The sequence below is a fragment of the Vombatus ursinus genome, unplaced genomic scaffold (genome assembly GCF_900497805.2).
Source record: "Vombatus ursinus unplaced genomic scaffold, bare-nosed wombat genome assembly UNPS02014793.1, whole genome shotgun sequence".
NCBI lineage: Eukaryota > Metazoa > Chordata > Mammalia > Diprotodontia > Vombatidae > Vombatus > Vombatus ursinus.
Window position 1 is genome coordinate 4,592,521 of NW_020954571.1, and position 144,179 is coordinate 4,736,699.

General features: G+C 40.2%; 2 protein-coding genes, 1 long non-coding RNA gene and 1 other non-coding gene across 10 annotated transcripts in view; 3 read left to right on the forward strand and 1 right to left on the reverse strand.

The window, feature by feature from the left end:
* The first annotated feature begins 13,945 nt into the window (after positions 1-13,945).
* On the forward strand, positions 13,946-14,073 carry LOC114048731. The gene has a single exon (XR_003569796.1). It is a non-coding gene; the product is annotated as a U6atac minor spliceosomal RNA (small nuclear RNA).
* A 10,458-nt stretch (positions 14,074-24,531) lies between these two features.
* WDR5 (WD repeat domain 5) lies at positions 24,532-50,351 on the reverse strand. Of its 2 annotated transcripts, none has more exons than XM_027869778.1 (14): positions 50,267-50,351; positions 46,954-47,135; positions 46,375-46,483; positions 44,122-44,195; positions 43,611-43,700; positions 43,006-43,095; positions 42,717-42,800; positions 39,161-39,216; positions 36,697-36,743; positions 31,466-31,541; positions 30,592-30,625; positions 29,090-29,164; positions 28,454-28,541; positions 24,532-27,035 (listed from the first exon to the last, which is right to left on the reverse strand). In XM_027869778.1, exons 2-14 carry the CDS (start codon positions 47,032-47,034, stop codon positions 26,935-26,937), a joined length of 1,005 nt encoding a protein of 334 aa, XP_027725579.1. In that variant the 5' UTR covers positions 47,035-47,135; positions 50,267-50,351; the 3' UTR covers positions 24,532-26,934. The 2 variants fall into 2 exon arrangements, with proteins under 2 accessions (XP_027725579.1, XP_027725578.1); XM_027869777.1 differs by having other exon boundaries at positions 50,262-50,349.
* Positions 50,352-55,481: 5,130 nt separating this feature from the next.
* Positions 55,482-71,676, forward strand: LOC114048389. Its single transcript, XR_003569748.1, has 3 exons — positions 55,482-55,517; positions 56,428-56,513; positions 71,452-71,676. It is a non-coding gene; the product is annotated as an uncharacterized LOC114048389 (long non-coding RNA).
* Positions 71,677-93,506: 21,830 nt separating this feature from the next.
* Positions 93,507-144,179, forward strand: part of BRD3 (bromodomain containing 3) — a 53,312-nt gene continuing 2,639 nt past the window's right edge. The window contains exons 1-13 of one of the 6 annotated variants that reach the window (XM_027869520.1): positions 93,507-93,592; positions 98,187-98,309; positions 114,230-114,544; positions 115,751-115,888; positions 116,464-116,611; positions 118,220-118,434; positions 122,202-122,573; positions 129,193-129,321; positions 131,990-132,181; positions 135,302-135,543; positions 140,119-140,411; positions 141,966-142,094; positions 143,147-144,179. The exon at positions 143,147-144,179 is cut by the window's right edge and continues 2,639 nt beyond it. In XM_027869520.1, coding sequence (XP_027725321.1) covers positions 114,344-114,544; positions 115,751-115,888; positions 116,464-116,611; positions 118,220-118,434; positions 122,202-122,573; positions 129,193-129,321; positions 131,990-132,181; positions 135,302-135,543; positions 140,119-140,411; positions 141,966-142,094; positions 143,147-143,262 — 2,175 coding nt within the window. In that variant the 5' untranslated portion in view covers positions 93,507-93,592; positions 98,187-98,309; positions 114,230-114,343 and the 3' untranslated portion in view covers positions 143,263-144,179. Of the gene's footprint in view, positions 93,593-93,646; positions 93,672-94,204; positions 94,260-98,141; positions 98,310-114,229; positions 114,545-115,750; positions 115,889-116,463; positions 116,612-118,219; positions 118,435-122,201; positions 122,574-129,192; positions 129,322-131,989; positions 132,182-135,301; positions 135,544-140,118; positions 140,412-141,965; positions 142,095-143,146 lie in introns of those variants that run through there. The other 5 variants (XM_027869521.1, XM_027869523.1, XM_027869522.1 and 2 more) reach the window with 5 other exon arrangements.

Here is a 144,179-nt window from a genome sequence, read left to right on the forward strand (position 1 = left end):
GTTCCTAAACAAGTAGGATTGATACCAGAAAAAAAATTTGCCTTGGGGAGTTTTGTCAAAAGTCATTCTTTTCAAGCACAGAAAATTATCAAGAGCAAGATACATTAAAAGCCACAAGGATGTTGTTGTTTTTTGCCTCCATTTCAGCATTTTTCACTAAGGTTTAGAGTGGAAAGCTAATATGAATCTGAATGAATGTTACATGTCACTACAAGTGCAAATAAAGTGTCTTTACCTTGTGAACAAAGCCTCAGCTCTAAAACAACAAGATTTCTAGTTACATCTGCTTTATGTGACCACTGAATATGTTGCAATATGTTTTGATATGCTGCATACATTGAAAGACTAGTAATTTCCAACTTCATGCACACATGAAGAAGTTGTTTCTTGCTAACAAGTAAGGAAGACAGATAGCACAATGGATAGAGCTTTGAGCCTGGAGTCAGGAATACCTCAATTCAAATGCAGCCTCAGACACTTAATAGCTGTATGACCCTGGGCAAGTCACTTAACTTCTGTTTGCCCTAATCCACTGAAGAAAATGGCAAACCACTCCAGTATCTTTACCAAGAAAACCCCTTGGACAGTATGGTCCACAGAGTCACAAAGAGTTAGACGTGAAACAACCAACATTTTGGACCTCACCTGAACTCTCCCTGAAATGATGAATCATTACTTATACAAAAGGGGCAGTTAGGTGGCACAGTGGATACAGGGCTGGATCTGGAGTCAGGAAGACTCATTTTCCTGAGTTTAAATCTGGTCTCTGGCACTTATTAGATGTGTAACCCTGGGCACCTATGACCACTTAACCCTGTTTGCCTCAGTTTCCTCATCTATAAAATGAGCTGGAGGAGAGGTCACAAAGAGTCAGACACAACTGAACAATAACACAGCAATGAAATGTATACTAGGCATTTTGAAAACATTGTCTTATTTGATCCTCATAGCCTTATGGGGTAGATGCTATTATTATCTCCAATTACAGTTGGGTAAACTGAGGCAGACAGTAGTTTTTAAGTAATTTGCCCAAGATTATCTAGCTGGTAAATATCTGAGGCAAGATTTGGACTTAGGTTTTCCTGACTTCAGATTCAGCTCTTAATCCATTGCATGACCTACCTGACCTGCTTGAATGAATGTTCTGAAATAGGATCTCCTGGGCCATTGATGAGACCAAGAGATCCATTAAGGGGAGCTTCCAGGCAATCAGCAAGATCTGGAGACCCCTCCAAGCTTTCGTAAGTTCCACTGACAACTGGCATCGCAGCCTTGTCTGGTAAGAAGACTACCCAGAAGCCCAGAGGAGCATCTCCTGCTAAGCGCAGACATAAACTAAGCCCAGAGACAAACCAGTCCAGCTGAGCGTAGGAGAAAGTTACCCATCCTCTATGCCACACCCAGAAGCGAACATGGTGGGAACTCCACGAATGGAGAAAAGGACTCCTCAGGCTGGGACAAAAGCTAAGTTTTGAAAGGAACTAGGGAATCTATAAGGGGCACAGGTTAGGAAATAGTGCATTCCAAGAATAGGGGACAGCATGGGGGACAATCAGTACAAAAGTCCAAAGATGAGAGAACAGTTTGTATGAAGGGCTTCATGAAGGCCAGATGTTTAGAACACAGAGTGTGTGAGAGGGAGTGTGCATGATAAGGCTGGAAAAGTAGGTTAACTTCCTCAGGAAAAAGAGTTGGATACAAATTACTGTGATACTCCCCTGGTGCATCCCCTTACCCATGAGCCCCCAGAAAATCCACCACAGATTCAAGACACTCCATGGATCAGCACCTACTCAAAACCATAGCTCACAAGCTTCCCGCAGACATGTTTACTTTTCCTAGTCAGCCAAAGGGCACACTAGTTCAAATCAAAAGACATTTAATTGAATAGCAAATAAAGTGACAATTTTCAAATCCCCCTAGGTGTGCAAGGAATAAACTCTTTCACAGGTTCCTATGCCACCAGTGAGGAAAGGCACACAGGAAAAGAACGTTTGTAAACAGAGAACATACTCAGAGGGGTGCACAAACATACACAGACAGATATGTAACCCAGACAATTCACATCTCTGACACTCCAGCATGATATAACATAAAAAACTCAGGTCCTGGAGTCAGAGAATCTTCAATCAAATGCCACCTCTGATGCTTACCCAAGGGTGTGACCTTTGGAAAGTCACTTAACTCCTTCACTTTTCTCATTTATAAAATGAAGGCTTGGGCTGGATATTCTCGGAGATAATAACATCTACCTCACTAGGCTATTGTGAGCTAAGTGCCCCTGGAATGCAGTAGGCATTTATTAAAAAAGTATGTTCCCTCCCCTCTCCTCTGACAGCTTCTAGCTCAAGACTAAAGACCTTAGGTCATCAGGCTGACCTCTAATAGGATCTTGCTTAGCATGACATCTCTGCTGAGTATTTCCTAGTCTTAGGGTTGCTAAACTTTCTGTCCTTTGTTTTCCTGGTGAGGCAATTGCGGCTAAGTAACTTGCCCAAGGTCATACAGTTAGCAACTATCAAGTGTCTGATGCCAGATTTGAACTCAGGTCCTCCTGACTCCAAGGCCAGCTCTCCATCCACTGCGCCACCTAGCTGCTCCGAACTTTCTGCTCTTTAGGGTCATCTGGTAGGCTCTTGGCTACCATCTATTAACGTACAGTCACTAGAAAGACTCTCCCTGACAAGGGCCAACTAACAGCTATACAGTCTATAACCTGGGCTATGAGTCACCACCCCTAGTGAAGAGAAGCCAGCAAAAGCCAGCCAGAGTTTCCCAAGATTAAATTTACTCTTCTGAGTCCCTGTGATTAGGAATGATTTGGAGTCTGAGATATCAGACAACTATCTGATGTACGAATAGAAATTCCTTGTAACAGTTTTACATATAATACACAGTCCTTTTTATTCTTCTTTGTGTAATGAAGTGTTGATGTTTACATTAATAATAAAAGAAAAAGGTAGAAAAAAAAGTTCCTTGTAACTCCCTTTTACATCTTGCAGGATTCTTGTCTCACAAAATTCAATTTGGAGACTCTCCTAAAAAACACACGTGCAACGTAGAGTCTGGGGCTAAGACGCAGACTTTGTTCCCAAGTGCTTATTTGATTGCCATGCAAATGAAATTGAGCAAGATCCAAAGCTGAGCCTTGAAGACACGGTCCTTGGCCTCCACCCTTCCTGCTGTCATTACGTATATTAGCAAACAAAAGTCCTTGACTCTCATGCTGCGTGCTGGCCCCTGCAAGATCTTGTCTTCTTACACATGATATAACCTTGAAGGATCAGTCCAGGCAAAATACTATTAGAACTTTGATAAGAGAGAGATTGATATCATGGGGCAAAGGTAGGAAGTAAGGAATGTCAGGGAAGATTTCTTAAAGGAGCTGATACTGGAGTTGGGCCTTAAAGGAAGAGAAAGGCTTTAACAAACGAAAATGAGATGGATGGACACCAGGAGAGGGTGTCCATTTGTGATATGGAGATATCGTAAGCCAAGGCATGGAGGCAAGAGATAATAGAACACCAATAGAAAACCAAGAGTAGTCCAATTTGCTTGAAAATGGAATATAGGAAGGAGAGCAGCGTTAGATAAGTCTAGAGCCACAGCCAATATGTTTGATTGTCATTGGCAAAAAGATGATAGCAGAACTCATAGGGAGGATAGATTACAAAGGGAGAGAGAAGAAATGTATCTGTAGAGAACCATACAAGATCATATTCAATGAAAAGTTGGAGGATTACATAACTAAAGCTGGAAGGGATCACAGAGGCCATTTTGGACCTCACCTATCATTTTACAGAGGAGAAAACTGAGACCTAAGAAAGTTAAGTGACTTGCCCAAGGCGATAAGTCCTCTGATTCCAGAGCCATGCTCTTTATGTTGTATCATGCTGCCTGCAAAACAGGAGATAGTTATCATAGACTCATGATCACCACCCTTTTTAGCATAGATGAGGAAACTGAGGTCTAATCAATCAATCAACAAGCATTTTTCCCTTTTTGAATATTTTGTTTTTCCAACTACATGTAAAAACAATTTTAACACTGGTTTTTTAAAATTTTGAGTTCCAAATTCTCTCCTTCTCTGATACAGCAAGCATTTTGACATAGGTTATACATGTGTAGTCATGCAAAACATTTCCATATGAGTCATGTTGTGAAAAAAAAAAAACACTGACAAAAAAAAAAAAGAAAAACAAAGTTTTAAAAAGTTTACTTTGATCTGCATTCAGACTCCATCATTTCTCTGGAAGTGTATAGCATTTTTTCATCCTAAGTTCCTCAGAATTATCTTAAATTGATGTATTGCTGAGAATAGCTAAGTCATTCACAGTTGATGATTGTACAATATCTCTGTTACTGTGTACACTCTTCTGGTTCTGCTCACTTCACTTTGCATCAGTAAATCTTTCCAGTCAACAAGCATTTTTTTAAGCACCTGCTATATACCAGGCACTGAGCTAGAAGCTGGGCATACAAAGACAGAGTCCCTGCTCTCAAGCTACTTACATTCTATCTCATAAGACAACACGTTATATATGAGTATATGTAGATATGCACTTTAAGGAGACAGGGCAGTAGCAGTTGAGGAGAATAGAAAAGTCTTCATGTAAAAGGTAGTGATTGAGCTGGGTCTTGAAGGAATTAAGGGATTCTAGAAGGTCCAGAGGGCTCATAGAGTTAGTTGATCAGTTGGTTCACTAGCATTTGCTAAGCACCTACTATGTGTCAATTACTGTGCTGAGCTCTGAAGATACAAAGAAAGACAGAAAGTGGTCCCTGCTTGCAAGGAGCTCACAGTCTAATGGAGCAGACAATGTGCAAAAGAAAAAAAACAAGAATAAATGATGAGGTCTAGAGGTTTAGGGGTGCTAGGACCCCAAGATCACGACACACAGGCCCTGCCTGAAAGAATTCAACCCAAGCCTTCTTTCAACCAAAGACAAGCTTTATTAGAACATCTGTCATATTGGGCAGACTCTTAAGGAGTCTGAACATTAGTGAGCTATTGGCTAGATTGTAAGAATCTGACCAGTGGTTAGATTTTAAGAATCTAAGCATCTTAATGGAGACAAGATGGACCTTATATACAGAAAGACTGTGGGAGGGATCTAGGAGTGGCTAAGTAGTTTGGGGTGACTGGAGGAGGGGTCTAAGGAGATCTGTATGGGATTGGCCAGTAAACTGGGGTGAACAGAACTCCTGGGACCAGGACAATAGAGTCTAGCTAGGCTTAAGTGAAGGAAATGGCAGGGGGCCATAGAAAGGGCTAGGCTAGGTTAAGGGTAACAGAGAATTGGGAGATTGGGTTTAGTCACAATGGAAGGACAGTTGATGGGATTATAGCCTCAGGTGAATGCCAGATATTTGGCCATGTGGAAAAGTCCAGGGTTTTTCCTTTCTGGGTCCAGATCCCAACCCCATCATGAGTATCTACAAAATAAATCGGGGTTAGTCTCGGAGGGAAGGCATTGAGATTATAGAGGACTGGGAAAGTCTTCTTGTAGAAGTAGAATGTCTGCTAAGTAAGACCTGAAGGAAGCCAGAGAAGTAAGAGGAAGGATGAGCATTCAGGGAGGGGGAATAGGCAATGAAAATGCTCTGAGTCTGTGGATGAAGGATCTGTCGGCAAGAACAACCAGGTCTGTGTCACAGTATTGGAAAGCATGTGGAGGGGAGAAAGGTATAAGAAGATTGGAAAGAGAAAAAGGGTCCAGGTTATAAAGGACTTTTAAAGTCAGGCAAAGGATTTTATATTTGATCCTGAACGTAACTGGGAGTTAAAAATGCCTAACAGCAGTGTCTAGTGGCAGCCCGCTCCCCTTACAGAAGAAGAACTGAGTCCCAGAGAAGTTAAAGAACTTGCCTAGAGTCCTTGGCAAACAAGCACTTAGTAGCGGATCTAGGATCCAGGCAGAGAATCCTCTAATTGTAAAGGCACATAAAGGAATTTATGTAAGGTCACACAATAAGTCAACACCAGTCAAAAGGAAAGTCTAGTCCTCCCAAAGCCCAGACTAGTGCTCTTTCTAATTGATCATTGTATGCATTCAATTCAGAGCTGAAAAAGAATGTCTAATAGTATAAACAATTTCTTTAAATCATTAAGCCACCCGCAGGGATGTACAATGTCACAACTGGCTTTTAAAATAATCATCTAACCTTGCACAACTAGCAGCCAAACTATCAAGCCGCAAGTCGGAGGGGGAAAGGAAGGAAATTAGATCAAATGAATTCCTACATAGAATGTGATTATTAAGAGATGAAAGGTTTCCTCTCCTTAACTTAATGGGACTGTTTTGGACCAGAAAGGAGGCTGACAGCAGCATATTTGGCCAACAGTCATTCACACAAAATGTGGCAAGGATACATGAGCAGTGTGTATAATTAGAAACACCAAGCCCAAGAGAATTTTTTTAAGTCAGCTGCAAAATTGAGTTTACCATGCCCCAAAGCAAGAAGGCTGGGATGCTGCTGATGAATTGATTTCTGGATAATTAACAATTCATTCCACTACTAAATACTCAGCCTCTCCCTTAAACCATTCAGATACCCGGAGACAGAGAGGATCCCAGATTAGAACAGGCTTAGAGCTAAATCTCTTTTTGAGCTCATCTCCAATCACAAAATCACAGAAGACTGGAGAGTCCTGACAACATAGAAGGCCAGAACTCCTAATCTTCCATTTACTTCATTCCCCTAAATCCATTCTTCATCCTCCTTAAAGATTTCCTGTCTTCCCAGACAATCTATGACCTCGACTCCACCCTCACTTTTTTTCCTTCATTGTTTTGAACCCCAGGGTTGATAAATTCAATAGAACACTAGCCTTCTCTCAATCTTTATGGCCTTTTCTCAATCTTCATTTTTTTTACTTCTCTACAGCCTTTGACATTGCCGATCAATTTGTTGTTGTGTTGTTTCAATCATGTCCGACTTTTTGTGATTCCATTTGGGGTTTTCTTGGCAAAGGTACTGGAGTGGTTTGTCATTTCCTTCTCCAGCTCATTTTACAAATGAGGAAACTGAGGCAAACAAGGTTAAGTAACATGCCCAGAACCACACAGCTAGTAAGTGTCTGAGGCTGGATTTGAACTCGGGAATACGAATCTTCCTGCTTCCAGGCTAATCAATGGCTCCTCATAAATACTCTCTCCTTTCTAGGTATTTGTGACAGCTCTCTCCTGGTTCTCTCCCTGCCTGTCTGATGATTTCTTCTTAGTCTCCTTTGCTGGTTCTTCATCCAATTCACATTTACTAAATGTAGATATCCACCAAGGCTCTGCTCTGAGTCCTCTTCTCTTCTCCCTCTATATTTTCTCATTTGGTGATCTCATCAGTTCCATGGGCACATACATATCTAAATATCTAGCCCTAGTCTCTTTCCTGAACTCCAATCCTGCATTACCAACTGCCCCATGGATATCCCAAACTCAATATGTCCAAAATAGAATTCATTTTCTTTACTCCCAGATCCTCCCTTCTTCTCAACTTTCCAGCTACTGTCAAGGGTACCACAATCTTCCCAATCACTCAGGCTCACAGCCTGCATGTCATCCCAAACCCCAACAATAGGCTACTCCCCCAAACACACACAAACACACCATCTACTTTCTGTACACCTACTAAAATGCTCCTGGAAAAGACTTTAAAATTCTGATCAATGCAATGATTGGTCACAACTCCAGAGTCGCAATGATGAAGCATTCTGTCTACCTCCTATAGAGATGCAAATTGAGATATACATTTTAGGCCAAATTATGGGCTCATTTTGCTTGACTATTCTTATTTGTTACAAGGATTGTGTTTTTCTTTTTTTTCGATAAAGGAGTCAAGGACTTGAGGGAGGAGAGGGAAGCTGGTGATAGTGTTCCCAAGAAAAGAGAGAAAGGCTATAGAAACATTTTTAAAAATGCACAGAAGAGAACAGGAGGAAATGCAGACAAGCAATACCAGTTTCAAAGTACTATGTTTAATTTTTCATATACCTTTTCAAAAATCAAGTTGTACATAACAGATTCATAATTTGGCATATTGAAATATAAACAATTAAGATAATGACAACCTAATAAAAGTAAAGGCAAACAAAATGCTACTGGAGAAAACTAGACAACTCGACTTACTTATGATTACCAATTTCAACTGGAACCCCAGTACCCTCCATCCTTCTATTCTTTTTCCTTGACTGATTTTCTATCACACTCTCTATAGTGACTATTGGAAACCAGCTTTTCTCTTCTCAATTCCCAACATCCCCATTATACACTCATCTACACAAAACTCTCACCTCCCTCTCAGCAAAATAAAGGAATAAAAAAAGTCTTTATTAAGCAATTATTGTGTGCCAGATACTGTGCTAAACACTGGGTATATGCATATAAAAGTGAAGACAGTCTCTCTTCCTCCAAGAAGCTCACATTCTAAGAGGGGAAGGCAATACATAAAGGGGAATGGTGTCCAGGTAAAGCTATTGGGATTTGTAAAGTTGCAGGGATGGTACATGAAATCAAAGGGGAGAAGACCGACACATCTTTTGTAATAGAAATAGCAGTATTTATTGAATTATGGTTCCAGAACTTGAAGGGATGGAAGAAAGAGTTGGTGAGATGGACAGTACACAGAGTGAGACATAGCTGGAGCATAGTTGACTCCTGTTTTACTGAAAAAAAAAATCAAGGCCATACATTGTGAATTCCCCTCTTGTCCCTCACTCCATTCCTCAAACTCCCTCTCAATAATTTCCCATTCTCTTCTCCTTCCCTCCAGTCTGAGGAAGAGATGGCTTTTCTCCTTGCCAAGGTCAATCCCTCTACTTGTGCCTTTATGAGACAATGGGACAATGCCCCATTAATCATTCATTTTTTCTCATCCTCAGTCTAATTCTTTATCTACTGGATCCTTTCTTTCTGTTTACAAGCATGCCCAGAGCTCTTCCATTCACAGCTGAATTCTCAAAGGATGTGCCAGTCGAGCACATGTTTGCACAAGTTCTATTTAGCTAGAAGGAAGGTTACATGGGGCAATGGAAAAAATTGCTGTACTTGGGGTCATAAGACCTGAGTTTGAATCCAGGCTCTGGATTCTCTAGAACTGAGAAGAATCCAGAACCTGGATTCTCAGACTCTGCCACCTGTGTGACCATGGGCAAGTCATTTAACCTTTCTGGGTTTCAGTTTCTTCATTTGTAGAATGAAAAAGTTGAACTAGATGACCTCTTCTAGATCTATGATCTCAAGAAAGGTTTAGAATATGGTCCCAATAATAGACTATTTCTATTGTCTGAAAACCAAGTTAGTTAAGGAAGGAAAGGCTCATAATCAATGAGCTGGCCACTTGGTAATTTGATTCATTGGCCCTAGCAACTCACAAAACAAACAAACAATACAAAATGGTTTTAATTCTTTGTGGTTCCCATTCTTTTCTTTGGTGAGGTTGATAGGGTGGCAGAAAATGGGGCTGAGGGAGCTAAGAATCACATGGCTCTTAGACCATGTCTAAACCAAGTTAACTGGAGGTATTCCAATTTTGAGGTCCTTATCCAATGATTGAGTTGACATACTCAGATATATAGGAATTGAACTAATCTTAATATTGATATTCTTAGCAAAAATTAAACTAGAAGATATAAGGAGATTGCAGGTAAATGAAGAGAATGGCTCAAAGGTTCTTCTTGGAAGACAAATGAAAAAGTTAGCGAAAGTGATTCCATCTTGAGCCCAAAGGCAATCTATGATTTCATGGGACATCCAGCAGTACTCATGATGCTGCTGGAAAGGTAGCCAATTGTTAGTCAATCAGTATCTTGGACAAGTACTGGCAGAAGATAGATGAGTCAGGCCCCCAATTGAAGAGGAAAAAGAGAGTGGGCTATACCGTATTTGAAAAATGGTGCCACACATAAAACTCTACCAAGCTGCTCTCTGACACAAACCTCTATCTTTTTGACACTGATATTCTTTTAGTAATGCTACATGGCTATGAATCATGAAACAGCATAATCTAGAAGATTTGTGGTTGAATCAAAGGGCAATGGACAGAGAAATGCTGGACATAAAGCGAGCTAAAACATGTTACCAGTAATATGCAAGTAATACTTAAAGATGGTTCCCAGAAGATGTCTCATCAGAAATGGAAGTGGGCTTGTCATATAGCCAGAGGAAGGCATGAGAGATGGATTGTCTGTATGCCCAGACCAAGGAGACTTCAAGAGTGTGGGATAAATCCTCTTTGGAGTACATAGGCAGAAATCACAAAGAACGAAAAGGCATGAATAGGTTGCCATCTGCACTACTGGAAGGAGTACCCACATTAAGGAGATTATAGATCAATTCAATTCACAGCACTTTTTAAGTTCTCTGTGTATGTATGAGTATTGCCATAAGAGGAAGCATGGTATAGTGCATAGAAAATGATTTTCAAGTCAGAAAGACCTAGGTTCAAATATTGCCACTGACAAATGCTAGCAGTGAGATTTAACTTCTCAGTGTTCTAGGCAACAAGATGATAAATTGCAGAAAACTGAAAATCTGCATCTGTGAGGTGAGTTACCACACCAGGAATTCACCACATAGATGAAATCACATCTGTGCTAGGTATTTAGGATACAAAACCAAAATATTTTTCCCTGCCTTCAGAAAGCTTATCTTCAACCGAGTGATACATGTTTACAGATGAGTAAAATACAAGGTAATTTGGGTGCCTAAATATTGGGGGGAGTGGAGGGTGAAAGGAAAGGCTGCCTATAGTAAATGTCACTTGAACTGAGCCTTGGAGGAGACTGGGGATGATAAGAAGCAGAGAGGTAAGGAAGGAGTGCATCCTTGACCTGGGAGACATACTGTGCACAAAGATATGAGGGAGGAGGTGAAATGGCAAACATCAAACTTAGGGAATCGACCAGTTTGACTAGAATGTAGAGTGTATGAAGGAAAGTAATATAAGTGAAGAAAGGCAGGTGGGAGTCAGGTAGGGTGAAGGTCTTTCAATAATAAGCTGAGGAGTTAGTATTTTGGAAAGAAGGAGAAAGGGATGTCTTTGAGATGGGCAATACCATGGTCAGACCTGTGTTTGAGGGATATTAATGTGGCAGCAACATGGAGGATTGTTGAGGAGAGAGGCTGGATTCAGGGAAACCAATTAAGCTATGCCAATGGTGTAGCAAGTGAAGAGAGCCCAACCTAGCAAATTAACCATGGAAGTGGATAGAAAAAAAAAATGCAAGAGACATTTTCAGGATAGAATTGACAAGATTTAGCAACCAATTATATATGGGAGGTAAGGGAGAGAAAAATCAAAGATGAGTCTGAGGGCATGGACTGAAAGGATGAATACAGAGAAAAGACATGTTTAAGAGGGATATGATAAGTCTGTTCCATCTGGGGCATGATGAATTTAGGATGACAATAAGATATCCATGTGGAGATGGTTCAAAGAGAGTTAAAGACACAGTACTGGAGAGATTAGGACTAGATATATCAATTTTTGGGTCATCTACATAGAAATATAATTGAACCCATGGAAGATGATGAAATGACCAAAGAAGAGAGAATAGGGAGAAAACAATAGGGCCTAAGACTAAATCTCTGAGGACATCCTTGTTTAGGGGGCCAATCCATTGACATAAAAGTAACATACTTTTAATCTGACTTTTTAAATTTAAAAATTTATTGGTATCTTTTGTTTTTACATCATGGCAGCTAGTGGATAGAGTACTGAGCCTGAGTCAGGAAGACCTGAGTTCAAATCCAGCCTCAGACACTTATTAGTTGTGTGACTCTGGGCAAGTCACTTAACCCTGTTTGCCTCAGTTTCCTCATCTGTAAAGTGAGCTGGAGAAGGAAATGGCAAACCACTCCAGTATCTTTGCCAAGAAAACCCCAAATGGGATCATGAAGGGGTAGACGTGATTGAACAACAAATTTGTTTTTACATAGTCTTACCCTCTGCTCCCCACCAGCCATTCCTTATAACAAAAAATCTTTAAAAGGAGGGGAAAAATTCAGCAAAACTAACCAACACACCAAATATTTTATGAAGTTTTCCACCTCTCTCAGGAAGGAAGGGAAGTGCCTTCTCATACCTCTTCTTTGCGGCTAAGCTTGGTTATTATAATTTATCAGCGTTTGGTTTGGATTGTTTTATTGTGAGACTTTCCATTCACATTGTTGTGGTATTGTGTATATTGTTTTCCTGGCTCTGCTTAGTTAACGCTTCATCAGTTAATATGTTTTTCCATGTTACTCTGACTTTTTAAAAACACATATATTTTTAAAGCCAGAAAATTCCTCTCTGGAGACCATGGAAATATTTCTTTAATAATAAACTAAAACAAGTACAGCATATTATAGTGAAGGATCAAAGGCCCTAGGGGATGGTAACATACAATTAATTATAAAGGGGACCCAGGGTGATTCTGAGTCTTGCCCAGGACACCCGGCCTGAGGCACTCGATCAGCCTTCTCTACCCTTATCTCGACTTCCATTGCTACAGTTCTTGGATTTAACTGACAGTTACAATTTCATCTTACGATCTGTTAACTTTTGGGGTTGCTGTAGCCCCTGGAAAATAACTAGGTCAGGGGGTGAAGGGAGGAGGAGATTAAATAACAAGGCCTACTAATTAAGGCATTGAATCTAGGCTCAAGGAGACTAGCATTCAAAACTCTGCCTCAAACACAGACTATATCAGTGGACAGGTTACTTAACCTCTCTGTGCCTCAGTTTCTTCATCTGTAAAATGAGGGGGGTTGGACTTCATGACCTCTAGGGTCCTTTCCACTGTAAATCTACTTTCCAACCAATTCAACATTTGCTGTCCAGAAACAGGAGGATGTACTTTTTAAGGATTTCTTCCAATCCCAGTGTTCTAAGAAGCCAGGGAGACCTCACCAAAGCAGAGGATGAAGCTGTAAAATAGCAACAGCAATAAAAGTAGTAATAATAATTAAGTGACAAATCTTTAACAGCCAACCCTTAATGTGGAAAGATGTTCCAATACTTTCAAATGTCTATGAAAATGAAATGTCTACCAATTAAATCAAAAGGGTTTTTTCCCCTGTTCTTTATTTAAAAAAAATAAGCATCAATAAAATGCAGAAATACTTTTAGAGCAGCATGGGAAGACATGAGTTTAACTGTCACTTCTGATCCTTACTAGCTGCATGGCTATTTGCAAGTGACTTAATATCTCTGAGCCTCAGTTTCCTTATCTGTAAAACGAGAACAATAATGTTGTCACTCTCCCTACCACACAAGAATGGTTGCTCAAAGGAGATAACATATGTAAAAGCTCTTAGCGAGCCTTAAAGTCCTTTAAAAGTGTGCGTGATATTTATACTTTTTAGTAAGTGCTTTCAATGCTTTTGTCCAATCAAACTTGACTCGAATTCGTGATCTCGGGCGCCCCCGGGCGTCTGACCCTGGGGAACACAGGCTCTCATTCTGTGTTAGTTACTCGCACTAAGCACGGAACGCCGGTCAAAAGAAGTTAACTTTCTAGTTCGCGTTCGCAGATTCGTCCCAATACGTTTTCCATTTCAATACAAGACTATCGAATACTTAAGCAATAAAATATAGCATCTTTGTATCTTCATGCCATAGGGCCTTTCTTTAACTATTGTGGTCTTTTTTTGAACATTCTTTTTAAAAAATTTATATTCACTGTGATTCCTGTTGTTTCGGCATTTTCGTTGACTCGGGGTTTTTTTTTAGTTTGCCTGTGATTGGACAGTTTTATGAATAAATTATAGACTTAAATTAAAAGTTTTATTTCCTTATAATGCCGTCACGAAAGCCCATTTTAATTTTATTTATGTAATATTACCGTAAAATGCTTTAAAATTTTTCTATAGGTGTATTTTGAAAACGAACAAAATCTTTCACCATAACCAAAAAATAACCTTGTTTCTCAGCCTTATCTAGTGATGTCTGCGAGCCTTGTACCGTGTTGTATGAAAGGAGAGAAGGTTAGCACTCCCCTTGATAAGGATGGAAGAGGTCCTGGTGACCTTTACAACACATATACGGTTAAGGCATTGCCACCTACTCTGTGGCATCTAACCATGTTTTTTCGAAGGTGGAAATAATGCCACTTTCAATTTGTGTGAATTAATTCAGAGTTTAAGAGCTAGAAAGGGCGGCAAAAGACCATGTAGGTGCAACCCGTATCCCCTCCCTGTAGTGAGGAATGCATCAGCCAAGGCAGACCACCTTCTTTATTAGAGTCAATTTTAATCCTTAGGAAGTTTTTTTTGCCTGTAAAGCAAAAAACAAAAACAAAAAATTTTCCCTTTGACTTGCTCATCTAACCTGGTAGCTAGATGATTCTGTGCACAGAGTGCTGCACTTAGTGTCAAGGACAGCAAGTTCAAATCCTGCCTTAGACATTCACTGGCCGGGGTTCCCCTCCCCTACCCTCAGTTTTCTTACCTGTGAAATGGGGATAATAGAACCAGCTCCAGGGATTGTTGTAGGGGGAAATGAGATAGCAGAGATAAAGAAAGCTCTTTGCAAATCTTAAAGCGCTATGTAAATGCTAGTATGTTGTCACCTTGGAATCCAGATTCGAGGGACTTCCTGCTCAGACTGCCAGTTCAAGGCAATCTGACCTTCTAAGTGCTGACACAACAGAGGCAGATGGTGGGTGGGATGGAGAAACCTGTATCAGTAGTCTGCTGCCATGGATTTTATCTCTGGCACTGTCCCCAACCCCCGTGGGTGACCAAGGCAAAGCATTTGCTAAACATTAACTGAACATTTGGCAAATTCTTTATTTTGGAATTTGAAACCCTCCTTCTAATTAGTGATAGCTCTGGGCAGCTAGGTAGTGCAGTGGATAGAGCTCTGGCCTTGGAGTCAGGAGGACCTGAGTTCAAATGTGACCTCAGACACTTGACATTTACTAGCTGTGTGGCAGTCACTGGGCAAGTCGCTTAACCCTGATTGCCTCACAAAAAATAAATAATTAGTGGTAGCTCCTACTACTCTATGCACATAGAAAATCACAGAACCTGAGAAGTGAAAAGGACCTCAGGGCTCATCCTGAGCAGGAAGGCCCTTCTATAGCATTCCCAACAAAGTCATCCAGCCTTCCTTGGAGAATAACTCCTCCTCTTCACCACCTGAAACAGCCAGGCCTCCAGGGCCTACTCTGGTTAGGATGAAGTTTCTACTCACAGGCAGCAAAAAAAAAAAAATACAAAAAACCAACTAACTTTCTGCAGCAAACTAATTACCTCCTCTGGGGCCCAATAGACCCAAGTCTAACTATGTACCTCTGTTCATATGATATCCTTTGAAAATACTTGATGATAGCTAGAATATGCCTCCCACTTTTTTCTTCACCTAGTTAAACCATTCCCAGGTCCTCTGCTATCCTGCTGCCCTTTCTCCCAGTTGGTAGTGATGAGGATGGGATCTAGACCCCAAAAAGGAAACCCTGGACTTTCTCACATGCCCAAATCTCTGGCATTCTCCTGAGGATATAATTCCACTTCCCACCCTTAATTCTATCTAGGCTCCATTCTCCCTTGGCCACCCCTGGAGTTCTATTACCTCACAGACTACTTGGCCACTCCTGGAGTTCTATTACCTCACAGACTACTTGGCCACTCCTAGATCCCTCCCATAGTCTGCATATAAAGTTCATCTTATCTCCATTAAGATGCTCTGATTCCTAAAATCTAGCCACTGGTCAGATTCTTATAATCTAGCCAATAGCTTACTAAAGTTCAGACTCCTTAAGAGTCTGCCCAATATGATGGATGTTCTAATAAATCTTGTCTTTGGCTGAAAGAAGGTTTGGGTTGAATTCTTTCAGGCAGGACCCGCGTATTGTGATTTTGGGGTCCCAGGACTCCTGGGCCCCTAAACCGCATCAGTAGCATCTATCCCACTACTCTATACCCATTGGAAATTATTTTGTATATTCTCTGTATATAGTTTTTGTATTTACCTATGTGTATTTCTTTAAAAAAAAAAAAAACAGAAGAAGAGACAGACATTTTATGGTGTAAACATTTGAGTTTTTCTATATGACTGAAACTATTCACAGTGGACTTGGGGTACATATGGACAATCATGACATAGGGAGATGAGCCTATGTAAAGTGTTCCTCTTGCCACCGAAGTCCGTTGCTTGTCACTCCCAAGTTCCACTTATTCCTTTTTTTTTTTTTTGGCAGGGACTTCAGTCTTCATGGAAGCTGAAGTGTCTGACTGCTTCATTGAGATCTTCATGCTCTTTTCCATCCTTAATGATCTTCCTTGCTATTGGCATCTGGTTAAAGATGTTCCACAGCATAATCCCCACCACGATTTTATCCCTAAGATAAAAGATGACTCCTTTGCCAAAGTCTTCCCCCTCTAGGGGCCTTTGTGGGGTTGTGCCATTGCTGGCAGGGATGCCACTTCTGATTCTGTCACATTCTCTGAATGGATTCCAGTTCCTGATTGTTCGGTTGCAGATTTAAGAGTGTCTTTTGCAGTAGCTTTTGCAGTAGGTGCAAAATTTGGAAGGTGATTATCTCCAATAAAATGGAAGTTTCTTGAGAGGAAGGCATTTCATTTTTGTCTTTGTATTCCTAATGCCAAGCACAGAGCCAAAGGGATATTCCTAAAGTACAGCCCTGGCCATGTCATATCCCTGCTCAATAAACTTCAGTGGCTAATGGAGAAAGGATTATTCCTATTGAGAAAAATTATTATTTTTCTATTATTAATAACCAATTATTAGTAGGTTAGTTATTAGTAGGGTTTTTTCTCTTTTTACCCACTCATTCAGGGACAAGCCCTTGAAGGTCTGACAGTCTCTGAAGGACAGGACTGGTAAAGAGATTGGCCTAACCCCCCAGGAACATACTCCTCAATCTTGGGTGGGACTCCACCCAAGAGAGTTTATTTCTGATTGAGGTGTAAAGAGAATCTAATCTAGGTGAATTTGGGCCCTAAAAAGCATTAGGCTCACACCCTGGAATCCTCCCACCCCCAACCCCCATTTTTCAACTTAAGTGGTCTGGGTGGAGATGTAGTCTTTTGTCCAGATAGCAGGAGGCAGCAGAGTCTGGTCAAGCCACCTTACCTGCAAGAGGAGCTGAAGGCATTTAGAGCACCTCCTGATTCATCCCCTCATTGATTGTTCACCAATCCGAGCTGATCACCATCTGTCAGAGGTACCCACTTTTGCAAAGGTATTTAGGCCTTCAATGATCTCAATGGTTTGTCTTTGATTACCTAGAGAAACCATTGATCATCAACTTATTATTTACTAGCCTAATTAATAAATTGATTATTAATTACCCAGAAACTCTATCTCTCAGACTTTTCATTCATCTCACTATTATCTCTAGATACACTCTTCTGTTTGCTATTGAAAGTCTTTTATAAATGGATCCCAAACTTCCTTTCCAAGTTTGTTCACAAACTCTAGGCTTCAGCCAAGCTAGCCTTGCTGTTGCTCCCACAGAATATTGCGTCTTCCATCTCTGCCCTGACATAAGTTGTCCTTCATGCCTAGCATGTGATCTTTCTTCATCTCCACCTCTTAGAATCCACAGCTTCTTTCAAAACTTAGTTCAAAGACCACCCATTATACGAAACCTGCTTGCCTCAGCTGCATGTGCCTGCCTCCACCAAATTTCCCTGTATGCCTTGACCAGATAGCTTGTATATTATATATGTCATTTTCTTGAAAGTAGAAATGATTTTTTGCCTATGTATCCCCCAGCATCTACTATGTGGTCAGTGCTTAATAAATGCTCATGAATTGATTCCTACTTAATAAATACTCACTGAATGAACAAATAAACTGACCTTCAGTAGTAGTGCCATCCCAATCACACTTCTCTAGACACACCTAAATTAGTTCAGGTTCTCCTTAAAATACGGTATTCTGAACTGAACTCATTACTTCAGTCACGGTCTGAGTCTAGCAGAGAATGAGACTATGTATCACCTACCTTGGCCTGCGCACCCTGACCCTATTTTATTATTATTATCATCAATGTGTCTTGTTTTTATGTTACAAACACAGATTACCTCTACTCATGGGAGGTCTCTTGTGACAAAGTAAAACAATTAAATGAAACTAATGAGATAGTAATTTCATCTGAAAGTACATGAAACATTCCACATCTGTTAACACTTCCTCACCTCCTGACCCATTAAAAAAAATTAACAGTAATCTATTTACTATCTCTCCTATCCCACTCCCCACCCCCACCCCAAGGTATGTGGGGTAGGGGGAGGGATGGAGGGGGCAGGGTTAGGGGGAAGAAAAACAAATTTCTTGTAACAAATATGCATAGTCAAGTAAAACAAATACCATCAGTGGTTGCATGCAAAAATACATATGTCTCATTCTACACCCTGTATCCATCACCTCTGTCACAGACAGAGTTTCATCATCAGTCCTCTGGAATCATGGACGATCGTTGTATTGACCATAGCTCTTACAACTGTTTGATTTACAGTGTTGTTACTGAATACATTGCTCTCCAGGTTCTGCTTGTTTCATTCTTTGCCATTTTATAAGTCTTCAAAATTGTTCAACTTTATGATATTTTATCATAAACTGTTCTGGATCTGCTTACTTTCCACCAAATCAGTTCATAGAATTCTTTCTATGTCTTTTTGAAATCATCTGTTTCATTCCTAACAGCACAACAGTATCCATCACATTCACATATCCCAATTTATTAAAGTATTCGATTGATAGCCATTTCTTTAATTTACAGTTTTTGTCACCACAAAAGGAGCTGCTTATAAATATTTTTGTACATATAGGACCTTTTCTTATTTAATCTCTTTCGTGTATAGGCCTAGCAATGGTATAGCTGAGAAAAAGAGCACACATGGCTTATCAAATTTTTGTGTATAATTCCAAATTTCTTTCTAGAATGGTTGTACCCAGTTACAAATTCATCAACAATGCATCAATGTGCCTGTTTTCTCACAGCCCCTCTAATATTTATTATTTTTCTTTTCTATCATCTTTACCACTCTGATAGGTGTGAGGTAGAATTTTAGAATTACTTAAATTTGCATTTCTCTAATTAATAATAATTATAGCCAGCTTTATATAGTGCTCTAAGTGTTGCAAAACTCTTTACAAATATGTCATTTGACCTTCACAGCAGCCCTGGAGATAGGTATTATTACTATCCTAATTTTACAGATAAGGCAGAGATCAAGTGACTTGCCCAAGGTCAATGTCTGAGGCTGGATTTGAAGTTGTATCTTCATGGCCTGAACTTATGTTCAGTTAGCCCAGTGCTCTATCCACTGCACCACCTAGCAACTAGTAATCAGTAGTAATTTGGATTATTTTTTTCATACGGCTATAGATAACCTAGATTTCTTCCCTTGAGAACTTCTTAGACCATTTGTCAATTGGGAAATTGATTTTTTTTTCCTCCCTCATATCTATCTTGGAAATGAGACCTTCAACAGAAAAACTTGCTGCAAAGATTTTCCCCCCAGTTGTTTCTATTTTAATCGTAGCTTCATTGGATTATTTGTGGGGAAAAAAATTCTGAATTTTATGTAATTAAAATTATTTATTTTTCTTTTGTTATCCTCTCTAACCACTATTTGGTCATAAACTTTTCCCTGACCCGTAGGTCTGATCATTCCCTTCCCATCCTGTCTCCCCCATGCTTTTCTAATTTGTTTATGATGTGAGCTTTTATAGCGAAGACATGTACCCATCTGGAGCTTCTTTGTATATAAGGTGTGAAGTATTAGTCTAAATTCAATTTCTTCTGTCCAATATTTCCAGCAGTTTTTGTCAAATGCTTTTATTCTGGTAGTTGGGATCTTTATGTTTATCAAATACTAAGATACTAGATACATTTGCTTCTATAAGTTATGTACCTAATCTGTTCCACTGATCAAACTCTTATTTTTTAACTAGCACCAAATTCTTTTGATAATTACTGCTTTGTTACATAGTTTGATCTGGTAATGCTAAGCCCCTTTTATTCCTATTTCTATTCATTATTTTCTTGAGATTCCTGACCCCTTCTCTCCCCTTATAAATTTCATTACTATTTCTTCTTGTTCAATAAAGTAATCTTTTGGTAATTTGATTGGTATGACATTGAATAAACAATTAACTTAGGCAGTATTGTCATTTTTATTATATTGACTCATCCAATGATAAGCAATTAATATTTTTGTAAGTATTTAGGTCTGTATTTCTGTAAACAGTTGTTTGTAGTAGTATTTATATAGTGCGTGTATATATGTTGGAAGGGAAACTCATGTATTTCATACATTCTGTAAAATTTTAAATGAAATTTCTCTGTTCCTCCTTGACTTTATTGTTAATATAAAGACATGCTAATGATGTGTATGGATTTATTTTATGTATTGCTTGTTTAATGAAGTTAATCATTTCAATTAATTTTTCAGTTGACTCTTTAGGGTTAAGTACACCACAAAATCTGCAAAAAAAAAATTTTTTTTAATTTACCTACAATTATTTTCTAAATTTTTTTCTTGTCTGCATTCCTAGTACTGTCAAGTAAAAGTGGTAACAATGGACATCTTTGTTTCTCCTCTGAATTTATTGGAAAGCATTCTATTTTATCTCCATTACATAAAATGGTAGCTCTTGATTTTAGATATGGCCTGTTTATCATTTTAAGAGAAAGACCCATTTATTCCTGTTGTCGACTTTTTTTTTTTAACAGAAATGGATGTATTTTCTCAGTTTTTTCTGCCATCTTTTTCTTTGGAAGTTCAATTATGGCTTGCTCAATTTCTTCTTTAGATTGTGTAAATTTTCTATTTCTCTGATTAATTTGGATATTTTATATTTTTGTGAACATTTAAGTTGTTGGTTTTATTGGCATGTAACTTGGCAAAATAGATTCTAACAATATTCTTTATTTTTTCTTCACTTGTGAATTCTTTTTTGATACTGGTAACTTGGTTTTTCTTTTTCTGCTTTTTAAGCAAATTAACTAATGGTTTATCTTTTGTTGTCATTTCTCCAAGAAGCTCCTGATTTTATTAATTCAATGAGATTTGTTTTCAACTTTGTTTAATCAGGATTTCTATTTTGGTGTTTAATTGGGGTTTTAAACTTTTTTGATTTTCTGATATTTTTAGTTGTATTCCCAATTTATTACCTGTTCTTTTTTATTAATAAAAATGTTTAGAGATACACATTTTCCTATCAACAAAATTTCCCCAAGGAATTCTTTAGCTATGTGGGATGTTGTCTTTTTGTTTTTTAATCAATATCTTCAATGAAATTATCTATCAGTTCTATGATGTGCTCTTTTTGACCCATCACCTTGTTAGGATTGTTAGTCTCCAGTTGATTTTTGGGACTTCTTTCCAGTAAGCATTTATTTAATATAATTTCTATCACATTGTGATCAGTAAAAGATTTGTATGATACTTCTGTTTTTCTGGATTTGTGAGGATTTTGTGTTCAAAGACATGATCAGTTTTAGTAAGAATGTCATGAATATGTACATTCTTTTCTATTTTCATTCAATGATTGCTAGAAGTCTATCATATCTAATTTTTCTAAATGTCCCTTCAGCTCCATAACTTCCTTGTTTATTTTTTGGTTTATAGGGATAAATTGAGGTCTCTCCACTATTAGTTTATTTCTCTTCATAACTAATTTAGTTTTTCCTTTAAATATGTACAAGCTATGTCACTGAGTATTCATATGTTAAGTATTGATACCAAATCACTGTTACTTTTCAGCGAAATAGAGTTTCTCTCTTCTAACTAAGACAATTTTTGCCATCTCCTTATCTGAAATCATAATGGCTATCCCTGGTTTTTTACATTCAACTGAGGCAAAAATATTGTTTGCTCCTACTCAGCTGAATTCGTCTTAATGTTTCAAGTGTGTTTGTTGTAAACAACATACTGTTGTGGATTTTGCTTTTTAATAGATTCTACTAGTAGTCTCTTCCCTTCGATGAGTAAGTTAAACCCATTCAGTTAGGGTAATTATTTCTTTCCATCTTATTCTCTTAGACTTTTACTTCTCTATACCCCATTTACTTCAAGTTATTTGCTCTTTTTTCTTTCCCTTTTAAGCTTTTCTTCACTATCTCCTTTCCAAGTTTAGGGTTTGTTTTGCTTATGACTAATCTTTCCCTGGATGCAGGCTCTTTTATATTTCCCTTCCCTTCTTCCTGTTCCTATCTGTATCCTTAATGAACTGAATATACTTCTAAGGCAAACTGTGTTTTTCTGCCTTCTTTTGATGCCCACTCCCCTACTCCTTCCATGACTCTATTAATGAAGCTTAAGGTTACATTAGGCTCCTTGGTTATTTGCCACTACTCACTGACTTTGCAGACCCTATGTTGTAGTCAAACTGGACCATTCATCTTCTAACCTCTTTGTGAGCTACTGTTTCTGCACTCATTGCTATTACCCCCATTGCCTGCACAGAAACTTCCCTGAATCACCTTCACCTAACTGCCCAGGCTCCTCCAAGGCCTACCACTTAATAAAGCCACTGAATGTTCACATTCATTTAAATTCTAAACACACGTATTATTCCCCAGTGCCCAACCCAAGTATGGCCAATTCCTTAAGAACAGGGAATATCACTTTCTAGCTCTGTTACTTCCTCAGAATCTGTTGTCGTTTGGTCATTTCAGTCGAGTCTGACTCTTCGTGACCCCATTTGGGGTTTTCATGGCGAAGACACCGGAGTGGTTTGCCATTTCCTTCTCCAGTTCATTTTAGAGATGAGGACACTGAAGTAAACAGGGTTAAGTGACTTGCCCCAGGTCACAAAGTTAGTAAGTGGTGGGGGCCAGATTTGGAATTCAAATTCAATCACCTATATACCTGGCACAACGCAAGGAACTCAATCCACTAAGGAAAATGAGCCATAGATACAAACCAATGCAAAACAAAATATGAGATATGGGAAAAAATATCTGAATAAGTTCAGAAGAGGCAACTATTACTTATCAACCGGGGGAAGGGAGAAGAGTCCAGTAGAAGAAATCAAGCAAACGGTTCCTGGAGGTGGCATTTGACCTGGGCTTCAAAGACCTGAGGTTAGACAGATTCATCTCTCAGCAATGCAAGGATCCAAGACAACTCCAAAGGACTCAAGAAGGAAAATGCTGTCCACATCCAGACAAAGAGCTATGGAGTCGGAGGGCAGATTGAAGCATATTATTTGGTCTTTTTTTTTGTTTCTTCTTCCTTGTGGTTTCTCCCATTGGTTCTAATTCTTCTTTACAACACAACTAATGTGAAAATAGGTTCAATATGAATGTATATGTAGAGCCTATATCAGATTGCACGCCACCTTGGGGTGGGGGGAGGGGGGAGATAGGGAGAAAATTTGGAACTCAAAATCTTATGGAAGTGGAATGTTGAAAACTAAAACTACAAATTTTAAAAAAGAGTTAAGGTTAGGACAAAAGAAAGGTAATCTAAGAAAAAATTATAAATATTACTTGTAAATGCACTCTGATTTGAAGGTTAAGATATTCTATGAAACCAGTCAAGTTTTTCTAAACCCAAATGGATTTTCCTATTGAAGCACCTCTAGGATATGCACTTTGATTATACCCTGCAAAAAAGATAGGTTGTCCCATACCTCTTTCTCTTAAGAGTAAAACAATGAAGTAAGCTTTTTAAAAACTAAAATAAGGGGCAGCTAGGTAGCACAGCAAATACAGCATGGCTCAGGAGTCAGGAGAACTTGAGCTCAAATCAGGCCTCAGACACTTGACACTTACTAGCTGTGTGACCCTAGGCACATCACCCTGTTTGCCTCACCAAAAACAATAACAATAAAATAATGTAAAAATAAAATAAACTAGGTGAGATAATTTGCCTCCTGTCTTGAACCTAACAATAAACCTGTGAAATGGGGAGTGCAAGTTGCATTTGTGCTGTAGCAGAGGGGTAAATGGAGGTTCAGAGGTTGTGACTGACAGCTCCAATAATCAAATTTAGACCTTTTACTTAATTCCCACTTCCAACAAGCTGTAAAGCAAAGGTGTCTTGATGGTACAAGGCAAGGATTGTCTTTTGCCCTTCTTTGTACTCCCAATGCTCAGCACAGTGCCTGGCACACAGTAGGCGCTTAGTAAATGGTTACCGACTTCCACTCAAAAGTTCCTTCACCCCCTCCAAGTTTTGAATTGCAGGTTTCAGCCAGGACAGAAGTAGAAAACAGGAGAGATACATTGTTACAAATATGGAAACAGACCAGACCAAAGGGGAATTTCAAGTATGTTAAGAAACTGATCAATTTGTGACACATTGTAGACATGGAAATCTTTATTCTTTAAAAAAAAAAAAAAAAGGCATGTGCTTTTACATAAATCTACCAAGAAGAATTCAAATGTAGAAAAAATAAACTATATGCAGTGGTAGGAGCTATGCAAACAGCTCACCTCATTCCTGCAAGGATTGACTTAAGGCAGGAGAGCAAACTTGGAAAAAAAAAATTCAGATATGCGTAAGAGAACCAAAACTGACATGGTTTTGGTTCAAGTTAAAGTTGACTCACAAACATTTACTCTTTTTTTTTTTGCATTTCAATCATTTGTATTAGGCTTATATACAATTTTTTTTCTGACCCTTAGGCTGGAAAAGTCTTTATGAATGAATAAGCCAACCTAACACACATGTGTTGATATGAGTACACGTAAAATGTAGACACACGAGTCAAAAATGGGAAGAAAACTGTCAGAAGCGTTTTTCCAAGTGCCTTACATGATTGTTCTACTCAATAACTGCAGCCAACCATTGGAAGGTATTTTAGGAAACGGCTGTATTTTACAGTCAATCCCACTGCCCAGTTATTAGTGAGCACTACATGCAGAAAGCCAAGTCCACAGGAGAGGCTACAACTGCTTCATCCCATCGAGTCACAGTTTGTAGTCTTAGCACCAATTCCAAACGAGCCCATGGCTTCATTCTGGCAGTTTTAACAGAAACAGAACATTGACTTTTCCTATAGGAGACGAGAATCAGTCTCTTCAGCAGCATGCAATCACACTAACACTGTCTATAGAGGTGCATATCAATAAAATGGCTTGTGGCATTCCATGGAGTAATACATCTCATTCAGGTTTCAAACAGGGTGGAAAGCAAGACACTGACTAAAAAAACCTGATCTACTCATCTAGTTCTAAGAGGCTCTCACTCCCTACCCGTCCCACCCTACCCTTAGGATTCAAAAAAGATTTTGGTGAACACCAGAAGACTGTCATGGTTTGTTACAAGCACTACAAAACCCAATTCTTAAAATGTGTTCTCTCTACCTTAGTTCTCCCTAAGCAACCACTTCAGATTCTCTCCCCAGGGGAATCATTAACCAGGTCTGAAGTTCAACAGACTATGACTAAGAAAGACTTCCAATCTCACAAAGGTAAAGAAGTTAAAATCCAACTTGGGCAATAAAAACTCATTAAACAGCCACATTATTCAGAGTTCCAACTATACATTTCTATCTTAGAAATGAGAAGGCTAGATTTAATATTTTGCACCTTCCTGAAAGTTGTCATGCCACTGAATGAAATGGATGCTAGAGAAGCGCCCAAACAGGGAAACCTGGGTACTTCATATGGATAAGCATGTATCTCAAGCTATATTTAGTGGACCTACCAAGACCTTAATTTAAGCTTTTTTTTTTTTAAATTGGGAAAAACAAATAGATCTAAACAGATTTTTCTGTTTTAGGAAAGGCATTGGGAGGCTAACACTGATAGGCTGAGTGTGACAGGACAGGCAATGCATTCAATTGTAGCTGTACCTGTCACACTGAACTCCACATCTGACCAGTAATTTGACCTTCAGTGGGAGCCATTTCAGCAACTAACATGCTGTTGCTTCTCATATTTGAGGTGTGGCTTCTTTCCCTGTCTATTCCACTGAGATGTAGTATCCTGTTTATTATTTCACAAGTACAAAATATAGCTTGAAACATACCCTTCACAGACAAGTTTATGGCTACATGTTACAGCGATAAGGAAGACTGAATAAACCACTAGGGCAAATATGTCTTGTCAAGAGCTTTTTTTGCCACTTGTGAATGTAAGAAACTAAACAGACACAAACACTGCATATTAGAACACAGCTGCCACACATACACAAAATCCCACCTTTTTATTACAGCACATGGTACTGTCAGATGTGTAAACAAGAGTGTGACAAACGGGAAAATATTGAGGCTGAAGTATACAGTCATGCCATTAACAGTTCCATAGTATGAACTTTAAAGATACAAAATTGTCTTTACATTGAAAAACTTTACAATGTTCTGAGTTTTGTTTTTGTTTTCCCCAGAAAGACTTCAAAATGTGCTGTGAACTTTTACAAGCAGGAATTAATGTTTGGGGGGAAAAAAGTAGACAACTTGTGATATATCTATTAAACATACATATCAAGAGGTAAAACTATACAGAAGATTAAAAGATATTTCGCCACAAGGTCAGTGAAACTGGGGGATAGAAAGCCAAAAACTTACATGGTTGTATTTGGTCACAGAGTTAGAAGTGGGTAAGTGATATCTTTTAAAAAATTACAGAACATTTAGTTGAGGAAAAATTCATGATGAAATGAAATTTATCCTTCTGTAATAAAAAATTAAAAATTCAGGTTTTTGCTGACTCGATTTATAACACAATATAGATTGAAACTCTTCCTTTGACAGCATCAGGAGAGTTGGCAAGAAGCATCACCAAAGTCTTTTGGGACCTTCTAGTAATACAAGCAAATTTTTTCCCCTTAAAACAAAAAAATAAGAAAAAGATCCATTTGTCAAATAAGGCAGATGCTGCCTCTTCTCACCAGGCTACCCATTCCAGGGAAGAAAAAAGGGGATTTCCCTTTAGGCCAAGAAACTATTCTCAAATATCTTAGTTTCTTGCCTCATAGGACCTACTTCTTGATACAGTCTCTAACATGACATCGAAAGGGCTTAACAGTCACTCTTCCAGAGTTTAATTGTTTTGTCATTTTCTAATGCGGCTGATGCAATGATGTTTTCTGTAGGGTGACAAGCTGTTGAAATCACAACATCTGGAAAAAAAAAAAGACAACCCCATTGTGTGCAAGCTATTCATATATGGTCCTCAATTGGCAGATGTGACTCTAAGTTGTCCTTTAGAAACTGATGGGGGTCCTGCACCCTTTAGTCTACCCTCTCGTTCCATTCTCCCTCATAACCAAAGGATACACTTTTTAAAAGTTGGTGCTTAGATCTTGGCACTTTGGCCCTAATTAAACTATTTTATTTTTGAGAGAAGACTGGAGGGAGTAGAGAGAGGGGAAAAGAAAAGGAAGACATAAGCAGTCAGCAGAACCTAATACTATCCTCATTTTTTGAACATTATGTTCTAAGTACAGCTAAAAGGGGACAAAAATGACATATATTCATTTTGATCTTAGAAGTCAGCAATTTTTTCAGCCAAATCAAAAAGCTTAAAAAAATTTTTTTAGGAGGGGTTTAGCTTTTATTTGCCTGTGCTTAAAAGAAATCAAGACCTACTTCAAGCAAACCCTTTAGTTCCAGTCTCTCCATAAATACAAGGAATGAACAGATCGTGTGAGTTGTCAGGACATGAGAAAAGCAATCGATTATAAGACCTCTGTATATAAAGTGCAGGAAGCATGAGGACCTAAAGGAACAAAGTACCAAAAACTTAAATATAATGGTCAGATGAGTAGGTACTAAATGAATATCAAAGATAAAAGCAGCAAGCTTTGTAAGTCCTGAACCTGAATTCCAACTTGTTTTGTGGACTTAACTTGCCTGTCAATTAACTGAGTAAACAGGCACTTTTATTGCCAGCCCTGTGCTATGGGTAGTGGAATACAAAGATATGCTCCCTTGTAGAGCAAACAGTTTTAATAGGGACAAAAAATATACTAGAAAGAAGAACCAAGTATATAGCTGTGATAATAACAAAGTATAATAGGAATTAAGAGAAGAAATTAACATGGGCTTCAGTAGTCAGAGAATGTTATTTGTGGGAGTGGAACTAGACTTTATATAAAGATGAAAAATAAAGATGTTTTATGGCGAAGGGACTATTGTGACTAAGACAAATCACAATATGAACAAAGATTGTTCAGGAATTAATCAAGCAATCTGCCAAACTAGATCTATATATGAAGGGACTAATATGTTAAGAGACTCAAGAGATAGAGATACTGTGAAATGGAACATTAAGCTAATTTTAGTTCAGAACAGACTTTTATATACACACACACACAATCTGAGAACACTGAACATGGCCTGGCCAAAGCCAGAGAGAAGAGAATGCTTGTCTGAGGCCTTAAATGGTGCAGAAAGAGCAAAAAGGGAAACCATGGACAGGAAGCACCAGCTCTGTGTTTAACAAGGTGGGTGCACAGCTGTCACACCATTCGAAACCAACAAAATGCAGATTTGACAGTTTAGGAAATCATCAGTAAAAAAAGAGCTTTATGCTCACCTGTATGGCCTTGTAATTTCTGTACGATCTCTTTTGTCTGAAGGTTCCAAATGTAAACCAGGTTATCTTCTGACCCAGACACAATCCACTGTGATATAAGGTGGTAGGAGTTAGAAAGATTTAAGCGGAGAGAAGTTACATGTCTCCCTAAATTTAAGTTGTCAATTATTAAGCCCATCTTTGAAGACTCATTTCATATTATTTGCAATGTTATCAAGTCTGAAAACTGAATTCTTCTAGCAGGCTTATGGTGTATAACTAACTGATAGTTATTGCTAAATTCAAAATTCAAAAAATTCAGATTTTAGATATATTTGTCTTCTTTCAGATTATTAAGTTCTTACACAGCAGAAAAGTTTCCCTTTCATTTGTATATACTTACATATGTACATATCTCCTGCTAGAAATTTAAGCTTCTTGAAAGCAAGGATTTGTTTGTTTGTTTTTGTCTACCTGGGGCCAGGTACACAGAGTCCCTCAATGAGTAACTTCATCTATTGAGGAATAGGTATTTTGCATAAATAGAGTTATATGTCTTACACTGTCATCTAAACTTTCTACCACCACTTATTTATTTTTATCTCTCAACCACCTTTTAAAGACCCAAAACCATAAAAATAGCCACACGAAATATACCTTTCCACCAGTGACCGAAAAATTAGCGAAAATGCAGTATTTCTCATTCTTGTGACCAGTGTATGTCTTCAGGCACTGAAAGAAAAGAAAGTTATTCTCAGGTTTATCTTAAACTTAAGGGAAAAGCAGCAATTTACCCAGAACCTACATAAGTTGGTCATTTTATTCTTAATTTCATTTGGATCAGTCAATCCTGGACACAGCACAAAGGCAATGATCATTATCATCATCACAGTTCCATCTGTCTACAAGAACCGGGCCATCTGGTTTATCTCAGTGATTTCTTGATCTTCTAGTTTGTTAATTCCATGGGATCCAAGCTAAGTCAGGCAGTCCATCCATGTTAATGGACTCCTCTTCTTAAATGAACCACCTAGTGAAGTCAATAAACATTTATCAAGTACCTCCTACATGCCAGCTATTGTGCTAAGTGCTGGAGACACAAACACCTCATGAGTCTCTCTTCATGTAACGAACTGACACCAGCACATCTGCTACCCCTAACCTTTGGAAGGGCTTCTTAAAAATAACAGCAGCTGACATTTAAAGAACGCTTTAAGTTTCCACAAATCCCTCTGGATATGTTATCTCTTATTTCTGCACAGCATTCCACAAAAAGACTTCGTTCTCTATTAGGGGAGAGAAAGGGGGAGAGAGGGGAAAAGGAGGGGAAAGGAGACAGAGAGAGGAGAAGGAGGGAGGGAGAGAGAGAGAGAGAGAAACTATAGGCAGAAAAGCAGAGCTGGATAATTCTTCATCTTCATGGGCATTTAAATTTTGGTTAGCATTGTATTGATATGACTAGAACCAATTCAAGTCATTCTGCATTTTCTAGTGCATTCTTCATGCATACTTTTATCCTGCTTGAATTGGCTATTCAAGTAGCCTAGTCCTAGTAATGCTTCAACAGTCAAGCCTTTTCTAAGCATAGATACGCATTCACTTTTTTATTACTTACTCCCAAACCTGAGACTTTGTATTTAATTACCATGTAAATGTGTCTTTCACCTAAATTCCCAGAAATAAGAGATGACCTTTAGTTCTTAAAAGTTATGCCACATAATGCACAATAAGACTTTGAATATTGGAATAACGATAGATTATCTTATCTAAAGATCAGCCCTTATAAGACCAGAAAAGCTCATCACCAGGATAGCCACAAGATGCCAAATTTTTTAGCCAGTGCAATTATCAAAGACCATCTAAGTCAGAAGAGTTCCAATACACAATGGTGAAGAGTACTCACACAAATGAAACTATAGATCCTTGAAATATTTTATTGTGGAGATATGTTTGTTATCTCACACAACTTTTATATTTAAGTGTCAATCTGTGAAATTAAATTTTTAGGCAATGTGGTCAACTCCATGAGGTACCTCTCACTAAGATTTCTCCTTCTGCCCTTATGGCATTACTATCATATAACACCCAAAGTAGGAAACCTGATGGAATGATACTTTTAGTATGTCTTTATAATTTGTCCAATTTAAACAAGTGCTTACCTTCCCTTTGCTGTAGTCCCATAGCTTAAGAGTGCTAGAGATGAAGAGAAAGTAATGAATCAATTTTGATTTCAGGTCAGTTTCTCCAATTAAATTTGCTTCTTATGCTGGTCTATTCAAAAAGACTTTCTACTAAAATAACACATTTTACATTTGAGTTTTATATTTTGCTTTATAACTAGAACTCGTGGAGAATCTGTTTTGATCATGTAACACATTCTGTAAAAATTCAAACCTGCCCCCAAACTTAAAAACAAAACATTTAGGCCTAAGGGGCTTAGATAGCTAATTAGTTTTAAACATTCATAAAGATCCCAGAGCAGAGGAGCTTCCTGATATTATGAAGAAAGCAACTTTCCACAACCATGACTACTATTCAGTACATAGCCTCAGTCATCACAGAAATGTGGGCACAAAAATTCAAGTTGCCAGAGAACACACTTCATAGCAAACATATCACAGGCCCTAATCAAGTCTTCCTAGTAGCAGGACAAGATCACTACCTTAGAGACATTGGCCAACTTTGAACTCCCAGTCCATGTGACTCTGCTATACTGTCTACCTTATCCTACTCGTTCAAGGGTAATCAAGAAATTACAAATACTAAAAGCTACTTCAAAGATTAAAGTGACTACCAAAGTTTTTTTTACAGTTAGTCTTCCCAATCTGTAATATGAAGGAGCTGAACTAGTGCTAAGGTTTCTCCTCTCTGATATCCTAGATTTTAAGTGCTTATACTTGTTTTAAAGTAATTTGTTCTCATTTATACATTTCATTAATATAACTATTGAAGGAATCTTAATATTGGTACAAAGGAAGTCCTTTTTGTAAATGTATTTTCTTACAAACAAAAACAAATGCATAAAATACTTACTTGTCCAGAGTTGCAGCAAGAATGTATTTACCATTTGGAGAGAATTTCACAAAAGACACAGGAGGATTATCATCATCTGTATTAAAAATGAAAATCTTAAGACACATTTGAAATGTTTGATCCAATTTCTATTAAATCATGCCACCATCTAAATACAATAAGAAGTTCTGTATAAGATGCCACTACTAATATTGAACATTATGGTTTTGTGGTTCCTTTCAAAAAGAGTTTTAACTTACTTTGCCTAGGAATACAAAAAAAATGGGGAAAGGTTAGATTTCAGTTATTTCCTCAATCCATTAGATAAACCACTTACCATGAACAAAAAAAATAGTCCTGGAGTTTCCTACTTATATATTCTTTCAGAAACTAGTCTTCTATTTGTCTTAGAGCAAATTACTATTTATGGATTCTTCTGGAAACATTTTAACTTCAAAAGTGCCAAAGTTTAGGATGCTGATCAGAAGCCTATCTCAAATATTCAACTCCTCCTCTCTGCATCCAGCCTCTAAGATGATGGACCAAACTCAAACTGAACACCTTTTATAGCTTGGTAGGGAGGAATTGATGCTTGTGAGAAAACAGTCAATGACTTTTCACTCAAGTTCTGTAGATCATTTTTCTATTGGGCATTACATACAAATTACCCCATCTTTGTCTCAAGTATTCTGGGGTCTACTAACACTTTACCACTGAATGACTGAAGCAGTATAGGGATAGTGGATAGATGAGGAAGACTTCAGTACAAATCCCACCTCTGACACTTATTATTGTGACCCTGGCAAGTCACTTAAATCCTTAGCTCCAGTTCTCACAACTGTAAAATGGGACTGGGAGGTGTTAGGCTCAATATCCTCTTAAGGTTCACCTCTAAATCTAGAATTCTAGGAGTGATCCTGAGGGAAGGATACAAGCATTAATTATAGACTCAAAGAGCTGAAAAACAATGTCAATTAAGAAATGGTTGATCTTTAAATATTAGGCTTTTTTTTTGTTTTGGGTTTTTTTTTTGGTAGGAATGAAATAGTAGTAGTTAAGATTTGTGATTCTACTGTTGTGGCAAAGTCCCAAGGCATTCCCTCTATGGGAGATTAGCAACTTCAGTCCTATTTGCCTTTGAGAGTTTCACTGATTTGCCCACCACCACACAGCTAATGTGTCGTCAGAGGTAGGATTTGAAAAACGTTTCTGACTTCAAGGTGACCTTCTTGCTGATTCATCACCCTGATTTTCTGTATGATCCAAATGTCATAATCCTCTAATTCTCTGAACCGAAACATTCAAGGTTTTTCCTCATGAGAACAGGGGTGCAGACCCTACTATATTCAATATTCAACATAAGGTCCCTATTCAATTCTCATAGTTGATGACTAATTTTACCCTTTCACTTACAATCCATTTTGAAAGTGAGAAAGTTTGCCCAGAGTGCTCATGTACCATACATGCTCACCCTCAAAAAACAGTGAAATACATTTTATTATTCAATTTCCAGGTAGGTTTATTAACATGCCTATCAATCTTCAGAATTGAGGGATATGCTGTAAAAGCGCTGAAGAATTAAAATACAGCGCCCTATGATAGATGTTCATTTAATCCTATCTATTCTATTTCATTCTATTTAAAATGTAAACACAAGCATTTCCTTGGCAGCTGCCCTATAGTGCTTGGCACAACCGCCAATTATAGTAAAACTTATACAACTCAACCTAAGGACAAGAACAAAATATATCTAATTCTTAAGAAGTGTTCAAATCCAACAACAAAATACATAAGGATTAAAGGCTAGATTTGGTTTTAATGATTTTTTAAATTCATACTCAATTGTCAATAGGGACTATTTCACCTATGATAGGTAGTTCCATAAAAACAATAATATAAAAAGATGTTCTTTTACAGGCAGTTCTCAAGGGAAGAAATCCAAGCTATCTATAGCCATATGAAAAAATGTTCCAAATCACAAACAATTAGAAAAATGCAAATTAAAGCAATTCTAAGGTTCTACCTCACACCCAGATTTGCAAAGTTAACAAAACAAACAAACAAAAATATAACAGGAGCTAATACTTACATAGTACTCAAAGATTTGTAAAGCATTTTATTTAACTAATTTGAACCTCACAACAATCTTATGAGGGAAGTGCTGTCATCCCTATTTCACAGATGGCAGAGAGAGGTTAAGTGACTTGCCTAAGGTCACATAGCTATGTAAGTAGATGAAGCTGGATTTGAACTCAAATCTTCCTGACACCAAATCCAACATTCCATTTGCAACTAGGTGGCTCACTGGCCATTAGGTGCCTAAAATGACAAATATTGGAGGGACTGTAGTAAAACCAGCACATTGGTGGAGACACAAATCATCATGGCCATCACAGAAAGCAATTTGGACCTAAGCCCAAAAGGTTACTAAATGACCCAGCAATATTTCTATTAGACCTATATTGCAAAGAAATCAAAGAAAGAGAACAAGGTCTTATATGTAGAAAAATATTTATAGCAATTCTTTTTGTAATGGCAAAGTACTAGAAACTAAGGAAGTACTCTCAACTGATGAATGGATGAACAAATTATGGTAGATAAGTGTAATGGAATAGTATTGTGTTGTAAGAAATGAATAGGTTTCCGAGAAACTTGAGAAGACTTAAATGAACTGATGCAGAATGAAATTGAGACCCAGGAGAACAATTTAAAATCATAACATCAACACTGTAAAAACAATATAGAAAGACATGGAAACCGATTAACACAAGGATTCATCGTAATTCCAGAAGAATAATGAGGAATGCTATCTACCTCCTGGTAAAGAAGTGACAGCCTAATATGCGGGAAAAGATATATTCTTGGATATGACCAACACAGGAATTTGTTTCCTTAAATATAGTTATTTGTTGTAAGATTTTGTTTTTTTCAAGGGAAGGAAGATGGAGGAGATAGAAGGGAAGGAAAAAAAACGCTTGACAATTTTTTTTTGATAATTTATAAAAATAAAATTTAATATAAATCTTTAGTAGACAAAATTTTGACTATAAAAATATTAAAATAGATGTAAACACTAGGACTAAGCTGAGGAAGCCAGATTCACCAAAGAGTTTTGAGATGTTAAAAAGCATTTTAGGGGCAGCTAGGTGGCACAGTGGATAGAGCTCCAGCCATGGAGTCAGGAGGACCTGAGTTCAAATCCAGCCTCAGACACTTGACACTTACTAGCTGTGTGACCCTGGGCAAGTCGCTTAACCCTCGCTGCCTCACCCCCCCCCCAAAAAAAGCATTTTAACTGCAAGTTAATGATATTATCTGGGATCCACATAAGAGAGTATCTACCAAAACATCCTTTAACACACATCTGCATAATAACAATAGTTCACAAAACAAGAATGCTGCAAGCTTCTCTTCTTCCCCACTCCAAGCCCTTGTCCAAGTTCTCAAGGTCAAGATTTATGAGATTTCCATATGGCAAAAACCTGATATTTCAATGCAGGTTAATTAACTTTATAAAAATTAACAGTTAACAAAAATAACAAATGAATTAACTTAATAGGAGAATAAAGACTAACATGGAGAACTGCATCAGGAGCAGAGTAAGGTAGAACCTGGCTCCTGTTTTCTACCGAGGAAGGAGACACAGGACTTAGAATGACTACATTTACTCAATCATCAAGTTTATTCACAGAAAGACTGCATTCCAGACCTTTGAACCCTACTTCAGTAGGGCTTTTCAGAATCCTTTTGTTTTAGTAATCCCCTGAAGCCAAGCCTATATAAAATTATTGCAGTAGGCAGTTTCTTTTGGCTCCCCCCTTATCCCAACTCTTAACATCCCACCAAAGGTATTAGCTGACAAAGACTTTAACAGAGTTGGGATAGTGAGATGGAGAAAGATACAGAATGAGTGCTACAAAAGCCTCATGTGGAGTGGGATTTGAGGCAATAGGTAATATGGTGTATCACTGCATGTTTTTTTCCATACTACATGGAAGCATTAATGAACATTATTATAACATGTATGAGGGCAGAGAAGAGTTGGAAAATATAGATTAAGGGACTGACACAGAGTACTGAGTGGGTGTAGATCCAAGAGTAGACCAAAATACTTAATAAAGAATCCAAAATGGAAAAAGAATAAACAATGTTTTGTTAATATTGGCTAAGTGGGAAAAGAAAGAAGAGGAAACTTCAAAAGGCTATGATTTGCTAAATTTCAAATGTGTATCTTCATTTTTCAAGACAAATTTTTACAGGAATGTAAAGGTCTTTCTTAAGTAAAGAAAGGGAGAGAGAAATCAGGACCAGAACTTAGGAAGACATATAGATGATATCAGAAAATAAACAATGTTTGAATAGCCCCAGGAGCTACTAAAAATTAATGGTATGGGAAAAGGAAAAGAGAAGAACAAAGACAACAAGAACAGTGGTGTCATGGTATCACAAGTAAGCAGCATTAAGGAGTAACAAAGAGTAAGGGTGAGAAGACACCATGAAGTTTGGACAGGAGATTATAGCTAGTGATCTCAGAAAACATACTAATCTATTAGGTAAAATAAATGAAGAATAAAAAGATAAGTGGGATGCCAGTTGCATAGACAGAATTGTTAAAGTGTCACTTCAAGATCAGAGATGTACAGGGACTCAAGAGAAGATGGAAGAAGCTCAGGGAGAGATTCTATGCCCTGTCAGGTCTTAGACGGCAAGGGTCAAGTCATTCTCACTTTTGTATCCTTGAGCCTAGCATAGCATTTGCACATAAATGTCATTTGATGAACTCTAAGCTATGTTCATGATACAGAGTTCAGAAGGATGGCTGTTGGAGGGAAAAACTAATGAGATCTTTCTTAAGTAACACAGTAAGAAACTGAGGTAATTTGAAAAAAAAATTTTCTTTTGTTTAACCTAAAGATCCTAACCCCTCGGGAAAGGAATGGGAAAATGGAGGGAAGACACCAAAAAACCACCAATTTTAAATTTGACCTGATTTAGGGAAGAGATATATCAAAACCTGACCCAAGAAATGTCAGTGAAGGAAGAAGTTTGGAGGAAGAAGAGAAGTCAAAACCAAGCTCTCTTTTTGCATTTCAAGCTGTCATGCCAAAGAGAGTTATTACCATAAGATTTCTTTTAACTAACTTCATCCTTTAGAAGAGAAGTGTAATGGAATAGAGGCAGAGTAGAAAAAAAAAATTCTCAGAAAATCATGAATCATTAAACACAAACAAAAGAAAACTTTGTTTACTTACCAATAAGTGTTTTTAAACATTGACCTGATGCTGTATCCCAGATTCGGCTTTTGAGAAAAACAAAAAAAGTGATAGTCTTTAAATTTTAAGGACTAAAATACAAGCAAAAAAAAAACCCACAAGTAAATTATTTTAGTTTTTAATGCATCAAATTAATAACTATCAAAAACAAGGTATCAAATATAAAATTTGCTCTGTCCCTTTCCAGTTATGAAGTCCTACCACGTTCGGCTTTGACAGTGACTTAATAAGCGTATGTATGTACATGCAGTTCTGACTGATCTCTTCACAAAAATCTTCTTTATTTCTTCAAATGCTTTATTTTAAAAATTGCTCTAAACTCTTTTATAACACAATCTAATGTAGTCAGCCACTCTTGATTATTGAATAGTGTGATTCTATTTTCCTGCCATTATAAATAGTGCAGCTATGAATATTTTTATATAAAATCTTTTTCCCTTTTCAGCTTGTTGACTTTTCTTTGTACATTTGTCAATTCCTCTAAACTCCCCACCTCCTGCAACTGAACTGAACTTTATTAAAACAGTAATAGCTAGCATTTATAAAACAATTTAAGATTTGCAAAGAGCTTCACAAATACCTTATTTTATTCTCACAACCACCCCAGTGGTAGGTGCTATTCTTATCCCCATTTTACAGATGAGGAAAGTGAGACTTAACTGACTTGCTACAGATCACGTTCACATTGCTTGTGCCTGAAGCTGCATTTGAACTCAGATCTGCCTGAATACAGGTCCATCGCTCTAACCAGTACACCAACCTAGCTGCCCCCAGCAAAAGAAAAAACACTTGGTCAAACTCAACTAACAATGAAATCCTATCTGACAATGGATTCTGCATTACCATCCATAGTCCCCCACCTAGGAGGAATGTTCTCTATGCCTATTTATTAACATTCTGCTTTACTTCTTTAGGTTGTTTCAGTATTGTAGTCATTCTGTAAATTCTTTTCTTGGTTCTTTTATCTTTACTCTGTGTCATTTGTACAATTGTTCCCATGTTTCCCTGAACTCACTTTTTTTCATTGTTTATGGTATTATATTCACATATCACTACTTGTTCAGCGAAACTTAGCTATTTTCTTGATACCATAGAGAATGCCATGAATACTTTATTAAAACCAGGATCTATCATTAGCTTTCATAGAGTACATGCTCAATAATGGGTCTGCTGGGACAAAAGATAGGATCCATTTAGTTTCTTTTTCTCATATGACTCTAAATTATTTTTCAGAATAGTGTGACTCCTCAAGCTTAACAGGTACCAAATTAAAAAAATTTTTTTTTTCTTAATCTCTAAAGCAATAGTGTGAGGTATTATGTGTAAAAGAAATTACCTCCCCCACCAAATAATAAGACAGAAGGCACAAAAACGAAAACTCTTCTGGTGATGGAGCAGAATTTTAAATAAATCAGTGTATTTTCTAGGAAAAAAAAAGACAACTCAGAATTTTACTTTCAATTTTCAGTAACTAAGAGGGAGGTCCCAGAAACTATAAATTGGCATCCAAAAGTGGACTTTCCTTAAAGATTTAATAAAAAGTGTGATAAAATACTGGCAGATATGTTTCTACTGGCAGATATGTTTTTGTTGAAATTCATACTCTATATGACAAAATTTAATGGATAAAGTGTGACTCCTCATACTGACTGTTGTTCTGTTTATTGTCTTTGCCAATTGTATAAGATTTTAAGGAAGAAATCCTAGGCAACAGAACTGAGGTGTTGAAAAGTGTTCATTGTGGGGGCAGCTAGGTGGACAGAGTACCAGCCCTAGATTCAGGAGGACCTGAGTTCAAATCCGGCCTCAGATACATAACATTTATTAGCTGTGTGACCCTGGGCAAGTCACTTAACCCCACTGCCTAGCCAACACCTCCCCCCCATCTCCCACAAAAAAAAGAAAGGTATTCATTGTGACTTGTCTCATTTAATGTTTGCATTAATCAAAAGTCCCACTAATGTAGAGCACCTGTTGTCATTAAACTACTTTCACTTTTGGGGTCATTTTTTATGATTCTGGTAGGTGTTTGGGATATCTTAAGGTTGTCTTGACTTGCTTTCCACTGGTTACTAAGGAATCTGTTTTCACTTTTAAATACTTTTATCCTCTTATAATTGGTCATCGGGGGAATTTTTTTAATCTCATATTTACCAGTCTATTGGATTCTGCATCATGGATTTAGACTTTGAAGAGAACTTAGAAGTATAATGCAACTTTCTCTTACAGATGAGGAAATCGAGTCAGGGAGGTGAATGACTTGCCCAAGGTCACGAAAGGAGTAAGCAGCAGAGCCAAGACTCAAACCCATGCCTTGTATTTCCATATCCAGTACTCTTTCTATTGTCAAACCTGTATTTTTCAATGATATTTTAAGTATTACCCATTGATTTGTGCAAAAAAACTGTGTTAAGGCAGAGGCTAATACAAAGTTTATACTTACCAGAGACCATCATAACTACTTGACACTATCAAGGATCCATCACGATTAAAATGAACCTATAATTGAGGAAGAGAAAAAGCAAACACTTAAAAACAAATACAACAATTTATGGACTGTTTCATAACAAAACAGTTCTTAAGGGTTATAATTCTCAAACAATACTTACGTACAAAATGAGACTAGAGCCATAATTCAAGTAATAGTTTTAAAAATAGAAATCACAGATTTGTGATTTATTTTACTGTACAGTTCTCCCAGACTAACTGCCGAATCCAATGACCATTACTCATTGCCCAACCTTCCCAATTTTTCTAGAGTTCTGGACACTGTTGAACAATATGCTGTCAAACAATCACCGCTGGGCCCCTTCCAGATTCTCTTTCCTCCCTTAGCTTTCAAGACATTTCTCTCTCTCAATTTTTGGCTCTCCTTCTAGACTGGTCCTTTTCAGTCTCCTTTGCTACATCATCCTTCTCTGTGTGCCCTCTAAGAATGTCCCACAAGGTTCCTTCCCTTCAATCTTCTGTTAAATCTTATCAGCTACCATGGGTTCAACTATCATCTTTAGGCAATGACTTCCACATTTATATATCCAGTCTTTATCTCTTGATCTCTACTACCATATAACCAACTCCCTAAAGGACATTTCCATCTGGATGTCCCATACGAAACTCAAACTTATGGCCAAAACTTAAAACCTGTTCTCCCCATCCCTAACCCAACACCCCCTCTCTCCCCAACCCAACTTCTTCCACTCTTCTATTTTTGTTCTAACACCACCATCTTTCTAATCACCAAGATTTACACCCTTGGCCATCTTCAAGTCTTTACTCTTCCTCAATTCTCATATTCATTCAGTTGCGAAGTCCTTTGACCCTAACTCTAAATGCTGTATCCAAGGACTCAAAGCCTCCACCATAGTTCAAGGCATCACCTCTTAACTGAACTATTTAACAGCCTAATTCATCTTCCTGTATCTAGTCTTCATCTATCCTCCACAAAGCTACAAGTTAATACTGCTAAGAGATCTGACTCTCTCTCCCCCACCCCAAGCCTCCAATACTCCTCTACTTCCTCTAAAATAAAATACAAAGTCCTCAGCCTAGTATTTAAAGCTCTCTATGATCTAGCTTTCACCTACCTTTCCAGATTTATTTTATATTACTCCCCTTCCCACATATTTCATCTCCCTTCGCTGTGCCTTTGCATAAGTAGGTTCCCCATGCATGAAATGCACTCCTTCTTCATCTTCAAATCAAAGAATCTCAAGATTTCTTCCATGTATAGTTCAGGTGCCACCTCTTACATGAAGCCTTTCCTAATAATAGTAGTAGCAGTAGCTAGCATTTATATAGTGCCTATGTACTAGATACTAGCTAAGCACTTTACAAATATTATCTTATTTGATCCTTAACAACAACCTTAGAAGGTTGGTGCTTTTATGATCTCCATTTTACAGTTGATGAAACTGAGGCAAGTAGAGGTTAAGTGACTTGCTCATATTCACACAGCTAGTAAATGTCTGAGGCCGAATCTGAATTCAGGACTTCATGCCCAGCATTCTACCTAGCTGCCTCAATGGTAATCCTGCCCTCCCTTTCCTCCTCACCAGTTATTAATGCCCTTGCCCTCCTGAAATTATTTTTGTGATAAGTACAGACTGTTAGGTTTGTCTTTGTATTGCCAGTGTCTTACACACAGTCAATCCTTAGTGTTTGTTGAGTCTAACTGAATTAACTTCATGCACAAATGGACAGCATGCCCGTTACATTTCAGGATGGATAGCACACATGGACAAACACAATAGAATCATTTATTGATATACCTAATTTAGTCGAGGATTCAATAAATATTTACTGAGGAAATCTAAAGGCAGTCCCAACTCTTATCATCTACCAGGAAAGACAGATACGTACACAAATAACTACTATATCACCCTTCCATTCCATTATTTTCCAGGTGAGTGCTATTCACATTAGGGTAAGAACATCCAGGGGTGTTCTGAAAGACTAGCCCAAACCACCTGATTAGGTCTGAATTATTCTCTCCATTTTGAATAAAAAAAAAAGAATGCTTATTTTAGCTTTAGTCTCTCCATTTAAGGCGCTGAAAGAGATCTGCACTTCTCTTTGGAAATTAAAAACCTTGTCTTCTGTCAAAGATAACTAGGTCTCCTGTCACAGAGATCAATAGCAAATATCCCTGAGGCCCAAGAACATTGCTAAGGCTCTTTAGGGAAAGTTTTTTACATTCATCTTGGTCTATGCATCCCACCCAAAACGGCCATTATTCCCAGCTCTTGCTCTGCTCAAGTCCTTTTCTCTACCTATTCTGTCTATGAAGCTTACACCCTGTCAGGCCTAAATGAAATTCCATATAAGTTCTCTAAAGTATTTTCCACACCAGCCTACTACAGCATTGGCTGGCTAATAATCCAACCTACTCTCTTGTATTTGTCAAGCACTTTGAAAATTTGCCAATTACTTAGGCCAGGGCTTCTTAACCTAGTTTGTGAAATTTTTTTTTTTTAAAACATTTTGAAAACTGTACTTCAATATAATTGAATATAATAGGTTTCCTTTGTAACCCTATCTGTTTTACATATTTAAATTTTTTTTTTTTTTTGGTGAGGCAATCAGGGTTAAGTGACTTGCCCAGGATCACATGGCTAGTAAGCGTCAAGTGTCTGAGGCTGGATTTAAAAAATTCTGAGGAAAGATCTGTAGGTTTCATCAGACTGTCAAAAGGGTCCATGACACAAGCAAGATTAAAAACCCCTTGTAGTCTAGGTGCTTTCCTACCCATGCTCATATTTCACTTTCTCCAAATGCTGTGAATGGGGTTCCTGTTGTTCCTATTTTATAGATGGGCAAACCAAGGCACAAAAGAACTGATCAATGTTCGAATAAATAAATTTGAATTACATGGTTTAATGCTCAGTTCTTAGTTTCATGGGTTGGTTTTATCTTTATTGTTGTGGTTGTTTAGTTGTTTTTCAGTTGTGTTCAGCTCTTCATGACCTTATTTGGGGTTTTCTTGACAAAGATAATGGAGTGGTTTGCCATTTCTTTCTCTAACTCATTTTACAGATGAGGGAACTGAAGTAAACAAGGTTAAGCGACTTGCCCAGGGTCAAACTGCTAGTAAGTATCTGAGACTGGATTTGAATTTATGAGTCTTCTTGTGCTCTACCCACTGCACTACGTAACTGATTCTAGTTTTATCTCCAAGTAAATAAAAAATACTTGCCTGTCGAGTCCATAAATTACCTTTTTTCTCATTTTTAAAAATCAAACCTGTGATTTCATTCACACAGAGAACTCTCAATGAGGAAACTCCCTCTTGCCAATGAAGACCAGTAGTTTATAGCTATAGTCGTAGAGAATTCTTACGAAATTGAGAGGTGAATTGTCTTTCCTAGGTTCACATGGGCAGTATGATACAGTAGAGATAATACTGGAATTCAGGTCTTCCTGACTTTTGGGTCACCTTTCTATCCATTGTGCCATGATGTGCTGTAATAAATTACAGTTGAAATGTATATAAGGGGACTTACTGCTGAAACTGGGTCAGAATGAGCAGGTAAAGTCTTGAGGCACTTCCCTGTTTTCACATCCCATATCCTTACACTTTCATCAAACTAAAAGAGAAAAACAAACATCAAACAGTCAAGATGGAAATTTCTGCAATACTGGCAACCTCTTGAATGCCTTAGACAGCAAAAGGCAATATTGATTCCCTGAAGATGCCCTGCTCCCCCTACCCAAGTGATTAAAAACTAAAGTATGATAGAAAACTGGCCTATTGTCTTGATTACACACGTTCATATACAATTAAAAACTTACAGATCCTGAAACGATGAGGTTGGATTGGGGATTGAAGTTGCAGCAAAAGACATAGTTACTGTGACCCTTCAGTGTTTTTAGACACTTCCCCTAAAAAAGAAAAGTAACAGACCAAGTTATTTTCCCCCCCAAATACTAGCATTTACCTAAAAAAAAAATCACTATTCAAACTAAACTTATCAGAAGGTCAAGAAAAACTATATTCTAGAATCTCTTGAAATTCATACTTCATCCTATATACAGGTTATATAAAATATTCACACAGCATCACAGAGCTGAACTAGTTGACCTAAGGTCCCTTTGGAAATCCTTCCATTTTACCTAACCAGAAAGAGAGAAGGGATGTGCCCTAAAGTATACTGCTTACAAATATTAAATCCCTTGTTGGGGCAGCTAGGTGGTGCAGTGGATAGAGCACCGGCCCTGGAGTTAGGAGGACCTGAGTTCAAATCCGGCCTCAGACACATAATACTTCCTAGCTATGTGACTCTGGGCAAGTAACTTAACCCCAATTACCTCACTAAAAAAAAAATCCCTTGTCCATCTCTCAACTACAGATGGTCAATAAATGCTGAGGGGTAGGAGGCTAGAATCTAACTACTTACAGAGCTAACATCCCATATCTTAAGAGTTTTATCATCAGAAGCAGATACAAGAAGATTGGAATCTGATGACCAGGCAACATCCGAGATTCCCTTTAAAAAAAGAAAAGGAAAGAAAATAGCAGATTAATTCCCAGGTGAGACAGGCAAGAGATATATAAAAAAAATAAGCACTAGCCACTTAATTGCCAGAAAAAGTTTAGCTAATGCATTAATACATAAGAGTTACATTATTAGAAATATGAAGTACTGTCAAGATACCCAATTTAGCTGCCTTGTTGAAAGCTAGCAACTACTGGTGAAACAATCATGAAAGGACCTGACATTTGCAAGAAATGACAAAGACAGACAAAAGGTATAGCAAAGCTTTACATTAGTTCATTCCCAAATCTGAAGTCAATGAGCTACATCTTTTAGCTTTTAAAATGCTCTTATCCCTTCAGGTTCCACTGTATAACATTAACTTATATCTTATAATAAATCCCAAAGAGGTATTTTTTTTTAAAAAGCCTACCAGTTTGTGCCCAGATATTGTTTTCTCAAATTTTCCATCATATGCTCCCCAAATTTTAATGAGCTTATCTGCAGCTAAAAGACAAAAATATTTATTGTTAGTCTATCAGAGATGGGTAATAACTTCGGCTTTCACGTGGTCTCATTTGATGCTAAGAGCTACCTTGTGAGGTAAGTGGTTGGTTATTCTCCCCACCTTCACCTTCTGGTGAAAAGTCCAAACCCAAGTAGGAAAAGAGGTGTTCTGACTACAGCAAAGTTTGCTTTGTCATTACATTTATCCCTTTATTAGATTAATGTCAAGCAGTGAGGAGACCTTTTCTAACTGCACCTGAAGTATCAAGATTAAGAGGAAAACTGTGACACTTCTCAGTGTGAGTACACAATATATATCTCCTGAGGTAGGAGTGTCCCTGGGAGCTTTCTGACTACAAACTGTAGGGAAAACTTATGGACACAATACTCTGCTTTAGTTCTTCATTTCACACAATGTGAAGAAAGCTTTTGCTTTACACCTCAAGTTTGAAATAGGATTTAAATGCCTGTCTCCATAGCCTTATGGAACTAAGACCTAATTTGATGATTTTTTTTTTTAGGGGTAACTAAAAACAGAGTGATCTGGATAACAAGGGGAGTCAGAAACAACCAGACTTAAAAGAATGGTTATTAGGAAGTTAAAGTAAACCTGGATGGAGATCTCTAAATGGAATTCCCCAGTGAGCTGTTCAACATTTTTATCAATGAATGAGGATGACATATGCCTGTCAAGAGCTTGAGGCTGGGCGTGACAGTTAATATCCTGAATGACAGATTCAGGTTGCAAAAAGATCTGACGAGATAGAACAATTGTCAGGGGCAGCTAGGTGGGGCAGTGGATAGAGCACCGGCCCTGGAGTCGGGAGGACCTGAGTTCAAATCCAGCCTCAGACGATCGATACTTACTAGCTGTGTGACCCTGGGCAAGTCACTTAACCCCATTGCCTAGCCAAAAAAAAAAAAAAAAAAAAAGAAAGAACAGTTGTCCAAATCTATTAAGGTTAAATTTAATTGAATTGTATACTTGGGTGGAAAAAAAAATAGAACTACAAAAGTAAAGGATGAAGATATGACTATGCAACAGTTCACTTAAGAGATCTGAGAGTTTTGGGGAGACTAAGTTTTACATGAGTCAGTAAAACATGGCAACTGAAAAAGATTAATTTAATCTTGCTTTGAGAATCTAAAATTTCATGGATCTGGGCACTCTAACCAATGCAAACAGAAATCATTCTTTGTTTTAGTGAATGGTACTCATGAGTTGCTATGGCTTAATCACCTGGTAATCAACCTTCTAGCCTTGGCTAAGTTGATTCTCAGGCCTTAAGGTCTATATTTAAAGCCTTCCCAACTAACTGGGTCAGCCCTGCCAGAGTGTGAGCTCCACTGATGATTTCAAGAAGCCAGTCACTTCCACACATTGAAGCATTACCTAGGTCTAACTTTAGCAGAGGAATGCCATCTTAGCCTGGACACTATGCTTCTACTAATGCATAGAACAAAGAAAGAAACCACAGTAAAACATAAGAAGACTATGTGAAGATCTGTATCCAAATCTGGACACACTTTTTTAAAAGCACCTTTAAATTATGTCATTGGAGTAATTGAATCTCAACGTAAGACTTGGAGGGTAACACATAACTTTGACATTACCTATGACCCTGTAAGTCACTTACCCTTGCTGAGCTAAAGTTCCGCATCTGTAAAATGAAGGGCTTGGACTATATGGCCTACAAGATCCCTGGAAAGCTCCAGATATAATATCCTGTAATAGTTTAAGGATTATCATATAAAAGAGAGATCAAACTTGTTCTCTTTGGTTCCATAGGGCAGAACTGGAGACAAGAGTTCAGAGTTTCAGAGAAGCAGATTTATGCTCTATATAAAGAACAAATTTCCTAACAACTGGAGCTAGCCAAAAGTGGAGTGAGTTTTCTCAGAACCAAGTGGATTCTCCCTCACTACGGTTTTTGGGTTTTTTTTGTAATGGGAGCTAGCTGAACAATAACTACAGCTATTTTATAGAGTTCCTATTCAGATATGGGTAGGCCAAAGTAACCTGAGGTCCCTTCAACTCAGATTGTCAGCAACACTGACAAGAACAATTTAATATGGGAGGATTGCTAAATTGGCAGTATCTCAAGGACTGAAACCCCAGCCTCAATTTTCTCAACTACCAAATCAGGTAGTAACATTACATATTTGAGATTATACTTACAAGAACTTGCTAACCATTCTCCATTTGGACTAAATTTTACCGAAGATACGGCTTTAGTATGTCCTGCTAGTGTGAACTTTAATGCGTAGTTTGGCTTTACAGGTGCAGGCTAGAAAAAACAAAATTAAACATCAGAAAGTGATCATGGTCAACCTACTTAGAGCCTTACAAAGTTAGAATGGGTGCAGAAGTATTATTGATAGCATTTTACTTAGGTGAAAAAAGAGAAATAACAATTTTCAACAATACAGTAAGTGGTCAAGAGATCAACCCCCGTGTCCGGTAAATGCTTAGTAACCAGCTTTCTGAGACAAAAATGTATACATGACACACTTTTAAGTTTAATCTCTATTATTAACATTTTCCCTATCACTTTGTCTATACAGTCAACAAAACAATAAAGCAAGCCCTGATTTATAGCATTAACCAGATTTTCAAGGTGTAAATGTTCACACTGAAAATTTAGCAGTTGGCTCAGCAACTCTTAGCTTAGCTCTAACACATCCACCTTTGGATTAACCTTACTTCAAAATATGTGCTCAATTTCACCTAAAAGTACATCAGATCTTTTAGACACACCTTGCTCTGATTGGTTGATGAGGAAGGTGTAGATTGTGTTTTTGTGGCTTCTGCCTCTGGTTTCTTTTCTTCAGTTGCCATGTTTCCACAACTAGTTAAGTCAGACTGAGGGTGCTTAGGGATGGATGATGAACCAGAATGCTTCAATAGTGAAAAGAAAATCTGTGCTCAGTAATTTGAACCTGTAAGGGGAACAGGAAGAAGTAGGAACAACCACTATTAAAAGGAAATTTTATTAAAAATAACAATATCAAAAAGAAGTTAATAATAAACATTTAGCCATATTACTGAACCCTATCATACAAAAACTTCTCAGGTCATAGATAAATTTATAATTGAAATAAATTAATTTAGAGAAAGCATATAGTAATCCTAAATTTCCTGTTCCTATCTTTCAGTTTATTATTCATAGCCAAGATACCCTTGAACTATCTTTGGCATTCCATACATGGTAATATCTTAAATTAAGGCATTTTTCATTGTTATTCAAAAGTCTAAGAATGTTGTTGGGAATAGCTGAGACCCAGTTATTTCTTTAAAGATTACTTTTAAAGGATTTTTTTTAAATTCATAAGACTGACAGAAAACTAGGATACTAAGTGACAGGAGGAAAACTAAATCCCAGCAAGATATAGTAGATTCAGAAGTCACCCAGATTCCAAGACACACACCATGTGAGACAAGTTAAATAGATACACTAAAATACAAGCCCAGGACTTTCGAAGCCTTATGGTTGTTCTCTGCTGCTACAGCTTCCATATTATAGGCTTAAGGATGTTTTCTAGAATGTTTCATTAGTGGGCTGAGAAGCTCATTTGCTTATGAGGCGACCAGGAAACACAGCTGAAAAGTGCAAGCCAAAGTCAGCTTTGTGCTGGAATTTCAACTGCCTTGCCTTCTGTAGCAAAGCTTGAAATGCTGCACTGATACTCTGCAATCAAGACTCATACTGCAGATGAAAAAAAAAAATCTCTACTGCAGCTCAATTAGATTTCAGCTTGACAATGGGAAGTATTGAAAATCTGTACTGTAAGTAATTATTTCTCCTGCCTCTTGGATCAGTAGCTCTGGATGTAACCTCAACACTAACTTCCATTACCTGCTCACATTAAGCACATACCAGTTTAATAGAAGAGGTAAATGTCTATTTTTGAAACCTAGTATTTTTTCCATCAGAAAATCTTAAAAATCACAACACTAGAAACTGTAATTTCTCAGTTTAATTTAGATAGAATAAATTTTAAATTAGTTTAAAATGTCTTACCAGAACTTCTGGTTGCTCTAAGGGGAAACTATTAAAAATAATACTAACATTGGCCAAAGAGTCATTGAAAAGAGAAGGGTGGAGGTGGAAGAGAGGAATTACATCATAAGCACCCACTTTACAAGTCTTCTGGCAGACCAAAAAATACACAGGTATCAGGCCAACAATTAAGGTGTTCTTCCCCCATACAAAACCCAGAGGTTTTAATTAGTGACCCTAACCATTAGTATATCTAGGAAAGGCTTAGAGGACCTGGTGGTCAGGACCTGGCAAAGTTAAAGTCTTTTGAGATTTGGAGGAAAGGAAGAGAGAATGGCATCAGAGAGATGAAGAGCAAAAAATAACATTCAGTAGCTGGCCTAACCACTTAAAAAAAAAACACCAAAATATTTGAGTTTCAGGGAGAAGACCAGGCCAGGAACTCTGGTGAGGAACACACCTGAGGACTACAGGCCAAAGAAATAAAATTCTGCCCTCAAATGCATCAGTTAATTTCACGTGAAAGGCTTTGGTAAAGCCAGAAAACTGTCTCAATGAAAGACAGAAAAAAGAGCCCCAGCCCCAGTTGAAGTAGTGGTCATTCCTAGGAGGAAATTCTCTCCTAACAGAGAAAAGTGCAATAGGGTGGGGGAAAGAAGGAAAATGTGCAATTAAAAAGGTGGAGATCCCTGAAAATATGGAAGTCCATCCTATAGTCCGACCCAAAATTAAGGGTTTTGAGTAAGGGTTGAAGTGAATTGGGCCTTCCTGGAAAGATACCATGAGGGGATCACTAAATAAAGGGGAAGCCTGATCTCTATTCACATCTAATAGTTCAGAGAGTTTTTAGGGGAGAGGAAGCAGAATGAGTCAGAATAAGGTCAGGATGTCTGAGTAAATGAGTGGAATGGAGGAAAAGGAACAACTAAAAAGGTAGTTACTGAAGAAAAAAGGAATGCCACCCTCTTAATCTTCACCTGGTTGTTTCAGGATCGATTTTTCTTACGTGTGATAAGGGGAAATAATAGAAAACACTTGGGGTTTGGCTGCTTAGAGGTTGGGGTACACTAGAGACAAAAAATGTAACAGAGTCAGTGCACTCCCTCTGAGTCCAAGCCCAGGTGTTTCTAGATGGGGTAAAGAAAGGGTTAAAATGGGGATTCAACTGTGGAATGCAGCATCCTGAATCCAAACCCAGGTGTTTCAAAGTGGAGTTTTTTTGTTTGTTTGTTTTTTTGCTTTTTTTTTTTTTAGAGGAGTAGGGGATAGTGTAGACTGTATGATTAGATGATCTGTCCCTATTGACCTGGAAAAAGGGGTGGTCAAAGAAGCTGAGTCCAATCCAGAGGCTTCAGAATAAAAGGGAGATGTTGCGGCTATGGGAGAGGGAAGGAAGTAATTGGGGGTACCCTACCAATTCATGGAAAGTCATTTCTAAAGGTGTTGGAGGAGTGGGGGGAGAAGAGGGAAAGGCAGCTGAAGCTCTGGGGCTTGGCTAACCTGACGAAGATACAGGGAAGGAGTCTTGAGGAATGGGGGGCACCGCCTTAGTCTTTGCCAAAATATTTCTGGGAAGACTGGGAGGAGAGGATGGAGGAAGAAGGGGGAACAAATTGGGGCCTGTCCTTCTGGGGAGGAGAAATGGGAAACAAACGAGGTCCACACTTAGTGATCGTGGGGTGGGGGCAAAGGGGAGACCATCGGTGGTTAGCTGGAGGAGGGGGTGAAATGGGCAGGACGTGGCCATCCAGGGCGAGGGGGGCTGCAGGAAGGGGTGCACCCCACTCCCTCTTTCCCCTGCAGGCTGCCTGGGGATGGGGGTGGGGGCACAGGGGCCCCGGAGGGAACCAGATTCTCCTCGGAGAAGGGGGGCAGGGGAGGCCTGTGGGGGGCGCAACCCGGGCTGGCGAGCAGGCGGCCGCGGCGGCGCAGGCCCGTCCCCCGCGGTCTGGCAAGCGGCCGGGGTCCGGGTCCGGGCGCGGCCGTTCCCCGGGCTCGCAGGCCCAGGCCCAGGCCGGGCTCAGACACGCTGACGGACGCCGGACACCGCCCGCCACGGGCTTACCTCACCTCCGCTCGGGGCGAAGCCTCCTCAGCCGCCGCCGCTCATGAGGAGCGCAGCGCGGCTGGGCCCGGGCGAGGACCGACGACCAGGCGCCCGCCGGGACCAAGTGGAGGTGGCAGCGGTAGCGCAAGCTCCTCCTCCTGGCGCCAGGCGGGTAATGTGGACAGGCAACTCCCCCAGGCGCATGCGTGGCGACGGGGCGGGGGCGAGCGCAGGGGCGGAGCAAAGGGCCGGGGGAGAGGGAGGAGGGAGCAGGGACACAATACCGGGCTGTTTCCGAAATGGGCTACGGCGAGCCACGAAGGCCCAGTTTCTCAGATACCTTAAACTTCTTAAACGCTTAGCTAGCGTGCTCTCACTGCGTCTTTATGGCGCAGTAGGAAAGAGACTTTAGACGTCGTCTAATTCAAACCCCTCGTTTTACGGATGACCAAAACGAAGTTCGGAGAGAAGTGACTTGTTCTTTTGAGTCTTTGACCAGAAAGGGACCTTAGAGATCAATTGAGCAGGAGTGGGTACACGAATTATGAGAGAGAGGTAGAGACAGAGACACCGAGAGACAGAGACAGACCGAGAGAGAGGGAAGGGGGGGAAAGAGAGACAGAGAAGACAGACAGACTGCGGCGGGGGGGAGGGCTGTGTGTTATGTGTGTGAGTTCATGTGCATGTGTATTTACAGAAAGTCCCAAAAGTCTTAGTGCAGTTTTAAATTTTAGTAATGTAAAAAAATTTGGAGCATACATACAAACTATACATGCATATATATACATACACATTTGTGTGTATAAGTACGTATCTATGTATGTATCTTCTGAGAAATAGAAATAAGGAAGGGGTGAACTTCATGGTGTAGTGGAGAGAGTATTGCACTGGGAATAAGGAGATAATTTTAAGTTCCTATCTCTGAAACTTACTAACTCTGGTGACCCTGGGCAAGACACTTAATGCTGCTGTACATTGATTTCCTGATCTGTAAAATTAGGCTAATAATACATCACTACCTATCTTATAGGGTTGATGTGAAGAAATTGCTTTGGAAACCTTAATGTGATTTATGTGTATGTATAATATATATGTGTATATATGTATGTGTTTATATATGTGTATATATATGTACATATATATGTATATCATTATTACTATTATTGCAACTGTGGGGTATGGGAAGGGAGAGGAGAGGAACTGGCCTGTCAGAAGGCACTGAGGTTGGAAATAAAATGCCAAGTTCAGAAATTAGCTAGTTTGACTAGAACATATAGTTTATTTAGCAAGGAATAAGAAATAAAGCTGGATAAGTAGATAGGAGCCAGATTGTAGAAGGCATTTGAATGTCAGTCTGAGCAGTTCATATCTTATCCCAGGAGCAATGGGGAGCCAATGAAAGTTTTTGAGTGGAGGAGAGACATGGTCATACCTGTGCCTTAGCAAGTTTAGATTGGTAGGTATGTGGAGAATAGATTACAGAAGGACCATATATAGCTAGAAAAAACCTCGGCGATCATCTAATCTACCTGTTCATTTTTCAGACAAAGAAACTGAGGCCCAGAGAAGTAAACCGACTTGACTACAGTAGAACAAGTTAATTTATGGCTGACTTCAAAACCAGTATTGTTTCTACTGTACCACTTTGCAATGGAGAGACTGGATACAGTGAGATCAATTAGGAGACTGTAATAATACTCCAATCAAGAGGCCTGAATTAAGGTGAGGGTGCCAAATTAAAGAAGATGCATATGAGAGATGTTAATGGATGTACAATCTACAAGTTTTGGGAACTGGTTGGATATTAAGGGATTGGGAGTAAAAGAGAAAAAAGAATCAGTTGTTACTTCAAATTACAAATATAGGCCACTAGGAAGATGGTGGAACCTGAGGGAAATTTGGAGGAGGGACAAGATTTAGGGATAGGGGAAAAGATAATAAGCTTTATTTTGGATGTGTTGAATTTGACTTTAGGTGGCCACACAACTAATGTTTCTCTTCTGTTCACAGCATCAGATGAGTATTTCTGAGCATTTCTAAGAATTTATGGCTCTCCCAAATTATTATTTAAAATTTAAGTTAGGGGAGGCAGTATGGCATAGTGGAAAGAACACAGCTAGGAGTGTGGATTTTGGTTCTGGCTTTGTCACTTGATTTATATGGTCACTTTCTCTATGTATTCCCCAGTTTGTTTATTTATTCTGTAATATAAGAGGATTGGACTAGATGGAAGCCAAGGTCCCTCCCTTACTTCCTCTGTAGTATTTCTACATGTTTTAACCCTCTCACACAACATCCTTAGACTGGTTAGTTGGAACCTAACCCATGTTGGGAAATACCCTTTCCCAACATAGGGTATATTACTAAGCAAGCTTGGACTCCCTTGGGATTTCCCTTTAATAACATAGTCTCAATCCTCCATATGTATTTTTACCCAATATATGGGGAGAATTTCTGATACCTTCCTATGTAGTTGGTATGTGGAGTTTAATTGACAACTTGATAAGCAAGAATTCCTGCCCTCAAGGAGCTTGCATTCTAATAGGAGATTACATATAAAGGGGAGTTGAGGCCAGAAAAGGATTTTTATGGTTTGGAAAGTTATGGGGATAATGAGTGGAACCATTGCCGGAGTAGATTGATGAACCCTTTCCAGTAGCAATGGCAATATTGATTTTGATTCATTCTAGTTCTTGAACTAGAAAGGGAAACTGGGGAAGGGAGGAAGGGCAAGTTGTCAGAGGCAAGAGAGATGGTGAGAAGATGGCCTGAGTATAAAGGGAAGCTTTTCTGGGGTTGGCCTGGCCTGAGATAGTAGTCCATGTGAGGTACTCACCATTCAGGACAGTAGGGTCCCAGGGTAGGAGTTCCACCCATGGAAAGGTTAAGGTCGTGATATGTTCTCTGTAAGGGACGGGATTCAAGAATGGGGCGGTGACTGGTGAATGAGAGGCCTGTTTCCCTGATTGTCATTTTGGGTGGGGCAGAGTGAGGTGTGCAAGATGCTCAGGAATGGATGGCTAGTGACAGATTTCAGATTTCATTACATTATCTTTCCGCCCCCCCCAACTCACACCTCTCCCAAATTTCCCTGTTCCTCTAAAGGATACCACTATCCTTTAAGTTATCCATGTTCACAATCTAGGAGCTGTCTTTCCCCTCCTTACTCTCACTCACTCTAAATATCCAATCAATCGCCAAATTTTGTCAATTCTGTCTCCAGCACATATTTCACATAAGTCTTGTCCCCTACACTCACAGATAGTTTAAGCCCCCATCTCCTCTTACCTGGGCTACTGCACTAGCCTCTTATTCTTTCTCCCTGCCTCAAGCCTCTCCCTATTCCACTCCATCCTCCCTATAGCTCCCTTTCATAAAAGGCAGGCCTGATCACGTCACCCCCTTACTGAGCAAAAATCTAGTGACTCCCTCTTACCTTAAGGATCAAATATAAACTTTCCTATTTGACTTTTAAAGCTCTTCACAACCTGGCCCCTTCCTGCCTTCCCTCCCTTGTCTTGTATGCTAAAATCCACTTATACTAGCTTACTTGGCAGTTCTTGGCACAGTCAGAAAGCACTGGGCTTGTAGCCAGGAAGATCTGAGTTCAAATACGGCCTCAGACATTAACTAGTTGTGTGATCCTGGGCTATCATTTATCCTCTGTCTCAGTTTCTTCAACTGTAAAATGGGGATCATAACAGCTTGTGAGGACCAAATGATAAATTATGTGTAAAGCACTTAGCATAGTGCCTGGCCCATAGTAAGTTATTTGTGTGTGTATATGCATATATATACATGTATATATACATGTATATACATGTATATATATGTACATATGTACACACACACATATTCCCTTACCTACTCTATTCCATACATATGGTACTCAGTCTCCCGTTTCTAGTGCCTTTGCACTAGTGATCCCCCATGCCTGGAATGCCTTCCCTCCTCACTGCTGCCCTTTAGTTTCCTTCAGGACTCAAGTGCCACTTTCTTCACAAGGCCTTTCCTGGTCTTCCAGTTGCCAATGCACCTCTTCCAAAAGCTACTTTGTATTTGCCTTGTACATATTCTGTAAGTGTCTGTATGTGTATACATTGTCTTCTCTCATTAGTATGCAAGCTCCTTGAGGACATGATCCCCAGCACTTAGAGGAGGGCCTAACACATAGTGCTTAGTAATGCTTGTTGATCGATCAATTGTGATGAAGAAAAAAAAACTATTAAAAATATCTGATATAGTGAACACCTCTCACAGTGTATACAATACTGTGCCCTGGCAGCACCTTCCTCCTTCCCCCATGATGAGAATGTATTTCAGATGTATTTCATTATTTATTCTCTAGAACTTTCCTGTAATTTATAAATAAAACTTTTTCTGTTTTGAAAGAGGTAATTAAGTAATACAGTGGATAAAGTGCTGGGCCTGGAGTCAGGAAAAACTGTGTACCCAGCCTCATATACTTACTAGCTGGTGACCTTGGATAAGTCACTTAACTGTTGCCTGTCTCAGTTTCCCCAACTGTAAAATAGGGATAATAGTAGCACATTAAATAATAATAACAACACATAAATCCCACACTTGTTGTGAGGATCAAATGAGATAATACTTGTAAAGTACTTAGCACAATGTACGAGTTTAATAAATGCTTGTTTGCTGCCTTACTTTTGAGCCTTATGAGTGAATATTTGTAAGGGGCAGATGGTGGATATATCAAGAGAGTGTCAGATATTGCTATTTCCTGGTTCCACCTGAGCAGGGTCAACAACTGCAAAGGAAGTGGTTTCTCAAATGTCCTATGACCCTTTGTGTCAAATGGTCTCTTCTGACGTAAGTGTTACAAATTATAAATTGCGACATAAGTTAAGAGATGGGATGGCATGGGCTAGTCAAGAACAGTTTCACAGAAGTAGACTTGGAAGACAGCAACAATACTTTACACTTCCATAACACTTTTGCCTTTTTTTTTCTTAAAGTACATTCATGTGTTGTGCTTTGGCAGTAAATATTCCACCAAAGGGCAGAATATCAAACTCAATAAATGTTTTGAATTCCCTTGGGAGGGGAGGGGAAGAAGGTACTATAAGGTAGCCAAGATATTATATTATTGTTATGATTTGTTGTTGTTGTTCAGTCACGTCTGATTCTTCGTAACCCTGTGGACCATTCTGTCCATTTTCTTGGCAGAGATACTGGGGTGGTTTGCTGTTTCCTTCTCCAGTGGATTAAGGCAAACAGAGGTTAAGTGATTTGCTCCGCATCACACAGCTAGTAAGTATCTGGGGCCAGATTTGAACTTAGGTCTTCCTGATTCCGGGTCCAGCTCTCTATCCACTGAGCCACCCATTAAAGTGCTCCTCTGATCCTTCATAGTATAGATAGAGGTGACACTGGGTTCTCAAAGACTCAAGAACTCTGGTAGGTCCAACCAAGTTGGAGATGCTTTGGATTTGCTTCCAGAGGATTAGCTCAGCTAAGGGCAAAGAGCATGATACACCTGGAAGAGTTCTCCCTGCCTCTTGTTAGAAAACTTGGGATTAAATCCCATGTCTAACATTACCTTTCTGACCTTGGGAAGTTACTTAACTTCCCTGTGCCTCCATTGCTTCATCTGTAAAATTAGGGGGTTGGACTAGATGACCTCTGATGACTCTTCTACCTCTAAATCTATGGTTGTATTACCAACTTGGCTGCAACATAACAATCTTCCTGCCTCAAGACCTTTTACTACATTGTGAAGGGGTTGCAGTATACATTGGTGGAGGGAGTCACTGCATGGATCCTTTGAAGTACCAAAGCATTTATCTCTATGGTAACTGTAGGTCAGATTCCCGAAAAGGCCCCTTGCCAAGAGCACTATCCCTTTAACAGCCGGGTCCAGAGCTTTGGAGGATAGCAGATTCTAATGGCAGTTGGAGAAGACTGTGTATCTGTGGCTGCTTAATGTAACCCCAGGGACAGAGAATTTGCCACGAGCTTTCTCCTTACTGTTCAGGGAGCTGGCTCTGTACTCCATGGGCATTGGTTCTGGGATAGCTGTTAAAGACAACCAGAGAGCCACAAAGTTCCAGGTCAGTCTGCTTTTGTGTCAAGCCACCATAATTAGGAAATAGTGCCCTGTCCAATAAGATTTCTACCCTGCTCTTCATTTCAATAACTCTCCTCTTTTCCTTCCCCAAAGCCAGTCACTGATTGTGCCAAAACAACAGATTCCTCCCCACCAACAATGGCTCACAGTGGGCAATGTCTGCTGAACTCATTGCAGTAGTAAGTTCACATTAATTGCATGCTTGCAACATTCTGGACACTCACTGAATAGGGTATCCTTTAGTACCTGGATTATTGCATTTCTCTCTAAAACCACAGGTTTCTACCTCCCAAACTTAAAGCCAAACTGGATTCTCGTCCCTCCCTTTTAAACTCTCTTTTCTTAAAATGTTTCTTTTTTCCTCTTCTTTTTGGTCCCCCATTCCCACCTTCCATTTTTTTTTTCATCTCAGGTACACTTTCCTTTATTATTCCTGTCTCCTATAACTTTCTTTCTCTTCCTCACACACCAGTTTGAGCTCCTCTGCTCTGTGGTCTCTCCATGGAAAGACATTTTTCTTTCGGTCTTCCTTCTTCCTGTTTTTCCCCCTGGGTCCCCAAGGCTTGCTCTTATTGAAGAGGCCAACTAAGTCCCTAATCCTGTGTATTTTACAGTTTTACTCCTAGGTGGTGCTGTGAGTGCATGATCACTTAAAAATTTGGAAGGTACAGTAGTTGGGCAAGAAATATTTTTCTAAATTATGGCCACTAGCAACGAAGAAAGCAGCAGTTTGAAGTGCCAAACGCTGGGTAGAATTTCTGAGCCAAAAATCTCAGATATGTTTATTCACTCTTAGTGATAGATTAGATTCCTGCACTGTCAATATGCTCTGCAGATGGCAGTTCAGTCCTTTGGGGGTGACCAGCTTTGTATCTCCATTTAAAATAGAAAGTGGTTTTGGCATCCATAATCACTCTTTACTCCTGTTACATCATCTTGGTTTCCTCAGGCCTGACTGGAAAATGATGACCCAAAAAAGCTAAGGAGACATTAAATAGGTTTTGCAGTTTTTATGCTACACAAAGGGGCTATAGAGGGGCTGTATTTCATGAGAAAAAAAAGAACCCCCCTTCTTTTTAATTAAAGGAACTGGACAGAATCACAAATCTGGAGGTGTAAGGGATGTTAGAGGTCAACTAGTAGAGTCCTTTCATTTTATAGATAAGAAAATTGAGTCCCAGGGACAATAAGTCAGTTGCCTAAAGTCACATGTGTAGTAAGTATTACTACATATGAACAGCAGGATTTGAACTCTGCTTCCTTAACTGCAGTACCAGTGGTTTTTCCATGATATGGCTGGTATGCAAGTAGTGCTGGATTTGTCAATATCTTTCTTAGTAATCCTGATCCTGCACTATGTATTCAACTTCTTATTTTAAAATCAAACATCTGCCCTGGTAGGTCAGGCTCCCTATATACTATTCTCTTTCCGAGCTCACGGCATTCATTCATGTCATCATGCCTCTCTCCCTGAAATACCTTTCTCTTCCTTCTACCTAATCAAATCCTACTCATCCTTCAAGCTCACCTCCTCCATGGAGCCTTCTTTGACCAGTCTAATCCTCATTTATCTCTTCTCTGAATCCCTGTGGTGCTATGTGTGACATATAAAAAGTTTGAGAGACATAGTTTCTGGGTAATTAATAATTTTATTAATTATTGCTAGTGGGTAATTAATAATTTTATTAATTATTGCTAGTGGGTAATTAATAAAAGGGATCAGTGGCACTCTCAAATGCCAAAGACCGATCATGGTGGCTTATTGATGCTTATATGCCCTTGGAAGAATGAATATTGGAGACAGGCTATAATTAACTCTGATTGGTTAACAATTAATGAGAAGAATGAATATTATAATGAGAGGTGGACCTATTCTAATGGGTCTAATGAGGAGCTGCAGGACAAGGACTTTGATTATGTCACTTTCACTTCCAGACCACCCCCAACCCAGGCAATCTAGATAAAGGATCTGTCTATCCACCCACTCAAGCCTGAGTGGAACAGAATGAGCTTCCCCACTTGGGTGGGGTCTGAACAAGATTGAGGAGAAAGTTAATCTAATCTCATTATCAGTGATGTCCTTCAGGTGCTATTTTGACTTTGTAGAGAATGAGGAAATGAGGGGGAAAAAACCTTGGATCTTCCCAATAATTGATTATTTAATAATTATTTCTCTCACTTGCAATTTAACACTCATATTCTTCATAGTCTTCTGTTGTTCACTGTTTAATGTGTTCTAGTCCTGTCTTCACAACTGTTTTGTCATATCCTTGAGAGTACCATAAGACCATATCACCATCACTATGAATAGGTCACTGTGATGCCCACTGTGTTGGGCATGTTAATACATATAAAACATGGAGCCTTCCCATATCTTGCCCCTATGACCCCAGCTAGAAACACTTCCCTAATCCTTGGAGTGTTCACAGGACTTTATACTTCTTTTTGTTGTTGTTAGGTGTTTTTCCATTGTGTCCAGCACTTCATGACCCTGTTTAGGACCTTTCTTGGCAAAGATACTGGAGTGGTTTGCCATTTTCTTTTCCAGCTCATTTTACAGATGAGGAAACTGAGACAAACAGGGTTAAGTGATTTGCCCAGGGTCACACAGGTAGTAAGTGTCTGAGGCTAGATTTAAACTCGGGAAGAGGAATCTTCCTGACTCCAGGCTTGGCACGCTGTCTGATACTGTCACCTAGCTGCCCGGTTTATATCTCTTAGGTACACTTATAGTCTATCTTGAACTATATATATCTATGTAGGATAGGACAGGGCTTCTTAAACTTTTTCCACTAGTGATCCCTTTTTGCTGAAGAAATTTTTATGTGACCCCAGGTATATAGGTATATAAAATAGGTATACAAATCAAACATTTATTCATAACAAATCATAAAGAAATTTATTTTAAAACAATACTTTGGTATACATATAATTTTACCACTTATTAAAGACAAAAGTGAACTTGAATACTACTGCGATGAATGTGCTTGTTTATTTTTACATAAAGAATTAAATCGTGGTGGATAGAGCACCGGCCCTGGAGTCAGGAGGACCTGAGTTCAAATCTGGTCTCAGACATATAACACTTACTAGCTGTGTGACTCTGGGCAAGTCACTTAACCCCATTTGCCTTGCAAAAAAAAAAAAGAATTAAATCTTGGCAGAATATTTGATACTGCAAGATGTAGAGCATCTTCAACTTTTTTCAGAGTTGAGCAATATTTTAATTTTATAATAGTCAATGCTGAGAATGCCACTTCAAATAAATACATAGTGCAAAATGGCAGAAGTATGTTTAGGGCCATTTCAGAAATTTTGAAATTCTGTCCTAATCCCAAGCCAAAATTCATTTAACTATTTTGTATATGCAATAAAAACACTGCATTTCATAACACACAATAGTCTTCGATCTGAGCCGAGGTGTTTCTGGGTTGGCGTTGCATGGCGTAACGGCATGTATACTGCAAAGTATGCATGTGGTGTGTTCAGAACCAAGGCTGCAGTGTAGTTGCTCCATGCAACACGGGCAGACGTTGCCAGACACACCTCGGATTCATTAAACATTTGATTTTGAATTAATTTTTGGGCACGTTCAGAAACCTTTTACTGTTGCCAAATTTTTTGCAACCCCAACATTCAATTATGGGACTCCATATGGGTCGAGACCCACAGTTTAAGAAGTGCTGGGATAGGATACCAGATTTAAAGACTTTAGAGGTCACAGAATCCAACATTTTACAGATAAAAGACAAAGTTGAAGCCTTGTGTGATGTTAAGTGGATTTTCTAAGGTTACCCAGGCAATAAATGACAGAACTTGAACCAGGTCTTCTGACTCTTAATCTAAAACCCTCTCCACTGCACCCCAGTCTCTTTTAGTATCTAACAAAGGACCTCCTCGATTTCCATGATGTCCTTTTTCTTTTTTTAAACTTTAACATAGCAAAATACAAGGACAGTCACATCCATGATCTTCCCATCATTTACAACTATACCATAGAATTATCATGAATTCTGAAATGCCTTTATCTGACCAAAACCTCCTATTAATACCTATTCCCTTATGCCTTCTCCTAAATCTATTCTTTGTCCTCACCGGGATCTCCAGTTTCTCCACTAGTGCTTCCCTGGGCCATCACCTCTTCTTTGGTTTTACTTTCCTTCCTTCCAAGTCTCAACCTTTTAGTACCAGTTCAACTCCACATTATTCTGCACTCTCAAATCCTTTCTTTTGTCCTATCACTACTCCTGGCTTGTCAGACCCCAACCCTGGATTGTTCCTGGTGTCTGTCTTTTCTCCACTGCAAAGTGGTGTTGGAAGAAGTCATGTAACCTTGCTGACTGAGTCTGCTACAAATTTATATGTTTAGTTTCAACTAGGTGCCCCACATCAATTCTTTTACTTTTTTGATTCTCTATCAAGCTTTCTTCCTGACATTTAGCCTAATACTACCACTCTTGTCTCTCCATGCTTCTAACCTGACCTCCAGCTGCCACCCTGAAGCTCTGCTGCTTGGTTAGTGCTCACTAGATCTAGTTGGCCCCAGCTGCCTAACCAAGCCAACTTCCTACCATGCCCCCAAAATATCCCTTTACTCTATTCTTTCTGCCTCTTGATCTGGGAGCAACAATCAGGTCAATGCTTGGTTCTGCAAAAGGTGACATTTACTTGTCTTGTGGCTCCATTCATTATCCCTGGGAGTTCACCCTTGTCCTGCCATGATTTCCCAAATGTGTTATCTCTTCCTATTAGAATGCTTCTTGAGAGCAGAGATTATCTCTCCTTTTTATTTATATTACATTGCATAGCACAGTGACTAAAATATAGTAAAAACTTAATGTTTTTCCATTCATTCAAATCAAACTCCTTAGTGCAAATGTTCCAAACTTTCTCTTCTCTCTTCAGGCCTCTCACATCACCCTTTCCCTCTACCTTTCTCATCTGAGGACATTGTTTTATGCTTCGCTGAAAAAATAAAGGTCATTCACAATATGCTCTCTCTTTTTTTTCTCTGAATCGCAAAACTCCTTGACTTCATCCCCCATTCTCTCTGTCTATAGTTTCTAAAGAAGAGGTAATGTTTCTCCTTGCTAAGGCCAGCTCTTCTATGTGTAACTGTTTTTTGTTTGTTTATTTGGGGGAGGTAATCAGGGTTAAGTGATTTGCTGGGAGTCATACCTAAAAAGTATATGAGGTTAGATTTGAACTTGGGTCTTGCTGACTAGATGCTGAGAGCCAGCGCTCTATCCACTGTGCCACCTACTTGCTCCTGTGTGTAACTCTTGGTCCTGTTCCCTCCTATCTCCTCTTATCAGACTGTCCCTACAGATAGTTATTTTGTCTCTCTTTCTCCCTCCTTCTCTCTCTCTCTCTCTCTCTCTCTCTCTCTCTCCCCCCCTCTCCCTCTCCCCCCCCCCTTTCTTGCTACTTGCCTATAAACAAGCAGAGTTCAGAGTTGAGGATGACCTTGAGATTACAAACCTGGATGAATTGGAGGATAATGGTGCCTTGATAGTAAAAGGAAAGGGGCAGCTAGGTGATGCAGTGGGTAGAGCACTGGCCTTGGAGTCAGGAGGACCTGAGTTCAAATCCGGCCTCAGACACTTGATGCTTACTAGCTGTGTAACCCTGGGCAAGTCACTTAACCCCAATTGCCTCACCTCCCCCTAAAAAATAGGTAGTAAAAAGGAAGTTTGGAAGAGACATGGGTTTAAGGAGAAATATAATGAGTTTGAAATGTTACAGGAGACTCAGGTCTCCCCATCCAGGAAGAATTTAGTTTTCTTCCCTTCTCTCCCAGCCTAGTTGTTATAATCACAGAAAATGAAGGGTAGATAACAGAGCTAACAAGGTGTTAATTTGTTAAAAATCAATGCAAAATGTGTTTGTGACACGTTATCTTTTACAAAGTTTGAAGAAATTCCCCTAATGGAGTTATGGGCATTTGGCCATTTACTGAATAAAGACTGGATACACCTGGGTTGGCTTTTAAATGGTAAGTCTGCTAGACCTCCTATTGGTTAAAGAACAGAAGCTGGGAGCAACTTTGTAGAGTATGACCACTGAGTCTCTGCCTGAGAGAAGAAAGGGCAGGATTTTCTTTCCATCCTCCCCGTATTGGCCATGGTATCTCATGGTACAGCTGTTTGCCCAGTACTCCAAAATCCAGCAGCTACACCAAATCCAGAAGGGTGCAAAGACAGAGAGTGACAGAGACCGAGACATAGAGAGTTGGGGACAGGAAACACCTTCAAAGAAGTTGACCTCTGGCAGCAGAGATGAGGTCAACTGTGGATTCAAGAAACCTGGAAGTCAGGAGTTGAGCTGTGGAGAGGAGTAGACTCAAGGGGCCCAGATGAGTGATCCACACCGAAAAGTGGCCACACCTAAGGGGTAGCAGTGTCAGGATACCCTGAGAAGAAGCTTGAGTTGCTTTAGCTACGTGTTCCCTACATGCTTGACTTGCTACTATTTTATTCCAAGTTTATGTGCTGACTCTTCCCATGAACACCATATGTATTTGTGGACAAGCTTTGGTGGAGGAGAATGATTTGTAGCTGCTCTTTTTACTGTCTTTCCTGTGAGCTAATTATATCTACTGGTGACTATTAAAGGTAAGCTTACTGGTGGGGGCTTGGGAACCATAGTTTTATGACTACAGACCCATGGAATACTTTTGAGTCTATGAGAGTAATCAACATCACAGGGATTTAACCTTCAAAGCTATGAGTGCCAAAGCTGTGAGACAGCTCCTGGAGAGGAGGGGGGGAACTTCAGTAGGAATATCCTCCTGTCCCTTCAAGTTGTTATGCTATATCTATCCTCCCTTCCACAATCAAATTCAATGCTATGAGTGCCAAAGCTGTGAGACAGCTCCTGGAGAGGAGGGGGGCAACTTCAGTAAGAATATCCTCCCGTCCCTTCAAGTTGTTATGCTATATCTATCCTCCCTTCCACAATCAAATTCAAAGCTATGAGTGCCAAAGCTGTGAGACAGCTCCTGGAGAGGAGGGGGGCAACTTCAGTAAGAATATCCTCCTGTCCCTTCAAGTTGTTATGCTATATCTATCTTCCCTTCCACAATCAAATTCCTAGAAAAAATTCTACTTTGATTGCTTCCATTTCCTTTCCTCTCACTCACTTTCTCAACCCTTTGCAATGTGGCTTCTGATCCTGTAACTCAACTGAAATTGCTCTCTAGAAAGTTATCAGTATGCCTTAATTTTGAAATTTTATGGCATTTTCTCAATTTTCATCCTTTTTGGTATCTCAGCGGCATTTGATCCTATTGACCTCTTAGATACTCTCACCTTTCTGGGAGAAAACACTGCTTTTTGTGAAACTGGTTCTCTCTGGGTTCTCCTCTTGCCTGTCTGACTGATCCTTCTCACTGTCCTTTTCTGGACCATTATCCATGCCTCCCCCCCAATTGTGGGCGAACCCCAAAGATCTGTACTGTGCCCTCTTCTATTATTTCTCCATAAGCTATCATAGTTACTACATTAACTCCCATGTGTTCAATTGTCATTTCTATATAGATAACTCTCAGATATTCACTTGTAGTCTCTCTCCTCAACTCCAGTCTTACATCATCAGTTGCCTGTTGGATATTTTGAACTGCATGTGCCGTAGAAATTTCAAACTTATATTTTCACCAAAACTCACTTTTCTTCTTCACTTCATTAGTACTATTCATCCTTGTAGCCATTGAGGTTCACAATCTCAAAGTCATCTTTGTCTCTGCATTCTCTTTTGCCCCACATTTCTAATCAGTTGCTAAGTCTTGTCGATTCTATCTCCACAATATTTCTTGTATCCATCCCCCTTTCCCTATTCATCCTGCTACCACCTAGATCAGGCCATTATCAACCCTTGCTTTGACTTATTGCATTAATCTCATAAGTTTTTACTGTACTTCAAATTTCTTCCCTCCAATTATTTTCCATACAACTGCCAATGTGATTTTCCTAAAGCATAGGTCTGACTATGTCGCTCTCACTCATGCTCAGTAAACTCCAGTGGCTCCTATTATCTCTAGAATCAAATTCAGATTCCTCTGCTTGCCATTTAAAGCCCCTTACAACCTGGCTCCAACCTACCTTTCCAGCTTTATTATACATTACTCTCCTCTACAAATACGATGGGCCTGTCAAACCAACCTACCTTTTGTTCTTCACCCACAAAGCTCCATGTCCCATCTTTGGGCTTCCACACATTCCTGGAACACATTCGTTCCTCTCCTCTGCCTCTTAGAATCCCTAGTTTCTTTCAAACTTGTATTAAGCACTGCCTTCTACATGAGGCCTTTCCTAATACCTCCAGGTGCTAGTGTTTTCTGCCCCCCCGCCAAATATTACATTGTATACATTTTGAATATACCTATATAGGCACATGTTATGAAGGCAAGGATTATTTCAGTTTTGTCTTTGTAGCCCCATAGCCTGGCACATAGCACATATTTAATAAATGCTTATTGATTGATTGACCTGACACGTAATAATGGTAATAATAATAACTGACATTTATAAGATACTTTGAGGTTTGAAAAGCACTTTATATACATTATCTCATTTGATCTTCACAACCCAGTGAGATGAGTCTTGTGGCATATACCTACTAGGCATTCAGTAAATATCTGTTAATTGAAGAACATTTAAATGTAAATACTAATTGTTTCCCCACACCCCCCAAATTCTCAATTTTTGTTGAGGCCACCACCACCCTCCCATCCAGTTTCCTAGATTCACAATTCCCACCTCTTCACCTTCTCTCTCACCTCTGATGTCTAGTTAGTTGCTAAGACACATCAGTTCTATCTCCACTTTTTTTTTTTAAGGCAAATGGGGTTAAGTGACTTGCCCAGGGTCACACAGCTAGTAAGTGTCAAGTATTTGATCTGAGGTCAGATTTGAACTCAGGTCCTCCTGACTCCAGGGCCAGTATTCTATCCACTGTGCAGCCTAACTGCTCCTATCGCCACATTTTTTGTACCTATCTCTTTCTCCACTCAAATGGTCTTCACCCTAGTTCTTGCCCTGTGTCAAAATGTTGGTTAGAAAAGCCCTTCAAATTGCAAACTATTAACCAAATGAAAGTGCTCTGAATTGTGGATAATAAAAGAAATGCAAATCAAAATAACACTGACATTTTACCTTATACCCAGCAAATTGACCAAGATGACAGAAGATGAGTAGAGCCAGTTTTGGAGGGATTGTGGAAAAAATGACACAGCTGATGCATTTTTGATAGTCCTATGGATTGGTCCAACCATTCTTTTAAAGGAATTTGGAATTATGCCAAAGTGACTGAAATGTCCATGCCCTTTGATCCAGAGATTCTGCTGCTAGGCATATATCCCAAGGAGGTCAGTGACAAAAAAGAAAGGTTCCATCTACACTAAAATATTTGTGGTAGCATTTTTTTGGTTTTAACGAAGAACTGGAAACAAAGTAGATAACCATCAATTGGGTAATGGCTAAACATATTACAGCACGTAAATGTAATTGTGCTACAAGAAAAAATGAATATAATAATGAATATAGAGAAACATGGAAAGACATGTGAACTGATGCAGAGTGAAGCAAACAGAACCAGGAAAACAATATTCACAATGATTTTAGTGATGCAATGGAAGGATCAACAGCAAAATGATTAGAAGTAAATATAGAATATTTACAATAATTAAGATTTGACCCAAAGAAGAGATATAAGAAGACATCTCCCCTGTTGCCCTCTTCTTTGCATAAGTAGGAGACTATGGATGTAGAATATTGACTATAACATCTGACTTTTTTGATAAGTTGCCTAGTTTTGCTGCACTTTCCCCCCTTTCTTATAAGGGATAGCTCTTTGACAGAGTGTTGAGGGAGGGAAAAAGTGAGAGTTTTAGGTGATTTAAAATTTTAAATATCAATATAAATTTATTTTCCAAATTAAATTAAAAAAAACTTTTATGTCTTGCTCCAGCTACCTTTCCAGATTTATTTCACATTACTACCCTTCATACATATTACATTCCAGTGGAACTGTTGCATGGATTTGTCACATCATCTTCTGCTTCTCTGTCTTTCCACAGACTGCCCCTCAGACTTTAAATGCATTCCTTCCTCAGTCATTGGTGTCCTTTAAGGCTTAACTCCTGTGAGAAGCCCTTTCAAATCCACCTACTTCTTATTGGTCTCGCCCTCTTCAAATTATTTTGCATTTATATCTTCCCCATCCTTCCCCTCCCCCACCTCATAGGTGATAAATTCCTCAATGGCACAGACTTCCTTTTCCTTTTCCCTTACCCTATTTTGTCTTTGTATCCCCAATATCTAACATAATGTCTTGTAAATTGTGTTTACTAAATGCTCATTGAGTTGTTGAAAGATATGGGAGACGGGGCCTATCCATGAAGAAATGAGTAGAGCCAGTAGTTTAGATTGAGTGCCAAATAATGCTTTAGTGAATCACACAGTGGGACCAGTCCTCAGAGGCCATGTAGCCCAAATGGTACTTGACTAAGAGTTGGTCCTACTATATCCCCCAAAGTGATGTGCAAAGGAAGAGGATAACTAGGACAATACTAAGTGTGGAATTGCTAATTGACTGATTCATTAGTAACTTCAATTCTATTCAACAAACATTTAGGAATTGCCTAATATGTACAAAGCAGGGCACTAGGTACTTGGTATGCAAAGGCATTAGTTCCTGCCCTTAAGGAGCTTACACTTTACTCTTTCCAGATAATTTGAAGAGGCAGAGAGAACACTAATAGCTGTGGGGGTCAGAGAAAGTTTTTAGGCAGGGAAAAAGCACTTGAACTGAGCTTTGAAAGAGGATAAGGCTTTTGAGAAGCAGAGAGGAGAAGAGAGTAAATGTCATGGTAAGTAGATAGAGCACTGAACTCAGAGTCAGGAGAAAGGTTCCATTTCTAGTTCTGACACTTACTAGCTGTGTGGCTCAGGGCCCGTAAGTTAACCTCTGTGTGTCTCAGTTTCCTCACAAATATAATGGCAGTAATAATTTTCACAAACTGCCTCATGCATTATTGTGAAGAAAGTGCTTCGCAAACCTAAGAGATCTATCTCTCTATCATTATATATTATATATGTTGCTGTTATTATCATTATTATTCCAGACATGAGGGATGACCTAGAAAAAGCACCAAAGTGGGAGATTGAATGTCAAGTTTAGGGGAAAATTAGTGGTCCAGAAGGGCCAGAACATAAAGTGTGTGTAGGCGAGTAATATGAAAGAAGACTCGACAGGTAGGAACCGGATTGTAGAGGGCCTTGAATACTTGGAAAAGAGATTGTGCTTTATCCTAGGAGGGGAAGAGGAAGGAAGGGGAATAAGCATTTATGTAGTACTTACTATGTACCAGACACTATGCCAAGCACTTTACAAAGATTATCTCACTTGATCCACACAACAATCTTATAAGATAGGTGCTGTTATTATGCTTATTTTATAGTTGAGGAAACTGAGGTAAACAGAAGTTAAGTGATGTGCCTGGGGTCACACGGTATCTGAGGTCAAATTTGAAGTCAGGTCTTCTGACTCCAGGCATCACCTGTATCACCTGGTTGCCTGGGCAAGAGAGAGCCATTGAAATTTTTGAGTCAGGAAGTGACAAAGTTAGACTTGTGCCTTATAGGAAGATTATTTTGGCTTATTTGGAAGTGGGGAAAGAGTAGAAGCAGGGAGGCTAATTAGGAGGCTATTACCGTTCTCCTTACAGAGATGATAAGGGCCTGCAGCTGAGTGGAGGCCATATGAAAGGAGGGAAGGGGATGGGTATTAGAGTTGTTATGAAGACCCAAGATCCAAGATCTGACAACTGCCTGACTTTCGTGGCTTATGGAGAAGGAGGAGTCCAGGATGATTCTGAGATTCTGAACCTGAGTGACTGTAACGTGGAAGCCTGGAGGTAGAGTGGGTTAAGGGGGGGAAAATAATCAGCTTCATTTTTTGTTTCACTGAATTTGAAATGCCCACTCGGTTCACATGGCCAGCAGGAAGCGTGTGATGAAGAGCCTGATTTTAAGAGAGAGGTTAGGGCTGGGCATATAAATTAGGTAGATATCCACATAGAGTTAGTCCTTGAAGCCATGGAAGCAGATGAAGTTACCTAGAGAGAGTACAGAGAATAGAAAATGAGGACAAGCCATACATGATAATCCAAACAAAAGCATTTGCTGCCTTGTTTTACAGATTCTTCCTAGAACCATTATTTTTATTCAGTCCATTCCCTTTGCGTGGGGAAGCCAACCAAAGCAACAGCAACAGTCTGGTTCTTTAGGCGTTCTCTTTGGCATAAATAGGCGCTGTGCAAAGAGACTACTAACCTTCTACCCCATCCCCTGATCTCCTCAAGATTATCTTTGTTGTAATTATTCTGCCTCTCCTCCTCTGCCTCTGCTTGGGACCCAAGATTAATTTCTGTCTTGAATTGACTGACTTTGAAATATCATCCTAGTTCTGTCACTGACTATCTCTATGATCTCAGGCAACTTGCTTCATCTCTCTGGGCCACTGTTTCTTCATCCAGTGAGGGTGTTGTACTGGATGATTGCTAAGGTCCCTTCCAACTCTATGTTACTTTTGACTTTGGCTGCTCAGAGCAGCAGGTGGCATCTCTTTATTACGGACAAGTACTAGCTAGCAAGCAGTTATATCTAGAAAATGAGACTGGCCTATGATGTAGTGGAAAAAGAAGTGAACTGCAATCAGAATACTTGAGTTATAGATCCTGCCCTGCCGCTGAGAATAGCTTTGTGAACTTAGGTCAATCCTTTCCTTGTGCGAGGTCTCAGTTTCCATTTTTGTTGTTGTCCAATCATTTTCAGTCATGGCCAACTCTTCGTGACCCCATTTGGTGTTATCTTGGTGAAGAGACTAGAGTGGTTTGCCTTTTCTTTCTCCAGCCATTTGACAGATGAGGAAACCAAGGCAAACCAAGTTAAGTGACTTGCCCAGGGCCATAGAGCTAGTAAGTGTCTGAAGCCAGATCTGAACTCACAAAGATGAACCTTCTTGACTCTTAAGCCTGGCACTCTATCCACTGAGTCAGCTAGCTACCCCTTAGTTTCCATACCTACAAAATAAAGCATTTGACCTAGGTGTTCTCCAAGGCCTTTTGCATCTCTGAAATCCTATGTCTCTGTTGCCAGCCACATAGATCACATTTCAGAGGCTGGTTCACTCCCTAACTCATACCCTGGTTTACTTACTATGATTGAGCTGTCTGTCTTTAGCAACTAAAATCTTGAGTATTGGCAAAACTCTCTGAAGTCCCCACCAAAGGTCAAAGGTACCAACGAGCTGGAGAAAATCTCAACCTGGTTCTCCTATAGACTAATATTCAGCCAGCTCAGAATGGGGGGAGGCAGATTGGGAAGGCACTTGGAGTGAAGCTACTACTTTAGTATTAGGGCTGTAGATATGAGTGTTTCTCCCTGCTCCCTATTGAGGATGAGCTGAAAAGGGCAATGTCTTCTCCAGACACAGAAGACAACTGACTAGACCCAGGGCCTGTCTTTACCTGGGCCCCCACAGATCCACTAAATGTTTCCTGTACAAGAAGCGCAATATTTAAAATGTAAAAGCTCACAAGGACCTCTTTCTTATGAATTTTTCTTTGGACTTCTAGTACAAAGGCAGAAAATCCAGAAAGATTTCTGTGGTTAGCGCTAAAGTGTTTCCTCTCTTTTCCCTAAGAAACACTAAGGCCCCTTCTTATTTTCCTCATCTCATCTTTTCCATGCAGTGTGTATTTTGTCTCTCGTCCATCCTCCACGTGGTCTGAGAACCGTTTGAAATAGAGGTGGAAGAGGTTTTCTAAAGCTGCCCTTTAGAATTACGGTAGACTCATTCCACAGCTGTCTGCTTTGTGACATGTCAGACCCTGGAAGGACAAAATTGGAACAAGAGAAAATGACAGTTGTTAGACTTCTGGTCATTCAGTAGCAGCTTATTGCTTATGAAAGGGAGTTAGTAACAAAGGTGAAGTTAAGCTAACCTTCAAAATACTGTATTCGGAAACTCAAAGCAAAGATGCTGCCAATTTTCCACCACTCAAACTTCGAGGTTCATGTAGACATGAGAAAAAGAATCTGTATGTACCAAGGCATACTTTGCAGAGTAGCCAGTGATGAAAAATGAAGATGCACCATGGTAATTGTCCCTTCCTCAAACATATCATGGAGGGGATTTTGAGGAACTGGGTGTGATTTTTCCCCTGTAGTACATTTACTGCATGGTACAAAGGATGTCAGTGATTCTGACCATAGGATATTTATGATCTCAAGCACTGATTTTCCTATTGATCTTAGAGTTCTGGTGTCAGTGTTACCATAGCACCAGTGGGAATATGAGATTTCAGGAAAGGAGAAAGCCTTTAATTAACAGGTAACAGCAGCAGCTAAAATCAGGCTCTCTAAAATGGGCCTGATGCTAGTATTCACCAGTTACTGGAATGATTTGAAAAAGATTTAATTCCCTTCACCCCAAGTCATACACACACACACACACACACACACGTTACCCCTTAAAAAATGACATCTAACATATTTAACTTTCTTTCAATGTGTATGTCACATTCATAGATCTCTATCCTGAACACTACTGTGTCCCCATATCAGAATAGGGCTTTAATTGTATATGGCACTAAGCAATAAATACAATTATAGTAGACAATTAAGAATGTCAAAACAATATGCTTGTTGCCCTAGCAGGCCTCTGGATACTATTTGGGAATGATGCAAGAAGTACAGGGTATCTTTTCTACCTTTCTTTGCTGCTAGCTTTTCCTGGTGTATTTAATAGGTTTATTATATCAAATTACCATGATGAGTTGAGAAATTTCTGTTAGTTGTGAATATTTATATGCTTCCCCCCACCCCTGCCTCATTTTGCTTTACTCTCTTTTTCTCTATTTCCTTTTTGGAAATAAAATAAAACATTGAAAACAGAAACTCATGGGTAATAAATAAAACACATCACAGAAATTACCTGTGGAATGTAACAATTATGTGATCCTGAGTGGTGATTTACCTTCTTTGACTGAAGGTCTGTGGGTAGCTTAGTATCATGGGTCCCTTGGTAGACTTTTGATTTCCCTTTTCCGTCTAGAGAACCAGCAACTGGCAGGAACCTGGTGTCAGAACAAAGGCCGTGCAACTATTGACAAACAGCACACACAAAAGACTGGATCTGGAGACTGGCTTGGAGCCTTTATAAACAGTCTTATCCTGGAAAACATCACCCCAGAGCCCTTCTGGACCTTGTCTATTCCCAGCCACTCCTCACTTCCTAATAACTATTTAATACATTAGTCCTTGCTAATTTTCTTTTCTACTTGAGTTGTCTTCCCACTTATTGATATAATGAAGTATAGACTTGCCCGCACAGCTGCAGGTAATAGGATCTGCCATGCCACAGGGGGCGCATGGGTCCCGGCAGGTTTAGACTGCTGATGGGTAGCAAAATGGCAGAGACTTTACTGCCCGCCTTCAGGCCCTTGGAGGCCCCACTCTTGTAGGCTTGTCTGAACTCAGATTTGCAGTTGTTTAGAATTACCCACATGACATATTTCAGGGCAGTTAACTATATATCGGATGGTTTTGTCCTAAGTCATGGTGCAATAGTACTAAAGGTTTTATACTTTGTGATGATATATAATAAAATTGTAGGCTTATCACATAGACTTTGTATAATAAGCAGGAAAAAAATGACCCTAGATATTCAAGGGAGTCCTTAGTGCAGGCTTAAGCTCTAGCTAAGAGGAAGGGAAAAGAGACCAGCCAAAGCATAAGGACATCTGGTTCCTCAGTTGGGAATAGGAGAGGATGGTCAATTGTGTTTTGGAAGATTAGGCTATTCCAGCTTCTATAAACCAAATTCCCATTGAATGGGATCATGATGTGAATTTTTTTTTGAGAGGGAGGGATCATCTTGTGAATATTTTTTTTAGGGAGGATCACTTATTGTTAGGTTTGGCTCAATTCTAGAGTCTTTCAAAGAGGGAAAATAGTGCCAATGTACAATGCTGATCAGGTACAGAAAAGGAATGATTAAAATGCAAAAAGACTCATAAGCACATATTGAAAACTACCCAGAACAGGAAACAGTAACCCATAATTCTTATTATATTCCCCTAGGAGGTCAATACTTAAAATATTAAAACATGAAACATTTTATGAGACTGATGAACACCATTTTTTCTTAACTCTGACTCTCCAGTATTTGAATAACACCCTCAAGGTCCATGTCTTCTGGTAAGCCAGGCTGTGGCTTGGCCTCATTGTCCTGTCAATGGTCATCTTCCCCAAGTTGGAGAAAATCTTGCTACTGTCAGTCAACTCTGCCTGAGGTAATAAGGAGTTCATGAAAAAAAAAGTAGGTTGCTATCAAGATTGGAAACATCGATCTCAGGATCACTGATGTTTAGAGAAAAGAAACTTTAAGCAGAGGAGGTAGGCAGGACCCATGGCCAAGGTTCAAGGTTCTGGTTCACCTAGGCAGGACATGTACCTTTGGAGGGGAGGAGATCCTCTCCCTTCCCATGGGAGGTCCAAAAGAGAACCTCTGCAAAGTTGTCACATATAGCAAAAGCATAGAAAAAGAGCACCAGAGGGTGGAGTCCTTCCTTTTAGGGTCTATTGAGTAGATTGCTTTTCCACTCTCAGTGCCAATTCTCTTTGATGCCCATTGACCTCCCCCTGCCGCTGTCTTGGGGACGCAGCTATTGCTGCATCATCCCAAAATCTGTGTTGAGCACTGTCCCCAGAAGGGAGGAATGGAGTGGGGAAGGGTTTGGGATAGGGAATAAACTCAGCTCTAGGCACGTTTCAATGGAGTGTGCTCCAGCCAGAGCACATGGAGATGGCCTGATTACCTGCTGTGTATGAGTAACAAGAGGCATCATAGCGTAGTTGATGGAAAGCCAGCCTCTGAGGAAGACCTGGGTTCAATCTTACCTCTGGGCTTATACTGGCTGTGTGATCCTAGGCAAGTTATCTAGCCTCTCAGTGTCCCCAGCAACCTTCTAAGACCTGCAGAGAAGGTACTGATCTAGACTGACAGTGGAGTTCCTTATAGAGTTCCCTATGGTGATGAAACTTGGGTCTGATTTTTTTAAAACCCTAAATCTTTGTAAATTCTAAAGTGCTATAAAATTTGTGCCATTATCCTCATTTTATTGATGAAGGAACTAAGGCTCAAAGAAATCAAGAGATTTAATCATAGACGTATAGTAAATTTAAAAGCTTGTACTTGAATACAGATCTTCTGACTTAAGTGACATAATTCTCTTCCCCAAAAGGGTGAGGTCACCTTTTAATATCTTCTCTGAACTGGATACACACACATATATAATTTTTGGTGGAGGCATGAGGAAAGAGAAATGGAGAACACTGACAGCCTTGAGCCCTATGACTATCTCACCCCTTATTCAAGATGAGAGAGACTAATTGAAAAGGTGACATATCTTCTACAAAGGAAAAGTGGGTAGAGAAATGTGTCTTATTTAATTTTTTTTCCTAGATTATTAGGGACAGGGAAGAGGAGCAGTGAGAATCCAGAGCAGGACATTATTCAAATCCCGAGTGGTAGGGAGAGCCAGGGTTCTCTGGAATAGAGATTCTGGGCAGGGGTTAGCTGCTGGAGAATGGAAAGCAGCTAAAGCATGGCATCATGGAAAGGGCTATTGATTTGGGACCATGGGAATCTGGGTTCAAAATTCAAGTTCAGCCATTTATTACCGTGTGACTTCCAACAAGTCATTTCACCAGGTTCTTGCTGAGATAGCTTTAGGATGCTGTGACTTAGTACCTGCCATACAACCCTAAACAATCTGAGACGGCACGGTCAGATGAGAGAGCGTTAGATTGCATGTCATGAGGCTCAGGTTTACTTAGAACCTTTCAACATTGGATTTAACTTCTCCAGTCTGACTTTTCCCAACATCAGGAAATAAAATACCAATATACTTTCTCTTCCCCTCGCTCTCCTAGGAATGTTAAATAAAGATAAAGAAGATCATAATTGGGAAGTGTACACCCAGGTCTGTGGGTAAAGGAATCTTTTCTTTGTGATTACAAGGGATTCACTACTTCATGCCTTGTAAAGGACAAGCTTTTCCTATGCAAACCACATGCCAATTATAAGATGCTTGTTTAAGCAGCTGGAGAATAGCTATGAGCCTGTGTGTAGCTGCAGTTATACCTGCAGTGACTAAGATAACAATGCAGCCTTCAGAGCAGCCTCATAGACTTAGGCTTCCTAATGCGGTATGCAAACATTATAGTATGAGCACTGAAAAGAGTTCAAGGCTATGATGGGCTGGTTATCATAATGAAGATTCAGTTTTCCAGTATGCCCAGAAAAGATTGCCTCCATAATCATTGCTTCTTGATATCTTTCTCTTCATTCAGAACCCACTTCCTCAATAAGATCTTACCTGATTCCCCCAGCTAGAGAGGATCCCATCCCCCCAATCCTCTCATGATTATTTGACCTTGGCACTTTTGTCTAACGTATTACAGTGATTTGTTCACACCTCATCCTTCTACTAGATTTTGAAATTATTGAGAGTGGGTACCCATGGAGTTTTTTTGTCTTGGTTTTTCATAGGATCAGAGATTTAGAGCTAAAAAAGTATATTAGAAGTTATCCAGTTCAATTTCTTCATTTTACACATAAAGAAGCTGAAGACAAGAGAGGTGAAATGATTGTCCAAGGTCACAAATTAATATTAGCAGAACTAGGATTTGAACCTTGGTTTTGTGATTCCAAAGTTAGCGCTCTCATAGTACACAGTACAGTACACAGTAGGCCAATAATTGTTGAATTGAACTGGGTTCTGTGAAACTACATGATGCCAGACTGGGCCCACAGTCAGTCAACAAGCGTTTATTAAGTGCCTACTTTGTGTCAGGCACTGTACATACAAAGAAAGGCAAAAGACAGTCCCTGCTTGGGCTGATTCAATATTAGGAAGACTATCAGCATAACTGACCATATTAATAACAAAACCAAGAGAAATCATTGATTATCTCAATAAATGCAGAAAAAGCTTTTGACAAAATACAGCACCCATTCCTATTAAAAGCACTAGAGAGCATAGGAACAAGTGGAACTTTCCTTAAAGTGATAAATAGCATCTATCTAAAACTATCAGTGAGCATTTTCTGTAATAGATATAAACTAGAAGCCTTCCCAATATCAGGGTGAAGCAAGGATGCCCATTATCACCACAGTTATTCAGTATTGTACTAGAAATGTTATTTATAGTGATGAAAAGGAAAAAATTGAAGGAACTGGAATAGGCAGTGAGGAAACAAAACTATCATTCTTTGCAGATGATATGATGGTGTGCTTAAAGAATCAGAGAATCAACTGAAAAAACCAGTTGAAATAATAAACAACTTTAGCAAAGTTGCAGGATATAAAATAAGCCCACATAAATAATCAGCATTTCTGTATATAACCAACAAAACCCAGCATCAAGAGGTAGAGAAAATCCATTTAAAATAACTGTAGACAATATAAAATACTTGGGAGTCTACCTGCCAAGACAAACCGAGGAACTTTATGAACACAAAAAAAAGCACTTTTCACACAAATGAAATCAGATCTAAACAACTGGAAAGAAAATTGATTGCTCATGGATAAGCTGAGCCAATATAATAAAAATTCTAATCCTCCCTTAATTAATTTACTTATTCAGTGCCATCAAACAAACTACCAAAAATTATGTATAAAGCTTGAAAAATAGTAACGAAATTCATCTGGAAGAACAAAAGGTCAAGAATATCAAGGGAATTAATAAAAAAAATGCAAAGGAAGGTAGACTAGTACAGAGAACTGGAGATAGCGCCAGGAGACCCTCCACCTGTGTGACCCTAGAGAGGTCACTTGTCTCTCAAAACATCAATCTCCTTGTCTGTAAGATGGAAATAATAACAATACCTGGGTTACTGACCTCACAGAGTTGTGAAGAAAGGAGCATAAGGCCTGCCATAGGCACTCTGTAAAGGTGAGTTATTATTCATTGCCCTTGGCACTTAAAAACAATAATGCAGGTAAAATCCTTCCAAAACTTAAAAATATGGGCAGAATGACTTATGTAAAACCAGTTGTGTCTCAGCATTAAGATTTTTTTTCACCATGATCACTCACATCTGCCCAGGTCATTAGATAAATCTGAGATACAGCAATTTGTCTAGAGTAGGAGAATCTATGATGACTTGTCTTCCCCCCGCTTTCCTTCAGCCTCTCCTAAATATTTTCTAGGATGGCATTCCCTCAGAGGCATAAAATTGAATAACAGGGCTCTAAATTCAGTGGCTCCCAATTCACTTCCACAAATAATCCAGGAGTACCCACTACAGGCATAAAGGGAAGGGAAGGGAAGAAGCATTGATTTATTAAGTGCTTGCTATGTGCCAGGCATTGTGCTATCACTTTACAAATATTATCTCATTTGATCCTCACAACAACTTTGGGAGGTGAGTGCTCTTATTATCTCAATTTTACAATTGAGGAAATGGAGGCCAACAGAGGTAAAGTAAATTGTCCAGGGTCAAACAGCTAGTAAATGTCTGAGACAGGATTTGAACTTGAGTTTTCCTGATTCCAGGCCCAGGAACCTATGCACTGCACTACCTGGCTTCCTAGACTGAGTGGTGAGCCAGGCAACAAACCAGTGCTAAATGTGCAATTAATGGTTTTGTTATTTTTAAAAAATGTTTTGGACTGGACTCTCATTTTCACTGGCATAGGGAAAAAGTTGCAGGGTTACATGACTTATCCAAGGTGACACAGCCAGTATGTGTTAGAGGTGGGGCTAGAATCCAGGTAATCCTGATCTAGGGGTGGGATCTCTATCTGCCATGCAAGGCTGCCATGGTAAGTGCTTATATCCAGTTAATAAGACAATTAATTGGATAACTGGGTGCCTGGTGGTTAAATGGAATCATATAGATTGGGAGTAGTTTTTTGGATGTAAGACAAATGAGTATAAGTATGGAATTTAGCAGGGAGAATAAAGAGGTACTACATTTCGGCAAAAAGCACATGAGATTTTGAATTACACTGAAATGGCATGTTTCTTACCTCTTCTTACTTCTTTCTTACCTCTTATGCTGAGAATACATGTTTATATTATTCCTTTCTCTAGGGAATAAGCCAGATTCATCAATGTTGAAGGGAATTGCTACTAGGATTTCTTTTTAGATAAAAGCTCCTGAAACTTAGGCTTTAAGTCTCCTGGTTCAAGAAAATATTATGCCTGCAGGGCACAGCATGTTGTTGTATGATGAAGGGTGAAGCCGTTAGGGCATTTGGGACCTTGTCAGATGACTTTTAGACCTGGCGCTATCACTCTAGGCTACAGAGGTCTCTGATGGCTGATTGTAGAAAATGGTATCTCATTATTTTTGGCCCTAAAAACTAGAGATTGCTAAAACATACTGATGCTTTGACCCTCCACTTCTGAGCAATGAAGTATTCTTTATCTTCTTTCAGAAGATGCAATCCCATACTTACTACCTCTCAGTGTCTGTCTTTTCCTTTGGAGTGGGTGTACATGAGAAGAATTCACCGTTGTTCCTAAATGTATTTGTGCTGGTGATGGGTTCTCTTTCCCTTTTTCTAAGGAGCTGGCTCAGTGAGCAGAACTGAAGGAAAGTTTTCAGAAGTACACCCAAGTTCAACAGAGGCCAGCCTGCTATTGTTCAGCAGTCTAGAGGAAGGGTCACTGGATGGGGGAAAGAGGATCCTTGGGCTGGGCTCAGTACTGTAGTTGGATAATATGAAAAAGTCCTTAACCTTCCTGTTGTGGCCTTAGTTTCCTCATGTGTAAAAGGGATATTAGATGGGGCAGTTAGGTGGCTCAGCAGATAGAGCACTGGTCCCGAAGTCAGGAGGACCTGAATTCAAATCTGGTCTCAGACACTTGACACTTACTAGCTGTGTGACCCTGGGCAAGTCACTTAACCCCATTGCCTAGCCAAAAAAAAAAAAAAAAAAGGGTTATTGGATTGGAAGATGGGCTGTAGTCCAGTTCTGTCTGGAGAGGAATAATGGTGGTATTATGGAAAGAAAGCAAGGCATAGAGTCAAGCGATACCTGAGTTCATAGTTGCTCTTCTACACTCACTAGTTATGGGACCATGGGAAACCCATTTAACCTCTTTGAGACTCAGTTTCCACAGTAAAATGAAGATAATGACCCCTGCCTACCACCACCAATACCAGTACTACCACCATCACCACTGTCATCATCATCATCATCATCATCATCATCACTACCATTTATATAGCACCTACTATGTGCCAGGCACTGTGCTAAGCTCTTTACAAATATTATTTTATTTGATCTTCACAAAAACAATTTTTGGAATTCAATGGCTCCCAATTAACTTGCACAAATAATCCTGGAGGACCTACTATAGGCAAGAATGGAAGGAAACAAGCATCTCTTTATTAGTGCCTACCAGATGCCAGGCATTATCTAATTGTTTTACAAATATTATCTCTTTTGATCTTCACAACAACCTTGGGAGGTAGGTATTATTATTATCCTCCCTTTTTCAGTTGAGGAAACTGAGGCAAACAGGAGTTAAGTGACTTGCTCAGGGACACATAGCTAGTGAGTATCTGAGGCTGGATTTGAATTCAGGTCTTCCTGACTTCAGACTCAGATTTCTAACTACTCTGCCACTCACTTAGCTGCCTAGGACAACAGCCTCACAGGCTGATGTTAAAATGCTGTGGAATGTGAGTTATGATAATAATAGCTAGCATTTACACAGTGCTTTAAGGTTTGCAAAGCACTTTACATACGTTATCTCATGATCTTCACAACAATCCTAGGAGGTTGATGCTCTTATTATCCCACTTTGACAGATGAGGAAACTGAGGCTGAGAACGTTTAAGTGACTTGCCCAGGGTCACACAACCAACAAGTGTCTGTGCCAGGATTAGAACCTAGGTCTTTCAGATTCTAAGTCTAGCACTCCGTCCATTGCACCATCTAGGCACATCACTAGTTATTTATCTTTGAGGTTCTTTATAATTATAAAGTTCAATAATATTGAAGACTACTTAACTTTATTTTAGACTCCCTCTCATTTCCATGTGGCTGTATGATCTAAGTTCCTGCTGTAGGTTTTTGACGTGTTCCACTTTGAAGTCTGGTTATAGTGAGTGGTTTTTAGCCAGTTGTTGAGCCTGCTTCTTCCACATATGATTCAGACTCCTTGGCCAAAGGTCCTTGGCATATGTCCTCTCTCCCAAGCATATGGCTAAGCCATGAGTCCTCTTATTCCAGAATTCACAGAATCTGCTTGATTGGGAGTTCTGCACATTTTAAGACTAACAGTTTTGTTTAATGTTTAGGAAAGAGGCCCTACTGGTGTGTGTAATGAAAGGAATTATTCATTCATTAGCTGTGATTTTGCTGCCAAGGTACTTTCTCAGGATGTAGATGGTAGTTTTGGTTTATTCCATGATCCAAAGTGAGAAGGACCCTGGTAGGCTACAAACAAGGAAAGGCCCATCAATTGGGGAATGGTTGAACAAACTGTGTATGGTAAATGACTATAAACAAAAGGGATAACTGGGTGGTGTTGTGGGTAGAGCACTGGGACTAGAGTCAAGAAGACTTGAGTTTAAACCTGGCCTCAGACACTAACTAGCTGTGTGACCCCGGGCTCTAATTGTCTCAGTTTCCATGAGGCTGTAAAATGAGCTGGAGAAAGAAATGGCAAACCATTCCAGTATCTTTCACAAGAAAATCCCAAATAGGGTCACAAAGAATCAGACATCGCTGAAACAACTGAACAACAACAAATTGTACTATAGGAAAGGATGAATTTGGTGAATTCAGAAAAATAAGGGCAGATTTGTATGAATTGATGTAGAGTAAGCAGAACCAGAAAAAATCATTCAGAGATGAAAAAAGGCACCTTCTCTCTTTCTTTGGAGAGGTAGAATAATGCATTATCAAAACAGAATATTGCATACACTGTCAGATGTGGTCATCTAGGCAGCTGGTTTTGCTTAACTATTTTTCATTTTAGCTATATGGGGGAGGATGGTATGTATACGTTGAAGTGACTGTGATATAACAAATGAATCTTTTTAAGAAAAAACAAGTGAATCAAGTTGTTCCTACCCAGTGTGGCACTTTCAAGTATCTTTCTAAGAATTGCAGAGTTGGAAGGAACCTCAGGGATGATACAATCCAATTGATACTTTAAAAAGCATCCCCTCTACTACTACCTAACCATAAGTAGTCATCCAACCTTTGCTTGAAGACTTCCCACAGTGGGAACACACCCCGTCCCGTGGCAGTCCATTCCACTCTAAGAGTTCTGGTTGTCAAGAAGTTTCTAAGCCTCAGCTTGTCTCTTTGCAATGTCAATGCAGTGTTCCTAGGTTTGTCCTTTGGGACCAAGCAGAACAAATTAATTTCTCTTCTACAAAATAGCCCTTCACATATTTTGGAAAACAATTGTTGGGGCAGCTGGGTGGCGCCCTTGAGTCAGGAGGACCTGAGTTCCAATGAGGCCTCAGGCACATAACACTCACTAGCCGTGTGACTCTGGGCAAGCTCAACTAAAAAAGAAAAAGAAAATTAAAAATTAAAAAGAAAATAATTGTCACGTTCCTCTTAGTCTTCTCTTCTCTAGGTTAAACATCTATAATTCCTCCAACTGCACAAACTTGACGCCCTTCACCATCCTGGTTGGCCCCTTCCAGAAACTCTCCTGTTTCTCAACATCCTTCCTATAATGTGGCACTCAGAAGTGAACCCGGTATTCTACATGTGGTCTGCCCAAGGTAGAGTGTAGCAGTGCTATCTCTCTTATTTCTGGAAGCTGGGCCTCTCTTAGTGTAGTAGCCCAAGATCCCATTAGGGTTTTGTTTTGTTTTGTTTTTTTAATGCTCCCATATCACACTATTAACTCATTATTATGCTTGCAACCCATAGAAATCCTCAGGTCTTTTTCAAGCAAACTACTGTCTAACCATGCCTCCCCCATCTTTTACTTGTGAATCATACATTTTGAAACCAAGTATAAGGCTTATTAGGTTAAAAAAAAAAAAAGAACCTAGCATAAATAAATGAATGAATGAATGAATGAAACCTTGGACACTTGACACATACTAGCTGTGTGCCCCGGGCAAGTCACTTAACCCTGATTGCCTCATCAAAAAGCAGAAAGAAAGAACCCGTTTAACCATTTCTGCTTTTCTTCTCCCTGTCCCCTCCCCCTACCAAAGTCTTACACAAATGAAAATGACCAAATCCACACCTGGTACTCGATAGATCTAGCATCCCATCTCTTTTTTTCCCTTAGAAATGAGAAATTTCCTTTCCCTGGAGTAAGAAATGTCAAAATTGCCAAAAGGCTCACATTTGATTTGAAGCTCTGGACTAATACATTTGGCATAGTTTCTGTACTTGGCAAAAACTCTCCCTCTCCTTTTGTCATAAACACTCTTTAGTCTTCTCATTCTCAAAGGGAAAGGATGATGACTCTCTTGGGAATATTTCAAATTCCTAATCAATTTCACTCGTGAATCTACTTCCTGGCCTACTTCCCTAAATCTTCAACTACACATGTCCTCCTCCCCCTTCACTGCCCTACCCAGGTTGCCATAGTTGCTAAAACTCCTTTTATTCCATGAGTTCTCACAAGTCCTTATAGGGATGGGTTCACTCATGACAACCACTGAGATCTGCTTACTCAGTGTTGAACAGGATGTTATTAGTCAAGAGGAGGCAGTGCGGTATGATGAGAAGAACATTGATTCTGAACTTAGAGAACCTGGGTTCAAATTATACCTCTGACACTTATTACCTGTATGGCCTTGGGCAAGTCACTTAGCTTCCCGGGGCTTCAGTTTTTTTAATCTTGAAAATGACGGGGTTAGAGTTGATGATGTCTGAAGTCCTTTCTGGAGCTACATCTATGATTGTAAGATCTGAAGATCCTCTTTCTGTCTCTACATTGTGCAAGAGTAGAAGAAATAGGACTTAAAAATTTTAAATCTAGATGCTTTCTGTCATTTAAAGATCTCCGAGTGCCCTACGTTGACCCAAGTATCCTGGGAAAATACCAAAAGGGAGAAATGATTCATGTCTCCAATGGAATGCCACTGAGGGAGCTGCCACTGAAATTACCCCTTCAGATTTCAGTGACGTGGAGACTGAAAGAAGCCAGGAAGGCTTAACATAGAAATTATGATAAGAGAATGTCACTCCCCACTTATTATAAACAGTGCAAACTCAAAAGAAGGGACAAACTGAAGCATGGTGAGGCATTTGAGAGGAGAAAAAGGTATCCTATCTGGAATCATTGAAGGACTACTAGTGATATTTCCCATGGAGAAGAAAAGCATTGGGGGAGGGAGAAAGGAGAGAAGGGAACACAAAATGGCTATTGCCATGTGGACAATTTGTTAATTAGATGAATTTGTACTGAACATCTACAATTAAATGTGTGTAATGTACCGAGGTGGATTCAAAGACAAATAAAATGTGGTCCCTGCCTTCAAGGGGCTTACAGTCTAGTAGGGAAAGAAAAGAGATATGTACAGATAAATAGAATAGAATATAAAATACAAGGTCATTAGAGATACACAAAATCCTATGACAATTTAGAGGAGGGGAAAATGGAAGCATGATGGGTGGGAAGTAGGAGTCAAGAAAGGTTTCATGAAAGAAGTGGTATTGGAACTGGGCTTTGAAGGATGGGAGTGATAGCAACATTTAGATATATGAGGGAAGGCTATTTTTACCCAGGGCTTCTTAAACTTTTTCCACTTGTGACCCCTCCAGTGTTTCTTAAACTGTAGGTCATGACCAGTTTAGACAAGGTAGGGAGGTGGAAAAAATGTAAAATGTTCGAGTAAAAGCAAGGAATCTGATTTGGTTGAAGCATCATAAGTTCCTTGGGAAGAAGGGACAGACTTTCTCTGTGGGCCAAGAGGGTATCACTAGGACCAGTGGGGTGGAATTTCCAGAGAAGCAGATTCTAGCTCAATATAAGGTGAAAATTCCTAACAGTAAGAGCTGTCCAACAATGAAATGAGTTGCCTCAGGAGTAATGTCCCTGTCACTCACCAGAGATATTCCAGCACTGGCTGGATTGCTACCTGTCAGGGAGGTTATCGAAGTATTCCTACATTGGAAGGGAGATTTATAAGAAGATTTCTAAGGTACCATCTAGGTCTAAAAATAAACAATTCTACAATTAATCACTCCTCTTATTTTTTTCCAGTCTAGAAATGGTATATTGTCATAAGTTAGGCTCTCTGGAATGAACATGCATGTAAAAATAAATAATATATACACATATATTGCAAATGTGCTACATATATACATGTATATGGTATATATGCATATGTGTATATATACAGATGCATATACATATATATAATACATATGTGTGTATCCTCCTCCTCCCCCAATGCTGAGGATAAAAATGTGGAAGGAAAATGAGAGGCATATGAAGACCAGACTTACACCTAAGTGTTCACTGTGCATTTGTACATGATCTATTTCTACTTTCTTTCTTTCTTTTTTTTTTTTGTCAACTGGTATACTAACACTTTGTAATGATTTAAGGCAACATGGAGAATTACCCTTCTCTCTAAACAAAATTACAGAGGGCTGTAGCAGAATGAGAAATTCTGGGGCCCTAGGCAATAATTTCCAGGAAGAGGCCCCTTCTCCTTTCCTAACTAGAAAATAAATGGCTACCAAGCCCCCTACAATGCACAGACTATTTTGGCCCATTTTACATCCATGAGCGTGGAAAAAGGAGGCAGTGGGCAGATGCTATATCTCTGACCCTAGTAAATGTTATTGCTTTTGTCCCTTAGTCATTCAGACCAGAGACAAATGTGGAATAAAGTTTTAGCAATCTACATAATCTTTTCATCAAGAAGTTCCCTTATATAAGTTCATCAAAATTAGTGGGTAATGAGTCCTGTAGGTTAATTGCAGTATTTTTCAGAAACTTACAATGCTCTTGGATCCATTGTGAAGGAAATATAGATAGCTATCTCTACATGCACGTATATGTGTATGTGTATATATCTATGTATACATACATATATTCATAAGGATAGATACTCTGGACCTGTAATTTCATTGGTATAGAGAACTTTCAGATGAGGAAATTCCGTCTTCCAGTGCAGGTAGCATGTTCTGTGCTATTTAAGTAGTCTTGGAGAGTTGCCAAGAGCACCGAGAGGTGCCTTGCCCAGGATCACAGAGCCAGTATGTGTCAGAGGTGGGAGGAAGCCCAGGGCTTCCTGACTCTGAACCCAGCTCTGTCTCTTTCTGCCCTACCATGCTGCCTCTCATAGAATCTTAGGCTACAGGGAAATCTGGAATACATAAAAGAGACATCTCATAGGGTGATTAGTAATAAAATGCATAAAAGGTTAGAGCTAGAAGGGACCTTAGGAATCATCACAACCTCCCTGATTTTATAGATGAGGAAACTCAAGTACAGAAGAGTTGAGTGACTTCCCTAAGGTCACACAGTTATTCCCATTACAGAAGATTCACCACAGATTTCCTCTCCTCTTTGAGTTCCCTTAACGCATTTAAAATGTGATTTGATTTGCAAAAACTCATTTGCATTGATTCCTTCTCATTATGCCAATTAGGAAAAGGAGCATTCTGCTTGCTACTATACCCAATATGCCCACACACTTTTAATTCCAAGTCAAATTCCATTAAAAAGAAAATCATTGTAGAACAGTGAATTTCTAAGTTCTACCCAATGATTCCTTTATTTTGAATGATAATCAATGCAACAAAATTCTAATTTAACAAAAGAACTTGAAAAATTACCTTGGAATTATAGAATGTTAGAGATGGAATAGACTCAGGGGGTCTAGCCCCCCTTCCCTTATTTTTACACATTAAAAGCCTGAGAAGGTAAGTAACCTACCAAAGTAATACAGCTAGAATTTGGTAGGGCCAGAATCCAAATCCAAATTTTTTGACACTGAGTTTATTGCTCTTCCATTATGCCATGCTTGTCTGGCCTAGGATGCTCCAAACATTGTAGAAAATAGCATAGATGTGTAAGGATGCTCAGTGTATCCCTATACAAGTTTATTTAAAGGTGGAGATACAGGAGTGTCATGAATGATTCATTGCAATGGATTTAGTCTTTTTATACTTAAACAAATTTTACACATATATGCATAGTCCTCTTTTAAGATTTTGGCTCATCTGAACACTGACTCCCCATAAAGCAGTAAGTAGGACAGGGCAACTGAGGCTTTTCCCCAGAGTTCAAACATCTGTGGGAGGTGCTCTCTGCCTTGAGACTGAAATGCTTCCTCCTTGCAGTGGTCACCATGCTTCATCATTGTCTTCTGAACTGAGCCAAATGCCCAGGCATTTCCCTGGGCCACTACCATTCAACACTTACTGCCATGTTGCCCATCTCCCAGGACCCTCCTTTCTCTCCAGTCCCTGTGGGGACACAGGTCAGACTTTTGGGGAAATAGGCTGCCCCATCTCCTGATACTATGGAACCCTCCCTAGATCCCCTTTACCTTTGTCAGTCTGTCCTTTGTAATTCTACCATCTATCTCTCCCTACTTTTTTTGGTACCAGATGAAAGAATCCCTAGTTATACCTCTGACCCAACATAATTAAGCGTTATAGTTTAAGCTAAGGTTTGGTGTTTGGAACTACTAGAATCCTTGTCTGTTACTAAGCTGATGCATTTGTCTTCAGTCAGTCTGTCACATTTTCCATCTGCAAAATGGCAAAAATACTTGCTCACCAAGAGTCTCCAATATTCATTCAGTCAGTCAGCCAGTCAATCAATAAACACTTATTTGCAAAGATGACTTTTGTATGGCTACATCATAAAAATGGCTTCTTCAAAGGAAATTCTAAATAGTGTGCTAGCAATATTGCTTAAATAATAGTTCTTATAAAAATTCCTTTTGGTACTATAATCTGACCTTAACAATGTGGACAAAGTAAAGTTTAAATGAACAATATGTGACTTAGAGAATTTTAAAAATCATTTTATTACTTTCAAGATTAATTCCATTTGGTTCCAATTGCACCCATCCTTTGACCCTACTCAAGTTGTACATATCAACTGACATAGAATCAGAAAATCTCAGCATTATGAAGGCCCGCAGGGTTCATCTAATCCTATCATTGGACAGGAATATCTGCTTCACCATCCATAACATATGATCATCTAACTCCAAGGATGGAGAATTCATTGCCTATTGAGCCAACTCTAATTGTTAGGAAGTTTTTCATATTGGAGCTCTGCCACTCACTGTATGACCTTGGGCAAGTCAGTCTACCAGTCTGGGGCTCACATTCCTCACATGTAAAATGAGAGAGTCGATTATCTAAATGATCACTAAGATTTTTTCTAATCACAATAAATCATGAATTTAAGTAGGCTTGAAGTCAACATTCACAAATGACAAAGTATTAACTAATAAGCATCCTGCTGGACCTTCTAGTAGCCAAAGATAATTTGTAATTAATGTAATAGTTGTTGGCTCCTTGCATAGGGGCCGCCCATAGAAAGAATAACCTAAATTATGCTGGGGGGGGGGAGTTTGCCACTTCACTTGGCTACAGCTTCCATATGGGAATATCTCTCCACTGGACATCCCAGAAGACAGACATTAGTTTCCCGGCTGGAAGGATGATAACCCCACTATGTCAGAGGAAGAAAGCAAAAAATCCACAAATAACTTATAGAACACCCCTTCTCCCCACAAGGTTCAAAAAATCCTAGGATAGTATTTTTCTTCAAGGCCAATTACAGTCCTTCATATAGCAGATCTTTTGTGTCAATCTCCACTGACTTTCCTGCTGATATCACTCATATACTGTCCTCAGTGGCAGCTCAAGTGGCATTGGTTTCTCCGATGTCCTCCAGGCATCTCTCTCAACTGATTCTCTGATCTCCTTATACAAAATATCATGGAGAATAGAGTGGTATTATTTTTAAAAATTATTTTATTTTTAAAATTAACAGACATTTATTTTTCTCTCCCTCCCCCATAATGGAAAAAAAAAAGAAAAAGAAAAGAAAAACCCTTGAAACATATATATATATATAGTCAAACAAAACAAATTCCTGCACTGGCTATATCTAAAAATGCATGTCTCATTTTGCATGTTGAGTCCATCACCTGACATCTCTATCAGGAGCTGGGTAGTGTGCTTCATCAGTCCTCTTGGAATGATGGTTATTTATTGCAGTGATCAGAGTTCTTAATCTTTCAAAGTTCTTTGTTTTTACAATGTTGTTCTTATATAGATTGCTTTCCTGGTTCTACATTCCTTCTACATGTCTTCTCAGGTTTCTCTGAAACTGTACTTTTCATCATTTACCATGACATAATAGTATTCCATTCCAATAGTATTCATATCATAACTTTTTAAGCCATTACCCAACTGACAGACATTCCTTTAGTTTCCAGTTCTTTGTTTCTAGCCACAAAAAAGAGCTGTTGTAAATATTTTTGTACAGATGGATCCTTTTCCTTTTTCTTTGATCTCTTTGGGGTATAGGTCTAATAGTTATATTGATTGGTTAAAAAAAAAAAGGTATACACAGTTTATTAACTTTTTGGTTGTGGATCCAAATACTTTCCAGAATGGCTAGACCGATTCATAGCTCCACCAATAGTGTGCTAATGTGCCTGTTTTTCTGCAGCCCCTCCAACATTTGTCATTACTCTTTTTTGTCAATTTTATCAACTCGATGGGATGGTATGTCTGTCTTAAAGAACTCTTTCTGCTCCTCTAGGGGGAGCAGCACAGATTTCTAGAATTTTCAAGTCAGAAAGGACTGCAGGAGCCAATTTAGTCCAACCTCTGTTTGAAAAAGAAAGATCAGTACAATATTCCTCACCAATAGCCATCCAGTTTTTGCATGAAGGCCTCTATTTTGGCCTTTATTGAAGGCCAACCACTTGTTGGACTTTTTTATTATTTATACAGAATGACACACCCACTGTCTTTGGAGTTTTCCTCTCTTCTCCAGTGTGATTTTCCTTCCATGACACTGAGGGACATGGGCTCCAGTAACTTAAAGCTCATCCCCACCTGGTGCTCCTTCCAGTACTGTTAGGAAGGAAGTAGTATGCCCTTCCCCAGAAGATAACACCCCAGCTCAACTTGGGCTGCCAGGCCATTTTCCTTGGGCCTTAGTTTTACTTCCATTAAGTACATTATGCAAATATAATACAGGGAAACTAAGTTACAACAACCAGCCCAAGTTAGATTATATGTGCTTCCACCTAAAAGGGTTTCAACAATTTAGTCACTTAGATTAAACAAGTCCCCTAGCACTTTATTAATATTATTAATTAGCTAAGGGGGGGGGCTCCTTTTTGATTGATAGGTAAATTTCATTCCTAGATCACATTGGGATGATAACAAATTCCAAATTAATGCCTCTGATTACTGAACAGAGAATGTCTTTGTGAAAATCCATGTTTCCTTCACACACAGACTACTTCATGCTTTTGCTTTTCAGAAGTGACTTCCTGCTAAGGTAGAATAAAACTGTCCTCTGCTTTATGGAGATGATAGGTTTCAGTAAGTCCAGCCTTGTGGGTAAGAGAGTGGAGAGTGCCAATTGTTTAGGAGGGATATGGGCAGTTACATGCTTCTAAAACAGGGGTTCTCTGATTTTTCTTTTTTTTTTTTTGTTGTTGTGATTCTGAAGCTGGAGGAATGTTTAAGTAGTAAAGTCTCCAAAACCCAGTTTTTGTGTTTCTTTGGGAGACAGAGGAGAAAAAGGAAGATAGGGGCTATAGTTTAGGAAGATAAAATAGGAAATGGTCTCTTCATCAAAGGCATGGGAAAGAAAGATCTGATACCTTTATCTTTAAAAATCATCCAAGCTCCAACAATACCATGGGCCACTTGTAGTCTGAGTAAAGAGCATTAGGCAGAGGAAAAATTATTAAAATATGACATGCATTTTATTTTGTGGTTCCTTACCTTCTTTCCTCCTCTTTCCTCCCTCCTCTTCTCCTCCTCCTCTCTGAATTAATTTGGCCAGATCTTTATCTCCCAAGCTTTTTCAGGTTAACCAATATACAGGGAAATAGCACAGGAAATGATTGGGGGTGATTAGAGCTAGGTAGAGTTAGTCAAGAAAGGTTTCAGGGAGGTGAGTCTTAAACTGCGTTTTGGAGATAGGGATTGAACACAATATGATAGAGAAATGAGAGAATTGTCAAGAGTCTAGATTCTGGACTGAAGATGGAAATGGCATACAGCAGTAGTTATGTGTGTGATGGTAAGTAGATTTTCCTGATTGGAATAGAATATGCATGGCGAGATTGTGAAAGACCAAAGAGGGCAATCAGCTAAGGGCAGGTTGACTAGCAATTGATAGAAAGTTTGGGTGGCCATGATTACCAACTTGAATTCAGGGGGATAATTGGAGATATTTTAGGTTGGCTTAATAAGCATTTACAGAGGGGTTACTATGTGCAGAGTACTGTATTAGAGGATATGAAGGAAATGAAAGAACATTGACCCAACCTTCAAATATCTTATGATCTAAGCTGCTGAGAAGCTGCGGCATGTCACGTAAATGATACAGTGTTGCCTATATGAGCTGCAAGCTCATCTGGAAGCACATTGCAAAGCTGAAAAATCATCTAGCCCAATTCTCTCATTTTATACAAGGAAACATAGACTCAGAAAAGTGAAGTCATCATCACAGAATCATAGATCTAAAGATGGAAGGGACCTGAGAGGCCTTCTAGTCTGATACACACATTTTACAAATGAAGAAACTGAGGTCCATCAAGGTCAGTAATCCATAGTGAACCCAGGTCCTCTCACTCCAATGTCAGGGCTATTTACACTGTTACCAATCATCTTCCCATGTTCATTCAAGGAATAAATGACTACACCTGAAATGTGAACAGAAATATGACTGCAATTTCTGGGCTCTCTCCACTTTTCCAGCGCATCCTAATGACCTTTGTGGATGATGATTTAGGCAACTTTAGGACAGCCCTCTTTTTTATCTTATGGGACTTTTCAAAGAGAAATCAAGAAATATTGCCTGAAGAGAAATCAAGAAATATTGCCTGAAAATAAATGTTCCATTGCATTAATTATATAGATGTGATTACCCAGAGACTCCTCCAGGCATGAAGAACTGAAAGATTAGACCTGAGGACTATCCTTAAGAATGATGGTCAATTGGACACCTTTGGAGTTGCAAGAGAAGACTCATGTTCCTTATTTTAAAGCTCCCTTTTCTTGTGGGTTGGTCTAATTTCTGTACAGGACAGAGGTCACCAGAACCGAGACAAGGTGCTTGCAGGTTTTAGGCAGGGTTTGAGAACTACATTTCTTTGTGTTGGTGTTTGTGTTAGCTTTCACCATATCACATGAAATGACTTCTCAACGTGCCTGTCAGGAAGAGCAGTTTTTTTTAATTAAAAAAATATGCTCTAAAAGCCTAATTTGAGGGCATCCCTTATTTTACTCCTTTGCACACCGTACCTTTGTTAGGTGCCCACATTGCCTGTTACTGGAAGTTCTGGAAGCCATAGTCATCCTCAGATAATTTATTAAAAGTGCCTTGTTTTGTGTATTATATGGTAGGAACCTCTATGAGAAATACTGCTTGAGTTAGGGATCTGCTGACCATGCAACAGTGCCTGGATTTTAAGGAAAGAATGAGTTTTACAATGGGAAAATGACTTGTCAGCAATGTGGACTACCTACACTGCTAGTAACTGACTGGCTCCAAATCATTTTGCTGCCGTCAAGTTAGACAAAAGTAGTCAGGAAAGGGATCATGATGTGCACAGAGTGCTGGATATAGGATTTAGTGGACCTGGGTTCAAATCTTAGCTTTAGTGGCTTCTTCCTACCAGTGTAACAATATGCATTATTTTATCTCATTGGAATCAGCTGCCCTATTCACAAAATGAAGGTGTTGGGATGCGATGGGTCTCTAAAGTCCCATATAATTCTAAACCTATGGTTCTAAAATCCAGCTTTATACATATCTGCAGAAAGACCTTTATGGATTAATCATATGAAAGGGTTTTCATTTTCAAGGGACTTTTGAAGACTAGTGATCACTGACAGGGTGGTTAAAAATGGTTAGAAAGAACACAGTATTATAGCTGGAAAGGACCTTAGAGACTTTCTAATCCAACCCTCTCATTCTCTAGAGCAGGGGTGGGGAACCTGGGGTCTCAAGGCCACCTGTGGCTCTCTAGGTCCTTAAGTTCAGCCCTCTGACTGAATCCAAACTTCACAGAATAAATCCTTTTATTAAGGGGATTTGTTCTGTGAAGTTTGGATTTGTTCTGTGAAGTCTGGATTGAGTCAAAGGACTGAACTTAAGGACCTAGAAGGCCACAGGTGGCCTAGAGGCCCCAGGTTCCTCACCCCTGCTCTAGAGAAAGAAACTGAGGTCCAGGGATGTTTGGTGGTCACACTGCTGCTTTGTGGCAGGGCAGGAACACCTGACTTCCAGTTTTTTTCCAGTATGTAAATTCCCTGTGTATAGAAAGATGGGTAAACCTTCCTCCTCCCTCATCAACCAAACCAGTGTACATCTAGGGCACTGAGTCTTGAATAATAAAAGTTTATATGAAAAGATTCATTTTAGTTAAGGCTACCTCTTAAAATCAGAGATAATTTAGAATTCTGGACTATTAGAACTGAAAGGGGCTTTAGAACATGGAAAATTAGAACACAGAATATCAGATCTGGAATATGGAATGTTAGAACATACACTGTCAGAGCTGGACGGGATGTTAAGAGACCATCCTGTCCAATCCCTTCATTAGACAGATAAAATGCATCCTCAGTTAAACATTATCTAGCATTAACTCAACTCCCCATCCCCCACTGCCAAGGATGGAGGAAGGAGCAGGATACATTTCAGTTTATTCGAGAGGTAGCAGGAATTACAAGTGAGTGGTGGATTCTTTGGTATGGAAAGCCTCTTCTCTCCTACGTGGTTACCAAATTAATATGTTAATTAACACATGTTTGTTTATAAACACTGGCGGCCTCTACAGGTATGTGCATCCCCAAATGATTCACCCAGCTGTTTTATGCTGAAGTTCAAGGGTTATTTCGGTTTCACCTGCAGGGCAATTGTTACTGGCTCCTTTCCTGGGGGATCGGCATGTTTTCAGGAGCTTACTCTAGCTGCCCCAGTAGTCCAGTTCTCTCCCCTCCTCTCCTCCCGCGCTTCCTCTCAGTCCTCACGGTGGTGGCAGGAAATTCACAAACAACGCCAACTTTCCCAGCCAGCTCACCGCAGCTGCCCACAGCTCAGGGGGCGTGTTGTCTCGGCGACTTAACAGAAAAAAATGTGAGTCTCTGGGTATGTGGTTTCCAGTTTGTAGATTCGACTCCGAATCCAAGAGAGACGGGGCCTGTGAGTGGAATAGAAACGCCTTGACCAATACAAATACACACACACACACACACACACACACACACACTCACTCACTCACTCACTCACTCACTCACTCACTCACTCACTCACTCACTCACTCAACAAAAAAGGGCCGCTGGGCGCCTCTCTCCACCCTAGCCCCTTCCAGCAATGCTTGTAGCAACCAGAACGGGGCTCGGGTGGCGGGGTTAGGGGCTGTCAGGGCGGGATGGGGAAGAGTTCCCCAGCTCGAGATTTCTACTAACACTTTGAAAGGGATCCCAGGCTCATTTTACCTTAGGAGAACGAGGGAAGGGAGAGCACCAAGGGGAAGCCGGGATCTTCTCCGTCAGTAGGTTCCCTTAGGGCCCACCGCCACGGCTGCTGCCTCCAGCATCCCACCCCCCAGTCCCTCAGCCCTAGCCCACCTGCCAAGGGCCGGGCAAAGGGGCCAGCTTAAATGCCCGACTCGCGAGCTGACCTGGGGGTAACCCCCCCTACCGTTCCCCTCTTCCCCCCTAGTTGGGAGAAGGGGGGGCGGGGTGGGGGAAGGGGGGAGGGCGGGGGAGAGAAAAAGGCGGCGCCGGCTCGGCTGGGACATGTAGTTTGACGGGTCTCGGCCTCCCTTTGGCTGCCCCGGCGCGGGGTCCGGCTCTAAACTACGACTCCCGCCAGGCCATGCGCCGTAGCGCATGAGCCCTACATAGCTCTAGCGCATCTATTATGCTGCCTTACCGAGGATAAAAAGAAGAGCAACCGGAGGGACTATAAGGCAAACGTTGCTGAAGCTGCCGGGGCAAAGTAATCTATTTAATCTTACCCTTATATTCGTTTGGTGCTGCGGTTGCATTGCTATCTCCAATCCGTCTTTTCTGGCTGGGTGTGTGTTGGGGGGTTAAGGGGGGGCGGGGGGGGGCGAAGGAGAAGCCTGTTCAGAAAGGCCAGTGCCTGGTGGAAAGAGTAAAACGCTCCCTGGGTTCTGCAGCCTTTGTGCATTGCAACAATGTAACAAAGCCAGCTTGGGGAACCGAGACACTGTAGCTGGCTGGGGTTGTGTATCTGTGTGTCTTTGTGTGTGTATGTGTATGGTGTGTGTGTGTGTGTGTGTGTGTTTTCCACCTCCCCTCTTCTTCTCCTCCGGATCGGGGCGCCCAAGGAGGAGCCCCGGCGGACGGCTGCATCGCGATCGCTTGCCTCCTTGGTCGCCCCCTCCCGTTCCCCCGCCGCCTCCTGGGGCGCCTTCTTGCCCCTCTCCTGGATCTGCACCCCCCCCTGCCCGCCAGCCGCCCTCCCTGTACCCCGGGCTCCCCAATTCCCGATCTGGGAGCTGGCTGGGCTGGAGTGCAAGGAGCCCCGGACGGCCGCACAGAGCCAGTCTCGTCCATCGTTCGTTCACGGAAGGGAATTTTTTTTTCCTCCCTGTGCCCGCCATCTTTTGAAGGGGGAAAATAAGGGGGAGAAGAGAAAGGTGAGCCGAGGCACCCTCCCCAGCTGCCCCAGAGGCGAGGTCGCTCTAGCCGGACACTGCCTTGGCGGCTCTCCCGAGGCTGCTGCGAGCAAATGGCTCTTCAGTTTCGATCCGCGGCGAGTTTCCCGGCTGGAGAAAGCCGCCCCCACCCTCCGCCTTTCCCTCCTTCGCCTCCTCCCTCCCTCTCTCCTCTCTCCTCTCTCTTCTGCCGTCCCTCCCGGAGGGCTCTGTCCAGTTTGAGTTGTGGCTGGGGGAAAGGGGGCCTGGAACCGGGGCACTGAGAAAGTGTGGTGAACGCCAGGGAACTAAGGCCTGGGGAGGGGGCCACGGGGCGGGGGCAAGCAAGGCGGGAGGGAGGGTGGCTCGTCCTGGCCTGGGTTACCCGCTCTTTGAGGCGCTCCCGAGGCGGGCTCCAGGTGGGCTTCCTTCCGATCGGTTTCTTTGGCCTTTTTGCCCAAAGTTCCGTGGTCAGGGGCGGGGGAAGGAGATACAGAGAGAGAAGTGAATTTTGGGGCCCCAGAAAGGAGCTGAAGCTCAAATTCAAATTCAGACTGAATAGTGTGTTTAAGCAAATTTAAGTCGAGGGCACTCGGGTCTTGTGGAGTGTGTTACGGGTTTCTCTTTTCTTTCTCACCCCAATTTGGCTCTGGATGGCATCTTCCAAAATTGTGCCAAAGTGAGGATATAAGGGTGACTCTCCCAACTCACATAGGAATGAATATTCGTTTCAAAATCCTCTCTTGCTCCCACTTGGCAAAGGAGACTATTCTTTTTTCCCCCACTTGTATTGACGAGGAACTGAAATGAGACTCCTGCAGAAGGCATGATTTCCTTTCTCTTTGCAAAGTTTCCAAGGAAAAGGGATGATGGTAACTCTCAGTCGGATTTGCCTCTATCTCCTAGATGCCATTGATTTGGAAGGATGAAGGCATTGAAAGTGAATGGAATACTCATAATCTATGGATCATTGATTTGATGGGTCATAGCTACTCTAGAGCAGCTATAATAGTCCATCTTGTTAACTCACACTTTTAGTGACCTTTAAATAATGGGTCACAAAGGCTTCTGTTGTAGTTTATCATTTCAATGGGACGCTAAATTTTTGGCTAAAAACCTTGTTTCCCAGTGCCCTAACCTGTCATCACCACCACTTGCATTTGAAATGCAAGTCCCCCTAGCTTCCTGGCAAAGTTAGAATGGGGGGGGGGGGTGACTCATGTGTGAATGAGCCAGGTGATGGATAGGCCAGGTATCCAAAACAAATGAGAGATTTCTGTAGGATAAATTTAGACAAAGATAAGAGAACCTTTGAGCATTCTCCTCATCCTCTAAGAAAATTCCAAGAAAAATGCCTGTCTGGAACTGTTTTTTGAATACTTCCCTCACTCCAATGTTTTCCTTTTAGTGGAGGTACCAACCAACCAATCAGTCAATCAACAATTATTTATTCAATATTCAATATCTGTCTATATTAAATATTTATTCAATATCTGTCTATATATGTCAATATCTAGAATTTAACATCATTACATCTTGAGCTCAGAAGTATGACCTGTTGGACCTGGTTGATGCTGAAGCAGTGAAGCGTCATATTTGCAATTAAAGTGTCTGATTTAGCCAGGCTGCCTTCAGGACCTGAAGTGGCCCAGTGATTCCAGATGGTGAAATAATAGGGTACATAGTGTCATAGAGACATCAGGATCATTTTCTGACCTTATTGGTGATGTTGAAACCAAATTCCATTTGCATAGTTTTTTTAAAAAATCTTTCTAGATTCTAAATAACTTTAAAAAATAAGTCTTGCTCAAGTTGTGATACAGACTCAATCAGATGTTTTCAGATATTAAAAAGTAACCTTTGAAATATGAATACTACTGTATTGAGTTTTTTTGAAATCAGCTTGCACATGCTTAGGAAGCAAACTTGTAAATAAGTTTCAGTATTAGTAAACATTCTGTTCTCTTCCTGAAACCCACTAAAGCCTGAATAACAGAAAGTGAAACTCCCAGAGGAAAAGAAAAAAGTGAAACTGACCATCCTAGACTCTTAGAATGCCCTCTAACTTTTTGTTAAATAGTTCCAGCCCTTTCACTTCAGCAGTGAGGAAGATTTTGTAGCAGCCCAAGACACACATGATGCCAGTTAGTGGAGGAGTCCAGTGAAAATAAATAGTTGGTGCATAATAAGATGCATAATATTTTCAGTTTGTGATCTTGGACGTTTCATTTTCTTTGTTTATACAAGCTAGGCTAAGATTGTATAAGTATAATTATTGATTAAGCATGTCTTTTAAAATTTAGATAACTTAATGACTGTGTTAGTTCTAATGAAAACATCTGGCTTTATGTCAAATCATTTGTATGCCAAGGTTCATGTTGGAAAGAATTGTGCTACCTCTAAGATCCATTCCTAGCAGTATTTATGTTTATTTAAATATATATAAAATGTACATATATGTGTGTATAATATATGCATATACACACATGTGTATATATGTATATATATATATACATGTATATGAATACAAATTCTAACTTCACAAATGTAGCTATTACAATCAGTGCACTAAATTGTAGCCATTATCTATTTGCTCCCTTTGATTGAATCTTCAATATTGATCAGTTAGTGGGAACCAGTCCTTTCTGCCCCCTTTGACTTATGCTTGCAATTCTTATTCATTCTTAAAAATATATTATGATTATGTCAGAAACCTGTGGTTTTATGACCCTGATATAGATTCCAGAGCATGAAAAATCATGGTACGTTAGGTGAAATCTTTTTTTTTTCCTAAGGAGAGGTCAGGGAAAAGAATGAGGAATATGCCCTTTATGGGTATGTGAGGTGGGAATCACAAAGGGGAGGGGGGTAATTTCCTTTGAACTATCTTCACTAAAACCATTATTTTAAAAAAAAATATTTAATTTCAAAACTACTGCTAGTAACCTCCCTCCTAAACCCCCTTGTATTTAATTACTTTGTATTTATTTGTGTTCACTTTATATTTATGTTGTATATACTTATATATGTGCTTGACTCCCAAATTAGATTGTGAGCTCCTTGTGAGTAGCAATTGTTTCAGTCTTTGTACTTACATCCCCACCCAGAACCTAGCCCAGTGCCTGGTAGGCATTTAATAAATACTTGTTGATTGATTGAAAATGAGTGGGATGAATGATAAACTTTTTTTCTGGACCTTAAGAGGGTGAGTACTATAGGAACATGTGGGTTATTTTCATGGATGCTTTTCTGTACCCGAGCTCCTTTGGGAGGCTTGATATGACAGCCTAAAGATCACTTGTATTGCTTCTTGACTGTCTCCCTCCCCTCCACAGCCAAGGCAGCATTGGATACAAAAAGATAAAACGGGAGTCCTAGCAACATTCATGTGTTTCACGTATTTGGGTCAAGTTTTTACTAAGAAGAATTGATTTGGTTTTATGCCCTATTCTGCAGTGTGATCTTGTATCTCCCTCATGCCCACAGTTGCTCTAGTATAAACACAGTGACCTAAGCATCTCTTTCCATTTGATTTTCCAAAATCCATCCCTGGATGCCAGCATGAACCAGTGTAGAATGGATATTCCAGTTGTCTCCTATCAGGCAGTTGAAAACCATCTTTCAGAAAGAATAAAGGATGGGATGGGGTGGAGAGGGTGGGAAAACCTCACTCACATTGTATAAACATCTTTTGTTCCTATTGTTAGTTCTGCCAGCCCCTCCCAGTTATAACCCTGAGAGGCAAGAGAATCTTTGGTGGGGAAAAGAGTAAGTGGGTGAAAATCATGCTGTCTGTTGCTTGAACTTGTGGTACTAGTCTGTTGTATCTTTGTAAAACCAACTTTTTTTTTTTTTTTTTTTTTTTTTTTTTTTTTTTTTTTTTAGCAACCAGCCCTCTAGATTTGGTTTTCTGCTTTACTTTGTTTTTAGTGCTCAACTATAACATGGGGTCAGACCCAGGAAAAAGGTGCACCTCAGAGAATGCCTTTTGCCTCCTTGAAGGCCACTGAAAATATTGGTGGACAGAAGTTGATGAAGTGTGTTGGAGATCCAGTAAGTGGCAGATTCTCTGAGTACTGGGTAAAATATAAAACTCGGAATGAAATTGGATGGCAGGGGGTGGGGGAAACAAACTTTTTTTTTATAGTAGAGTTTATTTGGGGTTTTGATATTGCCTTTTAAATGCTAATCTGGGGTAAAACATTTGTAGGGTATTTAGAAACTTTTAAGTGTAATCTGAAAATGTTATAGGCATAACTACCTATGTGCAAATTGTAATTCTTTAAGAAAGCACAAAAATACGTCAGAGCTTTACCACTTTGTAACTCATCAACAGTCAAAAGACAACTAACAACAAATCAGCAAAGAAAATTAATTTGAGTTCCTAATGGATGTTCAGCTCAGAATGCTGGGGGTGCCATAAAAGTATAAAACATAGCCTCTGCCAGGAGCCCGGAGCCCATAGTCCAGAGTGAAAAGTCATGGAAATGGAAACATTATAATTTTTTAAATAATAATACAAAATTTAAATAACCATGTAAGACATTTAGCCTGTTAGGTGCATATCTTGTGTAATCAGGTGGCCACAATAGCTACGAAAGGACACTGGCCCCTGGAAATCTTGAAATCCTCTAAGAAAGTGGCACAAGGCCCCCTCTTTTAGACCATTATGGCTGTTTTGTTCCTCAGTTTTCATGATTCTGAATTATCTGTTGCATCAAAACCCAGTTTCTATTTAGAAACCTAAGCTTTTCAAATGGAGGAAGGGAAAGGAAACGCTGTTACTATATGGGAAGTATACACATTTAAATCTCCCAGTAGAAAGAGTGTGTGATTTGGGGGAGGGAGGGGAAACATTGTGGAATCTAATAAAGGCCTCAATTGAGTGAGAAATTGAACCATCCAAATTGTCTGCTTCCAAATTTTTTGCAATTTGATGAGCACTCCCAAGTTATTACTTTAAAGAGTAGCTCTAATGTAAATTTCATGCAGTCATCCCATTAGGAGTTATGGAAATATTTGCTGGAGCTGTTGTCTTCAGCTGTACTTGACATACACAAATGTTTCTATTCTGTGTATTTCTACTGGGATTTGGACTCTTTCCATGGCCATTTAAAAAAAATGCAAATATGTTTTTCCAGACTGAAATGTGTGGGGCTATTTCCTGGGGCTGGCTTGGATTAAAATGCAACATATTCTGCTGTTGCTTCATGTTGTTGCTTTATCCTTTTTTGGTTATTACCAGAGTCTGAGGGGGACATGAATTAAAATTTGTCATTTGGAATGGGAGGTTGTTTCAGAGAAACTAAGAGATATTACAAAGCCAGGTGACATTCTGGAGGGGAGCTCTAGATTTGAAGTGCTTTGCCACTTAGTCCACCCCCACCCCAAACATGGGGATGTTCCCATTTCACAGTCGTAGTGGTTGTGGTTCTTGCTAGGTCTCTTGCTTTTGAGTTGACAACTTCATTCTAAATAGAATGGGTTGTCTGTATATATAATTATAAATATATATACATATATATATACATATACATACATACGTGTGTGTGTGTGTGTGTGTATATATATATATATATATATAAATAATTAGGGAATTTCCCATTTCTTTGAGCTTGGAACTAATTTTCTGACCCCATAATGAGCTGGATTAGTTAGTGCTTTGGAAATCACTTTTACCGCTCTTTTCCTGCTGTTTCTTGTATTGTCAGATCTAATTATAACATACATTTTCATAGGATCTAGAGCTGGAAGGGACCTTAGAAGTCATCTAGTCCAACTGACTCATTTTACAGATGAGGAAACTGAAGCCTAGAGAACTTATGTGACTTGCCCAAGGCCATACAGGTAGTAAATAGCAGAGCAGGAATTCAAACTCAAGTCCTTCCTTTGACTCCAAATCTAGTGCTCTTTACGCACTACCTCTGGCATGCACACAGCTGAATAGGGGGATGTGTCCTCAGCGAGGTACTTATATGGGAGCTTTCCTATCATACTCTCCTTGGTATCCAAGTAGTGGGAGGACTATAGTCTAAGATTCTTTCATTATGTCCATTGTTAAATCCCTTTGGATGAAAGCTAATGCAGATGAAATTTATATCAAGCAAGTCACTTACCCACTATGGGTCCTGAGTCCCCTGCCTGTAATCAGTCAATCATTGAGCATTTATTAAGCACCTCCTAGGTGCCAGGTGCTGTGCTGAGTGTTGGGGATACAAAGACAAAAAGATGAAACGCTCCCCATTCTCAAGGGTCTTACATTCTGTCATTGTCTGCACAAAGAAAAGGTTAGATCAAATCATCACCAAGGAACCTTTGATTCTGTGGGTCTGAAGCAAATCATGTCATAGGCAGCTTTTAGTTTGTAATCAGTCCATAAGCCACAATTTTCTCCCAAATTATCCCTGCATTCATCAGTAAGAAGATGTGTTAGGCATTCTCCAGGTCCTCTTTATATAATTCCACTGGAAGATTTTAATTTTCTTTGTCCCTATAACTCATTCTCAGGTCCCTAAATAAATTAGTTGAGTTAGATCTTTTTGACAGACACTTTTGCCACTGTCCTGGAGAATAGTGGGCTTTAGCAGAGAATACTTGTACTTTTTTTTTTTTTTAACCAAAGTAATTGTTCAGAGTGAGGCTTCCTGCTTCTGTGAAAGTCTATAACTGCAAATGGCTGGGTCTCTTCCTCTTATAAGGTGGATAATTGTGGCTGGGGTGGAGAGGGCTGGATGCAGGTGACTTGTTTGCCAATTAATTTCTTTGGGCAATAATCACTTCAGTAATCTCTAAGGCCCTTCCAGCTCAGATATTCTGTGCTCTAATTTCCTTTATTTTCTAAAATCCCACTTAGTTCTATCATTCTATGTTCTAAGATGACTTCCAACTATGAAATTTCTTTATTCAGTGACCTGATGGATGGTGCAAACTTGGAAAAAAAAAAGGAAGTGCTTAGTTTAAACCTTTCCTCTCCATTTAAAAAAAATGTAAAATCCTTAAAGGGGAACACCTATGGTTAGCATACCTCTCACCTGTTTTATCTTTGTGTAGATTGGTGGTCAGTAGAGGCCTGGCACCCCCCCCCCCAATTCCTTTCTTCCTGAAAAGGGAAGAAATAGAAATGGAAGTAAATAAAATCCAATAATCTGGGTCTTTCTAAAAGGAGGAGGAAATTAGTTGAGAGGAATGAAGAAAAACCAGAAGTATGACCAATATGTAGATCTGGACATGTAATGCTATGACAAAACTCCTGTGATGCTAATGTTTTGGAAAAAAAAAACAAACAAAAAACAAGGAACAGAAGCTGAAGGGTTTCTGAAGAAACATGAAGCTTTTAGAAAAACCGGATGGAGAAAGCATGAGGAAACTTCAAAACAAGAGTCAATGAGTAAATGTTAACATTTGGCCATTAAGGGCTAAAAACAGCATCATCTCAGGATCTGGGTACCCAGGATACTGGGAGTCTGGTTCAGTGAAGTTCTGCACACAATTCAAAGAAATTCCTGAATGGGAATAGAGGGTGGGAGTGGTGTGGTGTGAGGAGACAAGGAGGGTGATTTTAACCTGGAACTCAGTCATAAACTTGGAGCTCAACCAAAAGGGAAAAAAAAAAAAAAGACCTTCGTTCTTGGAGAGGTAGTATGGTCTAGTACAAGGATGGCTGGATTTTTCACCAAGAGAAAGTTGGGTTCAAGTCTTGTTTCAGCTGTATGACCATGGCCAAGTAAGGCACTTAAACTTTTTCTGAACTTCAGGTTTCTTATTTGTAAAATGAGGATAATAATACCTCTACTGCTTACCTCAAAGGGTTATTGTGAGGATCAAATGAAATAATGTACCCAAATTGTCTGGCAAATCATGAATTGTCATAGAAGCATCTGCCATGGCATAAACTGAAGAGCTAGGAGAAGCTCTTTACTGAAAGGGAATTTGGGAGCAGACCTCTATCTAGATTTACTGTAAAGGCCCAATTTATGTGTTAACCTACCCCAAGTAGGAATAAAGAAAGGAGATTTCTTTGAAAAAAAAATTTTTAAACTGGATTTCTAATTCTCTTTGTCCAGACTTTATATGCCCCCAGATCTCTTTGTATTGTGGTAAATTAATGTCTTCACTCTACCTAGCTAACTGTATGTATGCTGAAGCTGCAGGGAAGAGGGACTGCAAAGGAAAAGCCCAGATTTGAGAGGCCTGAGCTCTGGCAGAGAAGTCCCTCAAGGGAGGGAAATGGAGGGGGAGAGCCTTGTGCTTGGGGCCTGCCTTGGGCCGGTGGCTTTTACTTCCAGATGCATCTCATTGCATGATGATTGCCTGCATTCCATTGGAATGCACTGGTTTATTTCATTCAGGAAACAGTTGTCTCAGTCCGTCACAGGGGCCAGGCACCAAGAGTCTCAGGAGCAAGGATTTGCCTTCTTTGGATCCAATTTCATGTGACTTAGAATGGCAGCTCTTTAGCAGCCAGGAGTGGATTTTATGTATGCTCCGGGCTGCACCTAGCACACCTAGCACCTATCTTTTAGTAATTATTAAATAGGTGTTGTGGTAATTGCCCGCTTTGCAGATAACTTTAATTCAGTGTCCCTTAGTGCATGCCTGGTCCTAATTTCCCCACTTTCAAATGGGGAATAATAACCTTAACTCCTATTTATAAGAACAGCTTAGAACAATACAAAGAGCTCAGACCTATAATAGTGATGGTGTATCAAACAGTAGGATATCAAGGTGGGTAAAGCCTTGGCCTTGGAGTCAGAAGACCTGGCCACAAGTTCTGGTTCTGCCACTTAGAAGCCATGTTGACTTTGGGTGATGAATCACTCCTTCTCTCTGAGCCTCAGTGTCCTTATCTGAAAAAATGAGCATGATAATATCAGCTCCACTTCCTTCACAAAGTGGTTAGTGGTAGAGATGAATGAGGTAATGTATCGAAAAGTGCTTTTATAAAGTCTAAAGCACTACACATGGGGTTGGTGCTGATGCTGGTAGTTAGTAGTAAGGATCTGCCCATAAGATATAAGCAAGAGAGGGAGCCTTTTAATGCCATGTTGCTTTACTCCCTGGGAGAATTTATTACATGAAGGCCTGTAGAGCTATTTAGTAGGGTTGTGGTGTGCCACTGATTCTACAAATTATGGTTTCTGTCTCTAAAAATGAAGCTCTGATTTTCAGTGTGTCCCCTTGCAACCAAATGAGCCGAAGGGTGGGCTTTTGGCTCAGTGTTTTTCAATGCTGGTAAAAGTGCACAAGCTCTAAAATTTCGATTTCTCGTTTTCCCCAAGTCAGTCATCTCTAAACTGTTTTTCTGCTTTGGGATGAGTTATACTTCATTTATGGTGTTTGAGTTTGTCATGTGGTTAAATACCCAGGTTTGCAGGTTGAAAGATACTTTAATGAAATCAATTTCCTCCATCCCCAGTCCCTTGTGCAGGTTGCCTGTCATACTCCCAAAGAGTTATTGAGTGGTCAAGAAAAATTGTTCTTTGAGTCATAGAATGTTAAAGCAAGAAGGGACCTTAGAATACATGTTATAATAGCATAGAATGTAGTTTAAAACTAGGAGGGTCATCAAATGTAGAACATATTAAAAAATGTTGAATATATAGTTGAAAGGCACTATATATCAGTTGGCTCTCATTTGACAGATGAGGAAACTGAGGCCTAGGGTCATTCATTTAGAGATAATGCCAGAAATGCAGCCAGGGTGTCCTAATACCCAGCTCAGTGCTCTTTCTACCACTCCACACTGTCCTGTGCCGTAGATACTCTGATGAGGTTCCACCTAAGGGAAGAAACTTCTTGTCCTATGGGTTTCAGAAAATCTTCCATCTCTAAACTCAGCTGATAAAATCAAGATTCTTACAACAAGAAGGAGACGTTTTAGCTTGTCAGAGTTTGCTCAGGTTTATGGCATAGGGGCATCTTTGTGTATGTAGTTTTTGGTCCAATGAACTTTTTAGCATCTCAGTGTGTCTTTACCTCTGATGATTTGATTCCTGAAATCCGACTTCACAACTTGCAAGTTTCTCAAGGTCCTGCTACAAGTTATCTAATTTCTTGGTTTTCCTTCATACTGTAGTACTTTGTGGCTTATTTCAGAGTTTTGTTTCTCAGAAATCTTCAGATTGTCTTGTCCCAGATATGCGTTGCCTGTTCACATTGCCTCTTTTGCCCAGCTTCATGGTCAAGTGTTTTGTTGACTACTTCTACTATACTTTTAAAAAAAGGAAAGCAAAACCTAAGGAAGAGTAACCTCAGGCAGATTTGGAAAGGAGCACAGAGCAAATGTGCTCCTTCCTTGTTTGTTTTCTATTAATTTGTTTGCTTCTACTTTAAATTCTGTGTGTTTTCTGTAAGGTTCTATTTCTGTTCCTTATTTTGCACATTTGTTTTTGTTAGTGGTACTTAAGGTTATATATACACATATTTTTAATTAAGATTATTAATTCAGAGAATTTATTTATACAAAATTTTAAATATACCGTGTTTAAGGGAAATAGTAAAGTCTCAGTGATATCTGAATTACTCTGAATGGGAAGAGACTTTAAAACCTGCATTTGGGGTCAATTTAGATAGTTTTACAAACAGAACTAGAAAGTGCAGTATCTGCTGAGTAAGACTACTCTGCTGTTGTACAAACATTCAGAACACAAAGCCTCATGAGTGAATGGGAGGCTTGTCCTATTTTATTTCAATAAGATTTTTGTCTCTGCAATAAATAGCTTTTGGAATAAAGTGGTTGCTGGGGTGTGTTGTGTGGTGAATGCCATACAGCTGACAGCTTGGGGAACAGATTTTTAAATGCTCCTTTACTACGAGAGGTTTAAGTAGGAAAATTAATTGGTGCTACATTATATGTATCAAAAAACCTTTAGGCTCCCATCATAGAAAATGGTTTCCAGTCCTAATGGGCTTAAAACTGCTGCGTTGACTATAATGAATGGGAAATGCCGAGCAGCCAGTTCAAAACCTCTTTTTCCACACCTAGGCTTGTCTAAATAGTGAAGCCTGAAAGGAAAGACCAGAGGTACCAAACAAGGCTCATTCCTTTGAGGGGAAAGGGAAAAAGCTACTAAGGGTGTTTTGTGACTGGAGGATAAGCTCTTGATTTGGGGACTGCATTTTTTGTTTTGGTTCTGGTAGTTGTAGGGCAGGGGATTTTTTTTTTTTCTCCTGGCAGCTCCAGGGATCGGCGCTCTCTCCACAGCGCACCAGATTCCTGTAGATACTATCTTTTAGTCTAACTCCCTGCCCCTCCCCCAGTGCCACACAGCCCCTCTTACTGGAGAATGTCTCCAGGAGACCGAGCTTCTCGTAGCTGTGATTGGATAGAGAGGGGCTCCTCTTGCCGCCAAACCCAGCCAGGAGAATCCTGCTATTATGGAGCCCCCTTTCTTCCTTCCTTATTCGAAAGAGGAGAAAGAAGATCCTCCACTGGGAAAGGATCTTGGGATCACAGGATTTAGAGCTAGAATCTAGTCCAAATCCCTCATTTCAGACATTTATACTTGAGAAAGCGGAGTCCTCAAGTCATTGAAAAACTTGTTCATTGTCACATAGGTAGTAAATAGCATGGCTAGGAATAGAGCCCAGTTGTTGGGACTTTAAATCTAGTGTTTTTTCCCCAGATCAGGCCAACTGAGCAACTGGCCCTGAAGACCGTTCTGAGTCCTCTCCAGGAATTTTGGAAGCATCCCACATCTCTGCAGTTTGTGTTTCTGGCTCTTATTTCTGGTTGAGGATGAGTGTACGATCTAGCACAGTTTTCCTGACTTTCCCCGTTCATTGGAAAGAGGGTTGAATTTGGAGTCAGGCGATATATGCTCCAATTCCAGCTCTGATACTTAGCTGTGCAGTTGTGTAACTCTGAACAAATAACTTAACCTCTCAGTATCCTCAGTTTCCTCATCTGTAAAATGGGAATAAATAGTGCCCAGGGGAGGGGCAGAATAGTCCGAGAGGGATGTTGGATTCGTAGTCAAAGCATGAGTTCAAAACTCGGCACCAGCTATGTACTATTTCTGTCTCATTGGACCAATAACTATTTCTCTAGGCTTCATTCCTCACCTGTAAAATACATTATATTAGAAAACCTTTCCATCTTTCAGTTTATGATCCTGTGAGGAAAGCATATTAGAAACCTTAAAGTACCACAGAAATGTAACTGGTTATTGTCATCTCCCTTTTATAATTTAGGAGAATGTCCTGCATGTTAGGATGCTATTATGACAGGATTAGAATCACATCTATACTGTGGGCTTTCTAAATGATTGCAGGATGGAATTTGACCAGTAGTATAGCCAATCAATCAAGCATTTATTAAGCACCTACTATGTACCAGGCGCTGTACAGGGGATGCAAAGACAAAAATGAAACAGTCCTTGAGAAGGTTATATGCTATGAAGTAGAAACAACATTTAGGCATAGAATATAAACACAATATAAACAAGATATTTGGATAAGTGGATGAGGCAGGGAGGCACCAATAGCTGGTAGCTGGGAAGAAAAGGAGGTCAGGAGAGGCCTCAAAAGGAGGTGGTGTTTGATCTGTACTTGGAAGGAACCTAGAGGTGGAGATTAAGAAGGATGCCCGTGCAAAGGCATGAAGACAGAAAAATAGAATGTTGTATGTGAGGTACCTGAATGGAAGGGGTATATACGTACATATGTGTGTGTGTGTATGTGTATATAAAATAAGGTAGGAAGTATCCAAGTTGCAAAGGACTTTAAATGCAAAACAGAGGATGTTTTCTTTGATGCAGGATATAACAGGGAGCCATTGGAGTTTATTGAGCTGGGTAGTGACATGGTCAGACCTGTGCTTTAGCAAAATCATTTTGGAAACTGTGTGAGGGATGGATTAGAGACAGGAGAGACTGGAGGTACAGAAACCAATTAGGAGGCTATTGTAAAAGTCCAAACCCATAGTATAATAGACCAAGGTACTCTATATTAACTGGTGGTTTTCGCCAGATGTGTTCCATACACAGGTGAGAGACTTTGTGTTGTCCTCCAGAGTCACCTTTGGAAAAGACTGTAACAGCAGGCATAGCGTGGCTGGCCCATAGAAATAGATGGGAAGCAAAGTAAAACTGAGTGGCATTCTGGCAAAGTAGCATTGAATTTATAAGAAAACACAACATAATCTTAATGACCACAAGTAGCCAAGGCTTGAATTTCACATGTGTTCATCAACTTTGTGGTCTTGTTGCAAATCAACTCTAAGTGAGGTTTTTTCCCAGCTTATAATTTGTATTGCTAAGAGGCATCCCTGGATAGGTCAAGAAATGACTGGAGTCACCCAGTAGGCGCTTGTTAAATGTGCCATGGTCTTTGAGGGAGGAAAGTGTGAAGTGGTGTGAAGTCAATAAGATTTTAATTTATTTGGAAACACCTGGACTGTTTTCAAGTTCCTTTCTCTTTGCCTCTTTCTTGCCTACTCAGGAATACATTCCCCTCCCCCCTCCTTTCATCAGTGGAAGACACAGATGATAAATGACTGGTGTTGTCCAATTGGGGGTTCTATCCTGTGGTAGATTGCTTTTGTTAGGCTGCAGGAATCTATGATGGGTGACTCATTCAGTTTTTCTTTCCTGGCCTGCTTAGTCACTGTATTTGGAGGCAATACCTTTCCCTGTGTTAATTTAACTCAACAGCATATGGATATGTGTATATACACACACATACCACACATATGTATATACATATATGTATAAGTATAAATATGTGTGTGTATATACACACACACAAATATGTATTTTTTGGGGGGGCTTGGCAGTAGGGTTAAGTGACTTGCCCAGGGTCACACAACTAGTAAGTGTTATGTGTCTGAGGCTGGATTTGAACTCAGGTCCTCCTCAATCCAGGACTGGTGCTCTATCCACTACACCACCTAACTGCCCCCCACACATATTTTAAATTATTATTATCTGTTTTACTCCCAAGAACTCTACTTTCAAAGGGATTGCCAGCAAAGTAACCACCCTGTGGTGTAGAGTGAGCATGACTTAGGTTTAAAAAAAAAAATAGCTAGTTCCTGACCTGGTAGAGCCATCTGATGGCTTAGTGCTTGTCAGCAATAAACTAAGAGAAGAGGAAAGTGTGAGTCTGACCATTGATTGGGAAGACCCCCTCAGCTTGGATGGATCAAATGTCTTTTGAAAAACTGGCTCTGTCGTGTACTGGGACAACGGTAACATCATTGTCCGTAGCTCTTGCCTTTCTGTCTTTTAAATTGGCCCCACTCTCATTTGCCAGTCTAGTATTAAAATCCCAGTTTCTAAGGCTGTCACCATGACTAACCCTCTGATGAATTAGACTGGGGATATGGGTCATAGATCCAGGTGGTGGTTCATTTATTTTTTTTTTCAGCTAACCTTTGTGACATGCCTACTTTTTGGAATTCGCTGTGCTAGAGGCTAGAGAAAATAACACAGATAAAACAAATTACCTGCTCTTGAAGGGCTTACAGTGTAATGGGAGAGTTTAAGACATGCATACAGATAAAAATAACATAAATTGGAACATAATTGGTTGTTATAACCCTTTACTCAACTAGTAAGAATTGGAATTGATTTTCACTTCCCTGGGGAGGCTTAGTGGATTTAACCATCACCTCTGGATACGCCCCATGTTAATACTTTTGTGATCCATTGGTATGAAGTCTTGTGAATGTGCAAAAGATTCACAAGCCCTCGGAAACCTTCTGGACTTTGTTGCAAGAGCGCTGAATTTGGAGTCAAAAGGCTTGGGTCAGAATCCCACGTCTGCCACTGAACTACTGGTGTTACTTGACTGTGCATGTCATTGCCCCTTTCTGGGCCTCAGCAAAATGAGGGGTTTAATTTATATGTCTTTTAAGGTTCCTTTCAACTCTAAAATCCTATCCCTTGTTGCTAGGAATTTTTTCCCTTGCTCCCAAAGGCCTGCTTTCATTTCCTTCCCTCCTCCAAATATTTCCCTCCATTTGGCTTGGTGAAACTGTCCAGTATTTCCTTTGGTCATTTTGGCAATATAAGAGAAGCCAAGAGGATTTAAAAAATATATATATATTGGGTATTCAGTGCTTGGATACTTATGAGAGCTGTCCTCTTCCATTAAATCTTACCAAGGAGGGGTTGGAAGGTGGTGGTGAAGGGATCTGGGCACTTGGGCATCTGTCCCTGGCAGTGCAGGTATGTGCCAGTGACAAAGATAGCTTTTGTGTTTAACTTGTGGATTTTGTTACAACTCTCTCCTCACTTGCACATCCTGTACGTAGCATGTCCTGAACATGTAATAAGACCCTGGACAGTCCCAGTGGAGTTGATGTTGAGTTAATTCCATGATAAACATTATTTTTGAAACACACACTAACTTGTATTAGCTAGCATTGCATCCATTTTTGGCAGATGTGCAACACAGAACTGAAATGCTTCAGTGCATTCAGTCTGTCCTTGGCAATTCTTTTTCTTAGAACATTACTGATCTCCCAGGCTTCAAAGGCGGATTGAACAACAGCAGCAGAATCAGCAAAGCAGCTTGGAGTGTGTCTGTAGTTGAATCTTCCTGTTAGGAGACTTGCACTCCATTCCTGCCCTTCCCCCTCCACTGGCATCCCATTGAGTCTGCTGCTCTACTCTGGGGCCTGAATTTCTTGGATTAACAGGAAGTCAGACTTCAATTACTTTGCACACATCTGTTCTTTTGTGTCATTGATAGAAAGTATGTTGTAGTTTTTGTTTGTTTGTCTTTGGCAAAGGTCGAAGAGGGCTTTTTTCTCCCCTTTGTCCTATTTGCAATATATCTTTAATCAAACCCATATGAGGGGAAGCAGCTACACTTTAATTTCTACTCTTTGGTGGGAGTCAAGGATACCTCTTAATTTTAGGAGCCAGGGTTTCTTCCTCAGTCCTCATCAATGAATCGTGAATGCTGGTTTTGGTAATTATGACTGCCTGGTGTAGACTTCACAGCTGCCCCACCATCACCCTCCCAAAGTGACAAGTGTGTTGAAGGGCTCCCTAGAGAGTGGGCGATGGAGATATGGCCCTGTCCTACCCAAGAGTTTTATGATTTGCATGCAGCCTGAGAGGACTAAGTACTTCCCTTTTGGAGCAATTGTGAGATATGGTGAGAGGTATTGCATGGAAGGAGAAGCTGATGTTAAAGAACGTTGAATGGTTGACCCAAGGCAGCATCATGAATGGGAGAATTAGGACTGGGAGGCCAAGTCGGATTGCTTCTAGTCACCTGTCTTCTCTCTCTAGAGAGGACTCTGTGGCCACACGCTAGGCCGAGCAGAATGAAGGTCTGGGCTGTGTTGATGGGTAGAGCCAGCATTGCTCATTTGGGAGGTGGAAAGAGGTGGAGAAAGTGAGAAAGGAAAAGAACCGCAGGTATTGGTTGTGGCAGTCCTTTGGTTTCCCAAGATCCAAAATTGTCCTTTGGGGAAAGCGGTGGCCTCTCTGACTCTGTAGGTTTCTATAACAAGGTCACAGTTCTTATTTAAGTCTCCTTTGCTTGAGGGGAGAGCCCCATGAATAATGATTGCAGATTGCAGAATAAATATGCCTCAGAGGACTTTCACTTTCTCTCTTCCCTTCCTTACTCTTTAGTTTCTTTCTTCTTCCAGTTTTACACTCTTGTTTTAACCTCCAGGCACCAAAGTAAGTGGGTTGTTTCCCTTAGGAGTGCTCACACCTGGTTATCACACAATCCATCCCTTCCCCCACCCTTTACTGGTATTTAGTCAAGCTGCAAATCTCTATGCGGCTCCCTTTTCTCTTGATTTATCAGCCCACCTGGTGTTTTTACTTTCCGAGCCTTTTAGCCTGAAGCCTGGGGAAGAGACCATGGGTATTCACACCTCTGTCATCTGACCAGCAAGTTGCCCAGGTAATCAGACTCCCTGGAATAGCCAAGGCCACAGGAGGAGATTCAGTCTCCAACTGTTGTCCTAAGCGTCTGTAGAAATATTTAGCCATTGTCAGCCTGGAGGAAAGACTGGAGTTAGGGATGGTGGAAAATTCATATCAGGGGTAACTCTGGCAACAGTTCCTTGTCAGGGAAACCACTGGGAGGTGGGCCAGTCTGTGTTCTCTGCAATCTGAATTGACTCTATTTTAAAAAAAAATTTAGGAGACACTGGCAGAAGAGTGTGGAGATAGATGGTTTACAGGAGCTGAAGAGGGGGCAGTGTATGTGGGAGTGGTAGATAGGGGAAGAAATGTTGGTCTTGGAGTCAAGAGACCTGACTTTGGGTCCAAACTCTGCTATTGTTATTAACAAATTGGGTGACACAGGGCAAAATGAAACAAACCCTCTCAGAGCCTCACTTTCCTCATTTGGGGATAAGAATACTTATAGTTGCTGTGAAGAAAATACTTTGGAAATGTAATATAATGAAGAGCCTTGGATTTGAAGTCAGACAACCAGGGTTTCAGTCTTTACTCTGCACCTTACTACCCATGTGACTTTGGACAAAATGCTTCACCTTTCTGGGTATCTTATTTCCTCATCTGTAAGACTGGGGAAGGGGGCATGGGAGGAGATTTAAACTACCACTAGATGACCTTTAAAAAAGCTCCTTCTAGTTCTAGATCCCAGGACCTAAAGTGCTACAGAAATATGAGGAGTTAGTATTATTACAATGAATAATAAAGTGGTTTTCTGGTGACTTTGTAACCAGGCAGAGAATTTATTTCCCTTTTGTCTGACTCCCAATGCTTGGATTAGGGGATGTCTGGAGGTCCAGAGATTTGTGGCCTGACACAAAGCTTGGAAAGTCAGTGCCTATCCAGATGACAAAAATGCTGAATGAAAACTTATGTTTCCTTAATTTTAAAGAAGTAAATCGGTCAGAGGGCATGAGCCCAGAAGTATGAGTCCACTAAGGGGTGAATGAGCCAGGCAGAGTCATTGGTTTCAGATTAGAACTGGGAGGACTTTTTAGCTGCCTTTTGTTTGAAATGAAGCAAGGACCCAGATAGTCATGAAAGCAATCTATGACCACTGGAACCAACTTGGACACAGTGGACATTGAACCAACAAAACGTTTCTGTTGCTTAATATTTACCTAAACTCTATACATAGCAAACCAAAGCTTAGTCCTTGCTTATCTTAACATATTTATGTGGACATGTATAATTTTCCCTTATGTATGCTTTTGGAAGTGGGGAGAGGGGAGGATTTATTTGAGTGGAAGAAATTGCATAATAAATCTCAAGATTTGGGAAAATGAGGAGTGTGCCTCAGAGAAGATTTTTATTCTAATTCTACTAAGCTTTCTTGAAGTGATTGCAATTGAAAGTCCCTTAAAAAAAGATGAAAGAGGTAAAAGGTTATTTTGGGTAGATTTTAACCAGGTTTATAGACTGTCTGTGTAATAGAGCAGATTACTAATAAGTCTGCCCTGGTTTGGAATTTGATGAATGGTGAATGAAACAGATTTACTTAATAGAATCTCCCAGAAATGGAAGAAATGTGTCAGATCCAGTATTTTTCCCATAAGTTCTTTGGATGGTGTGAGGAGAAGAAAGTGAACCTGCAGACAGGGAATGGCATGTGGTCTCCTTTTAAAATAATGGTTATTCATTCAAGAAAGATATGGGAAACCTTCAAGTGGAGACTCAGGGTAGGTGAATCTGCATGGGACCAATGGAGAGACAAAGTCTAAGTTTAGAGTTGTGTCCATTGGCCACATGAGTGAAGACAGTCCAGAGGGACTCCTTGGAATAGCTGTTCTGATTTCTTTCCCAGCCCCCCACAGAGATGGCTCCAGGCTCTAGGCCAGAAGCAAGCTCTGAGATTCCTTGCCCTCTAGGGAGCCAGTTTCCCAACCCTGCAACTAACAATTGGGGTACTGGCTGGCTAGTTTTGTTTTTCCCTTAGATCCTACTTGAATTAGTCAATTGGCTTTGTCCCTGTGGAAGACTACCCTGGCTTTTATCAGGCCTCCTACATTTTCAGGATATGATGGCATTGATGTAGAAATATAGACATTCAAGGGCTATGCAGGTCCGTGGGTTCATAGTTCCTTAATGCTCAGATTTCCATTTAAGAAAAAATAATTGTCTGTGCAAAAGACGTGGAACTGAGATGGACAGGATGAACAGGCATCAGACATCTATCTGCCTTCTCTAGGCCTCTCTCTGGGTGAATTCCCTTCCTAAAGTCTGATTGGCTGAGTGATCACTCATGTCACAGTCTCTTTACCATCACAAACCCCTTCTCCTTGGTTCTCGTGGTTACATTAGAATCCCAGTATATAAGGGAGGTGAAGCTCAGCTAGTCAATTGCCTGTGTAGTACTGTGAATGTCTATATTTCTACTATAGCTCTGCCTGTATTTCATTGACTACATAGATAGATTTTTAAAATTTTCTACCTGTAAACATTTTTTTAATTGCTACAGTCAAGAAAGGTTTAAATTTCAGTGGAAACCAATCATCTTCCAACAAGTAGGTAGCAGGAGGAGTTTTAGCTTAGTGTCTAAGTGAGCATTAGTTAGAATGCACCAGGTAACAATATCTTAGAATGCTTCTCTGCCACTTGCTGCCTAATCACCTTAATGCTGTTGCATGTTCACTCACTCTCTCAATATCAGTGAGACACGTGATCTGGGAATGTTTTATCTTTCATAAACACTTGTATTTCTTTGCACTCTTAATTTTCTTTTGAAGCCATCTTTTGAGAGAGGTTGCCACATGACAGATGAGGGTTGAAAAAAAACAAACTTTACCGACAAATGGTGACAGTAATGTGCTCTAAGGTAACAAGGTTGCCAGGAGGCTGGGATTTTTTTGTGTGTGTGGTTTTTTTTCCCCCTCTAGCCTGTCACATGGGTGAATTGACAGAGTCAAGCCCTTGAATGGACATGCTTACTGTCCGTTCCCAGGTCACATGAGGAATAGTTGCAGAGCCTCCCAAAGTCTTTAGAGATGGGTTAGTGCTCGATATTTTCAGTTTGTTTCTTTGTCATTCTTCCTATTGATACAGGTTGCATGGTTGGGCCCTGGAAATGGGATGTCAATCCTATTCGGGGAACATAAAGAAAGAAAGAGAATCTCCTAGCTGCTGCTGTGACAGTAAGTGAGATAGAGACTTCAGAAAATGTCGACTGTAACATCAGCGATTCCGGCTCCTCAGGGCCCTGTGAATCCGCCCCCCCCAGAAGTCACCAACCCCAACAAGCCTGGGAGGAAGACCAACCAGCTGCAGTACATGCAGAATGTTGTGGTGAAAACTTTGTGGAAGCACCAGTTTGCTTGGCCCTTCTATCAACCAGTAGATGCAATTAAATTGAATTTACCTGTGAGTATGTTCTTTATGCTTTGAGTCTTGATATAGATACCTAGCCACTTACACCCTTCCAGATATCTCCTGTTGCCAGACTATTCAGGAGTCACTAGATCTAGAATCAGTAGGAGTAGGTTCATGGCCCAGCTCTTAATAGCTGGATGTGATCCTAGGGGAAAGTCATTTCACTTATCTGTTTCCTCACCTTTAAAATGGGGATGATAACCCCTGCTCTACCTGTTTCACGGGGTTATTGGGAAGATCGGACAAGATAAGGAAACTATATAAAATCCTGAATTTAAAGGCCAGCTAATATGCCTCCTCCCGGAAAGCCTTCTGATGCCTCACTGTGGTGTGGAGGTGACCTTGGGTTTCCAAGGGCCATGCTTGTGGCCTGTAGGCTCTGGCATGTCCTATGGAGCTAGAAAGGATTCTAGCAATGGAAAGGCATGGTCTTAGAGTTTTCCTGTGGCCCTGAGAACTGTCCTGGAGAATTTTGTGGGCCATAGAAACTCTAAAACTATGTAGTAAGTGTTTAAAGGGATTGTAGTCTGTATCAGTGGAGGGAATACTCACATCACAGAAAATCCAGATGCTAGAAATATTGAGGTAATATGACTTCATCTTCTTGTAGAAGGTGCTTTGTTTCATATTTAATTTTGATCAACAAGCTCATCCTGAGGCTTTAACTCTCAGCATCCATTAAAAGAAGAGCATTAAGACTACCTTAGATAAGGGCAACCCCAGTTGTGGCATTTGCAAATCTTCATACTATTTCTGATTTTATCATGTACCATGAAAAGTATCTTCTGGTACTCGTACGAATTAGGGTTCATTTTGTGAAAAGGTACAGCCTGTCTCCCCAGTCTTGATGTTTTTGTTTTTTTTTAATAGGCTCTCTGCCTTTGCATCACCTGTGCCCAAAGAAAGCTTCTTTCTGTGTAGGGGTGAAAAGAGCATGAAACCTTTTCCCTGAAGTCAGGAGTTTTCAGGACTCTTTAGCATAGTAGCTAGAGATAGGAGAAGTAGGCAGATGTTTCCACCCTACCTTAGTTTACTCAAAATCTCTGCCTTGATCTGGACTTGATCTACCTAGTGATATGAATCATAAAAATTCTTGGATGCCTGCTTGTGTTGGAGACCAGTAAACTGCCAAAAGAGAGAGTTTACCTTGTTTAAAGGTCTTATGAATGACTGACACCTTTAAAATCTCTCCCACAGGATTATCATAAAATAATTAAAAATCCAATGGACATGGGGACTATTAAGAAGAGACTGGAAAACAATTATTATTGGAGTGCGAGTGAATGTATGCAGGATTTCAACACAATGTTTACAAATTGTTATATTTATAACAAGGTAAAGGACTGGCCTTTTTTTTTTTTTTAAAAGTGGCATGGCAGCACTGTGTGAGGAATACCAAGCCTTTAGCTTTTATCTTTTGATGAGGGATAATTTACTCTTCCAAATTGTCCTCTTGAAAGGACATGAAATACCACTTAGGAGTAACCACATTGCTTTATTCCGCTCCAATTTCTTGGTCTGAAGCTTTTTTGGTGTGGAAAGAACAAATGGTTGGGTAAAACGATATATTCCAGTGTTGTTAGTGAGTCAGAGCCCAGATCAGAGAATAACCCCTTTAATTCTAACTCTTCAGGACTTGATCTAGTAATAGCCAATGTCATTACCTCCTTAGAGTCATCCTCTTAGGGTCACTCTGGATGCACCATGGCTCTGTTTGCTGTAAACAGACCATGCTCTCCTTTGATCTGCTTGGACTCCCGCTATTTTGTTTTTCTAGAGCAGCTCTAGCACCATTACTCTAGTTTTTCTGCTCGTCTGAGCCCACCAAATTCTAGTTTTCAAAAATAGTTGTGTTTCAGCACTGGTCCTCCTTCCAAACACTAACACCAGGCCTTGTTTTGTTTCTCCAGCCCACAGATGATATAGTCCTCATGGCCCAAGCCCTGGAGAAAATATTTCTTCAGAAGGTAGCCCAGATGCCCCAAGAGGAAGTGGAATTATTACCACCAGCTCCTAAGGGCAAAGGTCGAAAACCAGCAGCGGGAGCACAGAGTGCAGGTAACTACATGATGTGGAGTTGATAACACCTGGCTTTTTTTTTTTTTTGAAGGTTGAGACAAAGAAATTAATGTATGCTACTGTTCCTGAAGTAGCCTCACAATGACAATGATCCTTTTTTTTTTTTTAAAAATATGTTCTCTTTGGCCTCATGCTACCTATTTGTGGAATAGATCATGGCTGCTGCAGAACAAGCAAAACATTCTGTGTACATGCCATCAGCAAAAACATCATGGCACCCAGCATGTGCCCTGTCTATACTGGACAGATAGTGAATGAAAAGGAATGGATATATGACTGAGTTTTTTAGGTAAAATATCTTAGTGATTCAGGCTTCCCTCTCATGTAGGGATATGTTCTTTTTTTTACAGGTATTTTGATGAATGGAATACACCATCCCCCAGGGCCCTGGGGGAGGAAGAGAGGGGGAATGTGAGCAATAGCATGGCACAGTGCAGTGATTCTTAAACTTTTTAGTGTTAGAATTCTTTTATGTTAAAAATTTTTAAAAAATTTAAGAAACACCTCCCCCCAAAAAGAATTTTTGTTTTTGTGGGTTATATCTTATCGATATTTATTGTATTAGAAATTACAGTGTCTTAGTATTATTATGAAAATGGTTTTGCCCTTGCAAGACCCTATGAAAGGGTCTCAGACGCTCCCAGGAGCCCCAGGACCACACTTGGAGAACTGCTGGTATGGTTAAAACAATACTGTACTTGGAGTTAGGAAGACCTGGGTCTGAATCCTATGATGCTTAATAGCTATGTGGATCATGGGCAAGTAAGCTTGTCTGAGCCTCAGTTTCTTCATATGAAAAGAGAAATAATAAGAGGACCCACCTCACAAAGTTGTTGTGAAGATCAGTATGCAAATGGTTTTGCTAAATGTAAAGCACTTAAAAAACCCCATACCGAATTTGGTGTTAGAAGTGAAAGGTACTGTCTCTCCTCAGTCATCCTCCATTGGCCAACAAGATTGAAGGGAGGCGGGAGGAAGGGCAGAAGCAGTGTTAACCAGATGAGCCTTGGGCAGTGGTGTGAGCCTTGGTGGCCCTGGGTGATTTATGAACCAAGATACCAAGTGAATTGACACTGAGAAGAGAGCCCTGCTTGGTAAGAGTTTGACTGTGCTGCTGTCATCCAGGTCATGGCAGGGTTCACCAGCTTAGGATGTGCATAAACTAGTGATTTCATTGAAAAGATAGGTAGAAAATTTGCTCCTTCTAATCTATTGCGAAGTTGATAACCATGCTCATTCATTTGCTCGGCATGTCATTATTGAGCACCTTCTGCATGCAAAGAAAGGCACTGTGTTGATTGGAATATAAGACTGTCCTTTTCTCTATGAACTGACAGACTGAGGAAACAAAAGAGCACAGTAATTTCAATAAAAGGCAATGCATAAAGGCCATGTGAGTAGTATAGGCAAGAATGTTCTAAAAATTCAGAAGAGGGGACAGTTCACTTCTGGCTAGGGTGATCCAGGAAGCTTTATGGAGGAGGTTAGGTTTTGAATGAGCCAGTTCAGCTTGTCTTCTAATTTGATTTGGTTGTGGGAGGAAACCAGATGTCAGATGTATTTATCTTTCTTCATCTTACTTTCAAGGAGCACAGCAAGCGGCAGCCGTGTCCTCTGTTTCCCCACCGACTCCCTTTCAGAATGTCCCTCCTGCTGTCTCCCAGACGCCAGTGATTGCAGCAACTCCAGTGCCAACCATCACTGCAAATGTCCCATCTGTCACGGTCCCTCCCACTGTGGCTCCACCTCCTCCTGCCACTCCTATCATGCCCGTGGTTCCACCAACACCACCTGTAGTGAAGGTAAGCAAAAGCTACTCCTTCTCAAGTCCCCAGGCAGTAAGTTGTGGATAGACCTTGAGTAGATTCCATGGTGCTGTACCCTGTAGGCATTTGAGGGTGGCCAGGCTCGGCAGGAAAGCATTATTGCCCTCAATATCTGGCTACAGACTTGAATACCTTGGGTGATCTCACGTGAGTTGCTAATGTTATCTGTTTTTTTTTTTTTCTCTCTGCTTGAAAAAATTTGCCATTGTTATTAGTATCTCCTGCCAGGGTAGGAAGATTGATTAATTCAAACTCTCAGATAAGATCAACTCACTAAAATTTCTTCTGGCATGGATCTGTTTGCCAGCCCTTCCCCCACACTTAATGAGTGTTATAGAATGTTATATCCATGGGGATGAGGAGCAGCAGCCTGAAGAATAATTTTAGACTGGATCTGTGATTTCATCTATTTAGGGTACTCCTGGTGAGGAAATTCCCTTCATTGATGTGTATTGGTATGTTGGTACCTCCTTTGCAACATACAGAATTCTTATAGAATTGGCCAGGGTGCTGAGAAGACTAAATGCCTTCGTCAGAGTTACAGAACCAGTATAGGTTGGAGTTGGGACTTAAACTAGGTCTTTTTTTACTTCTTGGTCAGCTCTCTAACCATACTTTCATAGTGGCAAGCATTATTATATCCCCTTTTACAGAGGAGGAAACTGAGCCTTGGAAATTAAATGCCTTGGCCAAAAGGGACCCTGCTACTGAGTGTGAGTGCCAGGACTTGACCTCATGGCTACTGACTCCAAATCCAACAGTCTTTCTCTCCTACACCACTTTCCTAATAATAATAACAACAGTAATACATGCACTATCTCCCTCATGGGGTTGTTGTGACAGGATAATACCTTGTAAACTGTAAGGCACTACAGAAGGGTGAACAAATATCATCCTCCTCCTCATCAATAGTATTATAATTGCTTGTAGTGATAATGCAACTCAATTCAACATTCGTTTATTAATACCTAGTTGTGCCTGGCTTAATAAAACTATCTGGTTCAGGCCAAAATGAATGTGCTGGCATAGTGCCAGATGGTATAGGGGCTCTGAATAAGCAGAAGGAAATTACTGGCCTTGGGAGCTTACTGAGGTAGTGGAGAGATGCTTCCTATCGAGCTTTCAGGCTAGCTGGAGATGTGATTGGGAAACACTCCGTTATATGGTGGTCATCCTTCTGGCCACCTCCGTTACCCACTGATGCTCAGAATTTGAAAGTAAACACAAACCTATTTAAGCAGGGAAAGAAATAAATTGTCATGCTTTATCCTGTAAGAGGAGAAGGCAGCCACCTTTTAGCCATTAACAATCAATGTACTAAAATTCACCTATTTACTACATGTAGAACAAATATTGGGGATTTTGTAAGCTTAGTTATCTGCTTTCCCCTGGCAGCCTTCAGTTAGAAGTTTGCAAACGAGAACTTGAAATCTTAAATACTGCTTTTTAGCAATTTATCTCTTAGCTGTAATCTGAAGATATTTGGGAACTGTTAACCACTCTGACAGAACAACAGACCTCACAGGCCCCTAGTTTCACCTCTTCATACTTTTTGCTGCAAAAGAAAAAACAAAAACACCTCACCCAAATGAATAAGAATTTTTAACTTTTGCAATTTGAGTTGAGTGAGGGAGGTCACTAGGAAATTATTGATGTACTATATACATGGTCACATAGTATAACAGACCAGCCTGGAAGCAACTTAAGGACTCTTGAAGACCCCAGCTCGTCCATAGACCATCCTTGGAGAACCACTGCAGAGTGGCTCTTGTCTGAACTCTCAGCCTGAGACAAGAGAACTGTTTTCGTTGTTCATTGCTGTCATTATTCAAGGCTTCCTATGGTCTGGTCCCTCCCAAATTATGACCCTTACTTTCTGTTGCTCCTTCCCATAATCCCTCTATTCCACACAGTCCGGTCCGTTCGTCGTTATGTACTCATGCATATATATGCCACCACGCCACCCTGTCACCACCCCTCCTCCCCAGGCCATTGCCCATCCCATTCCATTTCCCTCAGTCCTCCCCATCTATTGAACACTCAGTTCAAATCCTGCCTTCTCCCTGAAGCTTTACCCAATTAGGCTAGTGCGTGGTGATGGTTTCCTTTGGAAGTGTCTGTACCATTCGTTTGGTACTTAATATAGGCTATCTTGTGTTATTTATCCTTTTAGAACAATAATAATATGAAAGAGTTAACGTTCCTGTAGTGCCAAGTTTCACCAGGCATTTTACCAACATTGTCTCATTTGAACATTGCAATAACCCTGTAAGGTTGATGTTGCTAGTGTTGTTATCCCCATTTTTTGGATAAGGAAACTGAGGATCCAAGTAAGGAAGTGATAGCTTTTTGGTCTTTGTAACAACTAATATGGACCCTGCCCTCATGTAGTTCATGGTGGAGAGCTAAGAACCCTGGTGAACCCCGATAGCTATTCAGATGTGGGCCTTTTTTTCTAAGAGAGTTCTAGGGATTCCACTTTTGCAAAGTGGGCTGGGTTTTTTTTTTGTATTTTTTGTCATGCTTCATCCTGCATTGCTCTTCACCTAGCAAGTGATCATGATCATTTCTGCTGAACTCATTGGGGAAAAAAAAAGACTGGTGCAGTGGAAAAAGTGCTGGATTTTGAGTCAGGGGACCCATGTTCCAGTCCCAGTTCTGCCTTTAGTACCTATGGGACCTTGGGTAAATCTCTTACTATGCATTTATCAAGCACTTAATATGTGTATCAAATACCCTGCTAAGCATTGAAGATGCTAATAGAAAAGCTGGACAGTCCCTGCTCTCAAAGAGCTCACATTATAACTGAGAGGGACAAGACATGTAAGAGAGTACAGTTGAAAGACATATAGAAAAATTCATCTTCTTTTTTATTTTTTTAAATTTTTTTTGGGGGGGGGCGAGGTAATGGGGTGAAGTGACTTGCCCAGGGTCACACAGCTAATAAGTGTCAAGTGTCTGAGGCCAGATTTGAACTCAGGTCTTCCTGAATCTAGGGCTGGTGCTCTATCCGCTTCACCATCTAGCTGCCCCCAAGATCCATCTTCTTAGAAAGCAGCCCTTTGAGGATTTGTCACAGTATTTGGTGTGCTTAGAGAATTTGCCCCTCTTCCCTGTGTGCTGGTGGATCAGCCTCTGCTCTCTCATCAGGCGATTATGTTGGCCTGTTAAGGGTCTGACAGCAAGATGGGAGGGTAGATCTCATAGGAAGCATTGTTGGCAGGTGACTGCCTGCTCCTCCAAGTGATTTAAGTAGGTGTGTCTGCCTTATAGATCAGTGGCAGTCAATCCTCTAACATTGGGAGGAAGAAAGTATGCTTTAATTTTCACATCTGTAAAATAAGGGGTTTGGATTAGACCAGTGACGCTAGTGCCCTGCATCCTTGAACCCTCGGTTTTATATTATAATTTTTAAGTCAAGTTTAACAACTACTGACGATCAGAGCAAGAAGCAGCTAATTCAGGTGAGGTCTCAGGAAGGAAACGAGGTTGGACAGTTTCAAAAAATCCTAATGCTGGACACTGCGTTTCAGTTTCCCCCTCATAACATGGGAATAATGAACAAAAAGCCCTTCGACATCCTGAGCCCAGAGGTGCCAAGTTAATGTGAATTGTTATTAGCAATATATAGTAGAAAAGCTCTTAAGATCCCTTCTATCTGTGATCTTATGTCCCTTGTCATACTGGTAATGTTTTGTTGCTCTCATTCACAAGTCCTTCCCCTTTCATCTTCTTTGTTTCAGAAAAAGGGAGTGAAGAGAAAAGCAGATACGACCACGCCGACAACCTCAGCAATCACCGCCAGTCGGAGTGAGTCGCCCACCCCGCTGTCGGACCCTAAACAGGCCAAGGTGGTCGCCCGACGAGAGAGCGGAGGCCGACCCATTAAACCACCAAAGAAAGACCTGGAAGACGGGGAGGTCCCCCAGCACGCGGGGAAGAAGGGCAAACTCTCTGAGCACCTCAAGTACTGTGACAGCATCCTCAAAGAGATGCTTTCTAAGAAACATGCTGCCTACGCCTGGCCGTTTTACAAGCCTGTGGATGCAGAGGCTTTGGAACTCCATGATTATCACGATATTATCAAACACCCCATGGATCTCAGTACTGTTAAAGTATGTGCCACGTCTAACGTGTGTCTAGCCCATTGGAGCTTTCTCTGACCTTTTAGGCAGCTCCATGGGGTGGGTCAGTTTTAGGAAAAGGGATCTTGAACCTCTCAGAGATCTCTGCTGAAAGAATTGCCTTAGGCCTTCTGGGGCTGGAAGGTACCACTGACAGTTCATTCCCCTGCACCCAAACATACTGGGTGGTTGGCTGGTGATCTTGTTTCCCTACAACCCCATTCTTTGAAACTGGCAAACCCCATTTCCTCCCTGAGACCTCAGCTGAATGAGCTGCTTCGACAGCTTCTTGCTCTGCGCATCGGCTGTTGTTATACTACATGCTGGCAGGAAAGAATATGGCCTAAGAATTATAATACAAGACTGAGGGTTCAGGGATGCAGGGCACTAGTGTCACTGGTTGGCTGTGTGACACTGAATACTATGTCTCAGTTTCCCCCCTTGTAACATGGGGATAATTGAGAACAAAAAGCCCTTTGACAGCCTGAGCCCATAGGTGCTAAGTTAATGTGAATTGTTATTAGCAATGTGTATTAACCTTATATAGTTGCCACCTTCTCCCTAACTTAGTGCTTACCTCTTCTTGTCAGAGGGCCAGCTGGCTTTGGGCTTCTGGGTGGGGTCCTTGTCAGAAAGGGTAAGGAGTCCAGAGTTTCTTTGTTCTAGGTACACCCTACTGTGTTTAATGTCACAGATCTCCTACTTATAGCCTCACGAACCTGCCTTTCTGGTCACTGTTGGTGTCCTAAACAAGCCGGTGGTGGTCAGACTGGGGCAGGGCAGAGAGCTGGGATAGGGTCCTGGTGGAGTTCGTCTTCCATTTTTGCCAGGTGAAACGAGGGTCTTTTTTGTTTGTTTTTTCCTTGAAATTATAAATTCTTTCGGGGTTGAGTACAGTCTAGGAAAGCAGAGAACAGGAATGAGTCTATATTTTTTAAATACATAAGCAAGAGTAAAAAGAAACCTGGATGAAAACAGAGGCTAAGGTCTCTTGGCTCAAACTTGGATTTTGAATTTCTCACTTTATTCTCGGTTGGTTCTTCATAGAGTTTGAGCCATCTCTGACTTGCTTGTTGACATAAATCTTGATTTTTTTTTCTTCTTCCTGCACTTTGGCCAGAACAACAAATGAGTTTCTCATTGAGAAATTTTGTCCCCTGCAGCATTTCAGTTCCAGTGGACATCTTTCTAAGCTCCAGCCTAAACTCAATTCAGTTTTTGTTGCTCACATTCTGAAGAATGCCATTGGCAGTCGGGGCACTGAATGGCCCATTTCATGTGACCTTTTGTGAGCAGCTCTGGAGTGTCTGGCTGAGCTCTGCCCTTTACAGAGGGGGAGGCATTGTCTTCCCTATGCTGACTGTGGGGCCTAAATCTTTAATCATAGGCCTTTGTGGGTCAGACTTATTTGACAGTAACTACAACTTGAACGGTGTTTTATCTTCCTGATGTTGCCTCTCAGTTCTTCACCACGTACCTTACTCTTGTAAGATCTGACCATGCTTCTCCAAAATAGAGAAAAACCATATTTAATGGTTTAATATGCCATTGGGTGGAGTGGAGGATGGAGTAAACAGATGCAATCTAGGTTGCTTTGGAATGGGGTTTTACTGTGATAGAGGAATGGCTTCCTCTGTGGCATATCAGGTTCTACATTTGAACTGCTATGTAATGGAGGTCCACCATTTTTCAGGCTCTCTTGTAAGGTTGGTCTTGGTTCCAAAATCTGTTGCAATTATGTGATACTTGTTCACTGTCTTCAGGTCTTGGTTTTGCTTTTCTATAGATGAAGCCCCAGGTTTCCTCCCAACCTTCTAACTGAGGATGGCCAGCTCAGTTTTCAGTTAATATTAGAATTTGAACATTCCCAAATCCCTACTCTGATACTGACTTTGTGTAAGCTATTCAATCATCTGGACCCTGATTTTTTTTTTCATCTGTAAGATGAGGACATTTCCTATCCTCTCCATATGTCACTGGGATGTGAAAAGGGTGAATGAAATGATCACTGGATCAGAGGGATTTAGAGAGTTCATATAGTCTAAACCCTTTATTTGACAAATGGTGAGGCCAAGGTCCAAGTTTGGGAAATGACTGGTCCCAGTTCATATAACTGGTTAATGGTAGAATGATGACTGGAACCCAAAATCCAACTGACTCAGTTTTCAGCTCATGTTATAGTTTTGAGGCTATCAGAAGAGATACACTATGTAGATATAAGACAACCTTAAGGAAGAACAGGTCTTTGGGGTTTGTTAGAAGCATGGAATAGCTCAGTCAGTCAAAAAGCATTTATTAACTACTTACTGTGTGTGCCTGGCACCATGCAGCTTCCATGGATTTGGGTGGGTGAAATAATTTCCTCCAAATCATGCACGCATGATAGATGCCTGAAGTAACCTGTGAGGTGGGTGCTAATTCACCAAGTCAAGTATTCTTGGGTGTTTCTGCTCTTGTACCTACAAAAGACAGCTCATACTGCTTTCACTCTTGTCTTTGCTACCAGAGCCCTTTAAAAACAGTGACAACCAAACCACTCTGTCGTAGGGTGGTTACCCTCAAAATCCTGAGTTAGCCTGGCAGGACATTATGGGTTCTTTCACTAGCATGAAAGGTTTTTTTGTGGCTTTTGCAAGCCTCTGCCTCACATGCTTTTAAGAGGTAAGACTTAAAATGAGATAAAATGAACTTGAAGGATCAGATTATTAGATATATTCAACACTCTCAGCTCTGATTGGGGTAAAATCAACTCACAGATAACCCTTTGCTTACATCTGACTGTGGAGGTGGGAAAAGGGCTCTGGATTTGGAATCTTAGTTTGGAATCCCAGATCTCCCACTTACTAGCCGTTAAATGACATTAGACTAGTCACTTTCTGCAAAATGAGGGAGGTTGGACTAGCTGGCCTTTCAGGTTCCTTTCAGCTATAAAACCATGATTCTCTGATCTCTCAGTCCCAATTCTGTTGACTTGATGCCTGGTATAGAAATATTACTAGATGGCTTAGCATCCATACTGCCTTGCCCTTGAAACCTATTGCCTTTAGACATGGATGCATGTATGCAGATAGCCCTTTCAATTCTGTGGCCCTTGAGGTCAGAATTGAAGAACTTTGGAAAAGTTGCGGTGGTTTAATTTTACAATTCCATTTTGCATTTGTTTAGGCCAAAAAGATTGATGTGTCAGCTAATCCTAATAGTTCTTTGTCTCTCAACACATGTATTTAATGTTTAAAGTGTTTCTTCCTAAGCCACAAAAATGAGGAGGATGATCAGATTGTGACAAGAACCTATGAATTCCAAGGATGCCATGAACATTTGCAAATGCTATTAGAAATGTCATAGTAACCTTTGTCATGATCATTCTTGCCCAGGCGGACAGTCGCAGTTGGACACTAGGAAAATTACCGAATTAGCTTTAAGAAGTGGTCGATCTCTCCCTCTCCCTCTCCCCCATCTCTCTCTCTCTCTCCCTCTCCCCCATCTCTCCTTTATACCCTTTTGTTGTGTGAATTTTCCTGGGCATTTGTTATTGCACTGACTTCAGATGGGTTTTTGCACTATTTGTCATTTGCATTATTTGTTATTGCACTGGAGTGGGGTAATACGTAGGTATTGAGTTTAGGCCAAAGCAAAATGTCATTTACTGTTACGTAGCCTAAGGATTTGATTTGCCCTGGAAGCAACGATAAGGAAGTATTGGAAAACAAATTTACTTTTCCATTTTAATTGGTTTTTCAGAGCTTTAGATCCTTAGTTATGATGTAAGATAATGGACTGGCACATATTCTTTGCTGCCTCTCCTCTCCCCTCCAAACCAATGAAACCAAATGAAACGATGCCTAAGCCACATTTATTAACTATGGCCTCAAAACCACAAAGGCCCAAAGAAGAAAATCTTTTCTTTTTTGTGTGTGTTTTGATGATTTAAAAAAATATTTGGGATAATCACAGTTTGAAAACATAAATTTGTAAGCTAAGGGGGAAAAATCTGATTATGTGGCTATTGTCTTGGTTTGAGTTTAAGCTCTAAGGGACTTTTTGTCTGGCATATGAAGTCCATGAGAACGATACAGGAAAAGTGCTGCTCTGAGACTTTTACGAGCATCAGCTATGAGGGGGCATATTTTCAAAGTGGCACCTGAAATCATAGGTGCATTTTTCATAACCAGACTATGGCACAAGTCTAGATTTTTTGCCCATATTTGAGCAATACATAAATGTTCAGCTAAACACATAGTCCAGTTATATCTGCTTCACTTGCCTTTTGAATCATATAATCCTAGATTTGGAAGGGATCTTAGAGATCATTTGGCAAATTCTCTACCTAGTTCAGTAGTCTAATCTAGTGTCCATGAGAAGTGGTCATCCAACCTCTTCTTAAATACTTCTAGTGACTGGGAGCATGAAGGCAGCCTGTTCCATTGTTGGACAGCTCTATCACTGTCAGGAAGTTCTCCCTTGTATTGATCCAAAATATGCCTGCCTGTAATCGCTAGCAGGTTCTAGTTCTGCCCTGAGAAGTCACAAAAATAAACCTAATCCCTTTCCTACATGACAATACTTCAGTCATTTAAAGATAGCAATCATGCTCTACCTAAGTCTGTCTTAGCTCTCTATGAGTTTTGTTGTACATGAACTTTTGCCCTGTGGTCTACTCTGGATTATCTTGTATTCAATCTGCTTTGTGGATTATTAGTAGCATGTTTTTAATCCCAGCCCAGTGTATCCCCTTATTACTGTATTTCACCCCATCATTGGGTGCTCAGAGGGTACAGACTCACTTTACTAGTCATCCAATCCAACTGTAAAGTTATTTTTGCTAAAGATTGATCATTCTAACAAAATAAGCATTTTTTTGTTTTTTTGTTTTTTGTTTTTTTGAGGAAGGGGGAAATGATCTATACTAATTGCCATTTCTCTAGTAGTACAGAGAATCAAGAGCTGATAACTGTATTGACAGGTTGTTTTTGAAGTCTTTAAAAAATCTGTCTTTAGCCAATCAAAAAGGTTCAATTTTTCTGTGAGTACTATAGAAATCAGTGTCATTTGGAGTCTGTGTCTGTTCGTATCAGTATCCCTCACTGACTGGATGGACTCCCTAAAAGTTGACAGTAAGATGGATTTCCAAAAAACAAACCCTGTTTGCCTGTTGACCTCATAACAGCCAGAGGTTTGTTGTTGCTGCAGGCAAAATCACAATTTAGAGAGCTGAACACTTTGGCTAAGGAAGGGATTCCAGTTAGTAGCATGCTAGGAGTGCTTCTGCAGCTCTTTGCAATACTTGACCCTGGCTATTCCCTTCATCCCACCTTCAGATTCAGGAATTTTGGGGTAGCTAGGTGGCACAGTGGATAGAGCACCAGCTCTGGAGTCAGGAGGACCCAAGTTCAAATCTGACCTCAGACACTTAACACTTACTAGCTGTGTGACCCTGGGCAAGTCACTTAACCCCATTGCCTAGCCAAAAAAAAAAAAAAACCCAACCGAAAACAAAAACCAAAAACAGATTCAGGAATTTTTCCTAAATCTGGACTTCCCAACCCTTCTCTTAATTTCCCAGGACTCAGATCTCCATATCCTCTGTCTCTCTCTCTCTCTCTCTCTCTCTCTCTCTCTCTCTCTCTCTTCTTTTAATGGAGAGGAGGGAAGAGAGTATATTTACAGTGTCTAATAGAGCTGTGCTACAACACCTACTTTGGCAATAGGTGCTGCCATCTAACACGTGATATAATGAGATTTTTTTAAGTCTGAGGATTACAATTCTGTAAAATGAATTAGTGCCTGTCTATTAATCCTTCTGCAAAACTAGTTGATTCAAAGAAAGAAGATATATCTCTCAATTTGTTCACTATTTCAAGCTAAAACAGATTTATCACATCATTCTGTCAACTGAAAAAAATGATTTTGTGATAAACAAATTCTTCTATGAAAGTATAGAGAAAAATACCTTCATGAGTCCTCCCTTAGGATCACAGCAGACCAAATCAGGGTAGCATCTCTGGCATGTTTTATGTTTGTAAGTCTACAATCTTATCAAAGTGAACTTAGGAAGAATTCATTTCTTGCTGTTTTACTTAGAATTAAATCTTTGTTTATTTTGAGATAATCTAGAGAGGATAGCCTACCAGTCTTCCTTTTGTAATACTGAAATATATTGATTGGGAACAAGAAGTTCAGGCTTAAAATAAAATTCTCCTTTTATTTCTTTGGGAAGTCATTTAATGGATTGATCACTGGCCTAGGGAGGGAGTTAGGAGATGTGGGGTCTAGTCCTGGTTCTATCCTTGAATAACTTATTTTATTGATTTTGAACAAGATCTTTAACCTCTCTGAGCCTCAGTTTCCCCATTCTGAACTGAAGATAATATTTAGTCTTTCCTTATGCCACTGGAATGTGACAAATATGAACTGATAGATATGTAACTATTTCTGTGTATGTTAACTTGGATACATTATACTTGGATACAGATACGTAGCTGTAGCTGTACAGCAATACGTACACACATCTAGTATTGCAATCTTGGAACACCTCAGAAGAGAGATTATAAAATCAAGACACAATCAATTAGTTGCACAAATTTACCCTGTTTTGATTATGTGTTTGCAGAAGAAAATGGACAGCCGAGAGTACCAGGATGCACAAGGCTTTGCAGCTGACATACGGTTAATGTTCTCGAATTGCTACAAGTACAATCCTCCGGACCATGAGGTGGTAGCCATGGCGAGGAAACTTCAGGTAAAGCCTTCAATAAAGACATTTGTTTCCCTGAAGTACCGAACAAAAGCATCCATTTCCCCACTCCCCACCCTCTAGACTTAGGAAGAATATGTGCGTGATGCATCCATAGATCTAAACTTTGAGAGACATTTGATCTGCCTATGAGTGGGCCATAGGCTGAATAGCTAAGCAAAGCTGTGCTGCTTCAGAGATGGTAAAGTTCAGGAAAGGCTGAAGAAAAATGCTGCAAGGTTTAGTTTTTGTTAAATATATCAGTAGGTATTTTAAACAACCCAGCTTTGCCTTGCACCTGATGTTAAGGGAGATACTAAACAATTACTATTTAAGGTAGGGCTGTTGACCTCAGGAAGCTTACAGTCTCGTTGTGAAGAAGTAGAAGAGGAGACTGTGTGATGTAGGAGAGTCTTTGCTCACTAAAGGGATAAATCTTTGCTCTTGGAAGGTCATTTACCCTTCCTGACTATCATTAGGCTTGTCTATAAAAGACTAATGATGCTGACCCTACCCATCTCACTGGCTTGTTGTGGGGAAAGCGCTTTGTAAACTTTAAAGTGTTATTTAAATGAAGAAATTTTCCATAAATCAAAGTAATATGGAAAATTTCTTCATTGCCAAGGAAATGGCATCCAAGGCCAAAATGGCAACATCAGTATTTTAAGTGACACCTTATTAAAGAATACCTTGGTAAATTTTAAAGGAATTTGAATCTTTTGGGGTGGAAGTAGGGGAAAACATTTTCAGTTTTTCCTCCCTTGCCCTCTTGTACAGTACTAGAATATCTGCTCTTTAGGACCTTCTGCTAAGCCCCAAATGGAAACCAACTGAGATATTGGCAAGAATCAACTAGACCTTTGGGAATTGACATGCTATATTTCAGGCTCCATCTCTTTATGGACAGAGGAAATTAAAAAACATTGTTAGGCAAGGGACAATGTGATACCTGGAGTACTTTCCATGTTTTCCCTAAATTTGGCCATAGCTTTCATACATCAGATACCAGCCTTTTATCTACTTAATTAGGTGGGAAAATTGGCAGCACAGATAACACTATTACTTAAGACCTGGCACTGCGCAGAAAAACGTAGCCAGCACTACCCTTTTTTTCATAACTATACTCTCTCATTGGTGTTTTTTCGGTCCTAAGCACTTCATTAATGCAATAGTGTTTGGCTTTAAGGAAAAGAAACACATCTTTGGTAATTTATCATTATTATATATCAGGTAGGGGCAGGAAAGAACTGATGTGCTGGGTGCATGGAAAGCTTTCAGCCAATAATTGTGGGTCAGTTGATTGATTCTAAAGGAAGAGAGACAGTAATTTGGTTGTATGACTCATGTAGACCAAATGACATTGGGGTGGGGGGAGGTGGTGGAAAGGTTGTTGAAATAATCAGGTCAAGTTTATATGAGAAGTGCTCATTAGTAATAGGCCCAAAGAAGCAAATTAGTTGTGATTACTAATGAATATAATTAGTTGTTACAATGGCTAATTATAAAAATTGAATGATAGAAATCAGATTCCAGTGTTTGGCAAAGGAAATGTCTTCAATGAAATTTAAGGGATAGGAATAGCAGTTTTTTTAAAAATTTATTTAGAAATGACTAGGTATCTGCAGAAGTCCCAAAGCCAGTAACCAAGTTAGAGAACAAGGACTGGTAGTAATAAATGTTTATATTTCAAATACAGGTTTTCTCATCCTATAGCCCTCTCATCGAATATTCTTTCATCATTATTTTCTCCTCAGATAGCCCCTAGGGATCTTAGTGCTGCCCTGAAGGCATAGGCTATAAACACTTCTTCCAGCTGGAAGGAGGAAAGCAGAAATTGGAATATGATTAAAATATCTGAAATCATGAAGGACATGCAAGGGGGATGAACACACACTTGTTCACCAAGCCCTGTATTGTGGAATCCCATTCAAACTAAAAGAACAAAGCTGTAGGACAGGCAGAAGTGTATCCTCTTTGATACATCAGGATGATGACAAACTGTATAGCTCTTTACTCAAATATAGAGAATGATCAAGCAGAAAAATGTAAATTAGTTTGAGAAGGCTTCAGTTGCTTTCATGGATGACCAATTTTTGTAGGAGGTCATTAAGGGCAGATGGATTGTAAGTTCACTGAGGCTGGGGAGCATATCTAATTTCACAGGGCTCTACTCATTAAGGGGGCTAAGTATTTGATAAAGTCATGAATAAATGGTTTTAGTACCCCCTAACATAGGGGTGGGGAACTTGGGACCTTGGGGCCACGTGTGGCCCTCTAGGTCCTCAAGTGTGACCCTTTGACTGAATCCAAACTTCACAGAACAGATCCTTTTATTAAGGGGATTAGGCCTAGGTTAGGGCCTAACTCTTGAGGTAACATCATTTAAGGCAAATCTTGGATTCCCTGTAACCATCCTTTGGTGTCCCTCTCAGAGACAGGATCCTGAGCTGGAGGGACCTTGGTTCTGACACAGAGAGCACTTGTTGATTTTAAGAGATATCAAGATAAGTTATCTAGCTAACCACAGGGAGCAGGCCATCAGCTTGAGTTGATCAGTGCGCTAGAGAGATGGTTCAGAGAAAGCTGAACAGGAGTGACAAGAACACCAGCTCCAAAGTGGGCTCATGGTGGGGCTTTAGTACCTTTTGAGACGATCCTTTTGCTAATCCTACAGGATGTGTTTGAGATGAGGTTTGCAAAAATGCCTGATGAACCTGTGGAGGCCCCCCCTCCAGCACCCCCAGCTGCACCTGTTGTCAGTAAAAGCACGGAGAGCAGCCATAGCAGTGAGGAGAGTTCGTCTGACTCGGACAGCTCAGATTCTGAAGAAGAACGAGCCACCAGACTGGCAGAACTCCAGGAACAGGTGGGATGCATGACACTTCTTAAAAAGCTCAGTGAGGGGGATGTGTGTAGGACAGGAGATGTTCAACGTACAATTGGAAATAAAGATTAAAAAAAAAAACCCATAGTATACTCATTTGGCAACTTGACAGAATAGAAGTGCTTTGAGAAAAGGGATGTTTATGTTTTTTGGCTTCCTATCTCTAGCACCTAGCACTGTGCCTCGCACACACTTATTGCATTTTAGTGGATTGATATCTTGTAGAATTTCTGGACATCTCCCTTATTTGGTATGGAACCTTTTCTAGGAAAACCGAAAAGCTTCCTACTCAGATGATCTGATTACAAAGTTTGCTGAATAATTTACAGTCTTACATGGACATACTAGCTCATGTGGGAAAGGGACAAGAAAACATGCAAATCTAGGAGTCTACTTCAGTGGCACTCACTGGATCCCAAGCTTTATCTCCCTCAGGAAAATATCTGGAGAGGCTATATTTTCAGAGATTGTTTAGAGAAATGTGGTCTGCATATCTTACTTAGTTGAAAGCATGGTATAGTAAATAGAATGGAATTCAAATCAGGAAGACCTGGGTTCAAATTCCACCTCCAACACTTATTAGCCATGTGGCTATAAGCAAATTACTTAATCTCTATAAGCCTTACTTTCTTCATCTGTAAAAAGGGAACAATAATACCCATAATACCTACTTTACAGGATTGTTGTGGGGCACATATGAGACAATGTATACAAAATGGTTTGCAAATGGTAAATTGCTGTGTAATGTCACATGTGAGGCGCTAGGTGGCACAGTGGATCGAGTGCCTGGTCTAGAGTCAGGAAGAGTCTCCTTCTGGAGTTCAGATCTGGCCTCAGACATTTAGTAGCTGTGTGACCCTGGGCAAGTCATTTAACCCTGTTTGCCTTAGTTTCTTCATCTGTAAAATGAACTGGAGAAGGAAATGGCAAACCACTCCACTATCTTTGCCAAGAAGACCCCAAATGGGGTAATGAAGAGTTGGACATAACTGAAATGACTAAACAACAATGTCCGTTATTGTTTATTAATTTTTTTTGTTATAAAATAATTGACAAAAAAATGACTGAATACTAAATAACTTGCTGGTATTAGTTTTCTACCAGCATTTTTTCCTCTGATAGTTAACAATATTAGTTAAGAAGGACCATGCAGATTCTAACCAGTCACTTCCAGTCCAGTCAGCTCTGCCAGTGGTCTTCAGCCATTTGCCAGTTTGATTCAATTAGATTAGCAAATACAAGGTTCTCCATGCTTATTTTTGATGACTAGAGGGAAGCGTTTGGTTTAGGAGAGCAAAATACTGCCTTAAAGGCTTTTCTCCAGTTTATCTTTGAGGCATGTCTCAAAATCATATAAGTTCTCTTAAAAGATGAAACAGTACAGTTTGATTCAATTAAATAATCATTTATTAAGCTCTGTTACTAGTTGCTGGATATGCAAAGACATAAATGAAACGGTGTCTACTCTCACAGAACTTAAAGTCTACTGAGGGGATATAATGCAGAGATAAAAAATGAAAAGTGGGTTGGGGGGAAGGGAGCCAGAGTGCTAATGACTTGGAGGGATCAGGAAAGACCTTGTGTAGGAGGTGGAATTTAGAGATTGCAATAGATGAAAATGAAAAGGGGGAATATTCTGGGCATGGGGGACCCCTTGTGTTGTTTGTTCCTCTACCCCCACAAATTGAATCAGTGAAACTCATATGTTCTCCACCATTAGTTCAGCCTGGAAAGTTTCTCATTGTTGACCAGGGGCTATTCTCTAGGCTGTGCTAATAAACCCACTGTGGTTTCTCCATTGGCAGGGTGTGAATCAATAACCACAAGTTACATCTTTGAAATATGTTTGGGAGGTGGGGAAACCCTAGTAATTGTTATCAGTAGCAGTCATGACATGGGTCACCATAGGGGATGGGTCTAAAGAATGCTTAATCAGCAGCCACAGAGGCATGCATGCCCACCCTCTTACAAACCACATTCAGAAGGGGCACGGGAAGCTGACTCAAGGCCTTGGTTATATTTAGTCACTTATATTTCTGACCAGTGATAGATGGTTTGCAGTTTTTTCTTTATAACCTGGCAAGTTGGCCTTGTGGGGTAACTTTTCTTACTGTGCTTTTGTAAACCATTCAGTGTTATGTGAATGTGAGTTATTAGTTTGATCATCTTGAGCAATTATCAGACATGCTTGTCTCCTATTTCATGGACTATTTAAAGTCAAGGACAGCTAGGTGGTGCAGTAGATAGGGCACCAGGCCTGGAGACAGGAAGACTCATTTTCCTGAGTTCACTTCTGGCCTCAGACACTTACTGGCTGTGTGACCCTGGGCAAGTCATTTAACCCTTTTGTCTCAGTTTCTTCATCTGTAAAATGAACTAGAGAAAGAAATGGCAAACCACTCCAGTTTCTTTGCCAAGAAAACCCCAAGTGGGGAGTCACAGAGTCAGATACACCTGAAAAATGACTGAACACACATACATTTAAAGCAGATTGTAGAGAGGTCATTGCTTTCAGTTATGACCAGAAGGGTTATGGGTTATGCCTCAGGCAGACCTTCCATGATGGGGAGGGCATTAGATGGATAGGTTCCTAAAACTAGCATTTGAACCAGCTTCCCCATGCTGACGTGTAAGGCTAAGGGAGAGTCTTACCTCTCTAGGATGGTTTAAATGCATATCTGCCTAAGGCAGGGGGAACCACAACAATAATAAAAGAGACTAATTTATTTGGCATTTCAAGGTTTATAAAACATTTTCCTCACCATAACTCATTGTTAGTTAACTAGTACAGTCTTATCATCCTCTTTTTACAGTTGAGGAAACTGAGGTTCCAAAAGGTAAAACTATTCTGTAGGTGACACAAATAACAAGCAGGGAACCAGGATTTGAACCTAGGTCTCCTGGCCCCTAAATCTCACACTCTTTCCACTACCTCAGTCTGAATGAAGGGGCATTTGAAAGGGGTTTCTAGCCCAGGAATTTTCAGAAGTTATAATTCAAGTTCCTGTTTGATTTCCTCTTCCCCAGTAGACTTCTGCTAGGAGTTCTCCTCTCAATGCCTTCTCCTCCCTCCTCTCATTTCTCCTGGGTGTTGTCTTTCAGCTGAAGGCAGTGCATGAGCAGCTAGCTGCTCTCTCACAGGCGCCTGTGAATAAACCAAAGAAAAAAAAAGAGAAGAAAGAGAAAGAGAAGAAAAAGAAGGACAAAGAGAAAGAGAAGGAGAAAGAGAAGCACAAAGTGAAGGCCGAGGAGGAGAAAAAAGCAAAGGTGGCTCAGCCGACCAAACAAACCCAGCAGAAGAAAGCACCAGCTAAGAAGGCCAACAGTACAACGACAGCGAGCAGGTATGCTCCAGGAAGGTCGAGTTCTCAAATGTGGGGCTAGAGTCTGGGCCCGTGGCTTTTATTTCTACCCAGGCCATCTTGAAAGCCTCAGCCTTTGGAGTTTGAAGAAGCTGCTGAACTTCCTTGTGACTGCTTGTCCATAAACAGTTTTCTTTATAATCAGCTGTGCAAGCATTTATCAAGTGCCTACTGTGTATAAAGAGTCATGTTAAGAACTGGGGATAGAGAGACAAAACAGTTGTTACTCTTGAGCTTATCTTCTAATGAAGATGGTGGGATCTAATTTCTAAACAGATAAGTAAATACCAGATAATTGGAGGAGAGAGAGAATACCAGCAACTAGAGGGAGTCGGGAAAGGCTTCCCATGTGAGTTGGTAGCTGAGTTGAACCTTGAAGGAAGCAGAGGATTCTGAGAGGCAAAGGTGAAGAGAAGGCAGTGCATTCTAGGCAAGATTTAGGGGTCCAGGAGAGGAGGCCGCCAGTTGAATTTAATGAATGACCAACTTCGTCCTGTTTAATTCTGAGTGAGAATGATATTTTTGAGCAGGGATATGACAAGGTCAGATCTATGCCTTCAGAAGATTATTTTGGAAGCTATGTGAAGGGTAGAAGAGGCACAGGGAGAAACTGGAAAGGAGATGGATTAAGAGGTCTAGTTGGGATGATGAGACCCTAAACTAGAGTGGTTGCCATGTGGGTGGAAAAAAGGGAATGGATGTGAGTATGTGGAGGAAGAATCAACAGGACTTAGCAACCAATTGGATATGGAGAATGAAGGGGAGAAAAGAGTCAAAGACAACTCCAAGGTTTTGAATCTAGATGATCAGGAGGATGGTGTGTCCTTGACAGAGATAGGAGAAGTTTTAGGAAGGAAGATGATGAGAGTTCCCTTTTTGGACATGTTGAGTTTGAGATGCCCATGGGCTAGGATGAAATGGCTAGTAGGCAGTTGGAGAACCAGGCCTGAAGTTGAGGTGTAAAGTTATAACTGGATGTATCGATTTGGAAGTTATCTAAATAGAAATGAGAAATGAACACAAGGGCACAGTTGAGGTTGCCAAAGAAGAGAATATAGAGAAGGAATAGAAGAGAGCCTGGGATAGATGCTTGGGGGAAAGCTGTGCCTATGGAGCAGGATCCATCAAAGACAACTGGGAAATGGACAAGAGAACAATCAAGAGAGAGCTTGTGTCAAGGAGGCCAAGGGAGGAGAGGGGTCAGTTAATAGTATCAGAAGCTAAAAAACAGTGGAGGAGGAAGAAAATGAATAAACCCATCAGATCATTTGACACAGCAGTTTTAGTTGAGTGGTAGCGAGATTGCAAGGAGTAGAGAAGTTAGTGGGTGGTAAGGAAGTAGAGGCAGCAAATGTAGATGACTGTCTAGGAAGTTAATAATGAAAATGGGGAGAGATATAGAATGACAGGTTGAGGTGATAACAGAGTCAAAGGAAGGGGCCTTTCATGATGGGGGTGATGAACACATAAGGAGCAGAGAAGATTGAGAGATTGAGATTGGGGGGGAGAGAGGGGGGAAAAGAGGGATGAGTTCAGTGACACAAGTGGAGGGAGGTGGCCTTGGCAAAGAGAAAGATCACTTCTTCCTCTGAGACTGAAGCAGAGGAGGAGAGGATGGGTGATGAAGTTGGGTTTTGAGGTATAGAGTAAATGAGGCAGGGGAGCTCATGATGCTGGCCTTGGAGGAAGTGAAGTTCATCTGATTAGAGAGATGGCAATGAGGGAGTTGGGGACTTGAGTAGAGATTTCCAAACATTCATTTTGGGGGATGTTATGGAAAGTAAGTCAGAAAAGAATGAATGGGTTACTGTGTAGTGGTGAGAGCCCAGAATAATATGACCAGAGAAATACCATGAATTTGTATTGGGCCCAGTTGGCATGGTTGAATATTTTCCTCAACATTCAGCAATTCAAGAGTAGTTGCAGGGAAAGTGGGTGGTGAGGTGACTCTCAAGGTTGAAGATTAGCAGGGCTTGAATAGTGGTAGTCCAAGGGGTCAGAGGATTCAAGGATGGAGTATAGTACACAGTTGAACTGGCTAACTGATCAAAACAATGAAGGGAGGAAAAAGAGATCTGGAAAGAGAAGAGACATGATGGACTAGAAGAACAGAAAGGGCCCGAGGGACTGGAGATTGGGGTGAGGAGAAATTGAGACTCAGAGAGAGGAAAACAATTGCCCAGCATCACGCAAGCTGATAAGTAGCAGAGCCAGATTGAAAATGGGAGCTTGGTTGTTTCCAAATCCAGTGTATTTTCCATTGTACAAAAGATGCCTCCCTATAACCTGTTTATTGACACAACTCTGATCATGGGGACTGCTAACCTGTAGGAACTAACAGAGACCTAGGTAATTTAGACGTTTCAGGGGGATGTTTTTTTTGTTTGTTTATCTTATTGTCTTGGGCTCCTTTCTAGAGTTGGGTCAAGGATTAGGGTAAAGAAGGAAGGGAAGTTGTCCTTTTCTTTTGATCCAGGCAACATTACAGCATGGTACATTTTTACCCAAGTGTCTGGGTCTTATAAATATCTCTGTGTAGAGAGGCAGCATAGTGTGATGGATGAAAAGCTATGCTTGAAGCTAGGAAGCCCCGAGTTCAAGACCTTCCTTTGGCATAAACTGGTCACATTACTCTGGGTGAGTCACTTAACCTCTCAGTACTCTTAAGCTGCCTTTTTAAAATGATAAATTACAGAGAAGGCACCAGCTAGGAAATTAGAGAGAGTTTCTTCACGTGGGTATTTCATATCCTAGAGAAATCACAGGTGTAAACCCCTCTCCCTGTGAAATAATTATAAATACTTATACAGACACATGTATGTGGGTGTATACACATATACACACATAATATGTGTGTTTATATATGTAAATGTATGTGTATATATGTGTACATGTACACACATATACACATGATATATACATACACACATAATACACATGCACACATACACACACACACACACATATATATATATATCTTGTATATATCACCATGTAGAAAACTCATTCTCTTCCTGGCCATCTGCCCCCAAGGCTGATGATCCTGTTGGTCTCAGTCATTCCTCCAAACCAGACTTTAGGTTCCTTCTTCCTACAGTGCTAGGGATCTCCCTGTAGCCACACAGAGGACTCTGCCATGTAGTACAGGAGCTTATTGTCAGTGGGGTTTAGCAGGAAGAGTATTCGATTTCAGAGTCACAGGACTGCTACTTACTTGGGCTCCCACTACTCCCTTGCCCTCTCTCCTTTCTGAGCCTCATCAATAAAATGAAGGGATTGGCACCGAGGATCTCCTAAAGGCTCTTTCAGCTTCAGTCCTTTGACCCGTGATGGATCATGCTTGTTTGTTCCCCTCTGTCGACTGACACATACTTTCAGAGCAGGCAGAGCTATCCGTTCAGTGAAGTGGGCTGAAAGAGGAGTCAGGAGGGTAGGAGTGTGGAAGAAGGCAGAGAGCTTCCTTCACTTTCCAATTTCTCATCACACCAGGATATCATTTACCCATTTGACTTCTAAATTATAGTACAGAAGAGCTTAATGATGAGCAAGCTGTATTTAAACTAAATCCTTATTCTCTTTGGGAAGTCTTCTTAAAGCAGAAGTTTTGATGCCTCCTGTGACATTTTAGTATGACTGTGTTGTACATATTTCTCTCTCACATAGTCCTTGGTTTCATTTTTTGGGGACTATTCCAAGCATCTGCTAAGAGACCACTGTGGTTGGGCAGCAACCAGATGTGTTCTAGGACCAAGAGAAGCAGATTGAATAATAGGATTTAAGGTCAGAAGAGACTCCTGAGATCTAGTCTAACTCCCTAAGTTAGAGAACTAAAACTCATAGAGGGAACATCATCCAGTCCAAGTGTCTGCTCTGTACTATGCGCTATGCTAAGGGCCGAGGACACAAAGAAAGACAAAAGAATAACAAGCATCCAGGGGCTCACAGTCTAATGGGGGAAACAACATGCAAACAACTATGTACAAACAAGGTATAGACAGGATACACTGGAGAAGTTCAACAGAGAGAAAGTACCAGCACTGAGGGGGATTGGGAAAAATAGCACAGCAAAGATTCTAACTCAAGAATTTTGATTCCAAAGCCCATTGTACCACACTGTCAACCACTAAAAGGGGGTTATGCACCAGCCAGAGGTGTACTACATCAGGATCTGGGGAAAGGCAGACCAGAATCATCATGAGGTATCAAAAAGACAAGACAAAGATTAAGGCACATCTAGTTAACAGCGGGAATGGAAAGATTAGAGAAGCCTTTCAAAGACACCAACAATCAGAACACCGTGAAGGTGAGCTTGATACTCAGACAAGGCTTAGTCCTAGCCACAGGTTCATCTATTCTTATAGATTTTGTGTGGGGGTAGAACTAGTACCTGGGCTCGTATCTGGCCGGAAGGTGTTATAAGGTACATCACATTAAAGTAGGTGCTGATGATCCCTGACTATTGGACTTTGTACGTTCTCAGGATAAAATGATAAAACAAGCATTGGATCCTAACCATGTGGATCTGTGAGATATGTATTGTGTTCTTTCTACCTCCAGGCAACCCAAGAAAGGTGGAAAGCAGGCATCTGCCTCTTACGACTCAGATGAGGAGGAAGAGGGTTTGCCGATGACCTATGATGAAAAGCGGCAGCTCAGCCTAGACATCAACCGGCTGCCCGGGGAGAAACTGGGCCGGGTGGTCCATATCATTCAGTCCCGGGAGCCTTCCCTCAGGGACTCCAATCCTGATGAGATAGAAATTGATTTTGAAACTCTGAAACCCACCACTTTGCGAGAACTGGAGAGATATGTCAAGTCATGTTTACAGAAAAAACAAAGAAAACCATTTTGTAAGTGATTGAATCCCTACTAATCCTCTTTCCCTCTCTCTTACCCACTGTCCCAAATACTCCCCAGGGCCCCAGGGGGGACGAACCTTACTCTACTTTGTTTCAAGAGAAAATGAGCAAGTGGTTATGTGCCCTGTTCCTCCCACAATGTACCCTAGCCGTGAGTAGAAATCCCGTCTCCTTCACTTTATTCTTTCTCTTTGCCTTCTCATTTATACCCCCAGCCCCAGGGTGCTGGCAGGAACCATTCCTGGCGGGCCATTGGGTTTAATATAGAATGTTAGTCAGGTGTTTCTGATCCCCATACTGCCCATGAAAGCCTGTCTAGCTATTAGAGTTGAGAGGAGTTTCAGTCCCTGCCAGGCTACTCTGCCACTAGCCAGCCAGTGAGCCAGTGCTTTTGAATAAAAATTAAGAGCCTAAGCCATACTTTTGGGTGCCGGAACTCAGACCTTTCTTGACATGTGGCAAGAAGAAGGGCTGCTATTTAGGTGGGTAGTTCCTCTGTGACCTTAGCAGGTGAAGATTCCCTCCCTTTTCCCTCATTTAGGACTTAAAGTTTGTCTGCCTACATCTGGGCACCTTGAAGAATCCTTACACTGTACCTCCCTTCCCAGCTCCATGACTGTTGACCATGCTGGACTTGCAGAAGCAGTGGCACAATCTGGGTTTTGGCTTTTTGTTGTATTGAATATTTCATAACTACTTCCTCGTGGAGGCCAGACCAGTTTTCCGTCTAGTTCAAGATCCTGCTTTTGACTGGGGCCCCAACCAGATGTTTCAAAGGAAGGTCCCCCATGCTACTCCATGTCGTTCTTCTCCCCTGCTCCCTTTTTCCCTTCCTCTCATGGAAGTCATTGCTTCTTGATCTTGGCTGATGATCAGTGAATGAACGGTCTGAATCACAAGGACCAATGGAGCCTTAGTGGTCCTGGGGAGTGTGAGTACATATTCAACCCATACTGTGTCTGTCTGCTGAGACAAAAGGTGAACCCCTAGAGAGCCCGGGCTATAGTTCCATTTCAGAGCTGGGGAGAAAAGCAACAGACTGTGCTCTTGTGTGTAGGCAGAGTTGTGTGTCTTCACAAATAAATTCACAGAGTGTATAAAATAACTTAAGGCTTGGGGGCAAATGGAAGTTTCTGAACATGTTAGTGGGATAGCTTATTTTTACCAGAGCAGAAAAGCTGAATCACAATTCTGAAACCACAATACAACTATTGACCATTTAACTGTGTGGTAAGTTACCTTTTTAACTATGTGGTTGATTACATGGGTATTTTTTATGTTTTAAGACTCTGAACCCTGATGTTAGAACAAAAGCTACAGAGGAAAGTGAGTTTATCCCAAAGCCCAAACTATTCCTGGGAGTCAGTTTAAGGACTCTTTGGTTACCCAAACATCCAGAGAGCCCCATAATGACCATGCAGTAACACAGCAGTGATCAAGTTGCATGGCTCTGGGTCCCGTAAAATGAATACTATCCTTGCCAGGCTTCTGCTTTGCATCACCCCCTCCAATGGACAGTCTCAGACATTGTATATTCCTTCACAGCTGCAACTGGGAAAAAACAAGCAGCAAAATCTAAAGAAGAGTTAGCTCAGGAAAAGAAGAAAGAGTTAGAAAAGAGACTACAGGATGTGAGTGGGCAGCTAAATAACAACAAGAAACCTGCTAAAAAAGGTACTTGGCATTTTCTTTTCTTCAATGAAGAACTTCGTCTCTGCTGGAGAGGGCTTTTCTGGGGGAGGGCAGGGTGGAGAGTGCTGCTTGGTTGGGCCATAGGGGATCAGATGTCAAGGCTCCAACCCTTCCCTCTCCATTGCTCTTCACAATTTAAACTGGTGATGAGACAGAGCAGAAAAGGGGGTTTGAAATGAATTGCTAAGGGATGAGGGCTTTGCAAGCTTGGATTTCTTATAAGCTTAGTTATATCAGATACCCACTCCAGATTACCAAGAAGACTAAATTTGATTCAGTTATGATTTGGTGGTAGTCACAGAACCACTGGGAAGGTATAAAGGTCCATTGTGGTGTTTCTGCTTGTCAGGTAGTGGGATCTCTAAGAGATTCTAAACTTGTGTCATAAAGACACAAGAAAAATGCTCTTATTTTTAAATCCCCAGAGGAGACTCCACCAGCCTCCCTGTGGATAACTCCTCACTTAGTGCCAGGGAGTGGTTCTTTTTCTCTGACTCCTGAAGGGTGTGGCTTATTCCCATACCCTTCTTTTCTTCATCTTCTAGGTAAGTACATGAGCTCTTCAACCTTTTCTTATTGTCTTTTTTCAACTTTTTAGTGATTTTTCTTTTTCTTTTGTTAGTGATTAGGCTAACTAAACAAACCTTCCCCCAACCTAGGTTTTTATATCTTTCACATTATGGAAAATAGCTTTGGACAGTGTCCTTGAAAGAGCCTGACAAGTACTGTTACATTCCTACCAACTCTGTTCTTGCGTAATCTTTTTTTTTTTTAAAGTTCTACTCCTTTTATTTCTCAAAAAAACCTAGATTGCCAGAATATGGTTTATTGTCCACTATATCCCAGTGGTTCTCCCATCTTGCATCCTGTGTACAGGGTGTGTGTGTTTAAACTTAATCTTATTAACCATGAAGTCAGTAAATTTGAGAACCTCAACGTATAATAATGGTGCTCTGGATCCAAAAGACACTTGAACAAATGAATGGATGGGTGAATGAATGAATGAATTCTAACCCACTGCATATTCCCATCAGAAAAATCTGGTTCTGCCCCCTCTGGAGGTCCATCCCGTCTTAGCAGCAGCAGCTCCTCAGAATCTGGAAGCAGCAGTTCAAGCGGATCCAGCTCTGACAGCAGTGACTCAGAATAAACTCTGGACTTTTAAAAAGAAAAAAATGGACATCGCACACAACAATAACTCTGCAGTGTTCCCTTCTATGGTTAATATACTACTTTTGTTCCATGGTGTGCAGGTTTTCCTTTTTGATTCAGTGTTATAAATGATATCTTCCAATTTTTGCTTTAATAGGTCAAAGATCTTTTTTTGTGTGTGTGTATTAGACTTTATGAAAAAGAAGTTAACTCTGCATAAAGTCTTTTTAATCTTGTCTGAAGCTGATTGCTTGGAGATAGCAAGAACTTCATACTAATGATATATACCCTTAGAAAAATCTTCAAGATGTGGTCTAAAAGTTCTTGCAAAAATCCCTTTTCTTACACCCAACCTGGTCTTCAACCCCAGAAGGAATTTTTATTGAAACTTCTGTAAAACGGTACTGTATCCAAAAGATGTTAGCTCTGGAAATAGTTGTTGTATTTGTTATTAGCACTAGTATTCTTAACCTCAAGTCTACAGTGTAATGAAAATATCCAATGCTTTCATCTTTTTTTCCCCCCATAAGCACGCTCATGCGGTGGATGATGACAGTGTACCTGTTTTGTGAGAACCAGGGCTGGGTTTAAGCAAAGGGGAGAGAGCTACAGCTCCAAACCTGAGAATTGAGTGGGTGTGGGGTGGGAGGATGGGGAACGGGGTGTGGATTTTGAATTTTTCAATCCTTATGACTATGGGAGCTCCTAGGAGGGAACGCCACTGCTGTGTCATGCAGAGTGCAGGTTTCCAAACACTGAAACTTTTACCTCAACACAGAAAAAAAAAAAAAGAAAAAAAGGAGACTTTTTTTGTAAGGCTCAGCAATTTTCTATGACAGTCCAGCCTAATGCATTACCTGCACTGCTGCAGCGCACTCCATAACCATTCTCCCTGATTTCATGTATATATAAATA

Bases quoted from the DNA above. Each gene is read 5' to 3' on its own strand.
- WDR5 (XM_027869778.1), bottom strand. From the start codon at position 47,034: ATGGCAACTGAAGAAAAGAAACCAGAGGCAGAAGCCACAAAAACACAA. The intron at 42,801-43,005 runs GTAAGTTTTTAA...TTTCTCTTTTAG, and splicing joins ACCTCATCGTTTCAGGATCT to TTTGATGAAAGTGTAAGGAT. The intron at 27,036-28,453 runs GTGAGCATAAAG...TTTTTTTTCCAG, and splicing joins GAAATTACAAGGCCATACAG to ATGTTGTGATTTCAACAGCT.